At 42.3% G+C, this 121268-nt stretch overlaps 7 protein-coding genes and 1 long non-coding RNA gene across 17 annotated transcripts; 6 read left to right on the top strand and 2 right to left on the bottom strand.

The window, feature by feature from the left end:
- Positions 1-2992: 2992 nt before the first annotated feature.
- On the top strand, positions 2993-24722 carry col22a1 (collagen, type XXII, alpha 1). 3 transcript variants are annotated; one of them, XM_037263477.1, is made up of 65 exons: positions 2993-3188; positions 4279-4422; positions 4485-5051; positions 7351-7431; positions 9200-9311; positions 9480-9603; positions 9886-10161; positions 10226-10306; positions 10528-10644; positions 10731-10775; positions 10855-10917; positions 11063-11101; positions 11818-11871; positions 11978-12031; positions 12108-12161; positions 12356-12409; positions 12478-12522; positions 13440-13493; positions 13566-13619; positions 13868-13903; positions 13984-14013; positions 14073-14126; positions 14232-14285; positions 15209-15262; positions 15488-15541; positions 15639-15692; positions 15765-15818; positions 15916-15969; positions 16069-16113; positions 16197-16259; positions 16342-16395; positions 16502-16543; positions 16613-16645; positions 16748-16801; positions 17215-17268; positions 17363-17416; positions 17486-17539; positions 17614-17667; positions 17774-17878; positions 18352-18396; positions 18597-18674; positions 18766-18801; positions 18942-18995; positions 19085-19129; positions 19216-19251; positions 19326-19439; positions 19701-19754; positions 19876-19929; positions 20004-20057; positions 20149-20202; positions 20362-20415; positions 20514-20567; positions 20644-20697; positions 20767-20811; positions 20983-21036; positions 21470-21523; positions 21633-21686; positions 21781-21852; positions 21916-21951; positions 22036-22080; positions 22142-22321; positions 22382-22448; positions 22519-22701; positions 22767-22844; positions 23269-24722. In XM_037263477.1, the coding sequence occupies exons 2-65, from the start codon at positions 4332-4334 to the stop codon at positions 23460-23462; spliced, it is 4869 nt and encodes a 1622-aa protein (XP_037119372.1). In that variant the 5' UTR covers positions 2993-3188; positions 4279-4331; the 3' UTR covers positions 23463-24722. The 3 variants fall into 3 exon arrangements, with proteins under 3 accessions (XP_037119372.1, XP_037119373.1, XP_037119374.1); XM_037263478.1 differs by lacking the exons at positions 10731-10775; positions 10855-10917; positions 11063-11101; positions 11818-11871 and having other exon boundaries at positions 2994-3188; XM_037263479.1 differs by lacking the exons at positions 10731-10775; positions 10855-10917; positions 11063-11101; positions 11818-11871; positions 11978-12031 and having other exon boundaries at positions 2994-3188.
- Positions 24723-24899: 177 nt separating this feature from the next.
- On the bottom strand, positions 24900-39331 carry LOC119130020 (collagen alpha-1(IX) chain-like). 4 transcript variants are annotated; one of them, XM_037263486.1, is made up of 39 exons: positions 39212-39331; positions 36089-36210; positions 35191-35261; positions 34490-34561; positions 34179-34308; positions 32326-32722; positions 32164-32244; positions 31292-31309; positions 31012-31101; positions 30906-30941; positions 30317-30388; positions 30193-30237; positions 30073-30108; positions 29219-29242; positions 29090-29143; positions 28908-28979; positions 28605-28643; positions 28410-28466; positions 28260-28313; positions 28122-28175; positions 27993-28046; positions 27875-27928; positions 27755-27808; positions 27626-27679; positions 27493-27546; positions 27375-27428; positions 27238-27282; positions 27125-27178; positions 27004-27057; positions 26884-26937; positions 26733-26804; positions 26630-26665; positions 26524-26568; positions 26427-26459; positions 26214-26360; positions 26077-26131; positions 25814-26008; positions 25666-25752; positions 24900-25598 (listed from the first exon to the last, which is right to left on the bottom strand). In XM_037263486.1, the coding sequence occupies exons 2-39, from the start codon at positions 36115-36117 to the stop codon at positions 25393-25395; spliced, it is 2838 nt and encodes a 945-aa protein (XP_037119381.1). In that variant the 5' UTR covers positions 36118-36210; positions 39212-39331; the 3' UTR covers positions 24900-25392. The 4 variants fall into 4 exon arrangements, with proteins under 4 accessions (XP_037119381.1, XP_037119380.1, XP_037119383.1 ...); XM_037263485.1 differs by lacking the exon at positions 39212-39331 and having other exon boundaries at positions 36089-36264; XM_037263488.1 differs by lacking the exons at positions 28605-28643; positions 39212-39331 and having other exon boundaries at positions 36089-36264.
- On the top strand, positions 25465-26736 carry LOC119130021. Its single transcript, XR_005099339.1, has 2 exons — positions 25465-25603; positions 25741-26736. It is a non-coding gene; the product is annotated as an uncharacterized LOC119130021 (long non-coding RNA).
- fam135b (family with sequence similarity 135 member B) lies at positions 37982-51773 on the top strand. 4 transcript variants are annotated; one of them, XM_037263481.1, is made up of 20 exons: positions 37982-38363; positions 40209-40305; positions 40763-40842; positions 42663-42802; positions 43646-43716; positions 43781-43954; positions 44025-44151; positions 45314-45473; positions 45543-45592; positions 45663-45818; positions 46324-46397; positions 46470-46624; positions 46686-48201; positions 48283-48449; positions 48531-48622; positions 48700-48797; positions 49654-49805; positions 49901-50011; positions 50102-50215; positions 50276-51773. In XM_037263481.1, the coding sequence occupies exons 2-20, from the start codon at positions 40229-40231 to the stop codon at positions 50479-50481; spliced, it is 3720 nt and encodes a 1239-aa protein (XP_037119376.1). In that variant the 5' UTR covers positions 37982-38363; positions 40209-40228; the 3' UTR covers positions 50482-51773. The 4 variants fall into 4 exon arrangements, with proteins under 4 accessions (XP_037119376.1, XP_037119377.1, XP_037119378.1 ...); XM_037263482.1 differs by having other exon boundaries at positions 42660-42802; positions 45546-45592; XM_037263483.1 differs by having other exon boundaries at positions 42660-42802; positions 46476-46624.
- A 4249-nt stretch (positions 51774-56022) lies between these two features.
- Positions 56023-57718, top strand: zgc:114119 (uncharacterized protein LOC619273 homolog). 2 transcript variants are annotated; one of them, XM_037263226.1, is made up of 5 exons: positions 56023-56182; positions 56396-56629; positions 56691-56849; positions 56945-57034; positions 57125-57718. In XM_037263226.1, exons 2-5 carry the CDS (start codon positions 56408-56410, stop codon positions 57218-57220), a joined length of 567 nt encoding a protein of 188 aa, XP_037119121.1. In that variant the 5' UTR covers positions 56023-56182; positions 56396-56407; the 3' UTR covers positions 57221-57718. The 2 variants fall into 2 exon arrangements, with proteins under 2 accessions (XP_037119121.1, XP_037119122.1); XM_037263227.1 differs by lacking the exon at positions 56023-56182 and having other exon boundaries at positions 56219-56629.
- Positions 57719-57744: 26 nt separating this feature from the next.
- LOC119129871 (exostosin-1c) lies at positions 57745-85399 on the bottom strand. Its single transcript, XM_037263222.1, has 13 exons — positions 85084-85399; positions 84312-84403; positions 78994-80373; positions 63915-64008; positions 62058-62165; positions 61250-61369; positions 59827-59959; positions 59623-59741; positions 59459-59554; positions 59040-59126; positions 58809-58969; positions 58356-58527; positions 57745-58283 (listed from the first exon to the last, which is right to left on the bottom strand). Exons 3-13 carry the CDS (start codon positions 79944-79946, stop codon positions 58098-58100), a joined length of 2229 nt encoding a protein of 742 aa, XP_037119117.1. The 5' UTR covers positions 79947-80373; positions 84312-84403; positions 85084-85399; the 3' UTR covers positions 57745-58097.
- A 436-nt stretch (positions 85400-85835) lies between these two features.
- On the top strand, positions 85836-87933 carry LOC119129872 (probable thiopurine S-methyltransferase). Its single transcript, XM_037263223.1, has 9 exons — positions 85836-86060; positions 86166-86277; positions 86428-86520; positions 86618-86750; positions 86811-86863; positions 86937-87011; positions 87097-87182; positions 87313-87357; positions 87445-87933. The coding sequence occupies exons 2-9, from the start codon at positions 86171-86173 to the stop codon at positions 87561-87563; spliced, it is 711 nt and encodes a 236-aa protein (XP_037119118.1). The 5' UTR covers positions 85836-86060; positions 86166-86170; the 3' UTR covers positions 87564-87933.
- Positions 87934-88898: 965 nt separating this feature from the next.
- sdc2 (syndecan 2) lies at positions 88899-104119 on the top strand. Its single transcript, XM_037263225.1, has 5 exons — positions 88899-89306; positions 100982-101096; positions 101241-101413; positions 102235-102352; positions 102863-104119. Exons 1-5 carry the CDS (start codon positions 89247-89249, stop codon positions 103024-103026), a joined length of 630 nt encoding a protein of 209 aa, XP_037119120.1. The 5' UTR covers positions 88899-89246; the 3' UTR covers positions 103027-104119.
- Positions 104120-121268: the final 17149 nt, after the last annotated feature.

Below are 121268 nucleotides of genomic sequence, written 5' to 3'. Positions count from 1 at the left end.
CCATAGCACACTTGAATAATAAAACAAACAAATGCTGAGCTTTTAAAAGCCTTCTGTCTTCTATCACGGCTGATACACCGGAGCGGGTCTGCCTCGCAGTCGACAGGTTCTCGGTTTGAATCTTCTGGTCGTCGATTTGCATGCTCGCTCACCTGTGGACATAATGAAGATTGGCCAATCACAGCAAAGAACAGAGGTGTGTTGAATTCAATGATGTTTTAATGATGCATGTTACGAGATTAACCATTTCACCGATGTTGTGGTCAAAAATACAGCTTCGTCTTTCTCCTCGCGGTGACCCGGTGCAGCTGTTTGTTCAGTAGGTGGGGAAATGAGCAGTGGCCCAAGTTGGCGTAATTATACCACACGCTACACAAACGTCAGGCGAACCAGAGGGCCACACAATTAAGAGCACTCGCAGAGGGGCGTTCGGGGCCTCCTCGCGCTGCAGAGCTGTAATTTGTGGAGCCAAGTTGCCTTGGAACCCTGATGGAGCTCCGCAATAAGCAGGTGCCTGGTTTCCTCTACCCACTTTTGTTTGTTTTTGTTGAAGAGCAAAGTCCAGTGGTAGAAGATTTTCATGAAATATTCCATCAGGATGCTCAACTGCTCCTTTGCCAGCGACGGTCATCCGCCCAAATTCAATAAATGAGGCTGAGTAATGGAGCTAAAATGAAAAACAGCGAGCGGGGTTGTTGAGCTTGCCTGCTTCGACACTTTCCTGCAGGCTTGTGTATATTTTCTTCCATATTGAGTTGCACAATGCTGCCGGCTTGCATGGTGAATCTTGTTCATTATCACTCTTTGATTAGAGGAAGATCCCAGAAGGAATGAAACAGGAGAGAATCTAATCAATGCATTTCATCAAATGTGATATTGCCTGTAATACTCAAGGCACTCTAACCATTTACATATTTAAGTAGCTACTTCAGGGAAGCAAAATTCAAAATTGGAACTGCCTAAAATAATTAGTTTTATTTTCATGAATATATAAATACAAGTTAACTGTAATCTACTATTTCTGTTATTTTGGACATTTTATCTTTGTATGACTTACAATTTCATTTTTCCATGTGATAACATTGAATAGACAAAAGTGAATTGCAGGATGAAGAAAGTTGTGTTCCTAACTTCTGAGAGTCAGCACAACGCTCTCTCACAAAGGTGGTCTTTGGCATCATCTAGTGGCAAGGTGAGAAAAATAACTACAAGTCACATTTCAGCTGTGTGTGAATCTCCCATTTGTTGAAAATACTTATTTTTCATGCACTGAAAATACCATAATGTCATGAAAGCAAATAAGCAAGGGAAACTAAATAAGTCACAAAGTAAACAAGTCAAATTAAATGTGTCATGAGGCTGACACGTAATATGTGTTTTGTTCAAGAGGTTCATATAGTATGAGTTAAAAATACGCCATTGCGTCTGAACGGTCAAACTCTTTGCTTAGCGGCTAAATATGGCCGACATTCAAAAACACCTGGCCGCCATTTGTCAGCGATGCGTCAGAAAGAGGCCATGGGTCAGCTTACTTTATCCGGAAGAGGACCGACCGTGGCCTATAGATGCCACAAGGTGGCGCCAGAGCTATTTATCCCTATTAGATGTAGCTATGGCATAACGAAACAAAAACTGAGATGCAACTTGATAGCACAGAGGCAATATTGCTATATTGGACGGTGTCTGTGGCGTGCATCCATCTATACATAGCCTGGCTCTCAAATAGGCCTGGATGGAATGGCTCTGTTATTTCTTGTCTGTCACATTCAAATGTTGACGCTTTGCAGCGCTGGAGATTTATTTCCTAAGATTGTGGTGGATGATTTAAAAAAAAATACCATAGAACATTTTAATGTGGGGAAACGCTCAAGCTTTGCTTGGCTTTTTGGCTTTGACCTGCAAACGTTCAGGGTGTAACCCACTTCGGAGGTTATGTCGATTTTGTTTTCCGTATTGCGTCCCTTCACACATGTCAACCTTTGAGGGAAAATGTCATGTGGGATGGACAATTGTTTGCTTGATGTACTCAAAATGTAGATGGAACATGTGGTTAGCACTTGAAAGGGGTTAAATCATTTTCTGTTTCGAGGTTCACCCCCCTGCTTCCTCCCACATTCAAGAAACCGGCATGTTGTGTTAATTAAAGACTCGCAATTGGCTCTATGTGAGTGGGAAATCCTCTTCTAACAAAGACAGTCAGTAAAATAAAATGCGTATGCATGTGAAATAAGTCACTGAGAACTCAAATAGGCTAACTTCAATTTGATCTGTTTTAAGTTCAGAACTAGTAAAAAGTCTGAGCTTTCAGATAAAAACGAAATCAACATTGATGTGCAAATTCACATTTACATGAAGCGCTTTGTTATGGCAAAAAAATTCTAGATAAAAAAAAAAATGGTATTTCACAATTTCACTGTAAATCTACAAATAGTTTGTTGAAATGCGCTATGTGATTAACTGGCCATCAGCCCAGAAGAAAAAAATCCCAATGAGGTAAATGAAATGATGCTTAAAAAAAAAAAACCCCGACAGATGTTGCGGTCCAATCCACGTAAACCTGTCAGAGCCGCACTAAATTTGCGTAATAGGATCAGAGAAGTTTCTCCATCTAACGGCACGTCGCAAGTAATGCTGTTCTGTAATCATTGGGCCAACTTAAACACAGGCCTGCTCCAGAAGCGTGCGGCCCCTGCCCCGGCCCGACCCAGCGGGAGCAGCCCCAAAAGGGCGTCGCCGCCGTGCCAATGTGGACTCTTGTGGTGGCGGCAGGATGCTCAAAAAGTAAGAGAGGCTCTTCAGCTTGAAAGGAAGGGAGAGGGGGGAGAAAAAAAATGTAAGAGGGGTGGGGGGACCAAAATATCCTGAAAGTTGCATCTATAATTGGCCTTGCTTTTTATGTGTGAGCGAAGCATAGGCCACCTCGTTTTTAAAGCAGTAGTATGAAAGCCAACACCCCTCCTTCCCACCACTGTTCTGTTCTGTTCTGTTCCCTCCCTCCCTCCCTCCCTTCCTCCCTCCGCAAGGTTCTTTCAAGCCATCTCACATTTTTAACTGCACACTGGATTTTCACCCGGGAATATTTCAACACAATTTGACGCCACTTTAGCGTAATTTGGATCAAGATGCTGCAGGCCTGCTGATACGGGCGGGAAGGGCCTGGGGGCAAGGGGTCACACTTTACAGGGCAGGTAAGAACAACTCTTAAAGTTTTGGGGTTTTTTCCCCCCAAAAAACCCATGTTTTTAATTTAAATTAATTAACCGCCTAGTTTTTTTAAAAAAAAATGACTTTCTTTCTCTTTTTTGCTGGGTTACAATGACGAAAAAAAAAACTAATCTGCTTTTCACATGACGCCTCTGTTAAATGCATCTTCGCTTGCATTCCCAAGTCAACCATTGACCGAAATGGAAAGGAAATGGGAACAAGCATAAAGATTCATTTCCAGCAACGCTCACTTGTTGACAGAAGTAAAAGAGCTTGATTATTGCTTGAACATATTGCAGGCAAGACTACTGACAACCTGTGTGTGTGTGTTTTGGAGAATTGGCCAGCGTTCCCAGACAAATTGGCGGTAATTAGTTGCTGTAACCTGCCCAATACGCTGAATAGCGCCAGTGAAACCAAAATAACCAAATGGACCATCAGATAAGAAGAGCAAATCATCTACTCCACCTCCAATTTCATTTTATGACTTAGCAACTGTGACCCAAATCGGGTTTAAGAAAGTGAATTCTAAATTCTATAGCGATCACCTGGGTCGGACGTGAGGCATCTTTTCCAGAAGGGATGAGACTGTTATGGCTACGAGCGCTCACGCATTTGCCGCATCACAACCCAACAGTCCAAACAGGGTTATGTGTTGATGTGACACATTTGTGTCATTGCCACACAGGCAGGCAGGCATGCATGCATGCATAAGATGCTCCGACTGTATAATCTTCCACAATGGTGAAAAAGCCAGAATCACCTCTGTGGATTTCTAATTGCAGCCAGTCTAAAAAACTGCAAAGTCATATTTTCTTTCTCTGTTTTTTGGACATCGTAAAACTAGTTTGGCACATTTTCCCAACAATTTTTGGTGAGGCCAGTTTCCTTTGGGAGGCTCGTGTATTTCGGTCGTAGGTATTATTATCCTAAGAATAGAGGACATCCTTTGCCAAAGTTCAGAAACTGGACAGCAGATTAGAAGACAAGGCAGAAAGCAAAATAAAAAAATGATCCCAGTTACATTTGGCTGCTCATGTAAGGTTAGCTTTGCTACTGTACGTGTTTCCACAGACCAGAGACTTGCATGGTGCTTGTAAAATAAGTAGAACCAAACCAAGACCAAGATGGAATTCCGACCGGGCTGTAGGATCACACTGGTCTTGGTCATCCTGGCCGTGACTCTTTCTGGAGAGAGAGCAGAAGCTCAGAGGGCAGGTAAGACAATTTGGGCTAGGTTTAGTTAAGGACGACGTTCACGTCTCTTTTGTTGGCATCAGGGTGCAAAAACGTCCACTACGACTTGGCCTTCATCCTGGATACCTCGTCCAGTGTGGGCAAGGAGAATTTTGAGAAGATCAGGCAATGGGTGGCCAACCTGGTGGAGTCTTTTGACGTGGCTCCGGACAAGACCCGAGTGGCCGTGGTTCGCTACAGTGACCGGCCCACCACAGAGTTCAACCTGGGGAGACACGGGAGCCTGGAGGAGGTGAAGGAAGCCGCCAGGAACATACGCTACCTGGGGGGGAATACAATGACGGGAGATGCTATCAGCTACACCACCAACAACATCTTTTCGGAGCAAAACGGAGCGAGGCCACCCGCCAAAGGGATCCAGAAGGTGGCCATCTTGCTTACGGACGGCCGGAGTCAGGATTACGTCCTGGAGCCGGCCCGGGCGGCCGCCCAGGCTGGCGTCAGAATGTTTGCGGTGGGCATCGGCGAAGCACTCAAGGTGGAGCTGGAGGAGATTGCGGCAGAGCCAAAGAACGCCCACGTCTTCCACGTGACGGACTTCAACGCCATCGATAAAATCAGGGGGCGACTCAGGAGGAGGCTGTGCGAAAGTAAGCCACTTACAATTTTTCACTGGGAAAAAGATTTGACTACTTGGCAATGAGAGAGAGACAGATTATCAAAAGTGTGCACACCCCTGCCTGTTCAAATGTAACCTATAATCTATACAACTCGACTGAAATTGGACAGGTAGCACAAATACAGAGCAGAAATGGTGTGGTTGCAAAAGTGTGCACACCCTTAAATGTCAGAAAAGGCTTATCTGAATATGCTAGTCGTCTTCCTTTGGATCACAAATGATTTGATTCTTCCTAGCAACAAGTGGTCAGTCTATACCGCTGCGTCTACATATTTTTCTTTGTCGTGCATGCTTTTTGTCGCGTACCTCAGTGGTTGGTGCCTGACTATTTTTCCCCATATAAATACACCACAGGGAATGATGGATGCGTTCTAGTCCAACACATGCAAATTCCTACCGAAAATAACCCCGGGAGGGAAGAAAATGAGGCCTTGTTTCTTGGGCGACACAGAGGAAATGCACGACTAATTTTATCGGATTGGATTCTCAGGTTTCACTGTAACCTGCCACTGAATTGTGTCACTAAGCTAAAAAGAACCCTAAAAAAACAGAACGTGGTTCTTTGAAAGCTCAGCTATTCATTTCAAAGCATCTGCCCTTTAACCTTGCATAACTGACCCCTTGGGTGGCGGCAATTCCTAAATGTAGACGACAGCGGGAGGTGAAGTTTTCCCTACCAGCAAGTTTTTATTTCCCTAATCTCTCGAACGACCACAAGTGAGCCTGTAAGTATATCAGCGGTGGAGTCGCTTGAGCAGTGCAGGCTATTTTCACCCGGAAAATTACAGCTCTCCTTCTTTTAAGTGTGTCCGCCCTGACGTCAGCGTTCAATTACCTTATAGTCAATACTTGCAACAACAACAAAAAAGAATCATCGTATGTGACGACGCAATTGAACAGGACAGAAATGACCAAATGAAATCCAACAATCGAAATTCTAAGTAATAGCAAGAGTTGAATGAATACATAGATGTGTAGTTGTTGTAAAAATCAACATTTAGCTTCCGCTGATCAAATAAATCGGCAAATGTGTCTGAGCTATTCCCATCCATAGTGCAAGCTTTTTTTTTTTTTGCATTGCTACCATTTTAACTCGCAACCGGATCCTTAAATTATAGCCTGCAGGGCCACAAGTGCAGGGAGTAGCTCGGCCGTTCGTGTCCGGCGTGCCGAGTGTCATGGCAGCGTGACTTCCAAAGCGGTGACGCGCACTTGTGCAATTTCTGCTGGGAAACAATAAAATGGAATGAGTAGAAATGATAAACCATAGGTCAGATTTGATTGGAATTTCATAATCGTAGTAATTGTCTAATGGAAATTAAGAGCAATGCATGCAGTAAACACAAAACTCCTCCCACTTGCTAATGCTAATCAAGGCTAACATGCAGCGCTGCATACCTCATGGCTGGATTGCAAAATTAAACATCTTGCCCATAAACACAGAAACAAGCAGCTAAGAAAACAAATGACTTCTTTTTATAAATGAATCATTGCTGCTATTGTCAAGAAACACATGGTGTGTTTTCGCAAAATGTCCGAGTCAAATTTATATGTTTGTTTTGGCTTAAGAGAATCAACAGGATGTGTTTTTGAGTAACAGAGCTGGCGTCTTTACACAAATAGCAAACCTGCCATTAGATTCCACCGGTGTTGTCTTTCCTTCTGTCATCGCAATGTGTAAAATACGTTTGCGTGGAAACATAAGACTGACTTTGGAGTGGCCCCCTTGCGCTAGACCAAAACAACCTCCTCTGCTCTCAGACAGTCAAAGGGCATTCGTCTGTTCTTCACGTCACCTGTTAGAGGGTCGAGGGGATTTCTCAAAACATCACAGTGACACCCGTTCAAAATGGGAATATTTACTGAAAAGTCCCCTATTTGCTGTTTTTCTGCCATGTTTAATGTACCGTAATTTTCGGACTATAAGTCGCGGGTTTTTTTCATAGTTTGGGTGGGGGGGCGACTTATACTCAGGAGCGACTTATATACATATATATGGGTTTTTTTCACTTTTTTGGGCATTTTATGGCTGGTGCGACTTATACTCCGGTGCGACTTATAGTCCGAAAATTACGGTAAAACTATCAAATTTGTTAAGGAACTATATTGAAGTAAGGTGAGGAGCTTCGTTTAGTGGTTTGCCACAATATTGGCATCTATGGGCAATCAGTGACCTTTTTTAGGTTAAATCTATTGTTTTGGATAAGTTGTGCCAACTGAAAATGATTTTTTAATCATAGTAATGCTAACATGTGTCTTTTCCCCTTCAGACGTATTGTGTCCAAACATGAACGTGCAACCTGATCGCTTTAAACAAGACAGCCCAAGTTATGGCCTTCAACAAGTTCCAGGTATGTGCAAAACAAACAAAAACAACTCTCAGAATGAGACCTAGTAGTTCAACACCAATAGAAACTACAAACGTGATCATTCATACTTGATATTCATAGCTGTTATGTTAAATCAGATGAAATGATGCAGGTATACCTAATGAAGTGTCCGGTGCTGCATGCTTACTGTCTGTAGCATGTTCATGTACTTCTCATGTAACCTGTGTGCCATAGAGACGTACGCTTTCCAAATAGGAAAATGACTTGATATCAGCACTCGAATACTCGTAGGACTCGTAAAACGGTTGAACTGTACTCTGGGATGGACTCCCCCTTTTCCAGTTAAACCTTTCTCAGAACCCTTGGACAGCATTTCTCCAGAAAGTTGGGATGTTGTTACACGAGTGTCTTTCGGGGGGATGCGAGTTCCTGTCTGGATCTCCCACCCACGTGCATCACTTCGAGAGAAAAAACAGATGCAAGGACTTAACGTGCGCTCCTGCTACCATTGTGGAATGAGAGCTAGTTTTTGCAGGGGGAAATTATTCACCCACTCGTAGTAGCCTGTTGACCCCTTGAGGGGTCATTAATTAAGATGGATTCTATTCCTTAGTCCCTACATCAGGCTCATTATATTCTTTTTTATAATATAATAATATAATAAATGTAATCAATAAATATATAACTATTAAAATAAATACATTTTATATTATTGATATATTATTTTTGGCTGTTTCTATTTCCTCAGTCTTCGTAAGAACATTCCAATCAAGCCCTGCTGTCAAGAAACATGCTCAGAAACTCAAAAAGGAATGTTCTGCTTTTCTAGTGCAAACTTTAGATTAGTTTACATATCAGGTTGTGACCACTAAGACAGCGGCGGTTTATTCCAGATTTGTATTCACCGTCTGGTCGGCCCCTTCCGTCTGAACGTGCTGCATGGCCGCGTCCGCCGGTGCGTGAACTCATCTGCCGTTTCCCCGTAGATTCCCCCCCCTACCACCTCTCCGAACAAATGGTCGTTTTCCTAGCCGTCCAAAATAACTTTTTCCGACTTGATTATACAGCATGCATCGCCAGTCCAAATTACAACTCTGAGCAACGAAGGCCTCCAAACAACCGCACAGAGGCGGCGTGGCGTGGTGTGCAAGTGTGCACAATGCAAACTGGTGACCTGCAAACAGGAAAGCCAGCTATGCATGCAATGGCGCTATGTGCCGAAAAAACAATGCTATAAAGGTCAAATCAGACAGCTGGAAAGACTTATCATGTTTGTATTTTGTCAAACCAAAGACAACGTGCTATCAAGCAAAATTGTTTCTTAGCCCATCAATGGCATTTCCTATTATGTGTTAGCGTTAAGCTAATTGGACTTTTATGTAGGGCAAAGTTATGTAAAAAAAAAAATGCTAGATAAATTGTAACCTTTTGTAACCCCGCCATGGATTTACAATTCATACTAATGTGAGGAATTCACAAAATGGCTGTCAGGTCATCTGGAAAAACTAGTCGCGGGCAGCCGCTGGCATAGCAACGGCGTTTGTTTATTTTATGAGGGAGTGTCCACTCCACGCTGCACGAACGTATGGTCTGTGGCCACACCACTTCAAGCGACAAACTCGCACACACGTGCACTTAAAGGCAGTTTAGCCGTGATAGTGACTCGTTTTTTCCTCTTGCTTATAACACATAAACCAATGTTTGACACTGACGTCCGTTTAAATCCTGACTTGACCTCAATGCTGGGCAATGACGTATGTGCGCTTCTCCTGTGTTCTCATGCATGCAGGCTTCGACCTGATGGAGTACTTCAGTGTCCGAAATATTCTGGGTACCAGACAAGACGAGGGTCAGAGTGCGTACGTTCGGCTCGGCACCATGCCCATCGTACAGCAGACGGAGTAAGTCGCCGAGCACAATCCAATTTTATTAGCCCCCCCCCAGGGACTTTTCATACACAATGTTCTCAAGGCCAGCCTCAAACTGTACATGTGATGAATCCACGGTCATTAGAGATGATAATATACACTATTATTTGTAATGGTGCAAAATGTGCTTTCCTTCCATAGAGGCGTGTACCCTCAGGGGCTGCCAGATGAGTATGCCTTTGTGACAACGTTTAAATTCAGGAAAACCTCAAGACGAGAAGATTGGTACCTCTGGCAAATCTTTGACAAATATGGAATCCCACAGGTGAGTCACAAATGCAATAAATTCTCGATTATTATGCTTTTGAGAAATGTTGAGGTCGACTCAGGTCCGCTCACTCACTCTCGCAAAGTCCACTTGAATTATTATTAGCATTATGATTAGCATTATTATTACTAGCATTATTATGACTCTATTTTTAAGACTTTTTCTGAGCTGATTTGATTTCATTTGACTTATTGTTACAATTTTAGATTGAATTTTAGCATGTGAATATTACAGCACTCAAATTAGCCACCTGTAACTGTCTTCTGTCCGTCCTGTCAGGTGTCCATCAGGCTGGACGGTGAGAACAAGGCGGTGGAGTACAACGCGGTGGGCTTAACCAAAGACGCCGTCCGAGTTGTGTTCAGGAACTCGGAAGTGGACAACCTGTTTGACCGCAACTGGCATAAGATAGGCCTGAGCGTGGAGGCCAAGACCGTTTCTCTCTACCTGGACTGTCAACTAATCCAGACGCTGCCCATCGGCGACAGGGAGGACATCGATATCCAAGGAAAGACGGTCATCGGGAAGCGATTATACGACAGCGTGCCTATTGATGTGAGCAAAGCGTCCTCAATCTGAATAGCCGGCAGCGTCGCTCACCTGTCTCTTTCCGGCGCAGTTTGACCTCCAGAGGATGGTTATCTACTGTGACTCCAAACATGCCGAGCTTGAAACCTGCTGCGATTTACCCAATGGGCCTGTGAGTACTCATCTTGTGGATTGGAGGTTATTTTGGGCCTGCTTAGTGTGGTTTCCAGTGAAATATTGCAATATCCAGTAATATCCTGACATGCAACCACAGCTCGTGTTTTCTAACCAAGCTTCTCAAGATGACCTTTTTGCACGCCCCCCCCCCCCCCCCCCCCCCAAAGATCCATTTTTCAATATATGGTGCAAATGACATATCTTGTCTCAATCCAGTGCCCTAAAAAAATTGCGACCGAGGCTCCTCCCATCGCGATCCCCACTCCGACACCAACCTCGGTGGAGCAGCAGCGAGGCCCTCAAGCGAATTGCTCCTGCCCTGCCGGAGACAAGGTGAATGACTTCTTTCCTTCTGCTCGTCCTCTTGACTTGTAACCCCGCAAGGCTTTTGTTCTTGAATGGTTTTTGATTCCCCGCAGGGAGCGGCTGGCGCACCGGGCCGTGTCGGTCTCAAGGGTGAAAAGGTCTTCTGCGGCAATCCCTTAGTCATAGTTTGGTAAAATAATTTATGGTGTTGTTTCAATGTCTGGACTATTTTTGCAGGGTGAAGCCGGCCCTCGAGGTGCCTCCGGTCTGCCGGGCCTTAGAGGAGAAAAAGGAGAAAGTGTATGAAAAAAAACAATTAAAGATAGAACCATTCATTTGACTGCCAAACACACAAGTCATTTCCGAGCGCATGCTTCCCTTCTGTCTCTTCTGGCTTTCTGCCAGCCTCGATAATAATTAATCCCTGTCGATTAATTATTTGCAGGGCAAAGTCATCTCTGTTAGAGGTGAAAGAGGTGAGAAGGTAAGTCAACCTGTCGCTCACGGCGCTCGCTCGCTGCATGGGCCTTATTAAACACCATTTGCTAGCAGCATGCGTGCTCATTAACAACATGTTGCGAAACATCTCATGCAAACATCCCAAATAGACATTTATTGACTCTTTAATGACATTGACGACAGCATGAATTGCATGAAAAAACGACCTTCATTTTCATTTTTCCATGCACCCCCCCTTCTTCAGCCATATAGCTGGGCACAATTTGTTGCTTAAACAGCAAAAAATTGTGAAGGCCTGCACTGCGGCTTAAAAAACCCCCCCAAAAAAACGGTCATTGAGTTGCACGGGAGTGAAAGTGAACTTATCCTTCTTTCACTGCCTCTAATTGCACCTTTCAGTGGCGTACTCACAAGGGCAATCCCCTTGTGAGCGGAGACAGTCTTTATCCTAATCTGGGATGAAAGAAATGACGTGTGTTCAAATTACAGTCTATAGACCTTGTTCGACCTTAAAGCCATTACTCCGACTTTTTTTTTCTTAAAGATCCAGGTAGTAAATCCATAGCAGGCTTCAATAAATCATAGCAAAACGGACTTTTGACATGTCTGTGTGCGTCTAACCCCCCTCCTAACCAACTTTGACTTTTGTGGCGCTAACAGGTCGTGACAGCACGCCGTCGTCTCCCCGCATGCCCCAGCGAGTGTGGCTCCGTGTGAATAACGCCAATTTTGTTTTAACAGGGCGATAGAGGCGGCATAGGCTTGACAGGTGCCCCCGGTCAAAGAGGAGAGAAGGTCTGCCGTTGCTGAACCTGGACTCGCAGCCCGTTTGCTTTGTCAACCCAAACAGTTTGCTGACCCGTCCTGACTTTTTTTTTTCTTCTTCTCTACGATGTGACAGGGAGTCAGCGGTATTCCCGGTATCGACGGCGAATCTGGAGACAATGGCGAAAAAGTAAATACTTGTTGTGCGCATTTATTTTGAGATTGAATTGAAAGTGGTACACGTGTTTGTTTTATTGCTTGGATAGGGAGAAGCTGGGCGGGCTGGCATTCCAGGACTTCCTGGTCTGATTGGAGAAAAGGTGGGTGATCCATGTTCACAATAAAATCAATATCTGTAGCATCAACACTACTGATTTGGTGCTAAGCAAACAATTTGAGGTGAGCTGAGGAGCTTCGTTTCGACCAAAGTAATCCTTTGGCGCCCTCCGGTGGCAGTTTTAGGCAAACCCTAACACTTGCTACAATCAAATGATTGTGTTTTTGTACGATTCAGGGCGTTCAAGGTGACGCAGGTTATCAAGGATCACCAGGACCAAAAGGCGTCTCCGTGAGTGTCTGCATTCAATTATTAATTATGCTAAGTATTGTAAGATTTGTTTTTGTGTTTTCTCGTAGGGTCTCGATGGGAAAAAAGGTGAAAAGGGATCAACAGGACAAAGCGTGAGTGATGCTGCATTTGTAATCTGCACCTTTACTTACTTTTTATTTTATTTTTTTAAAAATGTTTTCTCACTTGGCTTCTTACTCCAACTTTTTGGAGTAATACACTCATAAAATATGCAATCCGGCCGTGGGAACAGGTACCTTGTCCACGCATCTGGTAAAACGATGAAAAGGTGAAGTTAAACAAGCACATTTTGTGCTCCTGCCTGAGAGCCAGTGAGAACGAGAGCGGTTCCTCTCGGCAAAACCGAGGGACTTAAAATTGCGTAAACAGATGTGACTTGTTTGATTCACTCATCCCACTTCCTGTCCGCTTTGCATGTGGGGGCTTATTTTGGCTCCAGTGCAGCTCATTCCCAAAGGCGCAGATACTTTGTTGATGTCTGAGGTTTCGGCAAACAACGAAAACACCTCAATCACCGCCATGCGAGAATGGTCGAGCCACCTGTCAGCCGCCACTTCATCTTGACCCTTGATGCCTTTGCCACATGGCGGCGGCGACGGGGATGTGGAGCAAGTTGTCAGAGTACTGAAATGCCATCAAAAGCTTTTCTTGGCGACATGTTCCGCATGAGCTGCCTATCGTTCAAGCTGCAACTTCAGCAATTTTTTTTTTTCTTGGGTCAGGACTAAGGAAGTACTTGAGAAAGTGATGAAGATACTTGAAGTCATTTACCTGAGCCCTTTTTTTTATCTCTCACTGCGGAGTGACTACGCTAGTGTTTTTGTGTTATAAAAGTAGTACTTTGGCACCAACTTGTGGTGTTTTAAGGAATTATGATGAATTGAGTTGAGCCAAATGTAGTGCTTTGGCGCCCATCTTGGTGCCAGTCATCGTGAATTGAAGCGCTTCATTGGGCTTTGCTGCCATCTTGTGGCAGCTTGATGTGCTTTGACGCCATCTCTCTTTTCAGGGTGAGCGCGGCTTGGATGGATTACCCGGAAAACCTGGATTTCACGGCAAAGACGTACGTTGTGAATAAAGTATGGAATATTTGCGTCTTGTCGCCGTCGTCATATTTTTTTTCTAAATTTTTAAGGGCTTGAGGGGACAGGCTGGCTTGCCCGGGACCAGTGGGGTCAAAGGTGATAAGGTACGTCTCCAACAATAATGTCATAATACACGCCTCTAAATCATTTCGTAACAGCCTTTTAAACACTCCAGACATTCCTCTGTCTGTTTTGGTACCATCCAAAGTCAGCACCCTCATTTGTCTGCGACTTTCTTCGTCTGGTCACGCCCATGCGCACACATTGTCATCGGGAACTACTCGTTATCATGCCGCCCGAGGAAATGTTGACATGATGTGCCTTTTTTCTTCTTGCGGGAACTGTCTTGTAGGGGGAGCAAGGAATTCCCGGATTACCCGGTGATGTGGTCAGTACCAAAAACACCCACACACACACATACGAAAAAAAACAAGTGACAATTAATTATGATCATTTTTTTCCCCTCAGTTCCAAAAAGCGGGTCTAAGAGGAGAAAAGGTGAGTTACCATCGTAATATAATTTTTCTACACGCTAATAATCATGTGAACATTTTCAGGGAGAACTTGGGCTTCCAGGGCCTCCTGGGGCTGACGGCCCACCAGGACCACCTGTAAGAATTGATTTCATTCTTCCCGCATGATTCCTTTTGGGAAATGTTCAGATGCATGCGGATGCTCACAAAGGCAGCGATGTAACCAAGCTTTCTGCTTCAAAGGGTCCTCCGGGTCGACAGGGGATACCAGGGGAACCGGGGGAGTTTGGGCAAAGGGTAAGAATTGTTTTACAAGTTGTCTGTTCATCCATTATTAAGGAATTGTGTGAAAAATACCATCATATGCACCATCATTCAGATCTGCACCAAAATTATTCCCTGACCGGTTCCTTTTTAAGGCCGTGCTCCACAAGGGAACTATGCTAATTGCTAGCAAACAAACAACCTTGAGAGCTCCAGTCGGATGGTTTTCCTCTCATGAGATGTTCTCCGGCGAACCAAACATACGGCCCGTGACAGCAAGCAGAGTTTAATCTCGTTGCTAAATGAATCGTAGCCCACAGAGACGATTTAGAAAACCTCAACGTTAATTCTTTGCGCTAATTAATGAGCAGTGTGTTCTTTTTATGTAGCATCCACCAAGTGGATCTTTGGTCCCAGTGGTTTTCAACTTAAAACACTGACAATAGTAACTTGCAGAATACAAATGAGGACAGAGACTTCTTCCAGACTAGCGGATCTCAAATTGTGTTATAGGGGCTCCCTCTAGTGGTATGAGAAATAATGACTGCCTGAATACAGTTCAGTTGTATTTCCCTTTCTAATCATTCATTTTAATTGAACCTTTAAGAACTTTTTTTGAATTTTTCTGCTCAATTCTTTTTAATCCAGTCATTTTTTTACCTCCTATTTTTATTTTTTTCTTCCTATATTGCCATTCAATTTGTGCATAATGTTATAATGTTACAGCTGAATTTAAATGTTGATGATGAATGCAGTGCTTAGAGAACAGTATTTTTTTTACTTGATATAAAAAGTTTGAGAACTCCTGACCACTGAGTGCTGTTAACTTTATAAACATGAAAATATGCTGCAATTAATTTTATTGTAGCTGCTCCACTAATATGAGTCATTATTTCTTTTCCTAAGCAAACATTTATTTTTCATCTTTGCCTTTTTCTTTTTAATTTGTCTTCCAGGGAAAAAAGGGTGAAAGTGGATTGCCCGGATTGGACGGACTCCCCGGACCGATCGTAAGGACGTGTTTCATTTTCATAGAATTAAGCAATGCGCAAGAACAATGTAAATTTATTTCATATTTTAACACTGCGGGCTGCTCAATTATTCAAAGTAGTGTAAAAAAAAAGACTTGCTTCTCTGGAGGGCGTCGTTGAGCTTCAAATTAACTTTGGAGGTTGTGCCAAATAATTTTGCTGTACTTGTAACTTTTATTCAGGTTGGAAATGTTTATTTTGCAGGGTCCAATAGGTCCACTGGGACCGCCGGGGAAAAATGGCAACACTGGCCCACCTGTAAGCAAACATAATTCTCTATTTATTTATTAATAATAACAAGACACAGCATATACCTGACTGGTTTATTTGATCATTTCCTTTTTTCATTTGAAAGGGTCTGCCGGGTGAAATTGGATTTTCCGGCAAACCTGGCGAGGCTGGAAAGCCTGTGAGTTGAAGTTAAATTATTAAATTTAATTAAACAAACACTGTCATATTTCATGTCTGTCACCTTCAAAAGGGTGTTCCCGGTAAGGATGGGCAGGACGGTGCTCCTGGAAACGATGGCGCTATGGTTTGTGTCATTTTTAGTTCAATTACATTGTGCAACTTGAACTGAGGCATATTTGGGCCGTACAGTACCAAGTATGACTTGTTTGATTTCTTTTAAGGGGCCCAGAGGAGAGCGTGGAACGGATGGTTTTCCTGGCAAAGCTGGACCAAAGGTGCTATGGCGACTCACTATTTTTATTTTTTAATATGACTTTCTCGTTATGCAAATCTCACAACTTAATGTCCATGTGGTTCCCCTCAACACCTTCCAGGGAGATGATGGACCTCCCGGACCAAGAGGGCCTCCAGGGGAGCGAGTGAGTGAATTTTTTTTTCCATTATATGTTTTTTTCTTCAATATTTTGAATTTAGAAATTACGTTTTTTATTTTTTGAAACAGGGATTGGCTGGCCCACCCGGTTTAGCTGGTGCTGATGGAGCAAGAGGAGAGAGGGGAAGTCCTGTATGTATAGAATATATAAATATATATAAAAAAATAAGAATGAGAATTTAAATGATTAATTCCATTTTATTTGATGTATTAGGGTGACAGGGGACAAGAGGGACCTTTTGGTCCAAAAGGTGAAAAGGGTGACAAGGTAAAGAAATTGTCATAGTTTAATTGATGGTGGACCAATATTAAATAAATCAAGCTAATCTTTCTGTAATTAATTTAACACGATTGTCTTCTTCTTCTGCTTTCAGGGTGAAGTAGGAGACAGGGGACTGCCCGGCGTGCCTGGAAATGTAAATTGCATTGAATGATATTCCCCAAAAATATAAATCAAATACATTGGGATTTTTTTTTCTTCACAGGTAGCAGAGGTCATTCCTGAGCCGGGTGAACCTGTAAGTTGACAACAATACCATGAAAAAAAAAAAGTCTCTCCAAACAGAATGATAAAATATTTAAAGGTACACAAAAGTGACAATGGTCCATTTTTTATGAAGGGAAAACCAGGAGAAAAAGGAGAGAAAGGGGACCAAGGAAAGACTGGAGAAATGGTGAGATTTTGTCGATACATATTTTTATACGTATTTCAGACGTTTTTTTTTTTTTCATTTGACGTCTATGGAGTATTCCTTAAACTATATTTTTTTGCAATGTGCAAAACGATCCACGAGATGTCACCAAAGACACATTAAGATACCTCATGAATTTGTATTGCTCACAGCTGGACAACACAGATACTGATAAATGATAATAATAAAAAAAAAAAATAATAATATGTCCCTTATAATAATTTTGTAATCCTTGATATTAACCAAGCATTATTTTTTTATTATTGTTTTTGTCAATAACATATGCAAAGTTTTGTTAAAGCATATTCTTAAAATGAGGAAAGACAGACTAAAAATGAAAGAAAATGAATTGCTCAATTAAATCAAGCGTGCTAATAAATATACTCTGCCTGAAGGGCCCAAGAGGATTACCTGGCGAGCAAGGCTTTAAGGGTCCACCTGGACTACTGGTAAGACTTGGCTTGTAAAACCTCAAGAGCAATAATTAAAATAGAGTCATTAATCAACCCATCAATTAATCATATTTGGGTTGACCTTTGTTAGGGTTCAAAAGGAGACACAGGACTTCAAGGAGAGACAGGACGTGTTGGGGACCCAGTGAGTTGAAAGTGAGAAGCCCAATAATAGTTCATAGTATAGTAACCACTAATGTGTTTGCTGCTACAGGGGCCTCCTGGTGTGGCTGGTCCTCAAGGGCCTCGAGGGCTCCCAGGCAATGCGGTAGGTCTGCATGCACAATTTGATGTGTGACTAAACACAAGTCTCGCTTTATAATGGAACTGCTTTTTTTTTAGGGCATACCAGGCATCATTGGGCCTCCTGGTCCTGCTGGAGAGAGAGGAGACAAGGTCATACATTTCATATCCAAACTCTTCATCAGCGCTCCTGGATAAACAACAAATCATTTCCATTTTGGTTAGCAATATATCATCATGAAAAATGTATTTTCTTTAGGGGGAGTCAGGCAAACCAGGGCAAGCAGGTCAACGAGGACTCCCTGGAGAGCCTGGTTTGATTGGACCCCAAGGACCAACAGGGAAGGGAAAAGATGGACTACCTGTAAGAAATAGATTATAAAATTGTTTTATTGTTATAGTTTGCAGTGTTCCACCTGGTTCATATAAGTGTCAGTAAATGTTCATCCATCATTTATTTATTATCTTCTGCTCCCACAAAAAAAAAAAATCTTCTACATGTGCTGTGCATATATGTTGAACCGCAACACAACAAGCCTGAGTTGGCACATTTTGTGCTGCGGCACACCGTGTGCCTCCATCTTTTTTTTTTTCCTCCCACCTCAGAGCTGCTGACGAAGCGCAGGCAAACAGGAAGCTCGCTTAGTTTTCATTTCTTTCTTTCATTCTTCTTTTTACAGCAGCCAGGTGCGGCCCAGAGGCCTCGCTGTTGCCGTTTATGTGCATTGAGGAATGAACTCGTACACACTTTCTAATGCTAATGCCGAATGATTTCGTCTTTATATGAGGTGTTTGTGTTTCCGAGCTGTTTAATTGACATCATTTGTGATATGACAGGGAGAACCGGGACCACGGGGAAATGAAGGACTCCCAGGGCCAAAGGTAAAAGGATTTTATTTTTCTCTGTGTATGCTCAAGGGTGGACACAGTTGAACACAAGTGTTGCAGCAACACATGTAGACAGACAATACTTACAGGCATGTATTATTTATCCTCAGTGAAGCACTACTGCTATTACTACAGCTCACATACTTTACTGAGGATGAGGAGAGTGGCTAATAAATTTGGTTTGTGTTTCTCAGGGTCCCCCAGGATTAAGAGGAGAGCCAGGCTTACCAGGGGACAGGGGCTCCCCAGGGGAAGGCAAAACAGGACCTCAGGTATGATGGCCAAAACAAGCCATTTTTGTTGTACTCTGCCGGTCATATTTAGACCATCTTTATAGTAACTACCGTCTTTGTCTTTTTATAGGGGCCCCCTGGAAATAATGGGAATCCCGGACTACCTGTGAGTAGGATTTTTTGCATTTATTTTAGTTTTGTACTGTATCTTATGTTAATAACAATATTATTTTTATTTGATATTATTTTGTGTTATTATTATTATTTATAGTTGTCATCTTATTTGTTTTCTTTCCTGCTTTTCAGGGCTTGAGGGGCTTGCCCGGCATAGCTGGTCCCGACGGACCTGCAGGGCATAACGTGAGGCGACACTTTCATTTTTTTTATATATGGACTCAATGTGCTTTATATTAGTGTACATGTAATCTACTACTTTATCCTCCTTTTAGGGAGTACCGGGAAGGCCAGGCGAGAAGGGATCACCTGGAGAGCCTGTAAGAATGGATCAAATGATCTAAAGAATGTATTTATTTATTTTCAGTGACAATTCAGTTTGATACTTTATGATCATCTTCTCTAGGGAAAAGCAGCAGACCTTTCCGACATCAAACTTAAGGTAAGCACAGCTGCATGTTTTGAGAGAGTTATTGTCCAGTCAAAACTAAAAGTTTCTTTTTTTGCATCATTTAGGACATTTGCTCAGACTGCCCAGCAGGACCTCCTGGACAAGCAGGTGTCTCGGGACTGCCGGGCGATAAAGGACAACAAGGACCTCCTGGGAAAGATGGTCAAGATGGCTATCAAGTAGGACACAGTCGTATTTGTATTCTGCATTAGTATCAGCTTTGCCTTAATGTAAAGTCAATGGAATGTGTGTTTGCGTGAGTGCATTCATTAGACCGAAAATGAGGCATGAGGTCCAAGTTACTAATGTGTGCTCATCAATCAAAGTACGCCCAGACGCAGTCTGCGTCATTAGTCGAGCCTCCTCCAGGGGTACTAGTGAGCAATTAGGCCACGCTTCGTCTTCCAGGACAAGACTGATTGTCTGCTGTGTCATTACAGGGCGCACCGGGCCTACCGGGACCTCAAGGACCTCCCGGAGCTGATGGAGGAAAGGCAAGATGACACATTAACGCTTTTCCTTATTGCTGAGACGAGCAAATACTTTTGTTTTTGGCTCACATTGAAGCAGATTTTTATTTTTTTAATAAGTTTGTTTGTCAATTTATCCACACAGGGACTTAAAGGTGACCGAGGTACTTCTGGAATGCCAGGAGATAAGGGAGAAAAGGTGAACAGACAAACATTTATGACCTCAATATTTCGCATATATTGTGGTTGAGTCATTTCTTATTTATTTTACAGGGTCACCCTGGACCTCCAGGTCATCCCGGTCCTGCTGGAATGATGGGCACAGCGGTAAATTGCTCTTTTGTCTCATACATGCACCAAATAGTCTCAGAAGCTGTGCAACGTTGTCTTGATTTGAAAACATTTTGTTTATGTTCAGGGCAATGATGGACAACCTGGTCCTCCTGGTCCCCAAGGACCCCCTGGAGAGAAGGTGAGTCCAGAATCTTGTACTTTCCCACGTATAAAAACGACATATCATTAGTCTGCAGACCTGCTTTCCTCAATATAGGTCAGACCGTGTAATGTGCCGAGTTACGCTGTCTAGTATTCTCTTTTTCTTTTTAATGACTCTTCCTATCTGTTTTAATAGGGCAAAGAAGGTCTCAAAGGGATCCAAGGTCCTCCGGGTCTTCCTGGCGCGATTGTAAGAATTATGATGCAGCAGCCAAACAATAAACAACTCCAGTCTGATCCAAACTATTGTAGTCCTGTTTGATGACAATCCATTCCACTTAACTGCAGGGTCCACCTGGCAAAATGGGAAAAGATGGTATCCAAGGTGAACAAGGAGAACCGGTAAGTAGAACATTTTAGCCTCATTTCATGTCACCTGATTCATGAGCTGTGATGATGAGTCATTTTTTGATGCCAGGGCAAACAAGGTGAACCTGGACCACTTGGAAACCCCGGTCTCCGTGGACTCCCAGTAAGTAGCCTCCATAAACGGAACCTGTGTAAAAGATCACAAAGATCACCATTACTCCTGTCTATTCAGGGCTTCAAGGGTCACAGAGGAGAACCTGGTCCTCCTGGGTCAAAGGTGAGCAAAGCAACAAAAATATAGAATATTTATATAATAATAATATAGATTTAAAATTCTATACACAGGTTAGAAATGTTCCTAAACAGAATACTATACTCTGTAAACAAATACAGTGCTGCTCAGCCTCTGGGTAGCGAATGTCATGCGATGATTTCATGCGTCAAACAGGGAGAAGATGGAAAAGCTGGATTACCTGGACGGGATGGCAAACCTGGAAAGGAGGTACCGTGTGTTTATTTATATTATTTAATAAACTATCTGTCATATGAAAAATAGAAAGTGTACTTTATTTCCCTCCAAGAAAAGCTTGTAATAAAGGAAAAAATGTAGTCGTGCCTCACAGCCATGCTGTATAGGAGAGATAAATATTAGGCCATAGAAAATCCTGGCCTGTTCAAACTGCATAAAATATTCTTCAGGCTGCAGTATTGCTCCCCGACATCTTCTGGAATCCAGCCCAGCAATGATTCAAGCAATAATCTTTAATCATGTCTATATTTTACCGTGGAGCCGCTGCTGGAGCTTTCTACATTATGAGATTTTTGTCCCATTTATTGTCAAGAGGCGACAAGCTCGCTTTTAACCCATCGGCGTTCACACTTAAAAGCCGGAGAACGCGTATATTGGCAAACTGTTGTTTTGTTTGTTGTGGCAGGGTCAAAAGGGGCCTCATGGACCTGAAGGACTCATTGGACCAAGAGGCGAACCAGTGAGCATGAACACACCACTCAGCACATCATGTCAAGTGGAAAGAGGCGTGCAGTACATTTATGGAACCGAGTCCATCACTTTTCTTTCTTGGTTTGTTTGCTTTGCAGGGCAAGCAGGGTGAACCGGGGCCGTCGGGTAAATCAGGTCTCCCAGGAACTCCGGTGAGTTGTCTGTCAATGCGCCACCATTCTGCAAACTCATATGAACATGGCAATTCCTATTGTTTATTTTTACAACATCTTTTCCAACGCTCAGGGTTTGAGAGGGGAAAGGGGAGAACATGGGAATCCAGGATTACCAGGCTTCAGTGGGCCTAAGGGGCCTCCGGTAAGTGTCTGGAAATTAAAAGATCTAATCGACACAATATTGACATTTTTGTTCATTTTCCAGGGTCCGCCAGGTCCTGTTGGTCCAGAAGGAAAACAGGTAGCTCACACCAGTAGTTTCTATTTTTTAATGTCCAGTACATATTGCATTTTTTTTTTTTAATACATCTTCGGGGTCTTGTAGGGAGTCCCAGGCCGAGCAGGCGATCGTGGCCTGAAGGGGGAAAAAGTAAGTACGGGGATTTTGAGTTAAGCTCTGCCAAAAAACACACCTCACAAATCTATTCTAGGGAGACGGGGGCATTAAAGGTGATAAGGGACAATCTGGAGAACCAGGTATACCAGGAAATACAGGACCACCTGGCAGAAAGGGCCACACTGGGATGATGGGCATGTCAGGACCACCGGGTGAATTGGGATCTCCTGGGCCACAAGGACCTTCTGGGAATCCAGGAATACCAGGACCCAGAGTAAGTATCAAAAAGCGTTGCGAATAATTCAGTCAACCGCAATCAACCGCATCTCCTCAGGGGGAGTCCGCATCAGTGGAGCAGATGAGAAGGCTCATTCAGGAGGAATTGTCCAAGCAATTGGATGGTGAGGCAACAGCTTCACATCATATCTGAAGAATCCATTTCCTGATGGAGTCTTTCTTTTGTGCTTCTAGCCAAATTGGCCTACCTCATGGCTCAGATGCAACCAGCCCATGTGAAGAGTTCCACGGGACGCCCGGGAGCACCCGGCCTTCCGGGTAAAGACGGCAACCCCGGGCGACCTGGCCCAGCCGGGGAACCGGGCATGCCTGGACTGAACGGAGGCGAAGGATCGAGGGGACCCGCGGGTCCCAAAGGTAGCGGCCCGCAACTAAGACTTTCAGATGACACCATCCACTAACCCTATTTGTGTTCCTTTCAGGTGAAAGAGGTACTAAAGGAGACAAAGGAGATTCTGGGGTTGGTGAAAGAGGAGAGCAAGGTCCTCCTGGTGCAATAGGTAATATCACAACTAAAAACATTCACACTAGACCAGTGGTTCTTAACCTTGTTGGAGGTACCGAACCCCCAAGTTTCATAGACGCGTTCACCGAATCTCTCTTCAGTGAATAATAAAATTATTTTTGTTTCAAATTCAAGACATAGATGTTTTTTACTGGTGCACAAAATGAGCCGTGCGGGACAAAACCGACACAATGCATGAACTCACAACATCCCTGCAAATCAGTGTGACTTCTACTGTTGCCTTTGCAAGACTAGTTCAGATATCACCAATTTATAAATCAGGTGTGTGCAGTGCAGGCTCTGCCCAACCCCTGAGACCGACTCACCGAACCGCTAGGGTTCGATGGAACCCAGGTTAAGAACCACTGCACTAGACGCCGCTCGATTGCTGCTAAAGCGATTCCGTCTCCCGACCACAGGCCCGGCTGGTATGCCGGGTTATGGGAAAGACGGCAGCCCGGGACAATCCGGAGCCCAAGGGGAGCCAGGAAATCCCGGCCCCACCGGTCAACCGGGCCCTCAGGGACCTACCGGGCAATGTGACCCCTCCCAGTGCGCCTATTACGCCAGCCTTGCGAACAGACCTCACACCAAAAATGTCAAGGGGACTTAAAATGAAAAGAGCTTGAAGTACAGCTGTATTTATGAACATTGTAGCGTCTGACTAAAGAAGATTTTTGGGAGGGTTCCAACCTCACCTTTGGAGGACTGACGATTATTCTGTGTTTTCTTTTTGCCAATGATGGGGGATTGGATGCCAGGGACTTTTGCAGATGGAATGTGGGGTAAAGAGGGCAGCTAAATATGTTTTCCTGACTTGCATGCTTCTTGTCAAATATATCAGGAGCGGATGATGCAAGTCTCTCCAGGTATGTCAAGCTCGAGATTTCTCTCACTGCTCGCTGCTCAATCTGTTAGGTAATCGCTTGGTATCGGGTTTAGTATTTTGCTAGTATCGGGTGGGGCGGGACTTTGGGAAGCCATTTTGAATTCTTAGGCGGTATTGACAATGATTGTTTGTGGGAGTGATGGTGGAGCACTTTTGTGCTTCTTACGTAGCCTTGAATGGGATCATTCTGCCCCGCTTGTCCAAAATGGAGGTAAGTAGTACTATCCTCTTTTTGATATGCTTTAACTTTTAATGTTGGAATAAATCGACGGCCATGCAACTCGCCTCCCAAACTCCCAACTCATTTATTTGAGCTTGACTACCTCTGGGTGAGATTGGGAGAGTTTTGGATTCCAAAATGTGGTTTGCTATATAAAGAAATGATTTGGGATTCAAAGGGAATGGCGCTTTTTTTTTTTTTTTAAGCAATTTTCATTTATTGAAGAGGAACAACTTGCGACATTGCTATTCTTTTTTTTTTTTTTTTCCCGAAAGGCTTGTTGCTTCAAAGCGCTTTCTCATGTGCCACTTTATGACTTAGTGTTAGGCCTTTTAAGAGCCCACGCCAACGGGCCCAAGTAAGCTAATTTATTTGTCCACCAGTTTATTTATAGACTTCTCTCTCTTTTTTTTTAAATCGATTCCATTTGGCTTTTACATCGGTTCTTAGAAAAATAAACTCAAAGAGCAATTCTCAACCCAATTTAGAAGGTCAAACCATTAAAGTACATTTAACGGTCTTGTACTTTTAAAAAAAAAAATGGTTTGTCCTCCGTCAGACATGCACAAAACACAGACCCATTTAGTGACCTTTGCTAATTAAAAGAATATATCCCAAGTGCTTTTATTCCACAATATATTGATTTTTTTTTTTTTTTTATCTGGTGAAAATGGTGCTAAAATATTTTTAAAAATAGTAGCATATTGTAATGATTTGAAAGACTCATGTAATGTACTGTACTGGAATAAATTCATCCCAAACCACGTTGGCAGACTTTAATTGTGACGAGGCTACGGCTCGGCTAGTTTTGTTCTGGTCATCAAACAATTGATTGCAGCGTTAATCACCTGTGCTCCGTTTTTACGGCTTGTGCTGTCTCACCCTTGTGCACACGACCTCGAACTGGCTGGAATGTTTGATAACATTGTCCTTGATGGTTATTTTTTTTTACCTAAGCTAATGGTCATATTTGAACTGAATGTTTGCATTGTGCCCATACGGGAGACAATATTGATTTTCCTTTGTATCCAGGCAACGCCCCAATGACAACCGTTTCTCTCCAAAACAAATTTTTCTGAAAAGCTTGACATAATTGTGCCAAAAAAAAGATGATTCTTTGGCGCTGTGACAGAAAATTGGATTGTGAGGTATGCAACACTATTGAAAATGAAATACATGTAGTCAGACAAAATGTTTTCTATTTTACAGTTTGTTCATATTTGTTAAAACTCGTTCACCTTCAGATTAGCTCCCATTAAAGTCGCTCCTCACAAGTCTATACAATTTCTACAGTTGTGCCGTGTCTTGTTTCCCTTTGTGTCGCTAACATCCCCAGTTCCAATGTAGACTCCTGAAGATCAAAACTGGATTTGTGGACCAGTTTATAAGCGCCGTCCGTCACTTGAAGGTTGAAGATCCGGGTGTGTCCATGTCTCACTTTTTTCTGTAAGTGGATGACTTCTTCCCGCTGTACATAAAGAGAGGTGGTGGATTTCGGTTTGTGCAGGTTGATGGGTCACAAAGACCTGGTGGACCAGATGGACCCTTTGGACCGGCTGCTCCCGGGACGCCGGGGCTTCCTTGTTCGCCACGTTCTCCATCCTTGCCATCTTTACCGATGCCGGGAGCACCTGGAATACCTAAGGTAGTTTTGAAGCACATTTGTTTTTACATGTAGCATGGTAAACATGAGTGTTTTTTTTTTACCTGGTACACCTGGTAGTCCTGCACTTCCTTTGATTCCAATGCCGTCTTCACCTTTATCTCCTTTATCTCCCTGAGCTCCAGGGTCACCTACAAAAAGGAGCCAGTTGATTGGGATCTACCCAAGTCTTTGGGTTATCTCAATCCTGACCTTTCTTTCCCGGTGAACCTGGCATGCCAAAGTAGCCCGGATGGCCTTTGACCCCCATGGGCCCTTGAGCTCCCGGTGGTCCCGGAGCACCGTCAGCTCCAGCAGGGCCCGGTGGTCCCGCTTGTCCTGGGACGCCTGGAGCTCCCAATGCAGCGGGTCTCTTTAGGAAATCTTTCATGAATTCTCCTAATTGTTCTGCAAAGTCCAGAATATGGAACAAGTCAATTTGTGCCACCATTTCAAGTCAAAACGTACAAACTAACCTTCAACCACAGCCGAGCACATTTCCCGAAGGTTGTCATCGCTAACTCTTGGGCCCTGTGAGGAGTTCATAAATGTGGATAAGCACATTTTATTTTGAAAAGCAACTTCCGGTAGAGTCAGCAGGCGCAACGCTTACAGGCAGACCTCTGGGACCCGGTGCCCCAGGTGAACCCGGCTCTCCCTCCAGCCCTCGGGATCCCATTGGACCAGCCACGCCCAAATGGCCTGGCCGACCCGGTCTACCTTCTGGTCCGGTTGCTCCTCTGTCGCCCTTTGTTCCATACTGAGTCGAACAGTGTAAATCAAAGCCAGTCCACTCTGGTTATAAACATGAAAAAAATATTTATACCTCTCCTTTAATTCCAGGAATTCCAGGTGGACCCTGATGGAGAGATGCTAGGTTTAATGTTTCATTCAAACCAATGAAGCCACAATACAAAACATACCTGATCTCCCTTGACTCCAGGATCTCCGGGAAGACCTGTAGCTCCCTGAATCATACGTTTTAGTCATTAAATACAAATAATATGTTTGCAATAGAGGTAAACATACCAAACTTCCTTTTGGTCCCTCTGGTCCCATCGGCCCCTATCGACAGAACTTTAATCAATACTTTTGTTTGCTTCGTGGCATTTTAGTAAGAAGATCATCCAACCTGATCTCCTTTGTGTCCAGTGTGACCTTTCATTCCAGTTTCCCCAGCGTTGCCTTTCTCGCCCTTTTCACCCTGCGAGGATCAATTGTGAAACCCGTCTGTTAATTTGTCATCGCCACAACCCCAAAGATATTTAAAAAGGTGTTGTTACCTCGATACCTGGAGGACCTGCTGGCCCCACTGGCCCTTGTTTCCCTGATCCACCCTAGAAAGGTATCACATCTTCAAAATTGTTTTTATCACAGAAAATGGGGAGTCAATATCAACGCACAGTTGAGCCTTTTTCTCCTGCTTTTCCATCTTCTCCGGGTTTCCCGTCCTCACCCTGTCCACATGTGGGATATATTATATGAATGTACAGTAAGCGTGAATTGAATGTTCAGAAAGCTCACGGTTTTGCCCGGAAGTCCAATCGGCCCGATGGCTCCATCAGCACCGGCGTCGCCCTAAAGATAATGTGCACGTCATTTTGTCATTCAGATAAATTATTAAAATTAAAATGTACCTTTTCACCAGTAGGTCCAACTAATCCTGGCTTGCCTGGAAGCCCCTGAAAAAAAAAATAATAATAATTACACCGCTAAGGTAATACCCTTAAAATGTATATGGCAAAAAAAAATAAAAAATATGAAGGGGACTTACAGGAATGCCCACAACCCCCCTGACGCCAACGGTTCCGACCGGCCCGGACTCTCCCTGTGGAGTAGGTTGACAGTTTAGACACGTAAAAATATTGATTTATTTTTAGCTGACAAGTCACCTTGGCACCATCAGTTCCAGGAATTCCATCTAGGCCGTCTTTGCCCGGCGCTCCCTGTCAAAGCCCACCGCACAAGTTAAAAAACAAAAAACAAAACAGACGAGTGCTTTCAAATGTAATCAATCCAACTTACAACATCTCCCTTATCTCCTTGAGGACCCTGCTCCCCTTGGGATCCCATTGCGCCCTAATCAAACATAAAATCCAAATGAGAAATATATATTTTTTCAAAAATATTCTCCAGCCAGCACGTTGCACTCACTTCATCACCCTTGGGTCCCTCAAAACCTTGACGTCCACGCAATCCCTCCACACCCTGAGGACACAAATTCACTCTTCAAGACTTTCCTTGTGGGTGTCAATGCAAGGCAAGATTACTTACAGGCGCTCCTGGTGGGCCAGTGGGTCCGGGCATGCCATTGAAACCCGGAGGACCCTATAACAGAACCAGCACTTACTTCAACGCGAATCGAATATAATCGGACCTAAATTGAACATACCCTGTCTCCTTTTTCTCCTGTTGTACCAGGAGGTCCAATGGGTCCTCTTTGTCCCTGACACGGACGGATATCATATTATACGGAAGACATTTACAATGTTAGCGTAATTGTGACAATTAATAGTCTTACGTCGTCTCCCATGCGACCTGGCGCACCTTGAGGGCCTTCAGGTCCAGAATCTCCCTGTGGATCGAATGAAGATAGTCACATGGTCACACTTTATTGTTTCCACTCAATGTTGTTTATGGTGTCAATCAAACTGTGCACCTTTTCTCCAGGTATACCATCTTTGCCATTTTCACCAGGCATACCTTTGTGTCCCTGTGAGCAAAATAAGTAAATAAATAAAATAAAAAAATATAAAATAAGTAAAAAAAAATATTGTAGTTACCCGTTTGGATTAAAAAAAATTCTCACCTTCATGCCTGGTAGCCCAGCCAATCCCTGAGGTCCAGCAGGGCAGGCTGCAGGGCACTACAAATATATTCCAAACAAAACCAAAAAAAAAAACCTCAACGTTTTGTCCCATAAATGATGAGACATTCTCTGAGAATTTCGCAGCCATGCATCCAAGAAACATGTTGACAGGCTGAAAGACAGAAAGACACTCACAGATTCCCCACTTCCCTCACCACTGGGACCAGGAGGGCCCTAAAAACACAGCAGAGTCACATCTACAACACCCAAAGCAGCTTAAGGTGTTTACACAGATCAATCAACCATAACAGAGAAATTCCCAGCGGAATTCCCAAGTGGAAGAACCCGAGAAGAAAAGCATCTGTGTGTGAACAAAATTGACAGACGCATGGGAGAAGTGCATTGACCAACCAGCAATAAGCATCTTTAAATCCAAATTTAGCACCCAGGAAACAAACCAGCAACCACAAATAGTGATTTCAATCAGGCTTTTCTTACCGCTGGACCAGGAGGTCCTGGAAGCCCTGGAGGTCCTGCCTTTCCAGTATCCCCTTTGGCTCCTGGTGCACCCTGCAAAACATGCAAAACATTTAGAAATAAAAAAAAAATATTATTTGCTTAGATTAATTAGAATCACATTTATTCTCATCTTAAAATACTTGGTTCATTCCCTGACTGACCTCAGGCCCGATATTTCCTTCATCGCCCGGGATTCCCGGTTTTCCTGGTGGTCCCTATCGGAAACACAGTCAGTTTGAGCAGATCATCTTCACTGCACCAGACCAAATTTGGAAATTGTGAACACATACAGGAGGTCCTTCACTTGCTGGGCCCTGTAAAGACAAAATCAAACATAAGATTGATTACTTCATGATTGATGACTTAGATCAGGGATGGGCAACTGGTGACCCTCGTCTACACTTGGAGTGGCACTTGATGAATTGATATTTTGGAATTAAAAATAATTTGTGTTCCTGAGGAATTGAAAGTTGCAATACTGGTACCAACCACAAGGTGGCAGACATCGCTATACTATGTCGAAGTTGGAATTGCAAAACAAGCAAGAGCAAGAAAAATACCTGTGCACAAATCAAGGTGACGTTGACGTTTAAAATTCACGAGTATTTATTAAATTAATGTCCTCGGAAAAATAGTCATGCAATGCGTTTAAGGTTTAATAGTTTTACAAGCGCGTATGGTTGCTTAATTGGACAAGCGGTTGCTGTGACGGACGCGCACAGGTGAGTAAACCAGCCTATTTAATTTGTGGATTTGAATTATACGTAGGAAAAAAATAAGATGCACAAAAGGAACATTTGCATTTAATATTGACTTGCTTTTTTGCACTTTTGTTTCATTGAGTGAGGATTTTTGTGCAATAGCACAGTTTAAACGGGGTTACACAGTTTTCTGTGTTTGTTTGTTTGTTTTCCTGTCATTCAGCAATGTATCTTTCCATATGCATTAAAAATGAAGGTATATAAAGCTAGAGTTGTGCACATTGGTTCAATATAAAACAGACGTGCACACAATTTGCCTCATAAAAATATGCACGGTCTTATGCAGCCCCAAGTACTACTGCTAAAAAACATTTATGCACCCCTTCAGCAATTAAGTTGCCCATCACTGACTTTTTTGGGGAAAAAAAAAAATCTTCACTTACAGCAGGACCTGCAGGCCCAGGAAAACCAGGAAGACCCTGATGAGTTGGGGACAGACAGTTAAGATGAATTAATCTTCTTATTGCAGGAACATTTATAAAGCGTTTTAAATCGTTCCTTACTCTCTCGCCCACTATCCCTCTGGGACCCATTGGGCCAGGAGAACCCTGTGGGAAATAAACAGATGACAATGTTAGTGTCGTAGATACCCAAAAGACTTGCTAGTAATGGATGGTGTTTTTTTACAGTAGGTCCTGGTAGACCAGGTAGGCCTCGCTGCCCAGGAAGTCCAATTTCCCCCTGCTCGCCTTTGCTGCCCTGCCAAGCACACACACAAAACGCAAATAGGAGAACTTTATCTTCATCACCACACAGTCTCTCGAGTGCGCAAAGGTAGTGACAGTGAGCATTCATCATTGTTTCTCAGCTAGTTTAAGGCGGGATGGGACTGGAGTTTTACGAGTGATGATCTGACCTTTTGCTTCTGCTAGTTCTTGTTTGTAGTGATGCAATGGAGTGATGGCGATGGGCTGGGATTCATTGATTATGTATTGATCACATAAATTTTAACTCGCGTGAAATGAAGGGAATTACGGGCGTATTCGATCATGTATGGAGGCGCTCCATTATCAGGCTGCCAAATTGATGGTTTGCCTGCTCCGCTGAGCCTTCCAAGGCTGACACTTTGCGAACCATCAAGAGACCAAGGTTTACGTCTGTGGGTGTGCGAGTCACTTTACCTTGATTTAAAGTCATGACCCCCAAAAAAAAAAAAAGCCATGGAGGAAGAATGGTTCTATTTCCAAAGGGGCAGTTTATTTTTTTGTACACTTACAGCCGGACCTGGGCTGCCAGGAGACCCCGGAAGACCCTGGAGACAAATTAAAACTGTAAAAAAATGCTTTAAATGTCAGACGTATTTTTTGTAGATTTTTTTTTACATCTCGTCCATCTCGACCATCTTCCCCCGCAGGCCCGCGAGGACCCTCGGGGCCGCTGACTCCAGGGGGGCCTGGGACGGATCTTTCAGGCTGCGACAGGAAATGGACAGTAAGTAATAAAAATGGCTTGTAATGATTTAAATATGTCAAATTTGGTTGATTTCTAATATGCTGTATAAATGATGACATCTGAAGAGTATTGCTACGAAGCTATTGTGTGCAATGAGGCGCCCAAGCAACCGAGATTAAGCAAAACAGAGTAGAGTGGATAGATAAATACCTCAGCATTGGCAAACATCTGAAGGAGCCAAAGAAATCAGACCAAAAAAAAAAATTGCAGTTAGTGAAAGTATACACACCCCCCGTCGCCATAAGAGCCAGCAGAAGCGCATCTGCTTAGAATCATTGCAGTGAGTTGTCATGCTCTCATTTCAAGCTCATCCATCATACAAAGGTACCTGTCGCTGAGTAACCGCCTCCACTTTGCGAAGATGCAAATATTAATCCCACTCCAGTTCATGACACCCCTTTAAATACTTCTCTGAGGCGGAAGTTTCATTTAATGAGCGACCAAAATGTTGGCATCACAAGCATGCTAATGAAATAAATGGCTATCCCAAATGCTAACATGCATACTTGGATAAAATGTTATCCTCTATATTTCATTCACAGTATGCTGGAATGATAGACATGCTGTTGAAAAGTTTCCTTTGCCCCATAATTGCAGAGGATTAAAAAAAAAAAAAAAAAACATCTAGCCGGATATGCGCCTGTGTTTTTTTTTTGTTTTTTTTTAATAAAACATGGTCTATCAAGATCATTGTTGTGCAACAAAATATACACCTTACTTTTAAAATCTAGATAAAACAAGAAAGTGACTCCAAATATCAGTAGTGTGGTTGCCCTCTTCCAAGAAATGTCGTGGCACAAACCAGAAGTGAAATGAACTAGTAACCACAGGTACGTATATGTGGAATGAATTAACCAACAGCTGACTTTGTAATTTCCCCCTCAATTACGATGAAGGTTTCTTGTAAGCTACGTTTGCGTTCCGTCAGCGTGTTGGGCGATTCCATTTCTGCCTGGTTCCCTCCCAGCATGCAATAGGGCGGCTCGCCTCACCACAAACCGCAGCTAAGCGCATCTGGGTACCTCGGTGGCTGGTAACTCGTTGCAGCTCTCACGCTGGGCTCTCTTTGGGTCGCAGTGAATCAGCATCCACTGGAGCTCAAACTGAAACAAGACATGACAACAGCAGGCTAGTAAGCCAATCGTGGGGCGTCTCTGTCACCGAAATACGTTGACGTGGCTTACCACCACGGACGCTTCGGGGTCAGCGTCAAGCCTGCCGATCAGAGTGTCCCCCTCGGTGTTAATGGCCCCCTTGCCCTTGATGGGCTTCTGGTCCACGGGCTGGCAGTCCACGTAGAGCGTGACCTGCTCGCGCTCGACGCCGATCATCACCTTGTGCCACTTGGTGTTGAAGAGCACGGACAGGCCGGGGAAGGTGACGGTCTGCAGGTTGCCGTCGGGGCTGGTCAGGAAGTACTCCAGGGACTGCTGGTCCCCGTTGAGCCTCATTCCGGCTTGCTTGCGGCCGTCCTCGTCCACCATTTGCCAGACGTTCCACACTTTGCTCACGGTGTTCTTGATCATGCGGAACGTCACCATGAAGGAATATTCATCGGGGAAACCGCGAGGGAAGTTCAGCCTAGGTCCATGATTGGAAAATTCACAACAAATCTGAAATTGTTTATTATAATACAAATGCTTGCTTAAAAAATGCATTCAATAAATCACATCCATTCCATTATTGAGGGAAACAAAAAGTCAATTAGATGGTGTTTTTCAAAATTGTTCAGCCTGAGTGAAAGTCATGTCAAAGTTAATGTCGAATCACACCTGGCATAAAAATATTGAAATTAGATTCACCAGATAATCATGTTACTCTATTATGGCGTATTCAGGCACTGTGGAATATGCTGCCTCGGTGGGTGTAATTCAATCTTCCACTTAGGCCAGCCTCCGCTCGCTGTGTTTTTTAATGAGCCAGATTCACACTAGGTGGCAAATTCAGATCTGTGACTTTTTTTTTTTTAACATCTTGTAAACAACAAGCAATAAAATAGGTTTCCTGCTACCCAATAAACCAAACGGAGCTCTTTCTAGTATCGTCTCAAATATGTGCTGACGGAAGGGAAGAGAGAGGATGTGCTGTCGAAAACACCTCGGCGAGGACGGACTTTCAAGTGGAGAGCCAGTAAACACGTATTAGCATTCAGTGTGACCGTGCAGCCCGAGCCGGCGTTACATAACAGCATGTGATCAAGCCGACCCGCGGGAGGCTTAACGTCGATGTAGACCAAGCTGAAGGGTCGACGGCTTTGATTATGTAAAGTGCCATTACCTGAACAAACTCTTTAATTCACTTCTGTGAAATGGCGTCGTTCGGTTAAAAACGCTGAGCCTGCAGGGCTAATATGAAGAGATAATGCAAGGCATTCATTACACACCGCTTATTTCTTCTTAGGACCAACCAGAAGTTCAGATTCACTTGCTGGATTCAACCCTGATTCCTTGTTGAGTCTCATTTGGAGGCCACAGTTGATTTGAAGCCACAAAGCCACACACAAAAAAAAAAGCTAATCCTGCTGCCAAGTCCAGCCTTTAATTAGGAACTCGTGAATTTTTTACAGGAAGCTAGTGATGTTGTCAGCACTCGTTATTTATCCCGCTTTTGTTTCATAGCCTTGAAGGAGCTCACGCAGCAGAAGATAAATCATTACCAAAAAGGCGCGTCAAGATTTGTCTCCGGGAAGGTGTTCTCGTGTGATTTAGTTGGATTTGGTGCATTATCATTACCATATTAAATTGTTAATTTTCTCCAAACTTGACAGTACGCCTTATGTATGGATCTCAAATAGACTATAAGTTTTAGAGCTTCTTGTTTTTTTTCCCCCCCCACCTCCCCAGAAATGCATCATAAAACATCCCTTTGTGGTCGGCGAGATGCCAAATATGTTCAGACACGTTTGCACTATCAATTATATGTCCCTCGCTAACATCTGCGGCCGACCTGTAATAACGCAACACCTGCATCGGGAACACACCCGGCGACATTGCCGTATGCTCTTTGAAAATATACACTAAAAAGTTGCACGACTCACATGGTTGGAATTTGGAAGTTGGCCTCCCGGTCCAGGCGGTAGGCCACTTGCAGGGGAGTTGAGCCATCCACCTTCCTCACGCCTTTCAGCGGGATGACATCAAGCTGGAATTGGGTGATCAAATCAAAACCTGAGTAGAAATGTGGAGAAATGCAAACACTTAGGAAAGCTCAAGCCGAAATGAAACTCCTAAATTAACTTCAACGTAGTTGTTTGGCACAAAGTCATACTTTAATTGCAAATAGGTCAACTTTTCATAAAATAACAGGAGGATATGCCCCACCCCTCCCAAAAAAACAAATGTTTTTCACCCGGAAGATCATCCTGTCCGCTTCTCATAGGTGGGCAGACGGTGTCGCCATCCAGTCGATTAAAGTCCAGTTCTGAAGACAGAAGGTACAGCATTATTTATTTATCTTATTATTGTTATTTATGATTATTATTAAAGCCATTAGGAGTCACTCCAGTCAACCACCTGAGGAAGCAACTGACACATCTGGAAGCCCTTCAGCAAATCCACAAATACGCTGAGACATCAGACCGAGTGGTGAGACGGAATTTATGCCATTTATTTTTTTACTGCTGCTAAACACTTTTCTGACCACACACTCAAGTTGTTAAAGTTGCCATCTACCGTCGCTTTACACGGGCAAAGCCACTCATTACGTGCCACGGACCGCAATGATGTCACATGGCTTCCCGTGTGCACTTTTTGAAATAAAAAAAACTCTTACTGCAGCTTAGCGTATTCATATTACATTTACAGCTTCTGTCAACAAGTGCAGACAATGGCATTGTTGGGACTGTCAGAGGGGGAACGCTTAATCTCATTTAATCCTCCGCACGACACGGACCACTAAGGCACGGCTGCTATTTCGGGCCCCTTCGCTTGGTGACCTCGCCATGGTCCCGGAACTGAACATTAATCGCATACATTATTAGGTACACCAGTCTCATCGTCGTTCTGGTCTTTGGATAGACATTGTTAAATAAGGTGTGCACGGTGACTTACGTCCAAGTGCAGGAGCAAGCAGGAGAGCCACCAGGGCCATGTGGACAGGCGAGTATGTCCATGGATGCTTTCTGCTCAGAAAAAAAAAAATTTGCAACAGAAGAAAGAGCATCATTTCGTATTGCACCCCCACATATGAACAAAAATTGAATTCTGCTCTTGATGGAAGGTTGCCGCTCATCCATCCGAGAGAGCGATGCTCCGGCGCTGCCGTCAAGGGCCTAACCTCTCTCGGTGTTAACTCTCTTGCAGATTTGTGTGAACGGACGTGTGAGTGAAATGCCAAGAGAGGGAAAGCGACTGGCGGCCTTGTCAGCAGCAAGGTCTTTGCGGGGCCAGACGTCAGCCCAGAGAAGAGAAGAGCATCTTCAAAGCCCCTCGGGTTTTTTCATCTCGAAGGTACCGGCGCATCCGTCACTTCTCCATATTTTGAAACGGTTCTTGCATAAATGAATGTAGTGGGTGGTAATGAGAGTCGGCGGCAACCGTTTTCCTCCAAAGCATTTGTTCTTCTCACATTAGCACCTAATTGTTTTTTTGTGTGATATTTGTCGCTTGAAACAAAGAAAGGAACGAGCACATTCATATTCACATGAGACAAATTAATTGTGTGATGCCTGTGAGAACGCACTGAATAAATCTCCCGTTAACCATTTGGCGTTATGTAATGTTACACCAATGGAAAAAAAAACAAATCCATATATTTTTGGATAAACAAAATGCTAGTACTGAATTTGCCCCAAAAATGTCTAACATTTGCTGAACTACAAGAAGAAAAAGAGCTTTTTTTTTCACGCCACATCATTGCATACTTATTGACCAAATCTAAAGAAAGGCTTTTAGTGTGGAAGGTCACGACAGAGCTGAGTGATGAGAAGCCTTGACGCGAGTTATTTACCTCGTCAAAGCAGAGCAGCGGAAGGCCATGTTTGACTGTCACGGAAGCTCGGCTCGGCGATGCGCTGCGGATGCTGGAGCTCAAGTCGAATCGGAATCCCCCACCCCTCAGCCGGGTCCTACCTGCGCATGTTGACAAGCGAGTGAGTGCGGGCGACGGCGCAGGGGATGTTCAAGCATTTTTCAGAGGCCAAATAAAAGTTGGCTTAATGGCCTCCCATTGGCCAGGAGTTCTTGAGGGAGGTGGTGTCACCGTTTTATTACCGACACTTAAAAAGATGCAGGAGCCCCGGGGCCCCATGTGTGTGTAAACTGGCTTTTTTTTTTTTGTGCCTCTCTTGGGTGCCCCCTAATGATATGTGCAGCCTGTATGTAATTCTCTTAATAATGATCCCGGTAATCGTGAAGATTGAAGAAGCAGAGTGATGATATGTGCATTTTACAAACACGTGTTGAGCCTGGGTTTGCTCGAGGAATGCACGTCGGCCGGCCGGCCCTGTTGCGTTGACGTGAACTCGCCTTGTTATTAAGCCTGCGCGCAATTTATGCTCTGTGCCAACCGGTGGCAATTCTCCCTTCGCCTTAATAGAGACGGCGTGCCCGACCATGTGTCCAGTTAACATAATTAGAGCAAGAACACACAGAGCCAGCAGTAAGAAAGAAAAAAATAAAAGTGTTTTTGTTCCCCCCCCCCCATCAGGCCTTGTGACTAGTACACTCATGACCTGTGGATGTAAGCAGCCCCGCCCTGGAGCTGGACTCCAGCTGGATCTTCCTTGTAAATGTCAAAGTCACAATAGCTGGAGCACACGGAAACATCTACAAGTTGTTACTGCATCCAGGTCAGTGATGGAATGATGGTGCTAAGTCTGGCTTCAATATTCAAATGTGATTGAAAGTCTTCCGTTTTATTACTCTTGGACGACCTGGATGTCGGCGTCCTTGCGGCCGAACCTCTTTGAAAATTCCGACAGGCTTTTTCGTCCTAATAGTACGGCGGACAAAAAAAAAAAATCAATAGCGCTTCCATCCTTAATCAAGAGTGCTCCAAGCCGATGGCAGAATGCCATGTGCGAAAAGCTACGATTGACTTTGGCATTTTAAAAGCAAGGTGAAGATGGGAGGGAGGGCCGCTAACGCACCTTAAAGGAACAGCGCAATCATTTCATCTATCAAATTAAATGTGTTGTTTATCGATCCATCTTGCGTCCGTCTGTCTATTTTCCTATGCTGCCGGTCCGGGTTGTTGAATTCTTACACCAGGGCTGGAAAATGAAATGATTAAATAATGAAATAACTAAAATGCTATTTAATTATCTTGCTTTAAAAAGTAGCTATCTATTCATCCCTGACTGTAAGGGAAAAAAACGACTAGAAAGTTACAAAGGTGGTTGTGACCTTGCGCAGTTGTACTCGCCACTTTTAGTGCTTTTTTTTCCAAGCGTCAGCGACCTTTTGATATTTGATTAAATTGTCTGGTACATTTTAAAGCGACTGTGTGTTTAAAATTCATCTTCTTGTAGCCTGACATGAATTGACAAGTGCTTCCATAGCTGTCACTTGCACTGACCGCCCTTGAACTCACCATGGATGCTGTTTCAGACATGCATCATAATAATGAGAACATTGGGTTACTTCAACCCAAGGTTAGGCAAATGATTTCTTTCCGCCACTAATCTATTGTGTTGATCTTTTGCAGGTTGCATCAACACATTGCCAGCATGATTGATCCTTTTTCCTCATTTGAAGGCTCACTTCAGCTTTTAGTGGGCTGGCTCTGATGTCAGTCGGCTGGTTGGCCGGCTGGCCGCGCCGTGCGAGAGTGCAGCAGCAGGACACGAGTGCTCACACACACACACACACACACACACACACACACACACACACACACACACACACACGTCGCCGCGTCTGCACGCTTTACTATTAATACCGCAGCCGTACGCTCGCAGAAGCCAGTGGACTGGATGCCGGAGGGCGAAGGCGGATTAAGCAACAGACGCCCAAATTTGGCATCCCCCCCCATCATCCTCCTCCTCCTCTCCGCCATGTGGATTGGAGAGACATGGATTGATGAAGAGCGATAGAGCACGCGCGGGAGAGGGAAAGTGGGGGGGACTGCAGTACACGCAGGGTCTGGATGAATAACCATGGCAACAGCAGCAGCAGCGGCAGCAGCCGTCGTAGTCCTGCAAGCTGAGATATAAACATTGCACAGGAGCGCATCCATCTGCATTAACTCTCTGGATCGTCTCACTTCCTGGATCGCTGTTAAGGTAAGCACGTCGGACTTTGCTCCGGCGGAATCGGTGGCGCTTGCGTGCATGCGTGCGGGTTCGGACAGACGTGAAAGGTCTTAGTATAGACAATGATGTTGATACTCAGTGAGCATCACTAGGTGCTATTTTGGATGACCGCTTGTCCGTGTTTAACTTTCACTTAAATGCATCACTGTTGAGATGAGGAGAAGTCAAGTCATCAAACTAGAAGTTCAAATAAAGTACTTTGGGAATATGCCGAAACTAGAACATGGGAAGCAAAATATGCACCGGAATGTTTGCGTGCGTGTTTGCGTGCGGATGAGCAAACAGGCCTTGACCTCCGCCAAGGCTTGAAAGTAGATCCTACTTTGTTAGATAAAGTACATCAGTGCACAGTTTGGTGTTGACAAATTCATCAATTGGTCTGTTATGCACTTAGTGCCATTTCGGGGCCAAACAAACAACGCTTAAGAAGGGGGAGGAGCGACGATATGGTCACAGGCCATAGCCTTGTCTAAAATAAAATATAAATAAAAAAGTAAAAAAAAAAAAAAAACTATATATAAATAAAAAAAATTAAAAAAGGCCTTTATGACCCACATTTAATGCCGCCATATAATTTGTTTTGCACCGTTCCAAACATCAGCACTGCCATGCATGTGCCTTGTAGATAAGCAGGTTTCGTGTCGCGTTCTCTCATGTGACTGCAACAGCAGAGCGGGAGAGCACGAGATCGTGTGGCTGCGTCGCAACAGGCGGGAGAACAAATGGTCACTGTCATGCCTAGCTTAGCACATGACAGATGGAAGAGCACACCAACAAGTGTGCAAAGAGGCGGGTGGCGACAGCGCAAAAATGTTCACCTTATTACATTCCTTCGCCACAGTAAAGAATCCATTTTTGCCCGGTGATGGCGAAGACACATGACGTTCAAAACATACATGTCCAGGCAGCGGCTAAGAGCTTAATACGCCACCATCGGGGTCGTGTGTGTGTGTGTTTCTGCAAAGATTATGACATCACATGATTTCTGGCTCAGTGTTTTCCTGCCAAGGACACATTGTCTCAGCTTTTCTGGGAACGACATGGCTTTTTTCTGCAAAAAAACAATTGCTCAGGCATAGAATGCAAAAAAAACAACAACTTCTGATAGATTTGCAGCCCGCAAAATGACATAAGGAGATACTTTCTCATGTCGTCATCAACCAACGGCAATCGAGGGCCTCTCTTGTTGTCAGCGCCGGGCTCTGTACTGACATAATTAGCCGATTGATGAATTTTCAAGCTACGCCTATTAATAAAGTCGCTGACGTCTGCCTTGCCTGTGTGTGCCGGCGTTATGTAATAAGCACATGACAAAGATAGATTGTTTTAAGGGGGGAAGACGGCAAGTAGGTACACAATGTTCAATGTACTGCTCCGTGCCCACTCGACTTGTTTCTTGAGAGAGGAGGCGGTAGAATTATTGAGAAGTGAAGGAATTAAATGGCAAAGTATTCTCTTTGAACCCAAAGCTTCTGTTCTTGGAAGCTGCACGTGCCGTCATTGTCAAAGCAAGTGCAGAGTCGGCACATTGAGAGAAACCAGGGTTGTTGTTTTTTTTCTGCTTTGGTGTATTTCCACAATCCATATAAAATGTCTGCATGTTTTTTCTCTCCCATGAGTGGAAGAGCTGATTCACGTCTACACATTTGAGTCTTTTGTCCAAATGAGATCCAGACATTGTTGGTTAAACAGAAAGCAAACATGCTGTGTTTGTGCCAGTTAAGCCGCGGGCTGTGAGTCATACACTGAGGATATTTTTAGAAATTTAATTGTAACTAATCATGATGTCATTGTTGTTGTATCTTCTCTTGACAGGTGATGACTGGGACGATATCATGTCTGAAGTTCAGGGAACGTTGGAGTTTTCCATAGAGTTGCACAAGTTTCACAATGTGGATCTTTTTCAGAGAGGGTAAGAAATTGAAAGCTATTAAATAATTGAGAAAATGCAATGGCTTCGTTTGTACAATCACCAAAACAAGATGGACTATTTGCATCTCTGTGTTTTACTCTTAACTGGTATTGACCCAAGTGATGCCATTAACATCTATTATGTATCTATTGACTGTCTGAAAAGCGATTTGTGTACTTGCCGCTGTCAAAGCTTTCATCTTTGGAATTGTTGTCATTGCAGCACTGATGTGATGATTATCTTTACAGCCACATTTTGCTCTCCTTAATTGTCCAATGTGTCCCCGGAGAGAGAGCTGAGACGTAAAGCAGTATCGATTTTAATTTGCTCTTCTTGATTCCCATCGGCTGGGCTGCCCTGTAAAGAAGCCATTTTGAATTCTTTTTGGATTTATGTCGCCAAAAACTTGAATCTGTACTTGTTTTTGTTACATATGTGCACAAATATGTTCCATCAGGTTCTACCAAGTCCGAACGGGGTTGAAGGTTTCCCCTCGCGTGCTCCACAGGTTAATAGTGACGGCGCAAGACAATGCAGGTGAGTGCCAATCTAAATTAAAAATCAATATAAACAACAAATAGAAATGTAAATAACAATATGGAGTCTTCTGAGTTCCACGAGCAAAATGGCTGCTCGATCGCTTCCCGCTCGCAATCAATGTTCATTCAAGTATTTTCACATGATGACTTCCTCCTCTATACAAACGTGAAATACAATCACGCACGCTCAATTTACATACTTGACATCTTTTTTTTTTTAGCCTTGCAATCTGCTTCCTCAGCTATCCAGGAAGCCGATTCACTGACAATAATGATTCACAGGAATCACGGTTATTTTTAGCTTCCCCGCACTGGCGAATCGTGTGTGTGTGTGTGCGTGTGTGTCTTTGGGAGATTGTGGGGATCTGGCTCTTACAAAAAAAGAGGTTGTTCTTTAGAGGACAAGAAAGGATTGAGCTGAGAGGAATGGAAAAAAAGACAAATTTGCCACACTTTCACAAGGTCACGAATTAAGGCCGCTCACCTCACAGGCTGATTGCAAAAACGAGTGGGCGGGGCATACACAGCATCAGGAAATAATCCCTTCCAGCGATGGCTCTCAACGTGCACGCTTGACATTTCACTTATTGTGCCCCAGACGAGCGTGACGGATTGCGTCAACTGAAGCGTTTCACGACGGCCGTTCACTCGCAATGATGATTTTCAAAGCGGGATGTCGTAGGATCACGAAGAGCAATTGTACGCTGAGACTTTCGGGGGGGTTTATTGTTAGGACTCACACACACATTAATACACAGCAGATGTAGCTAAGCAGATTATTTCAGGCACAGAATGACTGTGACTAAAGCTTCGGGGCATTTGAGCAAGTTTTAAAGTGCAGGATGTGATAACGCCCCAAAAGGGGTACAGACGGAAGCGGCTCGTTATGCAATAAGCGTTTGATGTGTGACATGTTACTTCCAAAATGGAAGGATATTGTGTTGTTTTGATTGACGGATGTCTTGATGGCTTTGAACATCTGTTTAAAAGCCGCCGTCGGCGTTCATTAGTCTTTCGGCCTGGTCTGAATTAGTTGAGAGGCTGTTTAAAATGAATGGCGAGCTGGCTTTGCACGTCACCATTTTTTTTTTTTTTTATTAAATCAGTGGTACTCTGTAAAAAATAAATTTTGGAAAGTGTTTTGTCAGCTCTTGCATCATTCCTAAGTTGCTAAATAGCAGCCTACTTGTGGATTCTGGCCGGGTACTTAGAACATAACTCGAAAATTTAAGTAAGTCTGGAAAACAATCTTGCATTTCAATTGCAGTCCAAAACTAGCCCCAACACATCCTTTTTTTAGTCCGGCACTCGGGTCTCCTTCACACATCCAACGAGTATTTGACACGAGTCACACACTCCCACTCGTCAGCTTTGAGGCCGTTTGATGCTACAGGGAGCGGCGGCGTTATCAGGAGCGAGCCTTCCCCCCACCGCCACCCGTGGAGAGAGGCAGCCTTTAAGACCCAAACAGGCACACCGTTTCAAAGGCCTCTCGGGCCTCGCAGCTGGATGCCCATGCTGCTTGTGTGAAAATAGCACCAGACCAGACAAGAGAGCATATCATGGGAAGATGTGTGCTGTTTTCATCCATACAAATAAATAAAATTTCAAATGTTTCATTTCGGATACAGTGCAACAATTTCAAATGGGAAGATGTGTGCTGTTTTGATCCTTGCAACTAGCTCAATCAATAAATGTTTCATTTATGATCCAGCGCAACCTTGAATTTTACCATTTGAAATCCAACGGGACACATTTGCATATGTCCTGTCACGTCGCCGCTCGTGTTGTAATGTATGCCATGTTGTCGCCCAGCAGGCGAATGCAGCTTCAGCTCCCCGGGGGTGTACGACGGCGTCGTGTTCAGCCGGATCTTCCAGATCCTTTACAGGAACGAGGATATCGCTGTCAACGACAGCATGGTCTTCAAAGTGCATCTGCTGCTGGATGGAGAGCGGGTGAGTCACCCCGGTGACATTTCCTGCACCCACGTACATTTTTATTTATTTTTTGTGTGTCACCTGATTAGATTGTGAATCTGTGGCCGTCTAACTGAAAACTTGCGCATCTGGTTATGTGCGGTGCGAGTCAGAGCCGCATTTCCAACTCATTTTGTGCATCATTTGCTTCCGCGCATCATTTAGCATTCTGCGTCAGCGTGAAGGTGACGTGCACAAAATCCTATTTGCAGAAGGGATGCGCACATTGGAACTGGTTGTGGATATTAATTCTTAAAAAAAAACCATTGAATTACAAATGACGGAAAGCAAAAAAAAAGTCGACCTTTTTTGCCAGACGCGAAATGACGTAACGGCACGCCGGGTGTCAGCGGCGAGATCTCCCAAAGGCTCTGGGCTCATTAACCTTCCGGGGGTTATCTGCGTTGGGCTCATATCCGGAGATAACGCAGACCAAAATAGCCCCTCGTTTCCCGCCTTATTGGCATCTGATCGATGGCTATGAGGAAAAATGGCCGCCTTTGCTGTTGTTTGGGACGCAGCAGGGGATGCGCTCTCATCGCCGCCACCGTGCAAATCTATTAACACGGCCAACCTTCAAAAGACTCCATTAGTTCTCTTTCATGCTCGCTTGTTTTGGCACTACGCTGGGCACCTTTGATTTAATTCTCTTACTTTGCATAAGATTAGAAGACACGTAGGACGTCACATGATAGGCAAGAACACATTTGCAAGCCAGAGAGAACATTGATTAAAAAATGCTTTGAAAGACTTTAATCAGATCAGGTTTGATCCCGGATTTACCGCACGATGGGAGTCATCTCCGTGTTCTTGTCTTTGTAGCTGGAGGAGGCCCTCGGCGAAGTGGACTTCCAGTTGAAGCTGGATCTTCACTTCACCGACAACGAGCAACAGTAGGCGTCGTCGCGGGCAATTTTGACAATCGTCGTCATCCTGATCGATCGCTTCCTTTCCCAGGTTGGCCGACATGGTCTCGGTCCCGTTGATCAGCAGCCGAACCCTCAACCTGCACTTCCACCCGCAGAGAGGCTTGCATCACCACGTTCCCGTCATGTTCGACTACTTCCACCTGTCCGTCATTTCCGTGTCCATCCACGCCTCACTGGTTGCCTTACATCAGCCTCTGATCAGGTAGCACAAAGGCTACGGAGGTTCTTCTCATGTGATCTTCTCGGACATACTTTGTATCTTCTCCGTCCAGCTTTGCTCGCACGGGGAAGGGCTCCTGGCTGGGAAGAGGCTCAGCGGAGAGCACCGCCGAGCCAGATGCCGTCTCTGTGGAAAACCTCGTCTTGGGAGCGGGCTACTGCAAGCCCATCATCTCCGAGGTATGACGCGGGAAGTCCCGTGAATGTTATCCCTTGTTGACGTAGGAGATGATCCGTTTGCCGGACTGATGTTGGATATGTGTCATCCTTGGGATTGGTCACGTGAAGCTCAAAAAGCAGATTACAAGGTTTAAAACTCAGATGATGAGTTCAACAAACAGACTTTTTTTTTTTTAAGGTCCAACCCACAAACTGGGTGCCACTAATATCTAAATTGACAACTGTAGGGTTTCAGTTTTTTAAACTGGCAACTCGTGCTCCTTCCGACGTCACCGTCTCTCCATTGTAAATCTTAATGAGCGACCCCATCTTGCTTTTATTCCCACCCCTGGCTGGCCACTTTAATAAGCTCGAGACCAGGACCAGGAAGAGGAAGGGAGGGAGGGTGGGGTGGTGCTGAGATGTCTTCTTTTGATCCCCGTAATGAGTTTTTACTCTCAAGCGCCACGTCGCTGCAGGTGAAAAAGCTTTCCCACTCGCTCCACTTTATATAGTCAAATGGCACGAAGCCAATTTTTGTCAGTCCAACCGAAAACTACGTTTCTTGGATAATGACTAGTTCAAACAAAAACATGGCCGCCTGTCACGCTGCTTATAGGTAAAGTGAATTATGAAAGTAAACATACAGATGTTCCTTCCTGGTTTTCTGATACTGAGCTGTTGCGATTACAGAGCGCACGCAGGTATGATGAGAGGGCCCGCCCAAAGGGAAAATTACAGTATGTCCGCACAAACGCCAGGCATGAGCCATTTTGGATTTTTTTTTTTTTTTTTTTTTCTTTGGATGGCAGAACAAAAACATGACAGAGACCAGCTCTGGTCAAGGTCAAGCAGATATCAGATATGGAGGCTCCTCCAAATGATACATCTAAATGAGTTAGTTTTTATATTTTGTTCTGTGCCAGGCAGACATCCGAGTGGCTCAAAAGCGGTCCATGTCCTGGCAGGCTGTGTTTAAGAGCCTTTTTTTTTTTTTTTTTTTTCCTCCCGTCCTTTTTGATCTCCCACGTAATGACCACGACTTTGCTAATGTGCAAAAAGGCCCACATTTAACAGGAGTGCAGTCACCGGGCGTCACAAGCCTTTCTTGCACGTGGCGGTAAGGAGAGAGAGTTGACGACTGACCTACAAAGCGGCTGACATTTGCCTCTTCTCTCCCCAGGGGAGCTTTTATGTGCCCAGTGAGGACTGCCTGCAGAGAGCGCACACTTGGCACAGAAGACTCTGTCGCCTTCTGCTGGCGGCGCACGCTGCGCTCAACAGCTATTGCACCGCGTTGATGAAGGAAGTGCCGCAGCTCCAGCAGATGCCGCTGGACACAGGTCTGTGGTCTAACGAGGTCAACAGATTATTTGAAATATTTTGATGACACTCTGCTCCCTTCATCCCAGAAGTCCTGCCAGTGGAAGAGACGCTAAATCAGCTCGCAATAGAGTTACAGGTATGCGAGTGTCGGAAAAGGGAAATGTCACTTTGAGAGGAGGTCACGTGATACGTTGTGTCCACGCCAGCTGCAAGAGGGCCGCGAGAAGGTGGCCGAGCAGATCAGCGCAGACGTGGGCCACCTCTGCACGCAGCTGAGCGCTCTGTGGAGTGGCTTTCTGGAATCGGCCGTGCTCAACCCGCATGTCCTCTCCTACTTGGCTCAGGAGCATCACACGCTCAGGGTGAGAGCCAACGAACCAGGAATTTGAAAATTGATGGCTATATTTATATCTGAGCAGTTGCATTTTTCAATCTTTTTTCGTCATCCAGTGATTGTGCAAAAAAGACTTCAGACTTGCACACCTTAAATGGAATTTTGCCGACAAGTCGTTATATCTTCAGCGGCAAGTGCTGCGTAATCAGCGTCCCGTTTAAAATGAATCGTAAGGCTCGTTGGCCGTGTCTCTCTCGGTGGGGCGATTGTGCTTTGTTGCATTTGTCTGAAAGTAATCAACATGTTTGCTTTGCTTTTGAAGTACCCCGTTGTGGCGGGATGCTGGCAAGCTTTCACACGTCAGTGGAATTTCAATGAACGCATTTTCTGTAATTATCTTTTCTTGGGCGAGAAGTCTTGTCCTGCCGGCGACTTGTTGTCGGTGCCTGAGTTAACGACACGTTTTGAAATGAGAGTGTGACACAATCATCAGCACCTAATTACAGCTCAGCGCCATCTTTTCTTTCTCATAGGTGAGGAGATTTTCGGAGGCATATTTCTTCACAGAGCACCCCAAAGAGACATCGCTGCTATTTCAAGAGGAGCTGTAAGTATAGGAAACAGAAAAAAACTCATCTGGATGAGCCTCTTGATGAAATGATTATTTGTACGTGGCAAGAATCAGCAGACAGGGCCAGATTGCCGCAGAAGTGCGCTCTTCAGACTACTTGGCCAAAATGCCTCCTTTACCTGTCGAGTGCCTGGACATTGATGGAGACTGGAACAGCCTTCCCATCATCTTTGAGGACCGATATGTGGAGTTTGCTCCAAAAGGTAAACCAAATGTATTTGGCGGATTTGCTCTAGAAGTGTCATGACAATTTTGTCTTTGCAGACTTGGCGCCCCACGCGACGACATCCGACGATCGCACCGACTCGGACGCTCGCCTAAGCGCTCTGAGGGCCAAATGCTTCGAAGTCTCCCAAGATCCTTCGGATAGTGACGACTGTATGGATTTGACCACCTATGTGTCGCTCATAGGAAAGCAAAGCAGACTTTCTCAGGATATTATCCCGATGGAGGAAAGAATAGATGGACCGGTAGCAGAGCCCAAGGACATCTCATCAGTCAAGGAAAGCTCAGCAGATCTCCATTCTCATCCAACAGAAGAAGTTCTTGTTCCAGAAGATGCCATCAACCCCGATGATACCTCAAAGGACAACGTTAGCCAAAACAGTGAGGACGCTCCAGTTAGCACCCCCGTGGTCTCCACGCCTTCTTTTCCATCTTCTTCTCCCAGCGGTCTGGCAAAGGAGGCGTCCCATCGAGGAGGCGCGGTCATCTCGAAGATCATAAAGCGCTCGTCCTCGGTCATTTCAGACTCTGGTATCGAGAGCGAGCCCAGCTCCGTGGCGTGGCCCCTGGAAGCGGTGCTGCGGGCTCCGCCCCCTTTGGATTTTTCCAGCCAACGGGAAATTCGCCGGCAGAAAGCGCTCCGTCACCCGGTTCTCCGAAGCTCGTTGGAGGGCCTGCAGATGGAGAGCAACGGTAGCATTCCCAGCGGAGGTATACAGGCCTCGTTGACGTCCATCAGCTCGTTGCCGTACGAGGACGAACGGGAGCAGAGCCACGGCGGCAAACTAACCAAATCCGTGTCCGCGCCGCAGATCAGTAGCCCGGATGACAATGGGGACGAGCGCGGGACTCAAATTCAGGATGCCTCAAGTCGTTCAGAACAACAAACCCATTTTTCTCTGAACTCGGAGCCGTCGGAATCGGCCATTTTCGACGCGAGTTCTGAAATGGCAAATCGTCCTCAGAACCTTTCAGCCGCTCACAAATCCAGCTCGGCGTTAAATTGCGAGTCCGCGGAGGGCCCCGGTGGTCCGCTTCCCAACGGCCGCGGGGAGAATGTAAATCATCACATCGGCGGGGTGAGTGTCTCTGTGGAGGATGTACATCTTGCCGCTTTGGAAGCACTTGGTGGACACGAGTTAAGCGCTCGTAAAAACGCAACGGGGCAGCCGAGTGTCATCAACCTTGATGAGACTCGTAACCAAGTTGATTCCTCGCAACCTTGGCAAGGCTCCGATGAGATGGCTCGCAACGGGATACCGGCCAGCCAGAACGAAGCCGCCGATGAGCCCACGAAAACCTCCAAGGCGCCCAACTCGGGCCTGGCCTTCGTCAATAAGAAGATGGTGGAGGTGGTGAACATGTCGGTGTCGTGCGCGCCTACTTGCCTGCCCTTTTCTAGTGTTCTAAAAGACTCTCCGTCCATGAGCGGCATGTCCACTCGCCCGACTACCTCACCTATCACCAATCAGCCGCTGGGCTCGTTCGGTATCATCTCCCCGACGTTAGCCAACCAGCTCGGCATTGACCACCAGGCCAACGAGCGCATGCTGAGGTTCGTTTTTTTTTTTATGCATTGGTTTTTATTTTTCTAACATTCCGCCAATAGACTGTTCTGATTTGCTTCCACATCCAGTTTCTTCAAAGCCAAAGAGGAGCTTTTTAAAGGGATGAGCTTCCAAGGCGGCCTATATAGCGACCTCCCTCTGCTGGCGTCCGACCTGCCCTACTTCCCTCCCGAGGAGGACGACGAGGAATTTGACGACGGCATACACTTGGTGGTGTGCGTGCACGGCCTAGATGGTGAGAGCCGAGTCATTTTCCATCTCTGCTTGTCAAAAGAATTCTGACATTTTGCCTGATTTGATTTTTTCTTGTTTCCAGGAAACAGCGCAGACCTTCGCCTGGTGAAGACGTTCATTGAGTTAGGCCTGCCGGGATCCCGGCTGGACTTTCTCATGTCGGAAAGGAACCAGGTACATTTGTAGATGAAGTCAGGTGAATTTGAATTAAAAAAAAAAAAAAAAACATGAATTTCTTTTTTTCTTTGCAGACTGACACGTTTGCTGATTTTGACACCATGACGGACAGATTGCTGGATGAGATTATTCAACACATCCAGTTGTACAATCTCACCATCGGCAGAATAAGGTCAGTTTGCAGGCACAATATTAGGAACTCCTCAACTACAGATATTTAGATCATAAATATGAAGATAATTATTGTAGTATGAAACCCTACTTTGAAACCCTAAGCCTAGTTTTAAACCCTACTTTGAAACCCTAACTCAAGTATAAAACCCTAGTTTGAAACCCTAACCCTAGCTTTAAACCCTACTTTGAAACCCTACTTTGAAACCCTAAGCCTAGTTTTAAACCCTACTTTGAAACCCTAACTCAAGTATAAAACCCTAGTTTGAAACCCTAACCCTAGCTTTAAACCCTACTTTGAAACCCTACTTTGAAACCCTAAGCCTAGTTTTAAACCCTACTTTGAAACCCTAACTCAAGTATAAAACCCTAGTTTGAAACCCTAACCCTAGCTTTAAACCCTACTTTGAAACCCTACTTTGAAACCCTAAGCCTAGTTTTAAACCCTACTTTGAAACCCTAACTCAAGTATAAAACCCTAGTTTGAAACCCTAACCCTAGCTTTAAACCCTACTTTGAAACCCTACTTTGAAACCCTAAGCCTAGTTTTAAACCCTACTTTGAAACCCTAACTCAAGTATAAAACCCTAGTTTGAAACCCTAACCCTAGCTTTAAACCCTACTTTGAAACCCTACTTTGAAACCCTAAGCCTAGTTTTAAACCCTACTTTGAAACCCTAACTCAAGTATAAAACCCTAGTTTGAAACCCTAACCCTAGCTTTAAACCCTACTTTGAAACCCTACTTTGAAACCCTAACCCTAGATTTGACCTGATAATGAGCCTCTTGTCATTCAGAGCCAAAATGCTTCCACTTGATTGATTGACAGCTAAGGAAATGTCTTCATTGTTTTTCAGCTTCATCGGACACTCCCTGGGGAACGTCATCATCCGCTCGGTGCTGACGAGACCTCGCTTCCGCTGTTACCTGGCCAGGCTGCACACGTTCCTCTCGCTGTCCGGCCCGCACCTGGGCACGCTGTACAACAACAGCACGCTGGTCAGCACGGGTGAGGTGGAGAGAATGAAGCTTTGGAATTTCCAATCATGTGTCCTCCTACCTCCTTATAATTTCACAGGAGCGTGTCTTTATGTGTGTGTTAAGGTCTGTGGTTAATGCAGAAGCTGAAGAAATCGGGATCCTTGCTGCAGCTCACCTTCAGAGACAATATGGACCCGCGGAAGACATTTCTTTATCTCCTCAGTCAGAAACCGGGTAGGAAAGGAGAAAAACAAAAACAAATCTATAAGCCTATTTTGCGTCATGAGTGTGAGAAGTTATTTTCAACTCTTTTATTTCCGCCAGGGCTCCAGTACTTCAAAAACGTAGTGCTGGTGGCGTCTCCGCAGGACCGTTACGTTCCTTTCCACTCTGCCCGAATAGAGATGTGCAAAACGGCTCTCAAAGACAAAACCACAGGTATTTATCCATCAAAGAAAAATACATTTCAAATGATAAATAAATGTCATCCTTCCCCAGGCCCCGTGTACACAGAGATGATCAACAACCTTCTGCAGCCTCTCGTGGAAGCCAAAGATTGCCGGTTAATCCGTCAGAACGTTTTCCACGCTCTACCCAACACGGCCAACACGCTGATCGGCCGAGCCGCCCACATCGCCGTCCTGGACTCTGAACTTTTCCTGGAGAAGTTCTTCTTAGTGGCAGGGCTGGACTACTTCAAATAACATACTGTGGTGAATATTTGTGGGTTAGCGATGCGTGTTTGTGACTGTTTGACGTGCTCACCTAGCGTGAGTGTGACGACTAGTAGCCATGCAAATTGTAACATAAACATGGAACATCTTTCCAGCAGAGATGCTTGCCTTATCACTAACCTCTCGGCTAATTGCGCCACGTTCCCTTTGCGGAAAGAATTCGACTAGCATTCATCGCCGTACGAGTAGCCACTTTATTAGGTACATCCACGCAACCTCTCGACGTCAAATGCAAGATCTCTATAAGACTTTTTTTTTTTACATCCCGTTCTGTAGCTTTAATCATACCTCTCTCATTGCGTCAATCATATTTGACTATTTTCTTGAAAGTATTATGTGGCAATATCATTCCGAAAGTCTCATCTTACTCCTGACTTATTGATCTATATAAATAGAGTATTGATCGGATGTCATTTAACATACTTAAGATAATATACTATGCTAACATGAACAGAGCTAAATCAAAATATCATCCATGTGCCCAACCATGAATGGATGGATACGTCTTAGCAAGTATAATCTTGTACTTAATCGTTGTGTGCAATACTACTTGAAATGTTTTTATAGGCGAGTCACTGTAAATGTATGCATTCAATAGACACAAGAGACCTAAATGAACTAAAACGAAAAACATTGGTGGAACACAAGATCCCCAAAATAGTGGTTTGATGAGTTCAACCTCAATTACAATCCACCAAAAACACACACACACACGCACACTGAAACCTTTTGTGGATAGTCTTTCTCAGAAAAATGGAAGTTGTAGCTACAAATATATTTTCATCTATTGTTGAATGGTGTCTCAATATATTTGTCCATTTATTCATTCTCTGTATTGTCTTTTTTGTTGTTGTTGATGAAGTTTTCATGATGTCATTTGGATCACTGCCTCAATTGGAAGGAAGTCTTGTTTGACTTTGCAGGTTTCATTTCCACTAATCCTTGGGAAGTTTATAGATTCATAGATCAATGCATTTTCTTTTTTTTATCCGATTGCCTTTTCCAGCAAGTCCATTATGGGCCCCTTGGGCAGTTTTCCATCACGCGTGTGAAAAGGTGTTCTCATTGTCAGGAAAATCCTTCATGTATTTAAATGAATGTAAAAAAAAAAAAAAAGTCTAACATCACTGTGAGCACCATGTATTTATTTCATCCAAGTTATTTTGAAATGTACAATATGTAAAGTACAGAGAGAACTACTTCGTCTGTGCCAATACAGTGCAACTAAACAGATACAGTAATAAAATTGTTTTGCATCAGGTCTTCCATTTGTGTAATTCAGCTAACAATGACTATCAAATGATTGAAACCGTAATAGTAATAAATCGGCGCCCTCGTCTAAGAACATGTTGTACCGCACCCACCCCACTTAAGTCTTCATTCATGCAAAACTGTGGAAACATTGCCACCTACCGGCAAGAGAGCAAAACTGCAGTAGAAGGGCCTCATTCTGTGTGTGACCTGTAGGTGGCAGCTGGTCATTTTACCCGCATATACTGTGCCATGGTGATGTGCATTCCTGTTCTTTCAAGTGAACTGAATCTTTAGAATTAGTTCACTCAAAAAATTTGTTCAAACGAATCGTTCAACGAATCGTCCTCCCCACACACACACACACATCCTTTTTTTTTTTAATAAATCAAATAATCAAAAATCATGTTCAAAGCTTCACGGAAAGTGAAAAGTGCCACACCTGCCCTCACCCCCACTTTGTGATTGGCTGTTGGATCTGTGACGTCATTTGGACACTCCATTAGGTACACCGCCATTTTCAAGTGTACCTAATAACAGGCCACTTTATTAGGGAAGTATCATGGCCAAAGGTCACAAGTGTCAAGCTCTAGTCCTCAGGGCCGCGTTCCAATATGTTTTCCAAGTGACCCTCGTTAAGCGCACCTGCGTGAAAAGTTTTAGCTTCTTTCACGTTCTGCAGGAGCTAAAACTTTTCACGCAGGTGCACTTAACGAGGAAATCACTCGGACACTCCATTAGGTACACCGCCATTTTCAAGTGTACCTAATAATAGGCCACTTTATTAGGGAAATATCGTGGTCAAAGGTCACAGGAGTCAAGCTCTAGTCCTCAGGGCCGCGTTCCAACATGTTTTCCAAGTGACCCTCGTTAAGCGCACCTGCGTGAAAAGTTTTAGCTTCTTTCACGTTCTGCAGGAGCTAAAACTTTTCACGCAGGTGCACTTAACGAGGGAATCACACGGACACTTCATTAGGTACACCGCCATTTTCAAGTATACCTAATAACAGGCCACTTTATTAGGGAAATATTGTGGTCAAAGGTCACAGGTGTCAAGCTCTAGTCCTCGGGGCCGCGTTCCAATATGTTTTCCAAGTGACCCTCGTTAAGCGCACCTGCGTGAAAAGTTTTAGCTCCTTTCACGTTCTGCAGGAGCTAAAACTTTTCACGCAGGTGCACTTAACGAGGGAATCACTCGGACACTCCATTAGGTACACCGCCATTTTCAAGTGTACCTAATAACAGGCCACTTTATTAGGGAAATATCATGGCCAAAGGTCACAAGTGTCAAGCTCTAGTCCTCAGGGCCGCATTCCAATATGTTTTCCAAGTGACCCTCGTTAAGCGCACCTGCGTGAAAAGTTTTAGCTCCTTTCACGTTCTGCATGAGCTAAAACTTTTCACGCAGGTGCACTTAACGAGGTAATCACTCGGACACTCCATTAGGTACACCGCCATTTTCAAGTGTACCTAATAACAGGCCACTTTATTAGGGAAATATCATGGCCAAAGGTCACAAGTGTCAAGCTCTAGTCCTCAGGGCCGCGTTCCAATATGTTTTCCAAGTGACCCTCGTTAAGCGCACCTGCGTGAAAAGTTTTAGCTCCTTTCACGTTCTGCAGGAGCTAAAACTTTTCACGCAGGTGCACTTAACGAGGTAATCACATGGTCACTCCATTAGGTACACCGCCATTTACAGGTGTACCTACGTCTCTTGGACACAAGATGATGCCACACCCGCCCTCACCCCCACTTTCTGATTGGCTATTTGATCTGTGACGTCATTCGAAAGCTATTAGGTACATCGCCATTTTCAGGTGTACCTAAACACAGGCCACTTCATTAGTGAAAAATCATGGTCAAAGCTTCACGGAAAGTGAAAAGTGCCACACCCGCCCTCACCCCCACTTTCTGATTGGCTGGTTGACCTGTGACGTCACTTGGACACTCTATTAGGTACACCGTAGTGATGTGCATTCCAGTTCTTTTAGGTGAACTGAATCTTTAGAATCGGTTCACTCAAAGGATTCGTTCAAACAAATCGTTCAATGGATTCGTTCCCTCACTGATCCGTTCTGTTGGCGAACGGGAAATGCAATAACCCTAACCCTAGCTCTAACCCTAACCCTAGCCCTAAACCTAACCCTAGCTCTAACCCTAGCTCTAACCCTAACCCTAGCTCTAACCCTAACCCTAACCCTAGCTCTAACATTAACCCTAGCTCCAGCTCTAACCCTAACCCTAACCCTAACCCTAACCCTAACTCTAGCTCTAACCCTAACCCTAACCCTAACCCTACCTCTAACTCTAATCCCAACCCTAACCCTAGCTCTAACATTAACCCTAACCCTAGCTCTAACCCTAGCTCTAACATTAACCCTAGCTCCAGCTCTAACCCTAACCCTAACCCTAACCCTAACCCTAACCCTAACTCTAGCTCTAGCTCTAACCCTAACCCTAACCCTAACCCTACCTCTAACTCTAATCCCAACCCTAACCCTAGCTCTAACATTAACCCTAACCCTAGCTCTAACCCTAGCTCTAACAGTAACCCTAACCCTAGCTCTAACCCTAACCCTAACCCTAACTCTAGCTCTAACCCTAACCCTAACCCTACCTCTAACTCTAATCCCAACCCTAACCCTAGCTCTAACATTAACCCTAACCCTAGCTCTAACCCTAGCTCTAACATTAACCCTAGCTCCAGCTCTAACCCTAACCCTAACCCTAACTCTAGCTCTAGCTCTAACCCTAACCCTAACCCTAACCCTACCTCTAACTCTAATCCCAACCCTAACCCTAGCTCTAACATTAACCCTAACCCTAGCTCTAACAGTAACCCTAACCCTAGCTCTAACCCTAACCCAAACCCTAACCCTAGCTCTAACATTAACCCTAGCTCCAGCTCTAACCCTAACCCTAACTCTAGCTCTAGCTCTAACCCTAACTCTAACTCTAATCCCAACCCTAACCCTAGCTCTCACCCTAACCCTAGCTCTAACATTAACCCTAACCCTAGCTCTAACCCTAACCCTAACCCTAGCTCTAACAGTAACCCTAACCCTAGCTCTAAACCTAACCCTAAGCTTTAGGGAGGTGTATGGTCATATGGGGTAGCACATGAGCAACTGTGTTGCAAATTTTCTATGATAAAAATTTTAGGCTCCACTGAGATTCGAACCCGTGTCGCTGGGGTGAAAGCCCAGAGTACTAACCACTACACTATGGAAGCCTCGCTCACATTTAACTGGAATGAATACGGTTTTATGGAGTAGCTCACAAGCGAATAGATCAGTTGTCCCCAACCTTTTTAGCGCCACGGACCGGTTACGTGTCAGAAATATTTTCGCGGACCGGCCTTTATATGAATAAATAATACATTTATGATAAATATATAAATACGATGAAATAAAATGATACGACTATTTCTTTCTTTTAGTAGTTTTTTTTTTTAGTTTTTCCTTGCTCGGGAGCATAAGATCAGGGGATGCTTTGAGAATAATTGCCACGGCCGTGGCGCATGCGCAGTTCGCTGTTCTAAAAAGTTCATGACTTCAACCAGTAGGTGTCAGTAATGCCCATTGAAGCTAGTGCCACCTCGCCGTAAAACAAAACGAAGAAGAAAATGACGTCACTTCCCGTTCACGAACGAGTCGTGAAAACACTACATTAGGTACACCACCATTTTCAGGTGTACCTAATAACTTGATGCATTTTTTGGACGTGTCAAGAATGTGTATTTGACTACTTGCTCTTTATTTTGGGGGACACCAACACAACGTAAAACACAGGTTGGGGGGTTCAAAACCCCGGCCGGGTCATACCGGAGACTATAAAAATGGTACTCATTTCTTCCCTGCTTGGCACTCAGTGTAAGGGGTTGAAATGGGGCTCCGTTGCTGCTCACGATCATTTTAACTTCTAAAATCAAGATGACCCAAAGAGAAGCATAATCTCCCCGTTTTTGCATCCCTTCATGCAATAAAGTTAGCCGTTAGCTTGGAGAAAACGTGCATAAAAGAAGTGGTGTTTCAGTGAGTGCTTCTTTCTTTCCATCGTAAATCGACATTCTGGCTTACATAGTTCACGCCAGGAGGGAGACGCAACACCTTCACTGACTGATCCGTTGATGCACTGCGTTCACTCGCAGATCCATTCAGTTGTCGAACGGGAAATGCAATTCACGACTCGCTCACTGTAGGAAGTGATTCGTTCACTCTCGTTCACTGAAAAGAAATCCGTTCTTTTGAACGGATCGTTCACTCACGAGCCAACACTACTGTGCCAGTAAACATCACAGAAGTAGAATAAGCCGTCCTAAAAAACACATACTGATCATTTCTTGCAAACCGAAACAAAAATACGCCGTTAACCCAAGGATTTTTTTGTCATAATTCAGCCAAGGGCATCGGAAGTCACGGTATGCATTGTCTATATCCTTCCGTAAGATACAAATTGCTTGGTAAAACGTTCCTCTTTGTTAGGCTACGTTAGCATTTTAGCCTCGGAGCTAAGCGACCAAAACAATTTCGCACTTAATTTTTGCTATCTTATATTTAAACCAATCTATCGTGGATCATTTTGAATAAACACTTTGCATAATGATCCCGAAACCTTCGTTGATGTCTCTCAGCTTGGTGTGGTGATGGCAGCACCTTTGCCACAGAAGACGAGCATGGTAGGAATGGCCACACAACAGCAGCAACAGCCACCTCACAGTGGTTCTATGGCAGCAGGTCAGCCAATGCCACCCCAGGGTGCCCTCAGAGAAATCTCGCCCGTGTTCCTCTGTCGAATTGGGCAGGAAACCGTCCAGGATATCGTCACTCGTACCATGGAGATCTTCCAAATCACACGAGCCACGCAAGTAAGGAAAGCTATCAAAGTCATCAAAGTCAAGGTAAACTTCATATTTGTCCCTTTTTCAGCTTCCCAATGGTGTGACTCAGAGTCAGGCAATGTACCAAGACCGCTTTGGGAAGCTCCAAGAGCACTTGAGGCAGCTCGCCCTGCTCTTCCGCAAACTTCGCCTCCTGTACGAACGCTGCGTGGAGATGACAGCTGACCTGCAAGAGGGGCCTGCGGAGGTCAGAAAATATTGTCTGCCGAAAATGTTTGATAGTGGGATATTAGGCAGAAAGAGAGATGACATAATATTGACTCTACATCTATTTTTTATTAGCTTGTGCCCTATGTTGGAGAAGAGCTGGTGAATGTCAGAGTGGAGACTTGTAGTCCTTCGGTCCATCAGGAGCGAAAAGAGGTCCTTGAGGTAAATGATGTCATATTTACAGGACAGATTGTAATGTATTGTAATTCCTCACATAGTACTTACTGTTTAACTTCTTGTCACCATTGGCAGAAGGTCCGTCAGAAGAACCAGGAGATGAAGGTTCTGATGGATCAGATGAGGAACTTACTGTGGGACGTCAACGCCATGTTGACCCTGAGGAAATGATCAAGCCTGACGGAGAAGCGACACCACATGGCCACGTTTGACATCCACGCTTTTGAACCCTTGCAAGAATTTCTGAATGCCAAACTACTAATATGCAAGGGTTCACCATATAGCTGTTTCAAAACCTGAATTATACAATATTTTTTTCGTTTGGTCACAGTTGAATAACTAACCTTCAAGGCAGCTAAATATTTTCACTGAGTCAGTTATGAACACATTTACGGCAAGAGTTTCTGCTGTCGGAACACCTGACGCATCAAATCACAACAGGTAGATCTTCCAAAAAGCACAATAATATTGTGCTAATTCTGCTCCTTTGGAGAAGTTAGAGGTGGCCAACCGGCCCCTTGGCAGCTATGTACAGTACAGCTCAGGTGTTTTGTATATGCATGCGTGTGTGTGCTTATCGAGTCTTCCTCACAAAGTTGTTCTGGCTTGTGAATGTCATTTTGTCATATTTGTCAAATTGGTTTTCTAATAAAAATACTTTCAAAGAAATTTCATGCTCAATCAGGAGCTTCAAGTCAGCATTTACAAACGGCTTTATTTCTTTTGAGTTGACTCAGATTGTTGGTTTTCCTTGGCAGCAACCCCTGCTCAGTAATTCCGAGACAAGAATAGCTCCAGAGAACATGGCACTGGTACCACCTTCCTAAGATGGCGCTGGCATTCCCATGCACAGCAACAACACTCGTTCCTGACATCTCCTCGACAGGAGGTCTCGCGTCTTCATGACTGGACGGATTCAAGTTCACTTTACACTCAACAGGACTTTGTATTGATCCGCAATCCAGCAGGAGTCTTTCTGATTGTCCACACAGTTTATGAGTCCTGTCTCCATCCCAATTGGACATCATGGAAGCAAGGTCCATCTCCTCTATGCCCTCTCAAGGTCTTTATATTTCTTTCGGAGTACCGACACTTGATCTTTGAAAAGCACAGGGTCAAGGCGAAATTGAGAATGGACCAGAGGCATGTAGCCAAACCAGTTGGCGAAAGTGTTGACGCACTCCTGGCGCTGGTTGAAATGCTCCGGGTTGGCCCAGGGGACATTCTTTGTGGACTAGTGGGTAAAATAGAAAAAAAGAAAAGCTCACACACTGAGTCAAATTTGACTTCACACACACTTCCTTACCTGTGGACTAGGCAACTCCTTGTATTGCTTCCTTTGAGCCACTTTGATGGGTGGGGAGTGAGTGACAGCAGAAACTAGGAAGTTCATCAAGATGTCCTCGCAGTTGGACGTATGATCCACCAGCGTTCTCAAAGACTGCGGCAGGTAGTGCGAGAACAAGTAGTGGTAGTACCTGTGCAGATAATCATATTTTATTATAATACTCAGAAAGCCTAGAGGAGGTTGGACAAAATACATCAAATAAAAAAGTAAAAAAATAAAAAATATAATATAAAAAATATAAATAATAAAACACTTTACAAAATACATCATAGTAAATCAATATAAATGAAATAAAAAAATAAGAAAAATGAAAAAATATAAAAACAAAATAAAATAAAAAATTAAACAGTAAAAAATACAAAAAATATAAAAAATAAAACACTTTAGAAAACATACTATATTATTCTTTACCTGTGGTAGAAGGCCGCCCCGGTCAGTACTATGGAATAGTCATTGGTCCATTTGGAGGTGTAGCCCCATGCGTGCTTTAAGGGATCCCAAAAGTGACTCCGAGGAGGGTAGCCCACAATCCGATCAGGGAAGCTGCGCCACACCAGGAAGGCAAAGTTCACCTACAAGTACACGGAGGGTTACAACCTGACTTCATTCTACTTTGAGATTTACTCAAATCCTGCTCCGCACCTCACTCGTCAGCAGGACCGTATCCTCATCCAGACTCAGCACCGCGTCAGTTTCTATGGCAACATGAGGCAGGAAGCGACTGGTGGTCTGCGAGAGCGAGACAGCAGTCAATCTTACAGCACCGCAGGCCACTTTTCTATTTGGCGTGTACTTTGTGAGATCAGGAGAATGAGTCAGAGATGATCTTGTTACAATAAATGAGCTTTTGCCAGGGCGGCTGTAAAAACAAAATGACTGACATGAATTGTAATAAATGCCACTTGTCAGATAAGCAGGGATATGAAGATAGATGACAGATGTCAAAATGAAAGGCTACAGAAGAAGTGGTTCGGGGCAAAAAAAAAAAATTGAGATAACAGTCAAAGTGACTTGCAGATTGTCTGTCAGTCAGATTTGAGCGTAACGAAGGCGACACTGACCTTCTTCTTGCCGTCTGTCACAATGAGGGGAACTGGCATGGGAGGCCATTTGCTGCGACTGGGCGGCGCTTTCTCGCTGTTCCAGAGGATGATGATCTAAGGTGGCACAGAGAGATGATTTGAACTGATCCAAACCAGCCAGTAACACACAACAGCTTACTTACTTGGGAGCAGTACTTGGATTTTGAGACCACCTGTAGCAACTTCATGATTGGCTGCGATTGGGACACCAATGGAGACACAGCGTGGATGACAGCAGTGAACTCCTGGTTTGGACTGATACCTTGCACAGAACACAAATATTTTTATTTGCACATATACAAAAAGAAAACATGAAAGGAAGGCCGATTTTAAAGGCTGTTATTTACCTAAGCTCAGGTAGTAGAAAGGGAAATGTGCAAGGTGAGTGGAATATTCTGGCAGGACAAGTAGACCTCCTGGCAGAGAGTTCCACATGTATTTGTTCCTTGATATGTGAGAAAAGACACGATCCTTAATGATCTGCGGAGGGGGGGAAAAAATTAATTATTGTCAATGTAGGATGAATTCTTTTTGGTGCTGTTGATTTGATATTGTACTTCTCATTTACACCAACAGGGGGAGTCATTGAGGCAACTATTGTGGGATCCCACTATGTGGCCCTGTGCTTCACTGACCTCAGGCTGACTGCACAGCTGTCTCCCATGGGGAGAGCCCCCCACCTCACCCACACAACCCCCCTCAGCTTGCTGTATGTATATAAGCAGCTTATCAGCAACCTCCAGAACCTTTCCTTTATTATCTCAAGCATAAATCCCCAGCAGCAAACACACTCGGGCAGACAGACTTTTGCTTTTTTTAAACATGGAAGCGCTAAGGGAACATGCATTGCTCACCGTGTGGTCTTTGCAAATTTCAGAGCAGAGAATATTTTGTGTGTGTGTGTTGTTTGTGCTAAGACAAAAATAAACAAATGTCCTGTCTGGGATACTATGAAGCAAATTTAGGAGTGCAAGTGTGGCGGAATCGGACATGTTTGGACTGAGATTTGTAACATAATGATAGTTTGTCCTGTCTGTACATTAAAGGGGTTCTTTGAGACTGCAGGCACCTCAGGTGTGTACTTTGAAAATGTGCAGCAAGAACAAAGTAAAAAATGAAAAATTGGGAGGACTGATCGGAATCCAACTCTATAATCATAACAGAGTAGCGTTTGATTCAAATGGAACTCTTTCCCAGAAAGGCTTTTCTAAAAGCAGCAATCGTGGCAACGCACGGGCAGTAAACAGCGGGGAGGTTTTGTGCGCATGATTGCAAAGGAAAAGTTGTGTTTTCATAGCACTTCTTTTTGCAGACATTTTCATTGCAAATGAGAAGATGAGATGCATTCCTTGGCCGGATTGGATGTTAACGGAGAGGCAGACGAGTATTCACCAGTCACAATACTTTCATGTTTGAGCTTGGTAGAAAGTATCCACAAGAAGTGGGAAAAAAGAAAGCACTTAGTGTCCGTGCAGCATTGGATATTGTAGCGCCGCTGTGTTTTATATTTTATCCCTTGATGAAAGTGTACATGACAATATCTATGCATTTATATTTTTATTTAAAATATTTATGTATCCATCAATTAATTTATTTTGGTTTTATTTATTTGGTTGCATATTTCTATATTGTGTTTCTCATGTTCAGGAAATAATTATGAACATTTTATTTTAAAATAAATAGTTGTGTGAATGTAATAATGAATCAAATAAAAAGTTAAATAGTGCTGATTTCATTTGTTTTTATCTTCAGAATAAATCTAGAGTTTACCTCCAGTGTGGTGAGGACTATCTTGTCCACAGAAGAGAAGTAGGCTTCCCATAGCATCTGCGTTCTCTGTCTGAGAGCCAAAACGCGTTCATTTCCGACAGCTCTCACTGTAGATGGCACCTAAAGAGAAAAGAAAAATCACCCCCCAAAAAAAGAAATGAAAGCATTTTAAGTGTGTCTTATAGCTTCTGCTAAAGAGTCACCATCACAGCACATTCAAGTTAATGTTAAAGTTCATATTACAAAATATGACCTCTATTTACACTTCTTTTTTTTAATGAATGCTAAATGTACATTTTTCTTGGTTTCTGCATTTGAGAGGAGGAATTTTTATAGAGTCGCCTTTCTTTAATCAGCCTCTTGTGCAAGAGTGTCACGCTCATTCGCTCGCCATCCCAGTGTCAGCGTCAATATTGCCGCGTTACGGCACCATGCGCAATGCCACTGATGAGGTCAGGCTCTTCATGTGCTATAGTCGGAACTCAATTGAGCATGTCTCCTCTCATCAGACCTCTTTGCTCTTGTTTGGGTTCATGTGCACGGCTCCATTTCACGTCCACAATGAGAAAAATGAAAGAGTGCACCGATTTTGTTGCTTCATTCTGTTTAGGTGTGTCACAGAGAGGCAAAAGGGGGCATGCAAAGTTTTAATTTTCAAATGTTTAAAAATTCCACGTAACTATGAATTACATCGGGGCAAAAAAATTCAAATCAGAAAATCCGATGAACATTTTAACACAAACATTTTTCAATATGCTTTTGGTGTGGGGACCATCTTGACGGATTTATTTTGTGAAATTGGCTTTACCTGCAACAGTAGTCTCTCATCCCCTTCAATGACAGCTTGGTTCCATTGTATGACGTCGGAAAATGGCAGCTCCCAGCCGTTGCTTAGCAACACTGGTATACACGCCGCCTGCAAGCACATGATACGATGGTGAGAAAAGAATACACAGACTTGAGATGACTCAATAGATATTTTTTAACATTTTAGACTTCTGCAAAAATAACAGACTGCATTAAATTGAAGTCCAACTATCCGGAAATGTTTTAATGCACAAACTTTACACGCAGCTGAGAGTGCGTGACCCCAACAGTGACATCGCAGTGAGTAAGAACTTCAATTTATTCCGTCCTACGACGCCCTGCAGGTTCGACACTTGCAACACACGCAAAGCAAACGTCAGCAGTGGTGCTGGCTGACTTTTGGGTGTACTAATGAGCAATAGTCACTCGGGGGATGTAAACCAGGAGGGAGCTGGTGCGGAATAAGAAGCAACCGTTTTGATACACGAAAGACTCATGCTTTATTGGAGTTGACTTTTGATGTTGCCTCATCCATCTGACTCACTGACAGCTTTTTTTGAAGTTGCTCTGCTTTTTTTTTTCCCAACCTCCCCGGCCCTCCTCCGGACTTCTCCATTAGCCCCTGGGTGCGTGTTTGTTGATTTTTTTAATCTCTTGGCGCTCTCTTTTAATTTCTGCCCCAATCCTCCTACTCAGTGTGGTCTTCTGATTTTTATAGGTCACATTTTTTTAATTGCTTGGTTAAAGCAAAGTAGTGGCGATCAAACATTTTCACCATCCCTCACTCTGACATTTCTTCTTAGAATAGACCTGCTGAAGGACAGCCTGGGAATCTGTGTGTGTGTGTGAGATGCCCCAGGTTACAAGGTTGCAGTGATAATCCAAATTCAATTCAGCTATGCAAATGGAATTGCAGCCAAAGGCTTGTGTGAGTCCTTTGACCCAAGAGTGAAGTGCCCTAACACCCTACACAAACCAAAATGGAGGCTGCGTTAAATGACTGTAGCTGTTTTTAGAAACCAGCGCACGTAGTGTACTGTATGCACCTCCACTTGGATTGTCCGTGTGTATTTTGGAACGCTGGCGTAACCGCATTTGTAATTGCCAGTTCTTTGTGGGCTCGGTTGGTACGGAAAAAAAAAGGGAAAAGTGGTGTGAATGGAGAAGAGGAAAGTGAGGACGGAGAGTCGAGACAGAAGGAGCTGCGTTCGGTGCCAGGCCTTGTGGCTTGTGTGCAGATTTGTCCATTCAGCCTCAATCTCACACACACACACTCAGAGTACGGCCAAGGGAGCGCAGCAGCATCAGCAGCAGCAGCCAGGGGAGCTCAGCAATGATCACAACTAAAAACAGCCACTACTGTTTCCTGTCGGGGCGCGAGAACATCGACTTGGGTGGCAGGAGGAGAAGTCCAGCATGCACTCTCCATTTTCCCTTATGGGCAACAGCATATGATGACAGTGTTTGTTAACGGCGCGTATGCGTCAGCGCTTGTTTATGGGCTCATTTTAATTTAAAGGGCCCCAACAAATTCAACTTGATGGCCACATTTCCATTCAATGGTGCAATGACCATTTGCAGATGTGGCTATTAAGGTGTCTACAGACAACATAAAGCAAAATTGCCGAATGGTAATTATCTGCAACTTGTATGACTCCAGGTTCACTCTGCTATTTGCTGTACATTACTGAAATGTTTTTTTTTTTTTCCCCAGTTGATAATTTTATTATTGTCCCTCTACTGGCACTGGCAAAGATAATTTTCCGATAGGGTGACCAAGGATAAAAAAAGTCATAAATGAAAAAATATTTGTCAGAAATTGCTGCTAGATAAACAGGATATTTTTATTTTCATTTACCTGCAAGGACTCAAGGAAGCGGAAGGAGCCCAGGCGTCGACCTCTAGGCACCAGACAAAAAGTGGAATTATGAAGCAGCTCCTGGTAGTCGAACCTAAACAGATAACGGAAAATCATTCATAAATAGTGTACTGTATAGTAAAAAATATAGATATTTTATATAGTCACACTCATCAAACCAGAACTTTTGCAACTTAGTCATAATAGTCCACCAATAAATCATCCAAGTTTTCTTTTTTCACCCGCAGGCATGTTGGCACGGCTAAATCCAATATGCACTATGTTGAAAATAAAAAAGCCACATAAGCAACTTCGGCCGATTGATTTGTTGCTGCAAAATAAAAAATAAAAAGAAATTTTCCCTGCAGTGCCTAGCAATACATTACCTGAGGGTATTCTATCAGCCGCTGCTCATATTTCATCGCGCTGCTATGTAAAAGAGCCCAAAAGCAAAGCCTGGGCATCAATCATTCCCTCAAGCGCTACCAGCGACAGGTGCTTGCATATGGGATTGAAACCTGCATCTCATCTCTTGCAAGAAGAAAAGGAGCAAATGTATGGAAGCATGTGTTTGAGGAAATGGACATAGGTGATTATTATTACAGAATGTAGTCAAGTTAAAAAAAAAAAACTAATGAATGCGCATTCAGTGTTTGAGGATGACAAATGTGTTTAGGGGCGAGCTGGTGAGTGTGACCCACTTGTGTCTTTTTGTTGCTGTTTTTGTGGATGCCGCAATGCATGACTTGAGGCCATATTGTCAATGTTACACTTTTTTTTTAATGAGACTGTATTGTCTTCAGGCGGGATTTTATTGTGTTTTTTTTTTTTTTTTGCATGGCGCTTAGCGTAGCTCAGGTACTCGAGTGGCGGACATACATTTTTCTTCTTATGGTGAACCAATCGGGTGATTCAACCACAGGACCGACTTAATGTGTAATATTGCGATGATTTGTTTTATGTTTATATGTCGCGGTCACTTGGCTGCAGTTTGGCAAAAGTAAAGTCATTGGCTGCAGTGGTGCTCTCGCCACAAGATACACACGGCACAGCACAGCGGGATTGCTCTATTTATGTCAAGGCAATCGGCACAGTGTGATACCAGACGGATCAAAGCTGGTGTATGTGTGTGTAGTGTGTGATAAGGAAGCTTGCCCTCTTTTGAGTGCTTTTACCATTTTCCAATCTCTTCCACTTAGTTTTAACCTCCTTCAAGTTTCTTCTCTTTTCTCCGTGTTCATTATTGATTAGGTTCGCGACCTCTGACCCTTCATGTTTACTCGAGTGACAGTTCAACAGATATCGACCCGGTGCAAGTCAAGAGTGATGGGAAGCAACAAAGGGGCGGGTGCTATGGAAGATGTATGATTGACAGCAGCTTCTGCTTAGTTGATCATGTCTGCTTTAAAGGTCAAAGGTCATCAGCAAAGAAATGCACTAGTGTATTTGTAAATGATGTGCACGGTTGACCAAATCTATGGATTAACTGCCACTGTCAGTATTTATAGATTTCTTTTTTTCAGATCTCCTCTTTTCCAAATTCTTCTCAATATTCCTTAAACCAAATTTTTTATTTTTTTTCAGGGGGGGGGGGGTATTTGCATCCCGGTGCTTAATCCTATCCCGCAGCTGTTCCGCAAACGTAGGAAGCATCCTCCAACGGCAAACTCACTGCGTCTTCTTGTAACAGATGGACGGATTAGCCACCTCCTCCATTCGCTCCTTCCTATCCGTCTTTCATTCCACACTCTCTCCGCACCTCATCTTGTCACAGAACTAGAATGCTGACTTAATGTGACTGAGTAAACAAATTCAGTTACACGGATGGGAAAAAAAAAATAAAAAATTGCACACAATTCCACAAAGATGTCAAATCATCAATTAGCACTGGGAGAGAAAAGAAAAATCCTTGAGCCATTGCAAATTCAAATATGTTTACAATGCGATAAAAGGGGGTTTACTTTAATACTTGCTGCGCTTTTGCAACTTCCACACACACACAAACGTCCACTCCCATATCCTGTTAATACACAATTCCTCCTCTGCTGGGTCCATCCCTTACTCTTTGTCTTTATCGGCCTCTCTCCCTCCATCTCTCGTTAATTACACAGAGCGAAGGGACTAAGCTCTCTAATCTGAAAAGATACGACCCCGCAACCAGCTCATCCCTTAACACTGTTACTTATACCTCAATCCAGCACTCGCACAGACAAACGCACACACACAGAGAGCTATAGGCCAAATAAAAACATGCATGCAAGATGTTTTTGCACAAAAAAGGGCACATGGAGAAAAGCCTTCCCAAATATAGATCAGAATTTAAAGTGCGTCCCACATCCATTTACTGCCAAATTTCCAGCATTATGCAGATTACAGCAATATTAAATACTGTACTCCTAAGTAGTTCCAGCTAGGCTTATGAAAGTGCATTTCGCCAAATCTATTTAATGTTGATTTATTTTCGCTTTCAACCATTTTTAGTGTTCACCCTAAGGTGTTTAAAAAAACTGTCATGTTTGTGAAAACAATTACATCGAGCTAGCAGATTATTATGGCTATTTTTAATTGTAACAAAAATACCGTGCATATTAATACAGTGGTCTGCTCGGTGGAATCGCGACTGAGTGGGTGTGACAAGGCTCATCGCGCGGCGTCGTTTGGTTATATATAGAAATGGGAGCACAGCTGTCTCTCCATTAGGCTAAAAGCACAGCAGCACACTAACATGGCCATGGAGTCATCAACCTATTCGCCATTTTTGCACAAGGAAAAAATGTCGTATTAGCTTGGCCTGTTGTTGATGAGTAGTCCGATACCAATGCACCGATACCTAGGATATAGCACGAATACCTACTTTTGATATATAAAATTAGCAGTGTAGAGTAATCTTGACAGAGAGTAATAGTTTGATAAGGCTACATAAAAAAAATACTTATATATTTAGGTAAGAAAATAAGGCACAAAAAAGCTCATTGTTTTTTTTTTAGGTCCATCTCTCCCAGCATGCACAATATGTCTGCTGGAAGTCTAGCGTGACTGATTTCAAATCAGGTTCTCTGCTTATAAATACAGAGCAAGGCGATGTTACTGACTCACACGCACAAAAACCACACACAAACACACACTCTCAGCAGGCGCAAGGGCCAAAACCTTGCTTTCATTTTCCATAGTGGATGCTTAACGGAAAGTGGAGAAGGCTAAGGCCTGCCATGGGACTTTGAAGTAAGGATTTCGCTCTTACTTTCCTCCATAATTTATTATATTAGATAAGATGGAAAAGGGGCGGGAACAAAGATGGCTGTATGCTGAAAGGAACAGTGAACAAGCATTAAGATGATCTTCAGGGTGAGATAAAAGACACCATTTTATCATCAACTTCCATATCAATGACGACTTCTTAATCTCACGGACCAGCGTAGTTCAACTTAATCCATTTTGTTGGCTCGCTGGCAAACCAAGCGGCAGCCGTTTTAACAGCAAAACACACAAAAAGCAAATGTGGTAATGTTGGAGTCAAAGAGAACAACAAAGATGACATCAGAGGAATAACGCTTGCCATTAAAAGCTCTGAGCAAACATTTGCTACATATAGACAAGCAGCTGCACTAAGAGCACAGGTGGGGCCTACAATAGGTATGGCTGCCATGCTGCAGCTTCTTTTCAACTCAAATGTGTGGGAAAGTTTGCAGAGACTGCTGGATCATTGGAGAATGTGCGCGTGCGTGTCTGTGGCCATCACTCAAATGTATAAAACCTTTCTTTCCAACTCCCGTAAAAAAACAAAAGCTGCTACTATAAAGGCTAGAATGATTTTTTTCCCCCTCTTTTAATGAAATGTGCGTCACGAGAGATTAGCCTCCAGCCTGCAAAAATAGAGAACTCCTTGTCAGACTTCAAACGGCGCCGACCTTGTGTTTTACGATGGTCGGACGGCTGTTTGTTTTATGGAGCCGCCTCTAAATAGAGGCGCTATTCATATAGTGGTCCCATTTATCATAATATTTCACTCTTTCAAATCCATTTCCCGACACGGCCTTGTGCGGTAAAGTGTTGAATCTAAACGTTTAGCACGGCTGTCTGATGCAACTGCACAGCAATGTTACATTTTGCCACTTGAAGAAATATGTTGATGAAAAATGTTGCTTTCGATTAAATATGTGTAACACGAGATTCCAAACATCACCCGGCTTTCAATGCGCTTGAGGCTGACCTAATGAGGAACTTGAGGAAACTATGCTATGAGCAATATTGCGCTGTCTCTTTCTATATATATTGTTATGGAAATTATAAATCAACACTTCAGTCTGTTTGCATATGTTCAACGGTTCTCTGAGGCATTTTGTAAATGAAGTTACAACAGTAGTTGTTTATTATCTTCAATTAGGGAACTGGTAAGAACAAGTCAACATACTTGTCACCATCTAGTGGCCGACAGTCAAATTACATTCAAAACAAAATTCATTCTAGTTTATGTAACCTATGATTTTATTTTATAGCTATGTTACCTCACTGTAAAAAAACTATCAAACATTCACACTAATTACTTTCGTCACATCATTTCTAATTTTCTAAAGGTGCGAGTCAAAACTGAATTTTCGCCTGCAATTGGATATTGAGCGGGCTGGAGCCCAATCGTTGCAGATGTGCACAGACAAGTGGAGCAGAAAAAAGGGAGTACGAGCAAGAGTCAAAGAGACAGCACAAGGTAGGCAGAAAACAGATGTCCTTTTTTTTTCGCAAGGGTCATAAACAAGGAGTCGTTCAAGTTTGAAGTCGGCCGAAGGGCACGGAGAATTACAGAGTGCCAAGACAAGAAAAAGAGATAAATTACAATGCGGCAACGGGAGTCAATTCAAAATGTTCAGTGATGGAGGGGAAAAGGGGGAATATATTAGTGGAGGAAGCATTAAGTCAAGCAGTAGCAAAGAGAGACTAAAAGGCTTGTGAAATCAATCAATGGAGGAGCGGCGGGGCGCGGTGCGGCGCGGGGTGGCAGCTCCTCTTCACTGCGGCCTTTACTTTACGGTGTTGACATTGCCAACGTGCAACAGCCTTCTTGAAATGGGGTCGCATTTCAACATGTGGCCTGGGGGGTGCATATGCATATTTACAAATTCATGCTCACATAAGTGTCTGTTTGACTGACGATATAGTAAACACCTGGAAAAAAAGAAAAAGAAAAAGCCCTATGGAAACCAAAACCCTGAAAAAAAGAAAAATAAATACAGATTTTGTAATCGGCTGTGTGGTATTAACTGACGCATTTAAATTTGGCTGATGTCATACAACAGAAATTGTAATCCCGTAAACTTGCTTGAGTCCTTCATTTAAAATATACGAGCAGATACTAAGAAGCCACCAACACTTTCTCAATGTCATTTTCTTGCATTTCACCACCCTCCAAAACTTCCACCACTTGACAAAAGCTGCTTCACCATCTTCACTCAAGTGGACGCGCAGCACATAAATAATTGACAAGCTTCCTCCCGTACATTGGAATTAAAATGTACTACTGTATAGAGTAGATGCCAACGCTTTCAGACCCAAGCTGAGTGGTGATTACATGCCGTCTCGGGGGACGACGAAGGAGGGCAAGGCCTTTAGGGAGGTCAGGTGATTGTTGATCTACATTTCCGCTGCTTGTGGAGATCGAAGCAGTTCTGATTTTAAGTTATCATGCTGTTATCATACATGTTAAAGAAAGATGGAAGGCATATGGACTGAATTATGGATTCCTCAGACAAAAACCAGACAAGGTTGAGTGAGTCAAGTCAGGCCTATTGATTGTGCACAAGTCTAATGCATCTACAGCCTACAAACAACTTTGAATGCCCAATGAGGTTTCCATTTTATCCAACTACAAAACAGCTTTTACGCACAGTTGAATTCAGTTTGCATATTGGCAGCACTTGTTTTGCAATTAACAAGCAAAATGAACATTTACTCTTAAAGCTTTGTCTGCTTTTTGCATTTTGCAAATTCCTGTTAAAATATTTTTTTTCCCGCACATTCAGCAAACTCAAACAACATAGTAGGAGAAAAAAGAATGATTATTTTTGTGAACTGCTCTGAATGACAGAAACTAGAATGCACTCGCTTGTAATCCAATGAAGAAAAACAATAACAAAATTAGCTGAGCAACCACTCGCATATAAATCGCCGAAAGGCACATAAACATGATTGTCAACTCCGGGTAATGACAAGAAAGTAATTATATATAATTATAAAATTCACTCTTAGGGTTCAGCATTACTCCACGAGAAGCATTTTAGCATTTAAGATGCAAACATTAACATTTGAAATTGATCACCCCCCGGGATGTTCACAAACTCTACATATATTCATGCAGACGGACCATCCAGAGTTTGAGTAGCACTAAGAGGTGGAGACAGTGGCTGCACTGTGGAGGACTTGGACTCATTCCAGAGCCTCTCCAGAACATTCCATTGAGAGTCTGCTGGCTGGATGGCTTGGAGGCCGGTAAACAAGCACAATAACAAACAACTACAAAATGGGAATTGGATTATCAACATTTTATAATATTGGGAATTTAATTATAAAGTCTGTCATTGTTAAAAAAATATATACATATATTTATAATGAAATATACTGAAGTCATAAAAGTCCTCTAGTATGTTTACTATGATTGAAATTTGAAGTAGTCCGTGCTGCATGATAGCTACAAATGTATTTTTCCTTGAAGCAAATAGAGGAGGGATGTTAAATTGAATCAAACGTAGAGAAACGGCAAAATTTCATTTTGAGTTGAACTGCCCTCCTCGTGATTGACAGCATCGAAATGAACGCTGCTAGCAAACAACTGCAACTCCACTCGCATCAATCATGACGTTATGTGCTGAGACAGCTCCAAAAAAGTTGGACATTACCAACATTTCAGATTGGGAAATAAACAACAGTGCTGAGGCTTTATACATTTTCTGCTGCTGGTCTTGATCAAGATTAAAAAAAAACTGAAGTAGAAGTTTGAAAGATAAGATTTGCATTATGAATGACTGACTAGTGCTGTGGTTATTCCAGCAGCTCCCTTGTTGCTCTTCTGTTCATAGAATGAGTGTCCAACAAACAAAAACAAGATATACCCTAATAGCCTTTCATGTGAGAATCGCTGCACCGTTACTTTGAGATGAACGTTTATCGGCGCGCCACTAACAACAAAATAACTCAAGAGTTTTTCCACCGGCATCTTCCCACCTCCTGCTTGTTTACTTTAACTGCATTTCAATAGTGCATATCCCATTTTGAATAATTTAATGAAAGCAGCATGATAAATCAGACCTCCCCCTCTTTTCCTCACACACGCATGTAACATAAACACGCAGATAATGGAGCGGAAAGTTAATTAGACGTGGAGTTGAGAGTGTGCATTTTCCAGCAGCGACACAATCATCGACAGTATAGTGCGTCTTCCGGGGTGGGTTGTGTTGTTCTGTATTATAGCACGCACTCAATTATGCCCCTGTGGAGGGTTCCAAAATAAGGATACAGACATCGAAGAAATATAATGACTCAGAAGCTCAAGTCCGTGTTGCAAAGCAAGCTAAATTGTAGAAACACAAATTATTATTGGACCGGACGAGTAATCGGCTCTGGGATGACGTATAACCTTTCATTGTGCCAAAGAAAACATTCAGTAGTTGGCTGCCTCAGGTGTAAAATGTCAGAGGTGGCGCCACAAGAGAAATTGTTTTTTTTTAAGGGCAAATATGGCTGCTTGGCTTGGCCGTGCTTTGGAGTATATTATTGAATAAGTCTGCCCTCAGGGTTACAATAATAACAAATCACTTTCCAAGGGCGCAAGATATAATGGCTCTCAAAATAAGATCTATACGCAGTTGGCTGTGTGGAAACAGTAAGCTCAAAACTAAAATAATTTTACCATAATACTATAAATGTACTTCCACATTTTGTTCAGGTATATTTTTAAAATTCACTTTTAATTAGGATGTTTGATAGCGATACCAAATACCGATACCACTAGAACTTGTCATGCATTAAATTTTACATAACACAATGATCATTTTATCTTTTTGATGCAAACGGGCTGTTTTGCTTTAAGTATCGGTGGCTGGTATCGGCGTCCTTCAAGAATTCAAGGTCGGTGGTACTCGCCTAATGTGGTATTTTGTCTGAGTATGAAAAAACAAAAAACGGGTTTATCAGCATGGCAGCATATAAATATTAACAGAAAACTGTACAGCAGGAGTACCAAGCTTAAAGTGAGGAATAAACAAAGGGAAATGTTCAAATAAATGAGTAACAGCGGGACCTTCAGATAGAGAAAATACGACAAAACATTTGTGCTAGAGCGGGATACACAGACTGCCTTGCAAAAATCTCTCAAATTGCTCTCCTAAGAGCATAAACAGCAACATGTTGCATTTAATTAGGGCGAAACACTCGCACTGTAACCTGAGCCTGGCAGGCTTTAAAGGGATCTCGCTAAGTTTTAAAGACAAAAGAACACCGGCGCAAATCAGCATATTGCTGTTTTCATTTGTGTTAATATAAAATATGAAAAGCTGGGAAACATTGCGACTGTAGATAGCTTCGGAACTAAACAAGCAAGCACACCGGGGATGCTTCCCTCCATATTCCATTTCAAGGATCCCATTACATTCCAGCTGTCCTGGAACCACTCCCTTCCTGGGAAGGCTGACATATTTTAAATGATTTATTTTTGGTCTTGCTCAAGTGTTTGCAATGAAATGACAGTGCTTTGTCACTCAATTAAGGCCAGCTTTCAATTTTCTGGAGGTGGCTGACGTCTGCTGGCTGTCAAAGCCGGATAAGGCCCAGGTATTTGATGTCAGGACTGAGCACCGGGGGTCCGGTTTGAGCCTCGCTCCGTGCTTGTCTAAAGGGACCCGAAAGCTCTTTGGGAGAAAGCAAAGACAAGAGAAGGGAGATTGAAGTCAGTCCAAATTCCGCCTCCGAAAGTGACAGCTGAGAGATTAGTGGTTAATTAGCTCCGACCAGTTTACTGGCAAGCGAGGGAACTGCCCGATCACTTTGCTTTACACGGAAAAGGCGAAGAGAATCACTGCTGCCTCTGGAGGAGAGCCAGTTGAAAAGAAGAGACTGCAGCCAAAAGTAGAATCAAATACTTCCATACTCAAGTTTCTCATCCCTCACCAACATCTGGGGAGGCGAGATAAGGAAGATGTAATGAAAACAAAATGGTGATTGACACTTTGCTCGTTATGCACATGTCACAAGTCATGTAAATTGTTATTTTTATGCAAGTGCGATCTACAAAAAATAGCAGAGGAGGAAAGAATGTGCCACTTGCAAAATGAACTGTAATGTGTTATCTTCTTTTGTGGTGCATGTAAAATCAAATACTTTAAATTAAAATTATTATATTGAAAGAGGAAAGTGGAAACTCCAAACTATTTTTGTCACCAAGGAGCAAGTTATACTGTTTGCTAGTGCCAGTGTGGAAAATAAACTCCAGACAGCACCTTTTAATCAGCTACTGCATTAGTCACAAGTCGGTTGCTGCTGAAGCTTTCCAATCAAGAGCTGCCTGGGATTTAATGAGCGACATAATGGTTGAACTGAGACCTCATTTTTATGTTATCTCTCACTCTGAAATACTACAGCATTTCCAGACTCCATAAGGATGGACCACGGAGTCCCACCAAGACCAATTAAAAAACAAAATGAACAGATACGTTCAAAAAGTAGAAGATCCTCAGTGTCCAATGCTTCGACTTTTAACTAATCTCTTGATGGTGTTGTCAGCGCTGACGTCGTTAGCAACATTTGACAAGAATAGTCCAGCAGGGATGACGGGTAGAGCTTCGGGGAAGTCAATAAGCGAGGAGGCGAGGAGATGAATAAAGTCAACAGCCCCGGACGGGGCATAAGGCAGAGAAAGCTTTGGTGAATTAGCAATATTTTTTTTCCCAGCATGGATCAATGATGCATTACGGCAAACAAGAGGGAGGGGGTGGAAAGAGAGTACTGAATAATTTGTATCGCTGTGTTTTTTTTTTTTACTCCCAATTGGCACCAGTGAGATGTGTAACCAAACAAGATGGCAGAACAGACAGCAAATAATCACCCGACAAAAGCACATCAGTATTCTAAGGTAGCAGTCTCACGGGATGACAAATGTTTTTGTGTGAACTAGCACACCACCAGAAAGTATTTGATTTATTTTGAAGATAAAAATGGCTTACGGGCACAAATGTGCTGTTTCACCTTAAAGTCAATGCACATTCAAATATTGTCAGTATATAAAACCAATTAATCGATTACTCCATCGAATAATCGGATACAATTTTATTTCCATCAAAGTATATTAAAAAAATTCTTTCATTACTTTTTATTATCTACTTATTTATTTAGTGACTAATTAAAAACAGTTTAGCAATATCATACAAGTAGGATTGATGATCACTCTGATCCAAAATAAAACACGATGTTTGCAAATCTCTTATATTGATTAAGCAAAAGAAAAATCCAACCTAAGTGCCGCTCCTTTTATATGAATGACTTACCGCACTTGTTCTACAATAGCTGCTTAGTTACCAGAATTTTTCCACCGGGATCAATAAAGCCCACCCGCAAGTTTAATCATCATCATACATTAACCTTGGAAATCAATGCGGCACAGAGAACACTTATAGGAGCGTATGTTTTATGACACAATAACATTTCCAGTCTCTCTGGCCCATCTGCTGCTGTTTTTATCTAAACAAATGCCACGTTGAAGACAAATACAGGCGCATTTATTTGGCGGTGACTTTTAGTTTAGTTTGCTAACAAACACATCATTAACTACTCCGAGACACTAAGTTACCAAATATGCCCAAACTTGTACTTTATATTTAAAAAAAAAAAACATTAAGAGAATAGTCAGAGCTTGTTGCAGTATGGATTGTTTTTTGTGGAATACATCACAAGACATTTATTGGTTCCATGGATTCCCTGGAGTTCATGGAGGTAGAATTGCAGAGACGGAATATAGATCGACCCTACTTCTGTCTACGGAGCGCCTCCGATTATCCTATTAGAGAGCATGATGGAGTGTGACAGTGTGTGTAAGTGCTTACTTGGGTATTGTGAGGGAGGAGACGGGTTCAGCTTAATGCACTGAATCCGAAATGTGATACAATAAATGGCGCTGTAGCTTTTAGGGCTCTAATTTGTATGGTCATTAGTGCGTGCGGTTTGTAAATAGCATGCCCTATGCAAATACAGGGGAAAGTAATTTATAATGAGAATAATTGGGGGTGATTTTCCACCAAATTGTTCAATGTCATTAAACTCTGCGTGTCGGTTCGACAGAGTGGAAAGTATGAAAGTAGCAAGTTCTAATCTTCTCACCTGCATGACTAATTGAATGTCATGTTTTGCTCAACTGACTCATGTAACCTGTTGCAGAAGATTTTTTTTTTTTTTATTATTATGATTGCAACTAAGTCATCCACATTACGCAACAATTAACCGCCACATTTTTGCCACTCGCCATTTTGGCTGGTTCGGCTCGCAACTTGCTTCTCATCCATCAAAGGTGATAAAGAAGGAGCGGTCCCACTGCAGCAATCATTAAATTAAAGTTCAACAGCAGATCTCATGAGAAATTCATGATGTTTGCTGCAATTTTCTTGCCAGCTGTGTGCAGAATCTAAGAGCGTCTAACTACGGCACACATCGTCTCCTGTGTTTGCTGATGTAGGGTAGCTGGGATGATAAAAACTAAAAGTATGACCTGACAAGACAAGGTCACCATGGAGTTGGGCTAACGAGAGAACGAGGTCAAATGTCAGTGATTGCTTTGCTCGTACAAGCATAACAACAGAACCCTGCATTAATTTGCGCTGTTAAAAATTCAGCAGCTTTACCTCATTCATTTGCTGTACAGTAAATACCAGTTTAACCCCAATACCTTGCAGAGTTATTAAAACCTCTGTCTATACTGGAGATCAGATTAGTACAGCATACATTAGTGAGTCTTTTGTGATTTGGATTATCATGACAAATGATTGTACTTCATTTGGCGTCCATTGAGTATAACTATCAAATGATTCCTAAAAAATATATTAAAAGAACTCAAATTTTAATTTGATGATTATTAATAGGCTTACCACATACATTTATGGAGGAAAAAAAACTTCATCACAAATATGTCAAGCCTTAAACTGTACTTCACTGGAATATTAGACGTCAGAAATCAAATAAATAAGATTTGCTTTCCAGATCGTTACGCCACGCTTACAAAAAGCACATGTGATGGGGTCAAAAGTTCAAGCAGATGCTATCCGATTATAAAAACAAAGTGAAAACAGGACACTGGATTCCTGTTCGTTAAGGAATTTGTCTTGCTCCATCCCTGCCTTCCTCCCTACGAAGTGTATTGTCATTGTCAAAGTCTTTCCGCTCCAGTCGGCCCGGATAACAGCAAGCAAGGTTGCCAGAGGCCTTTCCTGCTGTGATCCCGCCAGCGTCGGCAAAGGTTGATGGAGAGCCCGATTAGAACCTTGAATGGACACCTATTAGGTAGTTATCCACGCAGATGGAAGAACCCTCGAGCGAGTCCCCGCTTTCTTCGGCCAAAATGAATATCCGCTTAAAATATCGATACGAATAATCGCTACTGAAAAAAAAATCATCACGATTTCTCGATGACGAATGGAACAACAATGCCTGCCGTGACCTTTGCATGCATCGTCCAAGAGTGGCATCGATTTGACTCGACGTGACTTAAGTTAGCATGGAAGGCAAAATGTGCAAGTCACAAGTGTGTGTCAAATCTTCCAGACCAGAAAGTTTGCCTTCACAGGGAGAAAGGCAAGAAGTTGCTGTTCCATTATTCATACTGGAACTGAGCATGATGTTAGGAGACTTGCAGTCCACTGTTAAGAGGCAGCAAGGGGAGGGAAGTTACAAAGTGACAAGGGTTGAAAATGGGTCAAACATAACAAATCATTTCAGCTATTTACCTTGCATGTGTAAATAAGAACATACTGTATGCAAGTTTCCGTTCACAATCCTACTTACAAGTACGGAATATTTAAAAATAGTTTAGCCTGTCCGAGCCGGAGCATTAATCCGCCTTGACCGTCATTGGTTGTACCGGAGTTCAATGTAAACACAAGGCAAGTGTTACCTTTAATGCCCCCGACGATAAACGCAAGCTACTTAGAGACGTGGAAGAATTGTAGAGAGTGAAAATGCGACACACAATGCAAGGAAGGAACAGCAAAGTAGTTTCTAACCAACATTTCATGTTTTTCCAAGATTGAGGCATCAGATGTTATTTTTGGAATTTGGAAAGCCGCAGTCTGAGCAAAAAAAAAAAAGGGGAGTGCAAAGCAAAGTCAATAGTGAGCGCTTTTGCGTGCTGATTTATTATTTGCTATTTTGTTTTGTGACCGCGCGAGCATGTCTTCGTGTTAGATGAAACATCTCTCAGTGTTTGCTTTATAGCTGTGGTCAGAACAAGATCTCCATTTAAATGCCGGAATGTGGGGACTCATCAAAGCTCTGAATATAAAATCAGACATTTGCTGCAAATAACTATTTCTATAATATAAATGAAGTAAAAAGAAGGATTTTTTTTGGGTGAAGTTGTTCTTGGTGACTCAATATTAGGGGTGAAGACTGACATGCGGGAACCAAAAGTATGAGCTGGCGGGTCGGAGGCAACAATGGAGAACAGTGTGTTGAAGAGCCACAATGATTCCTCTCTTTTCCAAATATCCGAAAGCGGCCTTGCAGACACATCGAGAGAGACCACATCATCTTGGGAAGATACAATTTCACTTCCCCTAATTATAGTGAGCTGCCGCATTTCTCGTCTGGGTTGCCCGAAACACTTAACTTGCTAACATTTGACACACGCATTTACTTGTTAAGGGGGAGGAAAAAAACAAACATTTTTTTCTGACTTTATCAGTTTTTTTGTAGGATTAAAAAATCCCAAAAAATCAGTGCAGCTGTTTTCCATTTTGTTCACCGTTCCCAATGTCTTTTTAATCACAGGTCCAAATTGAACTCAGGTACACTCTCCCGTTTTGCATATCTCAGTCGCCACCCCGAGTCTGGTTTTACTCCTCCCGCTCATTTGCATTCACTGTACAACATTTTCTTTTCCTCACTTTCTTCGAGAATGGTCCAAAGCGAAGCAAACTAGGCCATTAGGCTGCAGCACGGCTTCTCTTGTGCTTCAAGTTGTGCCTCTCCTCCCATTTGTCACCCTTCTGCCTCAACCCATTCTTGCATAAAGTTGCTCCAAGAAACCCCAAGTTACTTTTTCTTTTTTGTGGTATCTTTATCTAATGACTTGTTCCCTACCTTGATGCCTTAGGTAGCAGAACACCATCTAACCTCAAACTTTTTTGTCTCTAAATTTTGTGGTTCATTTTTTTTTAATCCTTAATGCAGCACAAATAACTTTTGAAAGTAATTCATGAATTTGGAGGTTATTGGACTGCCACTTGGTTGTTACTAAGCAGGACTGGATAAAAACAAATCCTGAGAAAAATCTGATGGATTAAAATAAATATCCAATTGGATTTGATGACAGCGATTTGTTCATTTCAATCTATTTCACTAGCCCCGCCCCCTTCCCAGCCTCCATTGCTTGTCCCTTTTCAACCCCTCCCACTTTCTCCTTTTGACGGATCTTGACCCCGTCCCTCCAGGCTAATCTGGCGGCGGAGCAGATGTATCCGCTCATTAACCTGGTACCACCTTCTAAGAGCCTCATTAAGCCTGGCACAGGTCCAAAAGCTCATGACAAGAATAGCAGTGATTATCTGCATGGTTTTTTTTCAATAGATGGCTGATTAATACAAGAAATCCCACTTCTACAAAAGCACTCCCGCTAGTGTCCTTCTGTCCGCTATAACGGACTACACGGGATAAATGAGCTCATTCATTGCACTCCAAAGCAATTTCATCAGTTTGCTGCCCACCTCCCAATGTAAACAAGCTCCAAGACGGAGACGCCAACCAACTGCCGTTTCAGCGTAAATTGTGTTTGCAGTTTTGAGATTAGTAGTATAAAAACAATATTTTTTGGACACTGACTGCCAATCAAGCTTACCTCTCATATTCCAGGTTGTCGTGGTCGCAACGGGCATCTTTATGCTTTTCCCAGTCTTTCCCGTGGCGGCACGTGGTTAACGACACAATGTCCTTCCCGTTGTGGATGTGATGGAGAGCGTTTCGGGTATCTGAGCCGATGCCTGTCAGATAGCGTTTGCCTTTGAACATCAGCAGGTACTTCCTCCGCGGCGGGGTGGTGTTCCTCACTAACCAACCTCGCTCGCCACCCTTCTGCGGGTGGTCCTTTGAAAAGAGCGGGATGGAGATATCAAAACCTGGTCGGAAATGTTCTGTATTGAGGCTGGCTCGGGCCAAGATGGCCTGGCCTATGTTGAAACCCAATTCCTCTGTGTAGTTGGGCCAAGTGCCTGAGTAAAGGTTGAAGATCAGGTGATTCCGCCCATCATTCCAAAGAGGGTAACCCCGAATGCGTTCGTCCACATTGTGCACAAACTGTCCTGACAGCTGGTCTCTGTCCAGGGTATCGATCCCGAGCACAAACAAGCAGGCTTCGCGTGGATCCGACGTGTAGTACCTGGACTCCGATATGGACGTCAAGATCTTTTTGTAGCTTTCAGAGACGCGGTCGTTTTTTTCCGAAGGGTAAACGTACACCCTGAACCCTTCTCTCCCTCGACGCCGACACCGCGAAAAGTCAAAGCAAGTCTCCATGCGGCAGTGGCTGTCCTTATAAATAACAGACCACGCTTGTCGGCGTTGCCGGGGCGACTCGGAGGTCCCGGGGTCCGTCTGGAGCTCGTTCAGGTGAGCGTAGCACGGCAGGAAGGCCCGGTCGGTCCAGTTGGGCCAGGGCCGCGCCATCTCGGCCTGCTGGCTCGTCAGCATCCGGAGCAGACGTACAGGTAGCCGGACTCCCCTACCGAAGTAAAAGAGAACCAGCCAGCAGAAGGTACACAAGCCCAGCAGAACATATTTCTTCCGCGCCTGCATGGGGGGGCTTGTCACAGTCTTTTTCTTCTCTGTGGCTGACTTTTCTTCTTCTTCTTCTTCGCCCCTCAGCTTTGAAGCCTCACAGGGGCAGCAGCCAGCCTAGGAGTGACTTCTAACAAGGAGCTTCTAAAGGAGGGCAATGTGTTAACAAGGACATCACCGCTTCCTCCAAGTGTGGCCTGGTCCACTTTGCCATTTAGGAAGAAGACGCAGTCCGAGTTACCGTCTCGCCCTCGGTCAATCCTGGAAGGCTCAGATAGCGGCACTGAGCCGGCCGGCTTGTGGAATGCGTGGCTTCTGCCGATGCTGTGTGCGTTTCTTCTCCGGCGCAGCCTGCTCGACAGGAATGAAGGAAGAGTTGTCCGCTCCCTCTGGCTGAGCTTTCTGCCTCATGGTGCTAGGAGCAACTGCTGTGGGCAGGCCCCTCCTATGGAGAAGCAAACAAACAAGAATACAGATTAAGTACACAGAAAGTTGCCACTCCTCAACCAAAACAAAGAGCTTTTCATTTGAAACTCACGTTAGTTGATGAAGAGTCGACTCTTCCATCGATCAATCGATTTTTTCCGACATTATTTTTATTAAATCATTAATAGTAGTGATTTTATTTAGTGCAGCTAAGCAATATCACTCAAGAAGGATTGATGGTTACAAAGAATGAATCTGTCCGCTAAAAAAATCATATCGTTCAATCTTTGGTTCAAATGTGTCTAAATCATTATTCTGTTCAAATACGAGTCGATTCATTTGATTATGGATTTGTTGTCGATTCATCGATTCGTTTTGACACCTCGTGTGTGTGTGTGCTTTAACATAAAAGACCAAACAGCTTGAAAGTTTGGAGTTGAGGTGGAGTGAGGAAAAAAAAAAAAGCGTCTCGCAGTTTAAAAAGAAACATGGGGGGAAAAGAAGGCCATCTCTATTCACTTCACATTTTCAGTTAGATCCTTAACGGTTAACTTTTTTTTTTGTCCTCTATATGTACAGTATATGTGTGTGTGTGTGTTTGGGGGGGCTCACAGTAGAGGATAGTGTTCCTGCTGCCAGCTTCCACACAAAGGCAGCTTTCACGACTCACCTGCCCACGTCCTCCACCACTCATTCACATTCCAACAAGTGATGGCGGCGGCGGCCACACCGTGCGAGAAACGTGGACAAATAATACCCCGGCTGATATGAATGAAGTCGCTAGCGGTGGTAACGGCAAAAACAATAAACCCCCCCCAAAAAAATATATATATACACACACACCCAACTTCAGCCTATATATATATATAGGTTGAAGTTGGTTGAACTCGCTGTACACATTTTTACTTAAATTCCGTTGCATACCTTTATGCAAATATTCACACAGCATCATTTAAACACACTACTAATTGTTTTTTCCATCAAGAAACAGTAGTTATCAATAATTCACAATTTCTTAATTAAACCATTGATTTCTCATTTGTTTTATCTGCTTTTAATAGTCTATGTCCTAGCACTAATAAAACTTGATGGCAGATATATCTATGGGGTCATGAATCGATGTATAAACACATTCTGAATGTGCAAAATGTGCTTCTTCCTCAAAAAAAAAAAAAAGAAAAAAGCAAGAATGAAGAAGTGGAAATGCTTGAGTGAATTCCTTGAAGCTACAAATTAACAAGGACAGATGCACTTATGGATGCCCACAAGTACCTGGCTCTAAGTAGCGGCAGAGGTCCGTGGGTCACACATCAATCACAGACCATTACGGTGGCGACAAGCACTGGAGGAAAAGCCACCAGGCTCAATAAATTGCACGGAGGTGGAAAGAAGAGGTTCAAGGTGAGTCCACTTTGTCATACGATGAATCCCAATAAGCCATTAAAATGATTCGCACACCTGAATCGATGACGACTTGTCTGCATGTGACATGGATGGAAAATAGCGAATGTGATGAATATTTCACAGGTCCAGGATGGCTTCTTTCCTTCGGGGCTGCAGTTTTCCACTCGCGATTGAGCAAGGTCATTCTTATTCTGTTTTCAGGTTTGTTTTTGTGCTCATGTGGTTTCTGCAAAGCCAACCCCAATTGTAACTGGACCCAGCACCAAATGGTTTGTTTCTATTTATGTTTATATTGACGCCATGTTATAACCATGACGACGTGGCCCGCCTTGAAAACATGTTTGACATAGCAGTTTGGAAATCTCCACCTAAAAATAGCACCACTCATACCATTGTTAAATAGCAGCAGACGTTTGTTTCCAACACACATCTGGCAGTGTGTTTTTACTGGCTAAAATGTGCCGACGTATAACTTCAGCGAAATGAGGTGTGCTGAGGAAAAACACAAATTTTGCGGTGAGGCCCCGGCTAAAATTAAACGCTATGATTAAAGGCCTCGGATGTGACAGTAGTGCAAAAGAACCCCAGGGTAACTGGACTGACCTGAGTAATTGCAGAGGTGCCCAAAATGTTCGCCTGCTGCATGGAATATATATCGAAAGATCAAAAAGAATTCATGCAGATTGCAGAGGAACCTTTTCTATATTATCTGTAGCTAGCAACTTTTCTTTCCATACCTAAGTTTCGGCCCAAGAGAGCCTCTTAACACGATGTTTATATCAAGCCGCAACCATTGTGCTCATCCTAATTACAAGCTGAGGTTGATGAATTAAGTCTCAACAATATGCTCCGCTTCAACAACACAAGGGCTAATTAACACAACGTTGAAGATGAGCAGAAACACTCTCGAGGATGTCGACGCCACCTCAATAAAACCGTCAATGATGTTAACGCGCCGGGTGAAAACAAGCAACTCTGCAGCAGGGAGGGAGAAAAAAAAAAAATCTGTCCTGACAATCCGCTCTGAGCATACGCTGAATATAAAAGAAGAGGAAATACACGGTGCTCACTTGTCAATAAACAAGAGCTGGAAGCAGAGTTGATCAAACATGCAGCGGCGGCGTCTCATCGCACGCAACCTCAATTACATCGACCTACAAACAATCAGACCATGACATTGTTAGAGTCAAGACCTGCTGCTGAGAAGAAGGAAATATACTGAAATGAGTTTTTCATAAACTACCTGGCAAATAAAATTAAGGGTGCCCCACACACACACACAAAAATATTAATTACAGATTTTTTTTTTTTATGAAGGTTTATGAAAGGTCAAATTGCATTGACACAGTTCTTTTCGTCGCCTTTGTCCTTTTCATTATCACTTGAAAATGACTCTTCAGCAGTTCTTGTATTTAATAGAAAGTCAAGGTGTATCTACTGTTGAATGGATCATCTTTAAAAGCTGACACTTTGCACCTCAATTATTCATGACCTTGAACAAAAGGATCAAAATCACACATGGGAGACTCCGCGAAACAAGGATTCATTTTTGCAATGGAAATAGCAAACGCCGGCTATATCGGGAAGCACCCAGACAAGATACGAGGCTCTACAATCCACGAGGGAGGGGGCGGGTTACAAAGCATCATATGGAAGTAAAATTGCTAATAAGATGAAAAGCTGTCATATCCAAAGAAACATCTCATCAATCAGAGGGAATCTCTGCACGGCTTGTCAGAATACGCTTTCCCATGAGAGCCCTTCCACTGCAACCGAGATAATGATGACACTTTATTCCAGGGAAGTCTTTTATCAAGAAACAAGTCAATTGTAATTCATTGCCAAATATAATTAGAATGCGTGTTGCGTTGAGATTAAAACCGAATGGAAAGCTGGTGTTTCAGGATTTTTTTAAAAATTATTATTGTGTACATGATATTTAAAATGGAGAAGTCGGGATGAAAAAAAATGTGCAGAATTATAGAGTTAATTTACTCACAGGACACTACATTAGGTACACCTATGCAATTTACAAAATAATAAATAATAACAATAATAAAAAATATACTAAAATAATAATAAAAATAGTTATTAATTAATTAAATAAATTACAAAAATGATCCCCACAAAAGTATCATAATTCTGCCTTTACAAAAAATAATAATAAACAACAGCTATTAGTTTTAATAGTAGCATGTACTGCAGCATACTGATTGCTGATTTTATTCTTATAACAACACAAAAGGGACAAAATGTAAGCTAGCCTTCTAAGTACGCTGTAGTGCAATTGTACACGACTACAAAGCATGGTTCAGAAATAAATATGCCGCTCAACTCCAAAGGCATGTAGACAAGCACACTGTGACACTTGGCTCCAATGTCTCCAATGCAGACTGTAATAAATTTGGAGCTTCACACAACTTTCTACCCGCTCCTAAATTGTTCAAAATTAAGTGAGGCAATAACACGAATTGTTAGTTATGCCCCCCTTATAGGTAAAAATGATGTCACTGTAAATCACTTTTTTTTTCCTGCAACATTTGTTATATTTACCTATTTTCGATGGCGCTTATCCAGTCCAGGAACGCGGCAAGCTGACTTCAGGCAAAAGGTAGACCACCCCCCAGGATTGTTTTCCATCCACTCTGAGGGGACAAGAATATTCTATTTATACATCAATACTTTCAATGCAGAGCATCATCAGTCATTGCCATAATGGACAGATCAGTCCCAAGTGTGAATTTGGTTATTGTACTCCAAGCAGCACTAAATGTTTAAACAGCCCACTTGAGATCAGGTAGCAGGTCCATGTAGGACGAGAGCACCAACTCCACAGAACCTGCTGCATCGTGCTCTGAACCTTAATAATAGGATTGCAGCCAAAACATAATGCACCCTATTGCTCCCACATCCACCTCTTCTATAAGAGCATCCTGGAGCCTGCTGCTCCACCACTTCATGAATAAAACTAGAGAGCGAGGTGATGTACTTGAGTTCAGATAAAAGACTAGACGAGTGTGTTATTATATTTGCTGCTGCAAAGAAGACATTGTTTTGATAGGTGGGCTACACACTTTGCAAATAAATCTGTTGCCCATTGCAGTGTGCTGACAATGGATACGCGCCCGGGAGAGGTGTGGAAATAAATGATCTTAAAGAAATAAAAGACAACCGATGGGACTAACGCTGTCAAACTTGTTGAAATTTACAATCACCGGATAGTATGCAATCATAAGGATCAATGCAGCATCCAAACATCAACATAGGGGCGGCAGAAATGACACACGCACGGGATGCCACTTCATCCGACGCTCACGGATCTTACCGGATAGCCGCAAAACCGAACTCTCGTGCGTGCTTTTCCTTTTCACGCCACGTCCGAACATTTGAGAAGGAATTCAGCAAAGGAACGCGCGAGTCTCTTCACCGGGATATGAAAAGAGAAGAGGAGCGTTAAATGATCCATTTTGCACATCCGCCACGGTAGCCATTCGCGATCCGCCCCCAGGTGCGTGTGATTGGTTAAGACGCTCCTCCTCCGTCTTGACTGTATGGTAAAGAAAAACACTCCATACGCTTGTGGATGCGACCCGGTGCTGTGGGTTCTATGACCCAATTACGCACGAGGAGCGAGCTGGTATAGGGAAGCCTGTTTTTTGCAGGGTAATGTCTATTGCAAGGATAAGCAACTTGAATGGGTATGGGAGGGGTTGGGGGGTGCAGTTTTGGGGGGGCATATGATCCTGCACGCACTTCCTAAACAGAAGTATAATAGTAAAAATTTCTATGCATGAATGAAAATTCTGCTATCTCAACCCAACAATGAAGGTTTTGAACTGTTATATTTGCAGGTACTACCCGCCCAAAGATTTCTGGGATAGACTGCAGCACGTCCGCGAGCCTTGTGAGGATGAACGGTAAGGGAGATGAATGAATGAAAAGCAATTTTTGACAAACAGCGAGTTTTTCTGCGACATTTCTATGAATCTAGCACCACCTTGCGGTTCGAAGGTGTAAGCAGCACTCGCCTAACATTCTGATAAGCCATATTTTGAAGAAACAGTGACACCTAGTGGATGTTTTTACCATAGGACCAGGAAGCTCCTCCCAACTACAATTTATGGGTTAATTTTTCCCATAGTTTAGAGTCACAGGCATATGACTCTTTATGTATTTCATTACTGTACCGACATGGATTGCCTAACAGACAAAATGCAGCGTACTTTTCACAACGGAATATTTGAGCGAAACGGAAACTGTGAAATAAATATTTCACGGATTCCTACTTGCAAAGACTGTCAAGTAAGTGTGTAATTCACCCATGACCAGATTGTTGTGCAATTGGATTGAATTTTTTTTTTATGTACAGATCTTGACACCTGTTTTTATTTGCTCGCTGTCCCGCAGATAAAATGGGCGACATGCTGAAAATACAGAAAGATCGAGTCGTTAAACTGGAAGAATGGGAGCAACGCTGGGAGGAAAACAAAATTGGCTTTCATAAGTCACATGTGCATGAGTAAGATTACATATTTACACTTGATCAATGCAATTACAGTTTGCAAGAATTAATCAGGCATCGTTAAAAAGCATCACCTATAATTCATTGAATTTGCATGATGTTTTTTTTTTTTTAAAAATAACTATTCTTTTTGTTTCTAATTTCCAGAATGCTGGAAAGTAACATTGACAAAAGTTTATCTGGGCGAACAGGGGTTCGCTTCTTTTTTCCTCTCTGTGGGAAAGCTGTGGATATGAAGTGGTAAATAAAATCCGACTACAAACTCCATTGTATTCTAAAACCAATTCCCAAAGCGCTGTTTATGACTTCACCTTGTTTTGTACTTAATCGTGATCAGGCTAGCAGATATGGGCCATTCAGTGGTTGGAGTGGAAATAGCTGAAAAAGCCATAAAACAATTCTTTATGGAGAACAACTTGACCTACAATGAGGAGCCCGTCCCAGCTATACCTGGAGCAAAGGTCTTCAAGGTGGGTCCATACAAATGCATAACAGTCCTTGTATTCTAACCACTTGCATTCATTCTGCAGAACTCTGAGAAAAATATCTCCTTGTATAACTGTGATCTGTACAGCATATCTAGGTAAGTTAAGTTATGCATACGGTATGAAAAAAGAAAAATAATCGTGGAAAATGTTTCTCCGCCTTTCCCAAAGTTCAGTTGTAGGTCAGTTTGGGGCTATTTGGGACAGAGGATCATTTGTGGCCATTAACCCGGGAGATAGAGAAAAGTAAGGCTTCAAATCTCAAAATGTAAAAATCGCATTGGAAAATCATCATGTTCAAGTTATTGTTTGAAATCTCGCAATTCTATAGGTATGCTTCTCTCATCATTTCTTTGATGGCCAATGACTGCAGATACCTTTTATCCACGTTGATGTACAATCCTGAATTTTACGATGGTAATGCTGTGTTTAAAACTTGAATTACTCAGTGTCAGAGAAATAGTTTTTCATCCAGAATAGTAAAAAAAAAAAAAAAAAACATGGACGAGTTGGTAAAATTCAATAACTATTCTTAACAAACTTTCAGGCCCTCCCTTTGCCGTGCCTGGTGAGCAAGTACATAGCTTGTTTGGTGAGTAATCCCTTTTTTTTTTTTTTTTTTTTTTGTAAATACAGGAAACGTGTCTTTAAAGGTTTTGACTTTTCTTTCCACCTCCAGGAGAACGGTGCAATGTAGAGCAGCTTGTATCAGAGGATGTCATCGAAGACAGACATCGTGCTTGGGGTGTTGACTACCTGATTGAGCAACTCTACCTCATCACTCCAAAGATTAGTTAAAATATGTCACAGCTTTAACAAAATTAGCACAGGGAAGAAAAAAAAAGGAGCAAGTTTTCTTTGTTTGGTTGTTGCCTGGTTACAGTGTTTGTACTAGTGGTAGAAGAGGTGGTTTGCGAAGTTAAAAAAAAAAATCTACAATGGACAGAGTAGACGGGAAAGGTAAATTGTCTATTTTACTACAATCAAATAAGAAGGCTTTTTTAAAATGGTAATATTGTGTCATCGGGGTAAATAATCAATAATTCTGCTCAGGTTGGTGTACTTCTCCATTTTGAACAACAGACGGCGCCAAAGCTCAGAAAAGAGCCCATCTGAATCCATAGCTGTCTTATTTTTCCTTCATACCCAATAAATAAATTTTATTGTTCTATCTGTTCTTATTATATCGTTAAATCAAGTGTGTGATTTCAATATTGAACACATTTATCCATGCCTGTTTAATGTAGCATGCATCCTTGTTGACAAATATACAATAGATGCATTTAAATTCAATTGCAAGCCAAAATTTATGGTTTGTGTGTACATGCCTCAACAGTGGACTGATAAGTCATATCTGGTGATGTTTACATTGTTCAAACTATGAAAGCAGCTATGTAAGCACGCACGCACGCGCGCACGCACTGACAAGGCTGAATGGCAGAAGGAGCTTTGCCTTCATCCTAATTGGCTGCGTAATCTGGAGTAGCGTTAAGCCCTTTGAAAACGACAAGGACACCAAGACCGGGCATCTTTTACACTAAGGATTTTTAATTACTTTCCAAAATTATACTTGCTCTTGACTCAAATGAACATTCTGACGCTCTCCTCAGTTCACTAATATGGTTAACATGACTTTTTTTTGCCTGGGTCACAGGGGATGAGGTCAAGCAAACCTGATACCAGGTCATCTTCTCCTTGGAGACTTCCTCTTTCTGTCACCTCATCCCCAACTCCCTATTTGAATATTGCATTTTATTTTGCCTCATTTAGGTGTAGGGTTTCTATTCACCAGCAGAGATGGACATTGCACAGAAATTATTCAACTTAATGCGATTGATTTTTATGTTGGTCGAACAATAGGATGGTGCTTACCCTAATAAAAAGTAAAATAACAAATACAGTAAGAGATCTAGCATTACAATATTAAGAAAAAATCAGACAATTAGTGCAAATGTGCAATCAGTCAAATATGCCAACCAAATACAATTTCCAGATAACAAGGTTCCTAATTTTCAAACGGACGTAATTGTAAGAATTTGGCAATGCCGTAATCACTACTTTTGTATTAAACACACGCAAGTTTTAGAGAGAGAGGGAGGGGAGAGCGAGGGGTAGAGAGAGAGGGGGCTAGAGAGAGAGAGAGAGAGAGAGAGGGGGGAGCTCGAGCGCCGTACGTGTCTCGCGTGGATTTTACCAAGCGAGGCAGCGCGCGGCGGACTTTGTTTTTATTCCCTGCTTTATTCCTGCATTGATTTGTCTAATTGACCAAGAATTGATTAACATAACAAATTGCATAGTGTTTTTGAGAAGGAGTAGGGGGGAATTAAAAAAAAACAAAAAACGCAACACGTATCCGGTAGTGGTCCCACGAGCGGAACGACGGGACTTTGGAGACAGACGTGGAAAGCGCAGGCGAAGTAGGGACGGAGAAAAGAAGACATTTGGCTTGCTTTGCAGCGCTCACCGCAAAGAAACGGAATAATGAGGAACGTTTGCTTCATTGTCACCCTCGGCTTGGCAGTCTACCTCTCTGGGGAAAGGGTAAGTTGGTTAAACAACTCTAAAACGGGGAGCAAGAAGGCAACTTGGGTCCAGGGCAACTCAAGACCCCCCCTTTTATTTTTTTGAATTTGTTATATTTTGCTTTTAGATCATCTGATGAATCATACACGATTGACAATGCCACGTTGATCCACTCAACATCTGATAAGACAAAAGAAAATGTAGTGTTCATCTTAAAATAAACTTGCATGCTTTTTTTTCTCGTAAATGGACCAAATTCTCTCTCCTCATAAACAATAACTTGTAAAAGGCTTAATTAGTATTACTATTCGCGTGTCAAGTTGGACAAAACTGCGGGGATGCTTATTTCTAAGCAGCAAAAATCAAGGCGTCACGTGCTATTGGGGACGTGACGTCAGAACAGACGCAAATAAATACAATTTTAAGCTGTATTGATCATTTGACCGAGTTTTAGTGGCATCACAATGAAGACCATTTAAATCGTGTTTTCCATCAAATAAACTCCATTAGTATTGCAATCACCAAAGTAAAATATTATTTCTGACTATTTTCAAGTGAGAATCCATCAGACCTCATAGCGTTATGTAATTTCTTCCAAGCATTTTTTTTTCTCAGATGATTTTACCTCCAAGTGTGTGTGCACTGTACACCCCCTTTTGCAAATTAGCCTGGTGCTTGCAGTGACAGATTCTGGCAGCATCATGTGCTGCCCCTGTCATTACTGCCTCCTGTTGTTTCCCCCGGTGGGTTGTGACTTGCCGCTTGGCTCATTGCCTGGTCCTGTGTCAGAACCGGTGGTCCAATTAGCCACATCAGACATTTGGTGACCTTCTGTTCTGTTTTTACATGCTTACTTTTAGCTGTTCCAACTGTAGGTTATTCATCATTGACATGGTGTTGCTCCAATTAGCACCAAAGTCTCTTTTCCAATAGAATAGTTGAATTTGACATACAATAGGATGCCATGCAAATAAAACTTTAACCTGATCAATATCACTCTCCTATTTATCAGTGTCCCCAAAAGGCCCCGCTGCCACTTGACACATGACATCGATTCTCATTTGGCAACAATTGTCAACGAGTGGTAGATAACCTGCTTTAGGCTTAATTAGTTTTTGTTTTAATGAGCAAATCCCATGGACACTATTGAGTGGCGATTTGAACATGTGGATACAATTCTGAAGCTTTCTTCTCTTTATATGCTGTTCATAAATTGTAACTGATTATATTCTATTGATTGTCAAAATATGTCAAATGTGCAAAAAAAAAAACTGTAAAAGGTACTGATTGTCGCTTCAGAGGAGATTTAAGACGGAAGCAATCACGAGATGAACAAAGTGCGCTCAGCAATTTTCTCAAAAGGGCACATGAGGTCAAATTGCTGTGATAAACTACTTAACTACCTTCAAATTGTCTGAGCTGATTACTAATGTTACTGAATGCGCCATTTCAAAGGTAAATGGGTGTTTTGTATTGTAATGGATGTGTTATCTCAAGTTTCTGTCTTAAATGATAGTTTTGTATCCGTTGATTTGGTGGTAATGAAATGAGCCCTGCACGCTGACCTTTTACTCAATGAAACATTTTTGAACCAAATACATTTCTCCCGTCAACACTAAAAAATAAAATTGCAGATTTATTACAAGGCTGTATACTATTCAAATGTCCATATTATTTTCCAATGAAAAATGTGAGATGATAAAAGAGCAATATACAAGAACGCAAGATGGACCAGCTCCAAAAAAGTTTGTTATGTAAACGTTGTGACGGAGGGCTTGAAATGAAAGCACATGCTGTCACGTCGAAAAAGGAAAGCCAGATGCTGTTCTGTGACTGCAGCCTCTGCTCTTCTATATTTCATGATGTTCTTTTATTTTGCATTAACTCATCAAAGTGCAAAAGTCTTATATTGAGGTATCGCAAAACTCGGCACACAGCTGCTGTCGTTTTTTTTCCACCATTCATTTCTTTCATTTTATTTAGGGAGGGGGGTGGTGAGTTTTGCAAACGCTTGCTGGACGTACGTAGGGTGGTCGAGGGGGTTGCTTTCCAGCACACAGCTGCCACGCTTTGCATCCGATTAACCCCAAATAAAGTTTAGATTGTTCAGGAGGCTTTCCTGACGTTTTATAAAATGTTTTCGGTTTCATGTCACCGTTGGCAGAAGTTATGAACACAAGCAACTGTCCACAATTGCAACCATATGATCTCAGATGTTTATTTTGGACTTCCTCTTTAACTTTTTTTTTTTTTTTCAATTGACTTGGGCAGGTGAGGGGGCAACATTATTTTTATCTCGGTCTTATTATTGGCATTAGAACACTGGGCTTTTTCTATCTACTGTAACAGCAGCTTTGTTTTTTTCTATCAAATAAAAGCTGAATTTAAATAGCAACACTTAATCTGGCTTCTCTTACTGAGCAGATGGAAACGTTCGTGCTAACGTGGTTGATGTGACACAAAGAAATGTGGGGAAAATCCTTGTGTTAGGACGTCCCCCCCAGTTTTCATTCTGATTTTATAGCCTGACTCCAGTTTGGGTAGGAGAGTCTCTTATTGAGGAGGGAGGGAGATGTTTCTGTTGCTGGGGGGTTGGGGGAAGGTTAAAAGTGTGAAGTCTGTCTCCCTTTTGGTGTTCTCAAGCCAGGACCTGACTGCCTGTTTGTAGTGTGAAAAATGTCTCACTTGGTAGGGCGGAAGAAAAAGAAGCATGTGGAATAACACATGTATTTGCTTTGTTGTGGATTCAAGAAAACAAAATCAGATGATCTTACATTGCATTGACCAAATACAATACATGGCTGCAAATGAAAAAGTAGGGCAGTCCTCATCAAAATAAGAACCACATGCTTATTGCCTCATTGTCCTGAGATGTCAAGATGCATAAAAGCTGGGTCACTCCACTTCTATCATGAGATAGTTTGTTCCACACAAGGATTGCTGCCATGTTAAAGAATCTCAAACCGACTTTGTTCTCTTATACTTGATCTGAGAGCCCAATGTGTTCCATGGAACTCTCCAAAAATGACATCTATGACATCAGCTGGATTTTTTTTTCCCCATTCTGAGATCACTGTGGAAGAAATGACCCGTTTCACACATTTGTGCTGATCCTACTTATGAATTGTTTTATCATCTCGGAACCGGCCTTTCTATTCCATCCCCAAAATTGCACAGAGGAAAGTTGAGGAAATGAAGGCTTTTATATGCATTGTACAATTATACTTATGGACATCACTTCATTTAGAAGCATTTGCATGAGTAAAATTGGTGTTCTAGAAAAAAAGATGAGCTCACGCGGGTCTTATCAAACATTTTGCAAAGAACAATGTTCTTTTGAAAATATGTCAGCATGACGTAAATATTTATGCATATTCAGTGTACAAACATTAAAAGTCTTATAGCAAGCATGATCACGCCCTAAATCTCGTTTCTCCACCGTGGTTGGTTGGTAACTTAATAAGGTCACGGATATATGTACAGTGATTTCTAGCAGGCAAGTTAATCTTCACTAATGCACTCTGTTAACGGCCATCTGTGTTCTCAAATGCTGTCTGTAAAGCCTTTCAGCTGAATAACCCAGCACACCAGTGTGCTATTATTCGGAGATTTGGGGTGTATTATTCAACACATTTGATTTTGAATGCAAATAATATGGAAGCACCATGTTTCATTTCAAGATTGGTATTTTGATTGAAGCATTCACATTACAACAATGAGTATTAATATTTAAAATCTAGACGGGTTTTTTTTTGTATTGCATCGGTTTTTTAGATTAGTGCAGGGCGTTTGCGCCGTTGTGGGAGGCGAACACAGCAGACTTATTTCATTTAAATTCAGTGCAGAGAGAGTTCACTAAAGTCCGCCTCAAGTTGACGTCAAGTATCTTTTTAGATTCTGCCGTTCACAAATAGTGTTTTCATGAGACAATTCAGACTGGCAGAGTCGGACGATTTGTTTTATCAGTGATTTCTAGAAGTCATAAAGACACAATTAGTGAGCTTTCTGTGATTGTCTTACTTGAAAGTGCTCGAACGCATCTGGCGGAAGACGAATCTCGCAACAGCTGTTTATGGCACGCAGTGCTGCCTATAAACTCACCTGATTGCATCTGGTTCTGTTTCCATTAAGCGCGCTCGCACTTAGCTATGTGCGATTGGTTGACCGCACGAGGCTTTTAGTACAACTTTGTTAACGTTAAGTGCAAACGCTGCTGTAAACATCTGTTGCCTGGTGCGTTTGATAGTGGCTCCATCCCCGGATTTTCCATTAGACTTGTGTAAATGATGTCACTTAAGTTGTGTTGACGTTTTTATTTTGCACTTACTCGACACCATACCGTCTATAAGTCGTCGGTGGAAATAAAAATGGTAAAGTTATACATGGAGCCCAGGGTGGAGCACCCTGAGAAAACATTTTGTTGTTTCAGGAACAGCCTGCCGTCTTTTTAAACCACACATTCTTGCAGAATTACAGCACAGGAATGACCATGTAGCTAACTAGCAAATAGAGGATTGGCAAACACAGTCAAAACCATGCTTAGCTGCTGGAATTTGTTTTAATCTTTCACCCGAGTCCACGTGAGGTGGTTTAAAAAAAACACTCTGGCTTTTTCTCAATTGGAAATTGCAATCCAAGTTTGTTATTGCACACAAAATAAATCAGACGGACATGCACCATTCCAATTGAAAAGGTTAAGATCGCAGTAAAACTTGTTTTTATTAATGGACAGATTGAGTCAGCATTGTGCGTGCATATGGTCGGAATAATCCATAGGATGAGCTTTAACGTGCCAACCTGCCTCAGTGGGCTAATGTCCAGCAAGTGGCATCAGGTCATCGTCATGTGACTCAACAATGTCGTTAATCCACATATGTAGGTAAATAGGGTTTGGAGTTGAGTCAGTCTCTGCATTTTGATTTAAGATTTATTTATTTATTTATTTATTTATTTATGCCAGACATTTTTGGCTAAATGTTTTTTTTAAAAATTTATTTATGCCAGCCATTTCTTGGAAAATGTGACACTTTTTCATGGAGTTGATTAAAGGAGGATTAAAGTGTCCTAGAGCAGAGATATTTTTCATCCCCAAAGCCTTCATAATTTTCATCCTCGGGCATTTGTGGCCTAGACTGGATTAGAGCGACTCGATGACGCCTCGTGAGAGTATTGTAGATGAGCGTACGATCATATGGTCCAAATTTTCTGCCCTTTGATGTAAATATGCGCACGACAAAGACCATTTTACCTTTGACAGGTTGACCTTAGTCATCAATTGTTCTACCTTTTTTTTTTTCCATCTGAGCTGAAGCTGTCACTTTTGTGAGTGGGGACGGGCTGGAAAGCACAAAATTGAAAGAGCTGGAGTTATTTTAATCCCAGGAAAAATCCATTACATGAATAAAATAGAAGTGGAAAAAAAAAATAGAAAAAGGTACTGTATTATCCCTTCCTGTCACATTAGGTTCCAAACAATCCCAGCTGAGAGAAGACCTCCGGGTCAGCTTCAGGCGTGATGCTTCATTCAGTGTGTAAAAACAAACATGCCAACATAGTTAGAAACGTGCTGGGCAGGATTAGCCTGGGATAATGGGATCAGAGAGCAGCACCTGTCGCACCTCTCCTGTCATGTCACACTTGCAATGCTTCTTCAACTACTCTCCTTTTTTTTTGGACAGAATATATGTGACATCCCTTAAGCCTTGCTCTCAAACTAGATAACATGCATAGCAGTAATATCTTACAAACAGCATTTATTCTTTAACTTTGCTTCGTCAGTGCTCATTTAAAGTTTTCCTCCTTTTTTGTGTCTTTATCATCATGGGTCGGCCCCCCTCCACGGACTACCCCACACCCCGCCCGCCCGCCATCACCAATCCAAATCCTCTTAAGCAAAGGCTTGGATGGAAATTCAATTGCTGCAGCGGGGATTGTATCAGATCAGTCAACAAAGCGGCAAAATCATTCTCCTTCCACCACCCCCCTACCTTGCATGCCACGGCTCCATCTGCTTCTTTTCACTCCTCCACCTTTGTCTTTCAACTCATGTCATATTGGGGCATTTGCCAAAGCTGAAAAGGAATGTGAGGAATGTGGGTCATCAGTGAAAAACTTTAGGTGGCTTGTGTCCATCTTGAATTATCTTTGAGCCCCCAAATTGCCCCTGGCGCGAACTCAAAATATAAAATATATATCTACCCATCATAATTATACGGCATTAATCATTATGTGACTGTGCAGAGGTGCTTTGAGTTCATTGTAAGCTGGAAAAGTGAAGAACATTAAATATTCATCCATCTCTGTCTGCGGTTGTATTTGCACTGTTTTGTATAGTGAGGAAGAAGACATTAGTGAAGCCGTCCAATTCTCAAGCACATTTACAGCTAGGTGTTAATGATGCGGCGTTATTTATCTTCCTTTTGTTCATTTGAAAACAACATGGAGAGTTTGAAGAAACCACACGCAGTTTTTAGATGCGAAAAAAAAATTCTTGCTAATTTGACACTGTCAGCAATAATACTAATGAGTTGAAAAAAATATAGGCAATCAATTTCCGCAGTATTTCTAATTTTGAAAGAATTTTCTAAATCTTTTTATATTTGACATTAAAAGTGTCTATTTTTAACAACTTTGAAGGTTGCTAACCAACGTGCATCTCCATGGAAGCCAACTTTGATCCACAATTGAACTGACGCCCTTAATTGCTTCCCTTTATAAATAAACCTGATGATCATCGCCGACTGCAACGACTTGAAATGATGCTTTCCAACTGAAATCCATGACTCTTTTCTATCAACTTCACTCACTTTTCCCGCGGGCCGACACGTAACGTGCTTCAGATCCCAAATGATCACGAGCACATGTGCCACAGACCATGTTGCTTTAACCTGTGCACTGACCTAACACATGCAAATAGATTCAAAGCATTTATGATTCAACTGTTGATGAGGTTTGCTTTGAAACTAACAAAAGCTCACAATGAAAATATCCTGATGTATATCACTAAAATTAGATTTGTTGACTGAGTTTCAGCTAACCACAAGACATATATAATATAGTATTCTGGTGCGTTGAACCAAGGGGTCACATAGCTGGCCTGAAAGATGAGAAAGCGGTAGTGCTGATGTCTTTTTAAACATCCCCATGTGAGTTTTGCATCATTTGTTTTTATTCAAAGCTCAGCACGCTTCCTATGCAAAAAAAAAGTGCCACGATAGTATCAGGCAACATGAGTGTCATTTTATCAATGCCGGGAATTTAAAGCTGAAGATATTTTCAAAACAAATCAGGTTGGATCTTTGGGGTATTTTGACAGACACCTTTTTTTTTTTTTTTAAACAAAATTTGGCTTATGGAAACCGGAAAGGAAAAATGTAATGATGCACTTGACATTTGATTGCGGTTCTTTTTTTTTTTTTCTCACCTACAGTTGGCCTTTACTGGCTTAGCACCGTGTTCTTTGTTACGGCACCGCTGTTCATCTCAGCTCAGCGTAAAAGAGCCTTGGAAGGACACGCAGGCGTTATATTACGCAATATCAGTTTTAATAACATTTTTTACAACATCACATGGAAGGTTCACCATTGAATGATATTACTTGGACTTTTTGAGAAGATAAATAATTAAGAATTTACACATATAAATAGAGAATATTTGATTTTTTTTTTCTTCAAGATAAGAATTCACAAACAAGCACAGCCAACATCGGTTTTGCCATTTTTATAAATTCCCCAACTTTCCAATTTCACACAACATTATCTCCCTATTTTTTCAGGTCAAACATTCCCCTTAAAGTTTCCTATTTTCTCACTATCTGGAGGGAAGAAAGATGGCGTGGCGCGGCAAATCTTTCCCTCCTCTGTATTAGATATGACTGGAAGGTGAAGCCATTTCCCAGTGTCTCGAATTTCACAGCTGACAAAGAATGAACCCTTTTTTTTTTTCCACGTATATCAGGAGTCATTTAACCAGGCTGAGGAATTTCCCCAATTCCCAACCTGGGGAGCAAAAACAGGGAGCAGTGGAGCTTGCAGGGGTCTGGGAATTTGCTCCTTGTTGTGCACACTGCAGAAAGCCAGTCATGCTTGGTGAGTTCAGACAGCACAGCACTGAGGTATTCTCTAAATAAGGCCACATGAGCCCCGCATTGTTTTCTTATTCATGAGATCTAGCAGCACTGGGTGAGAAATGTTAGCAGGTGGCTAGCAAAATCCCATCCGAGAAGCAGTTGATAGCTTTTAATCACTTGCAAAATTAAATCATCCGTAATGTGTCGCAGAAGGTTGACTTTTAAAAAATCCCACTCGTGCAAATTATTAAAGCATTCTTTCACGTGTTTCCTCTCTTGAAACATTCAGAGGCGAGGAGATGGGAGTCATATTTTTTTTTAGTACCTCTGTTTATTTCTCGTGAAATGGACTTGACTGGCTTTCCTGAGAGGAAGTAATATAGAGCAAAGGGAAATAATAGCGGATGTATTTTGTGTCGAAGAGGAAGGGAAAACCAGTCAGGCGTATCTTAACTGCCTTAAAAGTGATGAATATGTTCAAATGGGAAATAAGTATAAAAAAAAATGGACAATGTGCTTTTTATACTCTCTCGGCCACACGCACAAACAAAAAAGGAGGAACTCCGAGGCTCAAAGAGTTTGATTTGTGTCAACTTCCTACGGGAACTTCCTTCCTCTCTTCTGAGCCCGCAGCTGAAAGACTATCAATTAGTTCCTTATTATGATCCCCAGGAGGGTTATAAAACTTTGAGTGGGTTCAAAGAGCACATTTACAAAACTGTTTTAAGTCTAAAAATAGGTATCTTTTCCGAAAAATTCTGGATTGTCGCATTTTTTTCTGTCACCCACCCACAAAGTCAGTCTGAGATTCTCAAAGTAAAAGAGTCGAAAAATCAGAGCGAATCTGAATTACGATGTGTCTGCCAGCCCTCTTGCACTTGTTTTCAATTTTTTTCTTCTCTTCCCTTCTGAAGTTAGTTTTGATGTGTCTGTGTATTCATCTTAGGCCTTAGAGATGTGAAAGCTGGATGTGTGTGTGTGTGTGTGTGTTGGCACATAAATCAATCCCGTGGGTGCTTTCATGGAGATGCAGATGTTGCTATGCATTCTTTGAAGGACGGCTACTTCCTTTGACCCGACTCGGATTTGAGTTCATATTTGGGCCGTGGCTGAGAACAATTCATCCAAACGTCCGTCCGGCCCTGCAGGCACTTTTCTATCTCCCTCCTATAGAACCAAATGTAAATATTACCCCGACCTAGAGTGTAAGCCATATTTTTCTCGGGCTTTTCACACAGCTGCCTCCAGGCTATGGTACTGTCAGTAGCAGCAACGGGTTGGTTCTTGGCTCCGTCCTTCTTTCCCAGTTTTCTCATCCCTCATTTGTCCAGGCCGCTTTTTGCTCAATCGCCTCTTATCTGTCGTTTCTTTTGTCCAGAAGCTCCACGCCGTTTACAGGTCACGAGAAGAGCGGTTGTTAACGATCTCAGGATTTTTCAACGTGTTTGCATATTGTGTTTATGTAAGTGTTCGATTTTTTTGTGACGGATGTTGAGAGGTTTGACTTTGAAACTGTGCGCCTCTGTGTGTCTACGCTCGGCTGCACAATGAGCTTTACTCAAGTGCTTGTTTGCCTCCTCCTTCTTTTGCTTGGAGACTTTTTTTCTTTAAAAGGTGGACGTTTATAGCTTGAGGTGTGCTCCTAAAGCTTCAAGATGGACTCTCGAAGGAAATTTCTCTTTCCTGTCAACAATATATTGTGGGGGATTTTCCCAACAATTACACAATGATGGCTGGCTAATTTTGAATCATGATTTTTTTTTTTAGAATTAAAATAAACGTACAGGTTCTATGTGATTCTGCACAGCCGTACTTGTTCTGATTGAAGACGTGCACAACACAAAACTTTTGGAATTGCAAAATAAAAAACACCACAAGTCACCCTAAAAGTTTTTTTTTTTATCGGCCGTCAAGCTCTTCAATCTTTTCCATTAAAAGTGAAAAATGAAAGGAGTCAAATGTTTGCTCAACAGCTATAAAAAAAAATAGAGCTGCTGTAGCATAGCTGAAGATTCATATATCAACAAGCACTCGACATTGGTAGTTGCCAGACTGCTGTCTAGTCCGGCTCCAAAAAAAAATGTGATAAGAGCTGAAAGGAGTCACAAATGTCAACACACTGATAAAAAAGAGCAAAGTTTATCAGAAATGTCCGTGACATTGAAAGTTTCCGACTTTTAGATGTTTATGGCTGTCCCTCATCTTCATTTTATAACCGAGGATTCCCATTAAGAATAACAAATAAAATGGATTAAAAGCTCCTTATGCTCCAATCAATATTGCATCCATTAGTCACACTCTCCAGACTTGAATGGCGATGCGGTGTCAAGTTAACATGCTCAATTGCTTTCCGTCTATGTTTCAACGAATTAATGAAATACTTGCTAACGGCTTCTACTTGGTGACGAGCGTGTGTGGCCTGCCTTTATCTCATTAGCATCCTTTGTCACCATGTGAACTGCCCCCCTCCCCCAACCCGGCCGGCCATTGTGCTCTTATGCATTTTGACCTGTGGAGCGAACGGAGACACTGAATGGCTTTGCTTGAGGGGGTTGCATTGGAAAGACGAAAAGCCAATAAGATGAAGATAAAGTTGCTTTGAACAAATTCTTTCTTTGATCAGACGGCTGAGCAATGGAGGGGCTTTCTTTCTTTTGCAAGACACTTGACTGAGAAGGAATGGTATTGTTCGTCTTCAATTTTCTTCGTCTGTCTTTAGCGCCGTGGACTGCCGGCGTTTTTTTTTTGTCATGGAAATATGCACAATTACTTGAAAGCACCACATGTGAATACTTAGGGAATTGGAGTCTTGGATTTTCATCTTTGGAATGTTTTTCGTGGGAATTTGCTTGTCTGATAGTGACGTCAAATGGTCTGATGAATTCATTTCTGTTTTTTTTCCCCCTGTTACGATTTTGTTTGCCCAAACACAGCTGGTCTTAAACAAGCATTACTGTGGCCTAATTTCTCATTAGCCAATTCTCGCCTATTCTTTTGCAGCTAACAAAAGAACGCCCCTCATTGGTCTTTCTGTCACGCCAATTGATTGTTTCCTCTAATCCAATGTCTTTCAGCTTGAAGTTTATCAGCACAACTTCCTTAGAGCTGACCTGGAACTGTCGCAAATAGATCCCCACAATGGGATGATATATTGTCTGTCTTTTTTTTTTTTAATTCCCATTCTGAGCAGGACTGTTATTATAGAGAAGGTCCAATACAAATTAGTCAATCACACTTGAATAGATGTTGCCATGGATGCCGGTATAAGTATTCAAGTCACATAGAGAACACAAGATTTCCCAAAAATTCAATATTATCGAGTAGCCTACGGAATGAATACAACACTTTTTTTTTTTTTTTTGCTGGAGAGAGCGGTTATTGATTTTCTTGTTATAGTCTGTTATGTCTTAAATCACACATATGGCAAGAAGGAGCTGTTCAGGGCTTTTCATTACCATTAAGCCGTAATGCAAACATTCCAACCAATCAGGCCGGTTGTCACAAAAGAGATGATCCGAGCTTGCTTTGTCAGTTGTCAACAAATGCTGCTTTAAAGTCACATATGCAATTTTTGTTTTGATTTATGAGTGATCAAACCATGAACTCAATAGTTTTTTTTTTGTAGATAGCACAGGCGGCCAAGACCACCTCCCAGGCTGATGACTTATACCTGGATGACACAGGCTCAGGAGGTTACTACCCTGAAGATGATGATGATTTTAACTCGGGGTCAGGCTCAGGTAAAAAAAATTCAAATATGCCTATTACTCTGTATTTTATGCATCAATCTCAGTCCTTCACTCAGTGTGAAAGAAACAACAAGGACATTTTGCAAATGGACAAATCGTTTTTGTGTTACAATTATTTCCGTCACACTCTCCCAGGTGCAGGTGAAGAAGTGGTTGAAGAAACGGTGACTGTTAGTATGGTGTATATTGCACCCAAAGCAGAAGAACCTACCAAGGACTCCACCAAAGATTTCACCCCCAAGGTGGAGACAGCCACAGTTCGAGAAACTGCCAGGGACAACACACCCAAGAAGCCGTTAAGAACAGAGGTCAGTAGCACACAAGTTTCACTTCTGTTGTTTTGCTAGTGACGTAGGTCGGTGACGTCAATAGTGATTGATGAAGGATTCTGTATTTTGATCCAAATTATTTGAAGCATCAGAGGTCAATAGATTTTCAAAAAAGAATTTTGCCCCGCAGCAAGCAGCACTGTCGTTCTCATGGTAACGTCACAACATTTCACCCACCCACACTGATGCTTTTTAGAATTCATCCTTGCTGTCAGTCACGGCAGTTCAAATTAGTAGTTGTTTTCAATTGAAATGGTGGGGAAAAAGAAAAAGACATCACTCGTGTATTTTGCTCATTATAAAGCTGGGGACAAAGCGGTACAAAGAATGGATGGATTTACCAAAAATGATGTGCCAGGATCAAATAAAATAATCACAGTAGCCTGTTATTATTTTTACTCTTTCTGGGCGAGGAACTATTTGATTTATTAATACATCAAAAAATCAAAAGAAATACAAATGATCAGGTTACTCCCAGGATAAAGATTTCCATTCGTTCCGCTACACAACAGAGTAGCCTACATCTGTTTGAGATTTAAGGAAAGCTTCCCTAAAGAAAGTCCTACCTGCTGTCTCACTGACACAAAATCACGGGATAACCTTAACGCCAACCTGGGCTCATTTCAGATGCAACTGTTCTTCTTTCCCACTTCAGACGATGACGCTAATCTATACAGGCAACTTGGATCCATTCCAGTTAAATTCTTAGCCGGCCAACTGTTCAACTCTTTGCATGGTTAACGACATTAAAAAAATGATCGTTAGCCTATATTGATCCATTATATTCCCTTTAAATCCAGGCACCACCACTCCCTGTTACGGAGGACATGACCAGCACAACCGGTGCCCCGGGCTCGGCTCAGGAGCCCATCGAGGTCCGCACGGAGAACCTCTTCCAAAGGACGGAGGTGTTGGCAGGTATGTGCCGTTCAACAACAAATGCACAAATCTGGTGTCAGCTCTTCCATTGTCGAGGAAGATAAGATAGATTGAGGAACGTCTCATTTGTTCTGCTTTTACTATTTTAAACAATTATGACTAAGTAAGCGTGTTTCCCTTTTTTGCCCATGTCTCTGTAGTCGTACGTCTCCCACCTGATCCACTTCTCAAAATAAATGCTTTCAATAAAATCCATCTGTTTTCCTCCACGGGACCTTGGGGAGTTCACAGCGGCGTGGGTGTTCAAAGCACCTTGTGCCTTGTTTGAGAACACGGATAGCGCACGGCGTCTGATCCCATCCGTCTTCTCCCTGCATGTCTGAGTTTCACGTTTGATTGGCACCTCACTTCCATTCTGTCTCCGCCATCCGTCTCTCTTTCTTTTTGATAGGCACCTTTTTATTCAATGCGGATTAGAATGACAATTAGAAACGTCTCTTCATTATTGATGGACCAATTAAATGACATGAATAATTTTTTGCTTCTCAGCTGTTATCGCCGGAGGGGTGATTGGATTCCTGTTTGCCATTTTCCTCATCCTACTTCTGGTTTACCGCATGAGGAAGAAGGACGAAGGCAGCTACGACCTGGGCGAGAGGAAACCTTCCGGTGCAGCGTATCAGAAAGCCCCAACTAAGGAGTTTTATGCATAAAAGCCCCGCCCACTTCTCATGGGATCAACAAAACACAAGCGGCTGCCCCCGAGCCGCAGCCTCTGGCAAGAGCGAACACGAGAAACAATATGTTGCAATGTTGATTTATGGAAAAATAGCATAATGGGAAGCTTTTGCATAGCATATTGTTGTTAAGATTTTTCCCTTTTTAAAAAAAAAACAAAAAAAAACAAGCTTTCCTTGTTTTATGGCAACTGTCAGTGTATTGTATGAAAAGATTTTTTTTTATTAAAAATAACACAAACAGGATCTGTAAAGGTGAGAAAATCAACCGCATCTGTCTTCTGTCTAAGGAGCTTGTGTTTAGTCGCTGACTACTTTTAACTGCAGCAGTATGTTATTTGTAAAGAGAAAAAAAAAATCAAACGTGGAAATAATTGAATATAATTATTCTGTATCAACCCTACTTTTATTTCTTTTTTTTTTATTTTGTCTTAGCATGTCTGATGTTGATCTCTAAAGTTGTATTACATTAATTTATCTTTTCTCTGATGTTGAAAAATGCCTTTGTAGTTTTGATGAAGCTCTTTTTGTCTTCACATTAACGCTGTTAATAGTCAATGTAAATTTTCTCCCTTCAGGTTGCAACGTTTCTTTTTTTTTTTGCTCTCACGCCCATTTTTAAATAGAGGTGAGCATGACATCATGTCTTGTTTATTTGTGGGGGTTTTTGGGGGGGGAGGGGCGGATGAACAGCATTTTATTTTTAAACACAGGAATTAGTCCGAGATGGAAGAGTTGTCTAAAAAAAGAAGAAGAAAAAAAGATTGCACACGATTGTTTCGGTGTCGGAAGTCTCTTATTACGATTTCAGTCACCTTCCCCATCCTTGCCAAACTAGCATCCTTCAACCCTTCCCGGGCCTCTTTTTCTCTCTGTTTACCATCCCGCCCACCTTCTTTTTTAGTCCGACTGGAGCACGGCCAGTTAAGCTGTCAATGGCCTGCCCCACTTCCTGCTTTGTGCTCGTGTTGATGCTTTGGGCCTAAAGACGTGCTCAATGAAAAAAAAACGCTTTATTGGACACAAACACCAGACCACATGCAGAGCACATACCACGGGGGAAAAAAAAGCAGACACATGTGGAAACTTCTACACAAGTATTCTTTTTCTTCTCAAATGATAAATAAGAAGGCTTAGAAATGTTCAGTGATGCCTTCAACAGCCATGTATACCCTCACTCTTCCACTTCTGTGTTCATTAATATTCTCTGCCGGGGCAAAGGTCATGACAAACCCAAAGACTCAACCCAATCCTGTGTGTTTATTTTCTCAATTAAAGAGGCCTGCCCTTCCAATAGCTTCTTAGTATACGGAAAGATATATAAATACAGTATATATAATGTATATTCACAAATGTTTTAAACCTTCAAAGTGCCTACCATTTGGATAAGATCACGCTCGCAGTGAGCGCGAAGCAGGTGTCGAAACAACTCGACTGGCATTCAGTGTGCATGGATGACTGTAATGGTAACATTTTTTTTTTTTTTTTTTTTTTAGTCTGATAAAAAGCTGACAGTATTGTACCTATAAGTTGAAACAACACTACTGAATAAACATTGTGGCCTAATAACCAAATTGCCTTTGTGAATTTTTTTTTTTTACACCTCAAGTCGTGACTCAAATATGCTAATTGGTGTGAATTTTTCAAGTAAATGAAAAGCATGTCAAGGAATGGATACTATAGGGATTGTGTGAAAATGATGGAAGCAATTAACATCTTTGAACATCCCAAGCGTGCCATTACTAATTACTAAGGTGTGAATCTTTACCATCCCCAGGAGGAAAAATACAAACAAAATACAACAACAAAGGGAAGAAAAGGTCTATTTGTTTTGATTCATTTAAAGAAATGCAAAAATTTATAAGCGCAGATCATGACAAATCATTATTGTCACATGAAAAAATAAATAATTTTTTTTTTTTAACGATGCACTGTAATCAACTAAAATTTGTTTTTGTCAAATTTTGGCATCATCTTGAGTAAGCCTTATGTTGTATGAAAGAACACAAATTCCTGTACCTTTTTTAAAAATTGCACTTGTCACTCTTCACCTATTTGCATGATGTTTACATTACTGCTGTAATCATCACCATGGTTACAAATCCCACAGTGGAAACAACCACTATTGTTGCAACAATACGCAGAATTGGAGAATATTCTTTTATGGAATCGTGCACACACACAAAAAGTACACATACCATACAAGCGCAGGATACAAACGACATAAAAAGCTGACAGACTGTGACCTTCTTGCTAATGGAAAAGACCTGTTTTTTCTTTTTTTTAACATGACAGAAAAGAGAACTGAGCCAACGTGCACCGATAATTCTTCCGAATGACTACGCTCACATGCACGTATTGTGTCCCATGTTGTTTTAGTTGAACTCCCCTTTTCTTGTCCATTTCTAAGGAACCAGGCCAATATCGTACAAAATGGCGATGTGATTTTTACAAGGAATATATAGCCCATATAGTGCTTGGTGAAAACCGAATGTAAAAGTTTAAAGTTGAGATTATTCCTCACGAAAAAAAACATCTCTTTGTTCACTCTTAAATGTTCCGTCTTCATCTTTTCATCCCACGTTCTTTTGTTCCATTCCCTTTGTAGCTGCGGTTAATTTAATAAAGCTCACGGCTATAAACTGGCAGTCAACATCAAACCATGCAGAAATGTCAAAGAAATGGCATCCAAGATAAACAGGCTGTCAGGACTCATATAAGCCCATGGCTGGAGACTTTAAGCCAGAGTCCGACCCGGCTGGACATGCGCCACTTCGCTGACCCGAGCAGTACAGACACAAGTTCACATTTTGCGCCGAGCCAATTTTGACACCACGTCATAATTTTACAAACACAGTCTGACTCAGATGTTTTTCCTTCAACCTCAGTCGACGCATGCAATTTGGAAGCTGAGAAGTAAACTTCTGCCTTAAACTAAGTCCAGATGTAACATGGCATACACGTGCCATTTTGCAACTTCTTGAAAATGTTTTGTGGCCTTCCACAAGCGGAATATTTCTAATATTACGATTTTGAAAAGGATGACCTCATGTTATTGGTGTTTGTCCAATTTGGGGTTCTGCAATTTTTTTACAGCTGTCCACCCAATGACCCAATAGGGGCTTGCTGACAGACAATTCGATTTTTCTTGAAGTTCTAAAAATTCACAATCTATCAATATGATAAGAAACAGGCTTCTTAAGAAATGTTCCCAAAAGATGGCCACACCCTGTGACATTAATCAGAATGCTTCTCAAGCATGTTCTTAAGATGACCATTTGAGATGACCCAGTTTTTCAGTCCAGCTGTTGTCTGATGTTCCTTATTGGCCAGTCAGGAAAACTATTCAATCTGCATTGCTTACAGCTGGAATGCCTCCCAGAACATTCCAACCCAATTGCAAGTTCCTCCCCATGACAATCTACACAACGTACACAAAACAACATGTACTCTTCAGTTAGAGGTCAAAATTTTGACATTCAAATATAAAATGAACTCATTCAATGCCAGCTCAGTACAAAGTGATATTTGACGTCTATTCTCGTCAATGGCAGTGAAGGAGTTCATTTGAACTGCCAGTCAATTTTTTTAATGGAATATTTTGGGAACATCGGATAAAATATTTGAAAAATATCGAAACACGATAAAGGACTCTCGACTGCGAGGCAGTCGTGCTAACCACGACTGCACCGTGTAAGAATATGTCACGGTAATGTTCTACTTGAGCAAGTCTCTCTTTAAGTCCGACTGAGCTTTCAGTCACTTCTCATCCATTCTTTATATCTGCACCACTCAGTGTAGAAATGTGTCTGACAACCATTTGACACTGACAACCTCAAAGCAAAATTAAAAGCCATGCGAGGGAAGATGACAAATGTTAGCAGTACACTACCTTGCCAGATTAGCACAGCTTTTCCATTTGCATATAAATCAAGTCAATTCAGAGGAATGTTTTCCACTTAATCACAGAGTTAATAATTGCCAGTATGCCAACTTGCCTCCCCTTAACAGGATTTGGAAATCTTTTCATTCCGCTCAACTCCCTCCCATGAACGTTGTTACATGATATTACTGGTGTTTGATTTCCCCTTCGCTGAGGGGAACGCGATTTCTGTTTTTGATTAAGGTTGTGATGATGTTCAATTCTTAGGCGACACTGAAGAGTGGAATAGGAAGAACTGTGTTTAGAGTGCATCGCTTTTATTTCCCCCCCCAAAAATGCATGTGCAAGATTTAGGGTATATTGGATAATGTAATAAAAAAAAAAAAATTCTCAACTACAATTGCCCGCTAAAAGAGGTCATCACAGGACATAATGTGCTATAATTTTATCAATTAGAAATAGTAGTTGCATTACAAATAATAGGAAGATCTCCCTCATGGAAGGTGCGAGGTTGCCATTTGGCATCGTAACAGCATCGGAAAAAAAACAACAATGCATTAGGCAATCAACTATAGTACTGCAATTTGAAATCATTCTTGTGTGCAAAATCAAAAGCGAGCTATTACTTTCATCATCTGTCATTTTACAGTCATCTGCTATTTCTTTTCCCCTTACAAAAGCTTTGTCATTTTAGACTTGAATTTATTTTCACTTACATTGCCAATCAGGTTCTTTTGACATTTCGGGAGCATTTTCTTTCTCGTGGACAGGACAAAGAAGAACTAGCTTTATTACTTTTTAAGAGCCTGAAATCAGGGAATCTTAAGTTGAAAAATGTCTTCAAACGATTATTCATTAAGATACGAGCCGATTGCCGATGAATCGATTAATATCGATACCCAATATATAATACGTACGCTGCATTGGAAAATGGATAGTCTTAATGGATTGCTTTTGGGCAAAAGTCAGACATAAGACTTTAGACAGCATTGTTCTGCATATCGATTGGAAAAGGGGGGCGCCACTACAAAAGATGAGGATGACCTGCAGCAATATGGGGAGGAAGAACGTGGGAGGGATGACTTGAGTAGTAGGCGGTAGTCAAATCGCCCACGGAGACACTTTGTTAAGATAACAGAGAGTTATCAGTGCCAGGGAGCATGATGGGAGGGAATCACCATCTCCTTGGGAATGTGCATACTCGTGTCCCTGAGTGCCTGCAACTCAACCTGCAGCTACTCACGACACACATGACCAAGTGTCAATGACCTCACGGGCAAGAAAACGTAACTTCAAAGTGCTAACTGGATGGACCACCACGGTTAGTTAGAAACATTATCAAAGGTGAGGTGGAGAAAGAACGAGAAGGTTTTACAAATAGGCTCAAATATAGCATCAAAAAGGAGCGTGATATGCTGGAGCTGGTGGTCCCCCCTTTTTTTTAGGAGGACACTAGTGCCGTTCAAATCCCAACTCACTTCAAAGACTCTTCATTAAAGCTCTGCCTGGAGTCGAGTCCGTCAAAAAAGAAAAATCATCCTGCTGCTCATCCCCCTTTTTTTTTTTTTCCAGACTGTCGAGTTGTCTTGCTCACTCTACTCATCAACGGCTTCCACTCAGCCATTAAGAAGCAGCATGTGAACAAAATAAGTGAGAGAAAGGCAGTGTGAAGAAGAGATGGAGCACAAAGGAAGGCAGATCAAACAGCTCCTATGAGCGATAACCCTTTAATAGGATTGAATGGCTTTTGTTGTTGCTCATGCTTAATCGGTGAGCAAAAGGTCTTTGGCTTAGTACTGGTCATTTGGTACCCAACTGCAATAAGAGAATGAAAAAGAAAAAAATATTTGATTGGTCAGGTCTTGTTAAACCAATTAATTATGAATCTGGCGCTCCCAAATCAGCTGAGAAAGATTCCAACTCAGCCGTGACTTTCATGAGTAATCCAGAAAATGGCCGGATGGAAGGTTTTCCCAAACTGGCTTTGTTTTCATACTTTCTGCATGGAGTCATGTGCTGTTGTGTGGACTGCGGTCAAGGCTGGACACGCCTGAATGCAGCTCGGGATGTCATGGAGTGGGACAAGAGGCCAGCCATGGTCAGGCAGCTACCGGCCCGCCGAGTCTGTGTGATTGCAGGCCTCTTCTCCAACAGACCATCTTTTTTTTTTGTGCTGCAGATGGACAGAGCGAGATTAATGACTAGAAAGAAAACAGTTATGGTCACATCTTGTCTTCTGCCTATTTCAACATGTCACCGCAGTAGCGAAATGATTGCAAAGCTATTGATCCATCAATTCATTTTTCATCGTCATAAAAATCTATAACAGGAGTGGGGGGGGGGATATGGCCGTCTTCTTCCTTTATCAATGTCTAACTGAGTCAGAAGATGTGCTGCCTCCTGCCTGGAAAACAGCTTTGATTGTTAATCCATAAATGATTAACTGGAGTTATATTTTTAGCAGGGAGCGAGAGAGCCATTTTGAATGAAGTGAGCCATTCACTGTGTCCATATTCAAAGCAAAGAGATTTTAACTTGGGATGCTTTGAAATATTCATTTTAGTGCCGTGGATTTCAATCCCCGGGGGATTATAAGAGAAAGAAGCGTATGGGAGGTGAAAAAGATCAAATATTATTCCGTATTATTTCTCCTGCAGCCGTTTTGTAAGGACTGTCTTCCGTGTCGTACCTAAAAAATAAATGACTGAATGTTTACTGTTTTACTTGAGATGACACCATCTTTGAAAGCTGGTTCTATTCAGGCAAATCCAGGAAATGGATGATAAAGGTAGGACAACTTTGAAAATCGTCACACAATAGACGGAGTGACTCAACTCCAGCACTGAAGCCACAATGTGGGTACTAATAACGCTGTCACTACAGCAGACAAGAACGTGAAAGAGCAGACCTCCCACACGACTACCTTTTAAATTTGCTGCAGCAATTATCCAAATTATGTTTGAGCTGTTCCTCCTTGATGCATCGTGGAGCGACGATAAAACATTATGCCATTGGTGTCGAACATAAGGCACGCACGGGGGCCAGATACGGCCCGCCACATCATTTTATGAGGCCCGCGAAGATATATTTTGCATCGACTTTGTGTCATTACTATAATTGTCTTCATGTATCGCTTCCTTTGTCGCAGTAGAACAATGCCGAATATTTCCCCAAAGAAGACAAATGAGCACATTATTTTTTTTAATGTTTAAGTTCATGCAGTAACTCATTTTCTTTTCCATGGTAATGCATTTCTGAGCTCTATTACCTAAAACTCGCTGTAATGACTGAATGCAAATCACATTTGTAGCGTGGAAACGAGTGGGTGGTGGAATGTGAAGGATCTTTTATTCCTCTACAACCGTGAACATTTGGAGTTGATTATTTTCTTTTATTATGCGACAATCCACTAATGTTATGCATTCATTTCAAAACATACATGTACTTATTTCTTTTGGTAGTTCATGGAAGGTTATAGAAGAGGAAAGAGACGGACAGCTGTTTTAATTGCATAACAATAATAATCTTATGGTGATTAGTGGTATGAAATACGCTGAGATTCTACAAACCAGATGCATCAGATCCAAAATCGATTCACTTTCAGTGGTCACGCTGCACACTTTAACGCCATCATTGACAAAATTCACAATAGTTGCCATAGTAACTTCTTTTAAAAAGTATCACTAAGTGAATGAGAACTGAAGAAACACTTTGGGTTTACAATGGAAGGGAAAAAAAAAAAGAAAAGGAAGGCCAGATGATGAAAAGAAGTACACTCTAACCAAAAAGGTTGTGTTTGAAATAGCATGTACGGTATGTCTTCTGAACATTGACAGCTAAAAATTTATACAGGCCGAAATTTGACCTCTCGTAACCGCTCGTCCAACGTAAGGCTGGATGCGTAAAGCTGAAGCCAGCTGTGGTTATCGCCAGCAGCGAACGTGGCGTATCGCTCTCTCGGCCAGATAAATGAAAACTAAATGAAAGTCTCTCCCGATGGTCGGAGTGTTGCGCAAGTGGGGCACCGAGCGAGGTCCTGGGATAAGCTGATTACGTGGCAGACCCGTATTCATTTCCACATGCCTTTAAGAGCAGTGACATGGCTAAGCTTGTCCGGTTCCTCCTCTCTGCTGGGTACAGTTTGGGCTTCTTTTACTCATTTCCATACACTTACATAACGGTATAAAAAAAAAAAAACGCCTTCCGGGTAAGAACATTACCAGCCTCAAAGCCAATAATTGTAAAGGCGTGAATTTCTTTTGGACCATTTCATAAATTCATATAGCTCCTATATTTTTGCTGTTTGTACTGATCAATTAATATCCAAAGTGAAAAACAATGTTATACTAAAAAAAAAAAAAAAATCCTCAAAAAGGAAAAAATATTTTCAACACGTGCTTGCTGGTGCATATTCCTGCACACTCATGTTTTCAACACCTCACATGGCTTCTTGGGCGTCACATGGTGTAGCAGCTGAGAAGACAGCTGGGGATGCTCTTCAATTGTCAGAGGCTCTCATTTAGTGTACAGAAGCTCTGCTTAATAGAGGTCAAAGGTTGACATCACAGCACTCGCAGAATGTGTCATCGTTCCAGGTTATTAGGTAATAGTTTATTGGTATTTATGTGGAAAGGAAAGGATGGGATGCTTAACAGGTGGTAGCACTTGATCCGTTCTTTTCTCTTCATTATAGGAAATGTGTTTGGATGTCACGTAGAGGCCAAACTAATCCTCTGATGAAGCCGCAGCATATAAATGCCACAAACCATGGGACTATTTTTCTTGCATACCCCAATGCATATTTTTAAAATGGTTCGGTTATAATCACTTGAGTCAAGGAGTACTTTTAAGTGGCTCCATGAACTCAAGGATAAGAAAGGTGAAGGCGAAGCCAGCGATAAAGCATTTCAGATTGTGCGACTCCTCCGGTCTGTCCGAGTGGAGAGACTGACTGGTACCGAAACACTGACAGGCATTCAGGATTCTGATAAACGGCTCTTTTCTCCCACTGCTGTTATCTCAACACACTCACCCTCCCTAGCCTCCACACCCACATGATACATTTCACTCTCATCACCATCACTTATTTTTTTGATACACTTTTTTTTTCTACCTTAATCCCAAGCGGGGTTTCGGTGTCGGATATTTTTTGAAACAACGTGATCGGACAAAGATTGGCTTAAAAATGATCTGTCAGGTTTTTTTTTATGCGTCAAAAACATCTTCCATAAATATAATTTGGAAATGCCATGAAACAAATGTATCTTAGAAATGAAAAACGTTGACATGGAAGCAGTGGGCCACATGTCAAAGCATTAATAAGTCCATAAATCTTTACCTCACTAGATTTCCCTGGTGGTAACATTTTTTTCCTTAAGATTTAGGTCAACGATTTGTCTTCTCTTGTTATAATTGTAACGATCAGCTACGAAGCACTGCAGTGCGCATCTTTTCATACCTTTGTATGCATTGTCAATAAAAGTAAAACGTAAAAGTAAAATTAACTGGCTTGGCAGTGGATGAATTATGCATGTAACAATGATCACGGTTTATAAGCATTACTTTTTTTTTAGCACATATCCATTAAAGGTTTATGTCTACTTGAGCTATGTGTACAAAGTAGTAAACAGAGAACACAGCTGTCTTATACAAGTTAGGACATCTGCCTCTCTTGCAATGGCTCATTAAATTGTCAACAAAGTCAAAGCAATGCAATTATTGCATTAGCACTAACAGTCCGACAAAGGCCCTAACCTTGCACATGTGGGTGTATGATGCGCTTTCTTATTAGCAGTTTTTTTTTTTCACAACATCTCATTATTCTTCAGCACTGCTGCTATTGCTAATTAACTTACACACTTAATACATATTACAGCAGACTGTGGAATGCACAAGCTGTAAAAATGTGCATTACAAAAGACAATGTTTAGGACAAATTAACAATTCGGTTCTACAGTATTAGATTAGTAATACATTTTATGGAGTGGATCATGTGAAAAGTCACACGAGGTGATGAGAGACAGAAGGCAAGCGGTTGACTTTTTTTTCTTCTGGAATGCCTGTCTTAGATGAATAAACACAATTAAAAATAATGACGATTGATCAAGTTTTTATGGTGATTATTGTCAGATCATGCCAATTAGCCGAGTACAATAATTCAAATGTAAATATATATTTTGAGCTTGTGAAAGAACATATATGAACATTCCACCACAACAGCCGCCGTATACCTGTAATGACGCCACCTCTTCTAACTAGCTCACGGATCTTCGATTGCCCTCCTCTTCCTCCGATTTCACCCTTTCATCTCTTGCCTGCACATCTCTGATCTGCATTACTCACCCCATTGTTGACGGAGAAAATAAAAAGAGGTTCAAAGGTATTTGTGACTCTTTGGAGGAACTGTCAAATAAAATGGGGCACCAGCTCTTGTGTTCTATCACCAAGCACTAAAAACCGTTCCTTCCATTACCACCACAATAAACCATTTAGTTCTCCCAATGCGTTGCTTTCTCCTTTAATCAGCGTCCGGTGTGCTTTTTCAGTGTAAATTGCTCGTCTGCAATGGCACATGGAAGCTATCGCTATGTGTGTCTCTCTAGGTGTTAAGAATGATCTCCATCTGGCCAGGCATGTGCTGGTTTTGCCTGGATGCTATTATCACAACATGTCAAGAGTGCATACGTGGGCTCAGGTCACATGAGAACAGAAGGTTGATGTGTATAACCATAAGGGAAAAAAAAAGAAATCGATATTTGGCAACAATCATTGTACATGTGTGAAGTAATCTGGTATGTGTTTTTAAATGTGATAAGAAATTACATGATGGTGGATGGTGTTGCCATCAGGCAGACGCTACAGATCAATTAGGTCAAGGACTAGCAGATTCGCCAAAAGTTTTTACCCTACAGCGGTAGTCACATTAAATGCCGCTAAAATAAAATGATTATGTCTGTGTATGTTCTTCTGTGGGGTTTTATCTTGTATTTTTTATTCTATTTATTTTTTGCACTGATCGGTTGGCACTTTTAAATTTCGTTGTACATGTGTGACAATGACAATAAAGATCTATTCTGTTCTATTTATATAATAAGGATGGGCCAGGTGGAATGTTGCTACTACAATGATCTTGATCCCATGCTGAAAGCCGATTTATCGGTAACTCATCTTGTTTTCTGCCATACAAGATTGAGAGGTTTGAGTTAGCACACTTGTTTACTGCCACTGACTGCTTTTGACGTCAAAGAGCTATTTTTACTTCGCTGCTAGTGAATGAGTTAAACAGTGAGTGAAGGTTAGAAATATATTTATTGAATTAAAAATTATGATTGCGATTGGGATGACGTTTGAGGAAAAAATCTAAGAATCTTAAGACGTCATGACGCTGCTTTTACGACGGAAAACTGCCTTGTTGACTCTCATGATTACATAGGCTGGATTTTTTTTTTAATCCTGCGCCTGCTCCAGACACCACAGTGTAGACACACACAATGCTGCGTCTCCACTTTGTCAGACACTCCTAACAACTAGTGTCAGGGTGGCATACTATGAAATATGAACATCAGACCGAGACGTAGTTAAGAGCCAGGAAGATGAGAGTGGAAAAACAGAAACGTCGCATCCAGCGGGAAAGAAAAACGTGTCTTGCAAATAAAATAAGAAAGACGTAAAATAACTTCCTGTTTGCCAAGACTGAAATAGCCTTGGCTGCTTATTCAGCGTCTTTGCGGTAGAATGGTCCGGCGTGTAACGTCAGGGTTCCTTTTTAGTTGATTGTATGTATTTATTTAAAGACCTGCGAGTATGCGTGTACACATAAACACCACGGACAACGACATGAGCTGCCAGTTTAAAATACGAGGCAGCGTATTTTGGGGTTGGGTGAAAGGCCAGCAAGTTCTGACACCGTTTAAAAAGCAGAATGGAAAGATGAAAGATGATAGACAAAAAAAAAATAATAATCTGACGTACAAATTCTGTGCTGGACATTTAATGGAATTTCTCAAAAACTAATGTTGAACTCCAATACGGAATAACTCAACTATTTCACATGGTATCATGCACTTGCCCTTTACTTGGAATTAATTCGCACTTCCGTTTCACTTTTCCGATTCTGTGAGGCGCTGGCTGCCAGCCGCTGATGTCAGCCATGGCGTGGCAGCCGGCCAGGCCACTGTTTAAATGAGTCTGCTCGCTTCCTGAAGTTTTCCTCTGGATGTGCCCATGGGCAGATGGAGTGAGGAGGCAACAGGGGAAGAAATGTGCAGTAAAGCGTGTTGAGGGCTTAAGGGCAGGTGTGTGACAAATGATACAGTCAGAAATGTCTCTTGCACACAAGCAGTTTTATTCACTGACTACTAATGTTTTGAAAATCCATATACCTGAAGATGAAATGTTTTACATTTAAAGCCAGAGATCAAAACTAAGAAAAAAATAATGAATTTGATTCATATTAACGAACAGAAGATGCTAGTACCATGAAGTCATGCTACTGTGAATTCCTGCAGGTGGAAACAAATATTTATTTAGCAAGTAAGCTAACAAAGCTAACACACTCATTTACTACCATTGACGTCAAAGATCTATTTTTACATTGAGGTGCAGTCGAAATGAACATTTAGTCTATTTTCCACATTCAGTCTATTTTTTTGGAACGTTCCATGTGTAGGGTACACTGGGTCAAAAGGCAAACAATAACCTTTGCAAACAAAAGTAGAAAGTTAAAGGCACAATTATATCGACTGCGAAACCAGAGGATAGGTTTACAACCGCAATGGTAAAAAAGAATGGGCTTATAACTTTCCAGTCACAAATGCCCTTTTTTCCTCCACCCCCAAGAGAGCTTTATGATAGAGTGGGGTTTTTCAGGCATGCGCGGAAAACCGAAACCGATCTATAAATTAGCTCGCTGGCTATGCGGTCAGCTGAGCAAGCAACCGGGTCTGCCAGCGAGTCTGAGATGATGACAGCCGCACTGCCGGGTACCTACCGGGTTCATGTATTTTCATCAATTTACTCATTTCCTTGTGTTTATCAGATTTTTTTGCGAGTGTTTAATATATGGTGGCTGTTATGGTGGTTTGGAGATGGCCCCTGTTGTTATTTGTGATCCCTGATTCTCAACATTGCCTTGGAACTTGATCCTTATCTTCTGCCTGTGTCACTGAATACTAACATGTGTCCCAAAGTCACTCTGGGTCTGACCCACTTTGTGCCCCGGATCATGACCCCTTAGTGACTTTAAGTCAACTTTTAAACACGACACAATGTACAGTGGGAAGAAATGCTGGCAGTAACTTGTCCTCAGAGAGATAAGTGTGTGGTATTTTTAGAAATGACAGTCCAGAATAATTTACAAATGATTGCAACACAGCCTCTGTTCTGACTACAAAAACTGTTTGGAGGAACCTTCAGGAGGTGGAAAAAAAAAAACACTCTTTGAAAGAAACGTTTTCCTCAGCATAACAGAAGGATGATGTCATTGCCTTTTTTAGCTTTCATCCTCCATTAGGTTCACCAGGGGGAAAACTGTTTCAAGACTGACTTAATGACTCCCAAATGTTTATCAAACTCTTCTTTGGCTATGAGTAACGATGACCCGGGCAGTGATTGCCTCAGTTGTTCGGGCAAGGATGAACTTTGAACCTCAATGAGATGATTGACGTTGTCATGGATCAGCTGTTGGAAAATAGAATTGAACTGCAAAGTTCTGTTTTGCTTTTTCGATCAGACTACTTTCCGTCAGTTGGAAATGTGCTTTCAACTCTGAAATAAATCATCTTTTTAGTTCTTCTTCATATATTTTCTACTTTGGGTGCGGTTAGGGTTAGGGTATCCATTTTATTTGAATTCCACTAACTGGATCCACTTAACAGAGAAATGAATAGCATCATAATTACCAGCTTTTGATTCAGCAATTACTCGACCTCACTCGTTTGGGTTAACCACCATGACGGTTGTATTTTCATCTTTTGGTCTTCGCATTGCTGGGATGCCACGTGGCATGTGTTAGATCTGTTCAACGTGTGCTGTTGATACAATCCTCTGGCAGCCGTGTGTGAAAATATCACGGCGGCCTGGAGCGGGAATTTGTGTGGCCACGTTTGATATGTTCATTTTAACACCTCCATTAAAACCTAGTGGAAGTTTATTTTTATTTACGTGATTCCATGTTGCCTCCCCAAAACGATCAGCACAGACTAACTTTGGTCCTCGATCATTAAATATGTATCTGCCCTTGAGCAACAGCACACCATCCGCCGCAGAGAATACAGGTATGACAACCATGAATCGATTCGTGGCTTTTCCTGTTAACTTGCTCAGTGAAGCAAACGCTGAGAATAGATCAGGGGGACTTGTCTTGAATTAAATTATCTCTCTCATCACTTTGCCCTTGCAATGTCTTTAACCGATCATATAGCGTTCCCTGAGAAAGTTTGGTTCGGAAAATAATATCTTTAAAATGCTCTGAATTGAATCCTACAATTTGTTTTTAATTTTTTTTACATTTGTTAACCAGAGGACAATCTTTGGGTGGTCCTTGTTATTTCAATCCCATTGTGGTGTCACTTTTTTTGGGGGAATCTGCTTTCTCTGAAGCAACCCATATGGCGTAACATTACGACGGTCTATTTACCTTTGTAAGTGAAGTGAAAATGTCCTCATTAATAATGGCGGACTGTTTTGTCTGCGAGCTGTCAGGCTGGTGTCGCTTGGCAGCCGGTTACTAAGAACACAACCAAAATATTTTTCATTTTTGATCATCAGTTAGATGGATTTATATTCATATGAGAACTGGTGTATGGACAAGGTAATTCACCATAAAGAGGGCAGGTGTCAGGAAGGGGACACAGCTGGCAAAAAAACACCGTCATTACTCTCCTCTCAAAAGTCATCATCCGTGTCTGTCTGGGAAAATAAGAGATGCAGAATATATACATTTTCATTGAAGGAACTTGCATCCGATCTGTGTTGCAATCACAAGGCACAGCAGGATCTGTGCCGCCTCACGGATTCACTCCACAGACTCCGATGTATCATCTTCTACTCAGATAATTGACTTTTTTTGGTTTCAGTTGTGCTAGGGGGACAGTGCAAACTGTTTTCAGAGCTATCGCGAGTGTTTCATGAAGCAGAATTGCCTGAATGGGTGCATACATAGTTTAATACTTCAGGGGTTGAAAAATGATTATTTCATAATATTATTTTTTCAATTTTATTTGATTCTGTCCAACATATGCAGCCTTGGGCCTCTCCCGCGAGCCTTTTCTCACGATGATACCACATGAAAAAAAAAAAAAAAGACTAAGATGCATGAGTCAGTCTCACAATTCATTCACCCCTGATGTGTGACATCAATAAAATGACCCCGACAGCACTCAAATACACCTTTCTGCTGCTACCAATTTCATTTCTGCTTCAGATATAATGGTGAAGGGAAAATGTGGAGTGCAGAAAGGCTGGATATTGTACAAAGACACCAGGAGATCATGTGCTTGCTCGGGGTCCTTACGCAGGAGCAATTCGCATAGGCAATCAACTTTTGTGTTACAGAGAAAAAACAAACATAACACAATAAAGTGCCCAGCAAAGAGCATCTAGATTACATTTAACATAAAATCCCCAAAGAATAATCTAATCATAAAAATATATGTAGTATAAAAAAATTGATAATTGGAGGGAGTCAGAAATAAAAAAATATATATGCATAATAAAATTTAAATTAAAAAAAATTGATAATTGGAGTGTGTCAAACTCACCGATAGACAACAAAATAATATTGCAAATGTGTTGATCAAATGAATCCCCTGCACAACAGCAGGAAGGCAATCTCGGATATGTTGTCTTGACAGTCCATCAAATCCCAAACGCTGTCTCGCCGCTGATTCTTTCAGCTTCATTTTGAATGTCATTGGGTTTTGATTTTAATCTGTGATATGAAAGTCCTTCCATACCATAGAACAGTGGATCTTTTCTCATTGCGTCTCTCCCTTTCTTCCACCTACTCCCAAGCTGCTCTCATTTTAGCCTGGTTTGTGTGTGGCCCTAAATAGCTTTCTTTTTCTTTGCTCCATCACTTCAAGATAAAATGTGCACAAGGTCCAGCGCACACATTGAATGATGGCACGATTTTTTTTTTCTGTGTGGTTCTTCTCTTAGGCCATGCTTGCATCTTCTCTGTGGTGACCAATGTAGATGAATCATTTATCAGTCTGTCCTGGCCCATCTGTGTGGGCACATCAGCAGCGAAATGAAGTGATTACCATGATTTTTTTCAAGAGGTTTTATTTCATGATGTAACGTGGTTTGAAGACGAATGATTGTTGTTCTGCACTTTTAATGAATAACTTGCAAGTGTTTGCTCTCAGAGCATTTTTGAATTTTTTTCAAGCTTTTCATTTATATTTCAAGCAGTCACTTTTTTTCTCATTTACCCTTTTTATATGATTTTAAACGCTTTTTTTTTTCTGTGACAATTTGTCAAACTTGTCTTTTGAATTTATTATGTACCGTAATTTTCGGACTATAAGTCGCGGGTTTTTTCATAGTTTGGGTGGGGGGGCGACTTATACTCAGGAGCGACTTATATACATATATATGTTTTTTTTTTCACTTTTTTGGGCATTTTATGGCGGGTGCGACTTATACTCCGGTGCGACTTATAGTCCGAAAATTACGGTACTTCATTTTTTACAGCTTCTTGTGATTTTTTTTCCCCTCGATAGTAAGTGGCTCACCTAAATTTCCCATCAGCGTAAAATACCACCGTTAAGATTTAGCACCATCATCCAATGTGCAGCAACTCACCGTTTGATTGAAATATGAAGTGCCTTCATTTGAGTTAACCAACGAGCAAGTTTATCAAGTTCAAGAAGCTACTCTGTAACCCAAACTTGAACTTATTTTATGTATTACAAAGAAGCCGAAAGTGACAGAAATATTCAACTTGTGGCCCTCACTGAGGTGCGCGCTTGTACATTTTTGGTGTATGTGTGTATGGTGGTGGTGGGGTGGGGGGGATCTTAAGCTATGTAAATGACTTTTTTTAAGTGAGTGGTTCATCAGGAGGTCAATACTAAAAAGGCACAAGGTGATTTATGATTTCTGCTGGAGGACAGGGGAAGGGAGGGGTGAGGGTGGGAAGAGGTGGTGATGTGTGTGTGTGTATGGGGGGGGGACTTCACCCCCATTGAAAATGTTGGATGTTTTGGCAGCCTGCATGTTGGTGCCCTTGCTATGGTAAACCATCTTGGTGCAATGGATAGAATAGAGACAAAGATACAAAAGTCATAAAACATTGTCTCACTGCTCCATTTTTTTTGCATAAAAAATAGTTTATAATATACACCACAAAATTAAAAGCTGCATGAAAATATGAATCTAAATGGCTAAATTGATGACAAAGGCCTTGCAAAAAGCATAATTGTCAGTGCAGAAAGGATTATTCAACTAATGCAGGGTGATCATAATGGCCCCCATTGATCTCATATTCATACAAAGCAAATTTATTATACAGTGATGTACAATGATAATGTGGCAAGCTAAATATTAGTAATCATAGAGGCTGCTTGTTTGGTGCACTGCACCAAAATTACAGAGACCCCTTCAAGAGCTAATTTCCATCTGCTTGCAAGTCAACTCTGGTGTTGTTTGGTTCCGCAAAGCTCAATATGGCTGAGGTCAAGGGATGAAAGCAGTTGCACATTCAACTGCACTGTTTCGCATAAGAATTGTTTTTTTTTTACACCAAGAACCGTTAATTAAAAACTGTATGTATTTTAAAAGTCACCTTCAGATACATTAAAGAATTTCAGCAGTTCACTTCACAGCCCAAATGTTTTTTGACTAGTTTGAGGGAACATGCCTGGGGATTTGTCTTCTCACTAACATTGGTTAATCTTTTCAAAACCAAGACAACAAAGACCCACACGCACAGAACTTGTCGAATCCCCAAAGACAGATTCAAACTGAGGAGAAGGAAACACTCTCAAGTACCTTCAGGTTGTCTGCTTGTCACCAGGTGAGGGTGAGAAACTCAGGTGCACTCAAAAAATCAAACTCCCGATGAGCTAAATGCCAAGAAAGCTCGAGCTTTTGTTTCCAAAAGAATGCATTGAAATATTTCATCCTCTTTATTAGCAGAAAGATTCTTTCACACATTAGGGACTTGTGTTAATATTGAAAAGCCTTCAGTCTTTTTTTTTTTTTTCTTTTTCTTAATTGGGCTCATCTGGGAAACAAATAGTCAAACCTGTCAGAGATTAAACAGACAGGTAGACGCAATTAGCAAAAATAGCCCCAGAAAAACAACTTTCTACATTTTTCATATTTTGGA

This window comes from Syngnathus acus, chromosome 11 (genome assembly GCF_901709675.1).
Source record: "Syngnathus acus chromosome 11, fSynAcu1.2, whole genome shotgun sequence".
NCBI classification, from domain to species: Eukaryota; Metazoa; Chordata; class Actinopteri; order Syngnathiformes; family Syngnathidae; genus Syngnathus; species Syngnathus acus.
Note: the sequence above shows the minus strand (reverse complement) of the source record. Positions and strands in the feature narration are given on the sequence as shown.

Coding starts and splice junctions, on each gene's coding strand:
- col22a1 (XM_037263477.1), top strand. CDS start 4,332: ATGGAATTCCGACCGGGCTGTAGGATCACACTGGTCTTGGTCATCCTG. Junction 18,996..19,084: donor ACGGACCTGCAGGGCATAAC/GTGAGGCGACAC, acceptor TCCTCCTTTTAG/GGAGTACCGGGAAGGCCAGG. Junction 20,058..20,148: donor CTGGAATGATGGGCACAGCG/GTAAATTGCTCT, acceptor GTTTATGTTCAG/GGCAATGATGGACAACCTGG.
- LOC119130020 (XM_037263486.1), bottom strand. CDS start 36,117: ATGGCCTTCCGCTGCTCTGCTTTGACGAG. Junction 30,238..30,316: donor CTGGTCTACCAGGACCTACT/GTAAAAAAACAC, acceptor TATTTCCCACAG/GGTTCTCCTGGCCCAATGGG. Junction 28,314..28,409: donor CTGGGCTACCAGGCATGAAG/GTGAGAATTTTT, acceptor TTTTGCTCACAG/GGACACAAAGGTATGCCTGG.
- fam135b (XM_037263480.1), top strand. CDS start 40,229: ATGTCTGAAGTTCAGGGAACGTTGGAGTTTTCCATAGAGTTGCACAAG. Junction 45,819..46,323: donor AGGAGCATCACACGCTCAGG/GTGAGAGCCAAC, acceptor TCTTTCTCATAG/GTGAGGAGATTTTCGGAGGC. Junction 49,806..49,900: donor CAGCACGCTGGTCAGCACGG/GTGAGGTGGAGA, acceptor GTGTGTGTTAAG/GTCTGTGGTTAATGCAGAAG.
- zgc:114119 (XM_037263226.1), top strand. CDS start 56,408: ATGGCAGCACCTTTGCCACAGAAGACGAGCATGGTAGGAATGGCCACA. Junction 56,630..56,690: donor AAATCACACGAGCCACGCAA/GTAAGGAAAGCT, acceptor TCCCTTTTTCAG/CTTCCCAATGGTGTGACTCA. Junction 56,850..56,944: donor TGCAAGAGGGGCCTGCGGAG/GTCAGAAAATAT, acceptor ATTTTTTATTAG/CTTGTGCCCTATGTTGGAGA.
- LOC119129871 (XM_037263222.1), bottom strand. CDS start 79,946: ATGCAGGCGCGGAAGAAATATGTTCTGCTGGGCTTGTGTACCTTCTGC. Junction 59,127..59,458: donor TGACAGACGGCAAGAAGAAG/GTCAGTGTCGCC, acceptor TCGCTCTCGCAG/ACCACCAGTCGCTTCCTGCC. Junction 58,528..58,808: donor GGGGCGGCCTTCTACCACAG/GTAAAGAATAAT, acceptor TTATCTGCACAG/GTACTACCACTACTTGTTCT.
- LOC119129872 (XM_037263223.1), top strand. CDS start 86,171: ATGGGCGACATGCTGAAAATACAGAAAGATCGAGTCGTTAAACTGGAA. Junction 86,751..86,810: donor CTGGAGCAAAGGTCTTCAAG/GTGGGTCCATAC, acceptor TTCATTCTGCAG/AACTCTGAGAAAAATATCTC. Junction 87,358..87,444: donor GCAAGTACATAGCTTGTTTG/GTGAGTAATCCC, acceptor TTCCACCTCCAG/GAGAACGGTGCAATGTAGAG.
- sdc2 (XM_037263225.1), top strand. CDS start 89,247: ATGAGGAACGTTTGCTTCATTGTCACCCTCGGCTTGGCAGTCTACCTC. Junction 89,307..100,981: donor TCTACCTCTCTGGGGAAAGG/GTAAGTTGGTTA, acceptor TTTTTTTTGTAG/ATAGCACAGGCGGCCAAGAC. Junction 101,097..101,240: donor TAACTCGGGGTCAGGCTCAG/GTAAAAAAAATT, acceptor ACACTCTCCCAG/GTGCAGGTGAAGAAGTGGTT.